This window comes from Nuphar pumila, chromosome 5 (assembly GCF_984573655.1).
Source record: "Nuphar pumila chromosome 5, dmNupPumi1.hap1.1, whole genome shotgun sequence".
Classification (NCBI taxonomy): Eukaryota; Viridiplantae; Streptophyta; class Magnoliopsida; order Nymphaeales; family Nymphaeaceae; genus Nuphar; species Nuphar pumila.
The window spans coordinates 133,298,304-133,442,482 of NC_143253.1; the positions used below are offsets into that span (position 1 = coordinate 133,298,304).

At 38.4% G+C, this 144,179-nt stretch overlaps 1 protein-coding gene across 6 annotated transcripts; it reads right to left on the minus strand.

The window, feature by feature from the left end:
* Window positions 1-19,781: 19,781 nt before the first annotated feature.
* REV1 (DNA-directed DNA polymerase) lies at window positions 19,782-117,080 on the minus strand. 6 transcript variants are annotated; one of them, XM_090006827.1, is made up of 26 exons: window positions 116,866-117,080; window positions 116,685-116,753; window positions 116,394-116,588; window positions 116,227-116,303; window positions 111,461-111,592; window positions 111,051-111,391; window positions 106,970-107,110; window positions 106,626-106,758; window positions 106,438-106,526; window positions 106,144-106,194; window positions 105,852-106,055; window positions 105,002-105,121; window positions 101,887-101,979; window positions 91,230-91,289; window positions 91,034-91,120; window positions 90,767-90,850; window positions 90,570-90,642; window positions 79,534-79,602; window positions 78,972-79,073; window positions 78,152-78,579; window positions 70,551-71,140; window positions 69,453-69,513; window positions 42,833-42,921; window positions 42,501-42,661; window positions 42,286-42,391; window positions 19,782-20,683 (listed from the first exon to the last, which is right to left on the minus strand). In XM_090006827.1, the coding sequence occupies exons 1-23, from the start codon at window positions 117,027-117,029 to the stop codon at window positions 42,880-42,882; spliced, it is 3,405 nt and encodes a 1,134-aa protein (XP_089862953.1). In that variant the 5' UTR covers window positions 117,030-117,080; the 3' UTR covers window positions 19,782-20,683; window positions 42,286-42,391; window positions 42,501-42,661; window positions 42,833-42,879. The 6 variants fall into 6 exon arrangements, with proteins under 6 accessions (XP_089862953.1, XP_089862952.1, XP_089862948.1 ...); XM_090006826.1 differs by having other exon boundaries at window positions 90,767-90,844; window positions 111,051-111,592; XM_090006822.1 differs by having other exon boundaries at window positions 111,051-111,592.
* Window positions 117,081-144,179: the final 27,099 nt, after the last annotated feature.

The window sequence follows — 144,179 nt, forward strand, 5'->3', positions numbered from 1 at the left end:
GAAGTTAAAGTACTTTGTTGTTAAAGAAATGACTGAGAATTATCTGGTATGTATTGATACAATTGGTACAAAGGAAATGACTATGGATCTTCTTACTAAAAGCCTAGCACTGAGATTATATTCCCAACATGTAAAGGTGATGAGTCTTTTTTATTCTTTCTGATGTATAACAATACATTATGTGATCACATTTATGAAAATCAATTGATTCTCTATGACTTTATGTATTATTGATTTTTCATAAAGGATCTCTCATTTGGTTAGAGAGAATAACAGACTAACAATATTAAAAAGACCAATAGAATATGTTAGAGACCAACCTATTCATAAAGGTAATTTTAACATGTTAAAGCACTGAAAATGAATTATATTGTAATACATGGAAATATGATATTTGATAAAGAGGTGTTCATCTCCATGACTCATATGATTCATTCTTGTGATACAAGATAGCATGTGAGCCTACATAAAGAATTAAGTAGAGATAACAGTATAAACCTCGATTTAGTACCCTTTTAGTGTCAATGAGTCAAGTGGGAGAATGTTGGACATTTTGGGTTTGGGTCCAACCCATAGGGTAACCCAGATTGACACTATGGATAGGGTTAGTGGGCTTTTCACATCCACGTAACCACCCCTATCTACCATTAAAAGACCACTAGCAGCCCACTAACCCTATCCATAGTGTCAAACCGGGTCACCCTATGGGTTAGACCCAAACCTGAAATGTCCAACAATTTTTGCATGAGGCAACACTCATGTTCTTGTGAATCGAGAGCAAAGGCTTCTTCGATAGCGCTCCATACTTGTGAAGCAATCTCGCTCGATGACAAGACCAAGAACCTCTATAGATAAATGTGATTGTTATCCAACCACGTAACAGCCTATCAAATCTTTTCCAAGAGACATGATCAAGAATTTCTATCTTGGCTCCATCGTTGTTTATATAGAACGGTTCATGTAGGGGGATGCTTCCATTGACAAATCCCTGTAAATCTTGGCTTTCGATTAAGCCAAGTAGTTGTGTTTTCTATAGCAGATAATTAGAGTGAAAAAGTCGGGTGAAAACAAAATTTACGACATTAAGATTCGCTGGATAGGAATATTTTGGTAACATTGTTAAAGAGGAAGCCATGAAAACTGATATAGAGTCATGGTTGTGACTCTAATACCATAAACAAAATGAATAATGAAAAAAAATAAAATGAGGGAAGCAATTTACGAGGTTCGGCCTATTGGGCCTGGGTCCATGGTGTTATTTGATTTCTTGTCTCTAGTATAATATATAGAACTCTTAGGATACTTGTTTTTTTTCTATTTTTTTGTAGGATTTGCATAATTTTTGCAAATCCTTCTCTATACTTTTCTAACCTGATTTTATTTTATGTCTTCGAAACCTTTTCAATCTTTCCATGTTTACTCAAAATGTTTTTTGTCTTTTCATTCACACTAGATCTAGTGAATGGAAGCTTCTTGTTTTTTCTGCAATTTTTCTACTTTCGTTTAAAGAGCTGAATGAACAGAATACAACTTGTTTGGGTTTGGCTCTTTAACCAGTTGACCCAACTTAGGCGTGTACTCAGGTCTAGGTGAGCCAAGCTTGTGCTTGTGCTTGAGCTCAAGCTTGAGCAAGGCGAGCTAAACCCGAGCAAGCTCAGATTAGAAAGAATTGACATATTTAGGAGTATCAATGATAGGATTCGAACAATAGACCTTTGTATTGTTTGCCATACATCCTAACCACTTTCCAAAAAGTATTTTTTTGATATATTCAGAATATATATTAAATATATTCCCTTTTTATCAGACAAACTGACAACTCATCTCATCGAACTCATTTGATGAACATGGATGAGCTTGGATCGAGCTGAGTTGTGATCTAGCTGCTCAGTTCATTTCCCAGCCCTGCTTATAGACATGTTTGTATCACCCTTTATAGGAAAGAGGCCCTATTTCCTATGAAAGAGAGCCTCTTACGCAGTAAAGGCCATGAAACAAACACTCTCTCTAAATGCAAAAAACCAGTTTCCATGTGAAAATGACTTCATATCTTCCTTCATAAAGAAGAACTCTCCCTCCAAAGCCGCTTTTTCAAAGGAAAGTGGCATCCCTTGAGTGAGAGTGTAAGAAATGCCCCCAAAAGAGTCGGTAATGGGGATACCCTGGGGCCCACAAAATCTAGAGCATCCTAACTATGGTCAAAGACATCTTCGTTGGACCCTCCTCATTATAAAAGTTCACTTCAAGCTCATAGTAATGCAAACATGGCTTGGACCTATTTCCTTTGGGCTCAAGCCCGACTGATGGAGCCTTATGGTAGGGTGGGCAAACAGATTGGATTTGTTAAGACATCTGATTTGTTCCAGAAAATTGTTCTCATATAGATATTCATGTTAGATATTTTATGTGGGACTACATATGCAATTAATCACCCATTACAAACTATCTAAGGTGAAGGCCCATATAAAGTGATCTTATACGGTCGGGCCATATGACATCTTATAAAGTATGGTTATAATAATGTGTAGATACATCATGTGCCCTCATATGTCAAATTTTTTATTTTATAATGGGTTGAATTGAAGAAGAAAAAAAACTATAGGGTGGTTACAATTAGGTTATGGTCCCCAAAACCATATATAGTAGCTATTCTCTTTTGCCTCCCCATCAAGAAAGAAAATTGTCCCGCTCTCATTAGGTTTAGAGAAGAAGGAAAATGTCACCTATAGAGGTTTTGGAAGACTAGACTCCATCAAGATCTACCGATGCAATGATGGATTTGGGTATGATTCTGCATTATGCTTTATTTATTTTTTATCTTTTCAATGATTTAGCATGAACAAATTTAGGGATCAAGAAAGATGTCTTCTCTAAATCAATCTCAATAATTGGTATCAAAGCCTCTTATTCTTGTTAAATCGTTGAAATATTTGATTTTGCCATTGTATATTTTTTTTTGTGTTATCGAAATTCCATCAGATTCGGTTTTCTCTCTTTGACCATCGGCATTTGGGGCCATTAATAATATAAAAAAAATTATTATTGCCACAACCGACAGCATGGTTGGAGGGCTGATGGGACTGGCGACCTACCGTAAAGGGTGGCTCACCATTTTTCAGTGGTTGTAGGCCATCGAACAACTTTGCACATCTTGTCGGACGTCGTTCAGTTTTATGCAGGCACCGTCGGGTGCTTGCACAGGAAAGCAGAAGACAGGGAGGACCGGACGGTCCTCCCCGATTTCCCATGGGATACGTAAGGGAGCCGGATGGATACCTCCTCCATCTCGCGATAGGGTGCAGACAGAGGAGGTTCAAACGACCCTCCCCATGTTGTAAGGCGAAGCCGGATGAAGGAGGGGCCGATCTAGCCCTTCCCTTAGGATTTCGATGACCAAAGAAAGGGACGATCCGACCCTTCCCTTTGGTTTTTTATCGCCAGGAGGTGTCGACTGGTCACCTTTGCTGGACGTTGTGCCGATGTCCGACGACGGTGGTCTGGGGCCATCTGTTCAACCCAGCCACCACAAGGTGACCAGCATCCAGTGACGGTGGTCTGGGGCCAGCTGTGTGTCCCAGCCACCGTCGGGTGACCCGAATCCGGTGGCAGGTGGGGACGGGTTCGACCCCGTCAATCTATGCAAGGATCAACCCGAGCTGGGTCAAGTCTAACCTGACTTGTGGGTTGGGTCTGGTCTGACCCGACCCTACCCGCCGGCCCTAGACCCCTTTGCATGTGCCTTGGAACTCATAAAAAAAAATCTTAAGAATTTTTTTTTTATTGGGACCAGGCCATCAGGTATGCCATTTGGGTCTCTATAGTTGGTTGACTTGAGATATCTTTGACCCAATTTGGATTATAGCTTTATTTTTTATTCATATGCATGTAATCACATATTATATTTGAACCTTAGAATAAAGGTATGATATTCTAAAATGAGTTGATCAAAACAACATGTTACCAAAGTAACCTCTCTTATGAAGATTGACTTGTTTGGAATATTACGATGTCCGTATATTTGAGATTCATGTGAATAGTGATCGTCCCAAAGGAAGATTACTATTTGGCTGAATTCAAATAAATATAGGATGATTATCAAGTTTTTCATATGAACAATGAATCAGTCCAAAGAAAGGTTTGTTGTTTGACAAGATTAATTGTCCATGTTTAATTATTATAATAAGAGTACCACTTACAAGTTGACATTTTTGTCCAAAGACTAAATGTCAATGTTGTTATGGGTATCTTCTTATGGGGTTCACCATAATTTAAATATATCAATTAATGTTAATGTATGTGAATATTTACATTAATTGTGAGATTGTTATGGTTTATTTTGTTCTTGATTCAGTAAATTCTTTTGTTTCTACAATATTTGTAAATATTAATTCAATCTCTATTTTGAATGACACAAACTTCAAAAACTGGAAATAGAACATTATGATTGTTCATGAGTTTATGAATTTAGATCTTGCACTTCGAGAGGATCAACCAAATGCTCTCATAGATAGGAGTTTCATTGAGGATAAAAAGAATCAAGAGAAATGGGATCAATATAATCGCATGAGTCTTATGATCATGTATTGTGCCATTCTGAAAAACTTAAGGGCGTTATGTCTGAAGAGGTTAATGCCAATAAGTTCTTTGAGAAAATTGAAAAATATTTTACTAAAAATGAAAAGGCCGAGACAAGCATTCTCCTTTCGAGTCTTGTTTCAATGAGGTATAATAGTAAATGAAATATAAGATAGTACATTATGAAAATGTTTCATCTTGCTTCAAAACTAAAGGCACTAAAGTTAGAGTTGTCTGAGGACCTACTCGTGTATTTAGTTCTTATATCTCTTCCTGCACAATACAGTCAATTTAAGGTCAGTTATAACAAACAAAAGAATAAATGAACTCTAAATGAGCTTATTTCATATTGTTTGCAAAAAGAGGAAAGGATGAAACAAGAAAAGACAAAAAGTGGTCACTTGGCAATTACCTCTAAAGACAAATATAAGAAAAAAAAAAGGATAAGGAAGTTACAGTGGACCCTCCATCGCAAAAGAAACATCAGGATGCAAAGTTCAATTATTTTTTTTGCAAGAGCAAGGGTTACATCAAGAAGGATTATACTAAATATCATGCTTAGCGTGTAAAGAAAGGTACCCTCCTTACTTTGGTTTGTTCTGAGATTAATTTAACTTTTATACCTAAATACACTTGGTGGATGAATTCTGGTGTTACCACTCACATAAGTGTGTCTATGCAGGGTTTCCTAAGTTGTTGAACGCCAATTGATGTTGAAAGATTCATCTATGTAAGCAATGGCAAATCAATTCAAGTTAAAGCAATAGGGACCTTTAGGTTATTATTAAAGACTGGTTGTTAATTAGATTTGAAAGAAACATACATTGTACCATCATTTAGATGGAATTTGGTTTTTATTTCTATATTAGATAAATTTGGTTATTCTTATTTATTTAAAAATAGTCAGTTTAAGTTGTTTCTTAATTTAAATTTGATTAGAACTGGTTCTTTATCTGTGATTGATAACCTATATTTACTTAATATTGTTGCTTCATATCATGAAACCTTGCATTCAAGTTCACATGGTACAAAACAAAAATTAGCCAATGAGAATTCTGCTTTATTATGGCACAAGAGCTTATGTCGCATTTCTAAATAAAGAATTGAAAGGCTTGTGACAAGTGAAATTCTTGATTCTCTTGATTTCACTGACTTTCAGGTTTGTGTTGAGTATATAAAAGGAAAATAAACAAACATAAAAAAAATAATTGTCGACAGAAGAAGAGACGTCTTAAAATTTATTCATACAGATATTTGTGGGTCATTCCCTATAGCTTCGTGGAATGATCAATAATATTTTATTGCGTTCATAGATGACTATTCACGTTATGGGTACCTATATTTAATTCATGAAAAGTCTCAGTCACTGGATGTATTCAAATCATTTAAGGTCGAAGTTGAAGTTCAACTTGACAAAAGGATTAAAGTTGTCAGATCTGACCATGGTGGTGAATACTATGGTAGATATGATGGATCAGGTGAACAAAGTCTAGGATCATTTGCTAAATTCCTAGAGAAATATGGTATCATCTCATAGTACATCATGTCAGGCACTTCTAACATTAATGTTATTGCTGAGAGACAAAACAAAACCTTAAAGGATATGGTAAGAAGTATGATTTGTCATTTTACTTTACCAGAATCCCTCTAGGGAAAAGTTGTAAAGACTACAACTTATGTACTGAACATAATACCAACTAAAGTAGTAACCAAAACCCCATATAAAATGTGGACAGACAAGAAGCCTAGTATGAAGCATTTTCATATTTCGAGATGTCCAGCTAAGGCTAGGCCATATGAAAGGAAACTAGACTCAAGAACGGTTAGCTCGTATTTTGTTGGATATTCTGAAAGATCTAGGAGTTATAAATTTTATGACCATGTAAATAAATCTTTTTTTGAAACAAAAAATACTTGTTTCTTTGAGGATGTTGAGTTTGGGGGAGGTGATAAGGTAAAAAATATTGCTTTTAAAGAAGAATATGTTTATCTTCCTACAGTTGTTATTGATAATGATCAAATTTCAATTTCTGACATTTTTCAAACAAATCCAGAACAAGGCAATGTTCAAGATCTTTCTATAAAAAATTAAGTTTTTACTCCTTGAGTATAAACTCAATAACCTCAAGAAATGCCTCAAGTAACTCAAGAACAAGTGTCATTAAGAAAATCCACTAGAGAGAGAAGAAGGACAATTTCAGATGATTATATTATTTTTCTTCAAGAACATGAGGGTGACACTGGCTTAAAAAAAGATGATCCAATCAACTTTCATAAAGCTATACAGAGTTCCAACTCTCAAAAGTGGATAGATGCTATGCATAAAGAGTTTAAATCCATGAAAGATAATGACGTATGGGATCTTATCCCATTACCTGAAGGTGTGAAACCTATTAGTTGCAAATGGATATTTAAAACCAAAAGGGATTCAAAAGGTGATGTAGAAAGATATAAGACATGTCTTGTTGCAAAAGAGTTTACTTAAAGGGAAGGCATTGATTATACATAGACTTTATCTCCAGTTTTTATGCATGACTCTTTCAAAATAATGATGGCACTTGTGGCTCATTTTTATTTGGAGCTACATTAGATGGATATAAAGACTGCATTCCTAAATGGTGACATTGATGAAACAATATATATGGTACAACCATAATATTTTATTTGCAGTGATGCAAAGAAAATGGTTTGCAAATTAAAGAAATACATTTATGGACTTAGGCAGGCTTTTCGTCAATGGTATCATAAATTTTATCAAGTTGTCATCTCATTTGGTTTTGAGATGAATATGATTGATGAATGCATATACCATAAATTCAGTATGGGTAAATACATTTTCCTAGTTTTATATGTCGATGACATACTACTTTCCAGTAATGATATAGGTTTATTGCATGAAACCAAGAAATTTATGACAAAGAAATTTGAAATGAAAGATCTTGGTGGCACCTCTTTTGTATTAGGAATTCAGATACATCGAAATCGTTCTCGAGGTATTCTTGGATTATTGCAAAAGAGGTATATCGAAAGGATTCTTAACAGATTTAGCATGAAGGATTGCAAACCAGGTGACAACCTTGTTGGTAAGGAAGACAAGTTTAGTCTCGCTTAGTGCCTCAAACACCAGTTTGAAGTTAAGGATATGTAAAAGATTCTCTATGCATCAGCCGTAAGGAATCTTATATATGCTCAAGTGTGTATATGTCTGAATATAGCATATATTGTTGGGATGTTAGGCAGATATCTGAGTAACCCAGGAATGAATCATTGGAACGCAGTCAAACGGGTTATGTGGTACTGACAAAGAACAAAAGATTACATGCTCACATACAGAAAGTCAAATCAGTCAGAGATCATTGGGTATTCTGATTCTGACTTTGTTGGGTGTCAAGATAATCGTAGATCCACGTCGGGTTATGTTTATCTGTTGGTCAGATGAATCATTTCTTAAAGAAATTCTAAAGAAACACTCATTGCATCTTCTACTATGGCAGTAGAGTTCGTAGCCTGTTATGAGATATCCAATCGTGAAATATGGTTATGCAATTTTGTCACTGGACTGCAGATTTTAGATAACATTGAAAGATCGTTAAAATTATTTTATGATAATAATTCGGCAGTATTATATTTCATCAACAACAGGAGCTCATCAAAGTCAAAACATATAAACATCAAGTTTCTTGTTGTTAAAGAAATAGTATAGAATGGTCAGATATCCATTGAACATATTGGCACAAACTCCATGATTGTGGATCCGCTTACCAAAGGTTTACCACCCAAGGTCTTTCATGAGCATACTGCTCGAATGGGTGTTATATCATTTAATGATATGGTGGTTTAGTGGGAGTTTGTATTTGAATGTTTTGTGATAAAATAAAGTTTCATTTTATTACTTCAATATAAGGCTCAGGATCCAGTTTCATTTTGTACTCATTTATTGTGATCTCACTAAAGAATAAGGTAAGACCAGTTGAAAATAGGCATGTTTGGATCACATTATATGTAATTTTCATGCTTCACATACATACTTTATTTATGTTGTTGGTCATGTCAATATACATGATCATTGATGGGTCTAATTATGATGAATGTAATGAAGATCACTTTGGTTCTATGTTGATATAATCAATGGACCAGATTGTTAGAGATGTCATCTGGTAAGACAATATTTTTGAGCTCATAAGGATATTGCATAATGTGTGATTGTATGGTGACATATGTGGCTCAAGTGAGAGATTGTTAGATATTTTATATAGGCTTATATATGTAATTAATCATCCATTATAAACTGTCTAAGGTGAGGGCCCATATAAAGTGATTTTATATGGTTGGGCCATATGACATCTTATAAAGTATGGACCTTATATGGTTGGGCTCATGTGCCCTCATATGTCAATTTTTTATTTTATGATAGGCTGAATTAAAAAGAAGAATATATGGTGGTTACAATTAGGTTATGGTTCTCAAAACTATATATAGTGGTTGTTCTCTTTTACCTCTCCATCAAGAAAGAAAGTTTTTCTTCTTTCATTAGGTTTAGAGAAGGAAAGACCACCTATAGAGGTTTTGGAAGATCAGACCCCATCAAAATCTACCGGTGCAACAATGGATTCAGGTACGCTTCTGCAATATGCTTTATTTATTTTTTATTTTTTCAATTATTTAGCATGAACAAATTTAGAAATCAAGAAAGATGTTTTTCCTAAATCAATCCCAACAATTCAAACTTATATGATTGATTTTTTCTATCTGATCTTGGATCAATGTTTTCTAAATAATCTATGTTCAGATCCAGATCTAATCTGATCTGTTTGCACTTTTTATGCGTAAAGCTCTCCCTACTGATTTTTTTTAGTTTATTCAACATTATTCGGGGTGTTCCTCTCTTTGGTGTGGGTTCCTCTTCATCAAAAAACACATTACTATGTAAATTTTGAATCATCATCCAACTTTATTACATCAGATCTAGTTCGAGATCTAGATTTGGAGTGAACTTTGTTTCTTAAGTTTTGGATTTAGATCCGGATATTCTATGATTTGGTCCATGATGTGTAGTTATAACTCAGACCCTTGTGGAATTTTGTCGATGAGGCTGGCCTGAAAGCACTTTGTACCAGACCATGCTCTGGGCCTGGACAAGCTTTACCCAAGCGACTGAGCCCCCAAAAAGAAAACTCAGGCCGAGCCCTGAAGGCCCTTCCATACATGGGTGTTTATGGGTCAGACATTCACCGGATGCAGTGAGTCCAAACCAGGATTTGGCTGATACCAGGTCTGAACCCTGGTCCAATGAAACCTACTATACGAAAAACCACACTTGAGTTCTATAAGGATTAGATAAACCAGATTCTATCTATACCTCGTCAAATAATAATTTTATTTGTTTACATTAAAATCTTTTGGGTCCTAAATGAAACTCGAGTCGAATGCAGGTCTGGAAATTTCATAAATCATATATGGCTTCATAAACTGATCGGATTTTATGGGTTCAACCCAGATTCTTAATGTGACATGCATCCTTATTCATTATCAAACCAGATCCTGTCGGACGGTACCTAGGGATGTCATCGGACTTTGACCGATATTCGACCAAATCTGGCTTCATTTAGTCAGACAAAAACCAGATCGGCTTATAATCAGATGCAGATATGGTTTTGGTTTTTCGCAACTGAATCTGATGGATATGCAGATTTGATGGATATCCTAACCCAATTACATGTAAAAAAATGGATCAGATTTTTACCATCCAAGTCTGAATTTGAATCCAAATCTGTTAAGAAAACATCTAATTAATCAGATTTGGTATTGACCACATATGATCTGAATCCAAGCCATTTACATCCCTAACCGTACCGTTACGGAGTTTTCTGTGAGACCCACTACCAAACATGGTTCGGTTGGGAAGGGTGATCTGGTCTGGCCCTCGAGGACGCTGCCATCCCTTTCTTCATCAAAGCCAAGTCCCACGCGTGTGGATTGATGGAACACGTGTACATCTCTACTTCAGCACGTGTGTACGGTCAGGGGCTGCTTCTCACGTGTGATGCTGATGAGTATATACGGGGTGGACTTTGGTTGGGAGTCCATTTTTCAACGTTCAACAACCCTGATATCCGTCCTGTCCTTTGGAAATATTTTTTTCTCTTTTTTTACCATAAACATCTCAAAACTCAGGACCCAGGTGAAACCAGACTTGGACCAGATTTTGGGGTATGGTATCGGGTCTAAACTCAGGAGGTCTAATTGGGTCTACTATAAGAGAAACCATACCCAGATCAGATAAGAACTACATGAACCACACCTGGGCCATACCCGATAAAATAATGTTTTTTATCATTTTTACATTGAAAAATTACAGGTCTTACTAGGAACTCGGGTTGTGTTTGGGTCTGGTATAAAATTTCACAAACTATACCCAGGTCCATGTATTAATCCAAGTTTCATGTCTAGACCCGAGTTTTAATCTGGTTGTCTTATTTGCCACCATACCCAGAGCCTATAGGGTTTGGCCCAAGTCGGGTTTGGGTAAACCAGACCCGTTGACACCCCCTTACCCTCTCTGCCCTAATTTATCCACAAGCAGTTATGTTTTTTTCTAATGTGACTTTGTTTTTCACTTCATTGAGCACATAGTCGGTGTCGGTAGGATTCAATCCGATGGGCCTATGACCTTTCAAAATCTCATAGTAGCGACATTCCTACCTCCGTTTCTCGTGGTCACGTGCAGGTGGGCCATCATGATCACGCAGCACGCATCCGTTCAGAACTTAGCTCATTGGCTCAATGGATCAATGTTCAGCAGGTTCAGGTTGGTCTAGCATAGCCCAAACTCATTCATAGGTTATTTTTTTAATAAAAAAATATAAATTAATTTTTATAATACTAAAAGCAATGAATTATATAAAAGATTAATACACAAATTTAATTATTTTTTTTTATTTTGTATATAATTAATGTAACTAATTAAGTAAATAATAATAGTTACCAAATTATTATAGAACCAGCTATTACAAAATTAATTAGGTAACTTAGGCCTATCGGGTCAGCCCGATAACCAATAGGCCGACCCATGTATATATAACAGGCCAGGTTTTGCTTCATGGCGGTCATGCAGCGACCTACCTGACAGCTGCCTGCACATTCTTGTCTGGTAGGAGCAGCTAGTGCACGTCACCTTGTGTTGGGACGTTGCCAGTTCAATTTACATCTAAGAGACCATCATCATCCAGATCAGGAGGCTTATTTTTTCAAACTCCACCATGGTGAATATTTCCTGACCCTCGTGAGCAAGTAGGGATGTCAACAGGTAGGACGTAACCCGATATTTGAAAACTTTTAGTCAGATTCGATAGCCAAATCCGGATCCGATAAAAAATCGGAATGAGATTCAGTATTAATTTTTCATTAAAATCCGAATCCGAAATTAATCAATTAAAACCTGAATTCGACTAAGATTAAGTTTAAGTATCGGTTTTGGACTAGTCCGTTCTAGATTCAGTTCTATCTTTTTCCATTCAAATCTGAATCCGATTAGGTCGGATTCGGTAATGCCTAGATCCGACCGGTTGACATCCCTATGAGCTAGAATTAACATTTAAATATTGCATTATCTAGAATTGGCACCTTTACATTAAGAAATTACAGAATTGGATATGGTTCTTTTTTAATGCAACTCAAGATGGATGGTCATGATGGTAGAGCCATCTTTATTCACTGTGCAATCATGTGCATCCAACTTGTGATGCGGAGCTTATTAAATAGTTGCACAAAGAATGAAAGTATGTCAAGTAACAGTGCCATGCTTTTCATTTTATTGTACAAAAGAATTAGCAGACTCACCTACCTCGGATGAGGTGTTGATAGGCCTGTTTATCCTAAGGGTGGTTTCTTCATGTTAATATTGAAAAAATGAAAATTCATGAATTTATTGAGATATTTATTTTTTCTTAATAAAATATTACATAAAGGTGCTCGTTTTATTTCCATACACTTCTAAGATTCATACTCTTTTATATTTTTATTTTAAATATTTTATTATTGCGAATATTTTCAATAAAAATGCAAGAAATATTTAAAATATGTAAAAATACCATGATAAGTTAGTTGCCAAATATTTTCTGCTTTCATTCTCACTATATAGGAAAATTTGAAATCCGATATCTTTACATAATATTTATAACATTAAAATGTACGTTATCATTGTCCTAAAAAGGGGTATTCTTTCTCTGTTAATTACAATTAATTAATGTTAAAATATTCTTATATTGTGCTAAAAGGCTTATCGTTCTCCAATTGCATATAACTATGCAACAAAATGCAATAAAGACCACATGTATATGACCAATGCACCGCATGCAATTCAAACAGTTTTTTTTTTCTTTTTTTAGACCAAAACCATGCATTAAACGGAAAAAACAAGATTTACAACCAATTAGGAGCAAAACATGAAAAGGTAAACTTTTTTTTTGTTTGTTGGATTGCTATAAAATCACAAAACCACATTTTTGATGATCATAACATCATGATAACACTTTTTTCACAAAGTTATCTATTATTTTAAAACTCTCATTTTTTTACTAAGACCGACTGAACCGAGTTTTTTTTTATGACAGGGAAAACCCTGGTTGGGGCCCACGATCACCCTGCATTACCTGGCGCACCTCTGAAAGGAGTTAGTAGCATACTTTAGAATATCATTTCCCTGATAGCTTTCTATCCTTGAAGGGATGCGGCGGTCTCACTCTTTGAATAAATAAAAAATGACTGCCAAATTTTCTTACAAAAGTTTGTTGGCAGAAAAGAAGGCTACTTGTACCGACTCATGAGAAAGTCAAAACCATCCTTTTACTTTCCCATGTGTGAAACCAATTCCATATGAGACTTGTAACTGTCGTGAGATGTGTAAATTCAATATAGAAGCCCGCCTTCATCCCATCTTCTTTACTTCCTGTCTCCTCTTCCAAGTACTTAAGCAAGGCTAGCTAACCTCATTCTCGACCATCGATGCCCTTCTCCTCCTCCTTTTTTCAGATGGCTCTCACTGTTAAGGCTTCTCTTCTTCTTGCCATGGTGGTGCTCTCTTTGTTGCAGATTGGTTGCTCCAGTAGAGTCTCTCCATCCGTAGAGGAGGAGGATGATAAGGGAAGATCTGCAGCTGCAGATGGTCGTCATGAAGTCAGTAGGTTTGTGGTGTCTGCTGATTCTCAGAGAGATTTGGTGGGGAGTTTGATGCATAAGCTTGTTGCAGGCCCAAGCAAAAGAGGCCGGGGGCACTAAAGGAGAGTTAGCATTCTTTTCTCTTTTATCGTTTTCCTTTTTGAGAATTATTATTGTAGTTTTTAAATTATAGCATAAAGATCCGCATTTGTTATCAGAAAGTGGAGATAAATAATGGTATGTGTCATAGAAAAGAATAATACATAAAAAAAAGTTTTTGTTCAACTCTCTGTGGAGAAAGATTGGATGTCAAATTAATTTCTCGTGGTGATTCTGTAGTTTTTCGTTTATTACAAAATGGAGAAACTGCACCCTGGATTAGAGACCTGGCCGCACTGACATTAGGCTAATGAATGTCGCTGTCCCGTCAGCGTGAAATTCCATGGAGATGCTGTAGTTGTTTTTCTTCAGAAACCCTTACGGAAGCGAGGAAAAATCCGAGTGGTGCCCACCACCACCCTGCCTTATGTGGCCTACCTCTTAACGCTATTTTTTCTTTTTAAAGGCAAGCTGGGGTTAGGCCGACCCCTACCAGATATCTCTTAAGCCCCATGTGTCCGAAGGTCAGCTTGGCACAGGACCCCTAATGTTGCCTACCTCTTAACGCTATGGACATACCCATGCACCAACGGGGTTTGATCCAGCGCCTTCATCTTAGCACCCTCACAACAACCACCCGTGGCCATGCTGTCCACCCCGCAGTGGTGACTAGATTCTGTAGTTGATATTTTCTTTCAGAAAAAAGAATTAAAAAAATTATGTAGTTGATATCCCTTTATAAAAAACAGAGCCAAGAATGGCTGAAGTGTCCGTCTTTATATATGTATGAGGATCTGTTGAACAAATGATTTCTCAACCGTTGCTGACTCTCTGGGAGCAAGGGGTGCACCATGGTTTTACACTGTCGAGAAGGGCAGGCTGAGCCAGCACTACTCGATCAAGGGTGATTTTTTCCTTCATATATAGAAAAACAATTGATTTCTCTAAAAAAAAGAATACCCTGAATGCTCGGCTTACCTCCAAAAGAACCTGATTTTTATTTCATTTGTCAAAATTTAAATTATTCTGGAATAGAAATATCATTGTTGCTAAATTCGTTCCTTTTAGTTAATGAACAAGATTAGATTATTATGGAGTTCTTAATTATAACAACTGGAGGAAATCTCACAGACATCTCTGTGAGATCAACACTCGGTTTGTGACAAGCCGGTTGCCATTGGGGACAGCTCGCCTCTTTGAGATTTGAGGCCACCGCCTAGGGCCTCTTATTTTGGAGGGGCCTCCAAATTTTCAGCTAACTGACGTCGCAGCATCAGGGAGCTACCGGTTGAGGCCGGTCGATGAGCGAGGTGAAAGTGATCGATTATACCAGTCAAAATCTTTTCATTTTGACAAGCCAAATCGATACAAGCTCCCTGTGTCAAATTAAAATGACAATTATCTCCCTGGTCACATAAAAAAGGGTGCAGACAGATTGAATACGGTCTGGATCATTGTTGATCTGAATCCGGATACATTTAAGCAATAGGTCTAAATCCAATATGGATCCAAGTGAATTACATTGGGTCCCAATCTGAATTTTGTTTGGTACTATTGGATCTGTTAGCGGCAGGCAGAATAATAGGTATGTTACATGAAAAGTGTACGAATGGGATTTGTATGTGATACAAATCCAATAAGAACAATGATCTGAATTCAGAAAGAGTCAGACCACACAAGTCTGAATCAGTTTGAAAGCACATTTATATTAAGATCCATATTAAGAAAACTTTTTGTTGTATTGGGTCAAATCAGAATGGTTGGACTGAATCCAATCCATTTTCACCCGTTGGTTTATATGGTTCAGTAAAAAGCCCTTGACTAGTTGACCCTTGGTCATGACTTCTTTGTATTTTTTTTATTTAAGAAATCCCACCCGTCATGAAGACCTAATCATGCGGGCTCCACCTGATATACCTACGGTCATCTTACCACTGCAAAAAACTTTGAGGGAGATAAAAAATCCAATTGGCATGCTAACTGTTATAAAAAGATCTTTTTTTTTTTTAAAAGCATGTATTGCTTATGGAATACTCTTGAAAGTTTTTCAAAATTAAAATTGATTAAGTTATATCTAAGAATAACTATGTCACAACAAAGATTAAGTGGACTAGTGGTGTTATCTATTGAAAGAGATATAATGGCAAAGCTTAACTATAAAGATTTAATCAATACATTTGCATCATTAAAAGCAAGAAATGTAGATTTTAGATAATATTTTTTAAATTATTTTATGTTTTTTGACATAGTATGATATATATATACGAACCTAATTAGTAAATACGGAGGATATTAAGAATTTAAAAAAAAAAAAGGTGCAACCCCTTTAATAAATAATAGATTTTTTATGTACAATAAAAAAAATTAGGACATCATTTGAAGGCTTCATCTAGGGCCTCAAATTCTCTTGAGCCACCCCTCGTTCCCATCCATCTCAAAGATATATGGACGGTGCTCAACGGGGAGGGTTATGTTGGAGTGTCGATATTTATTATGTAGGATCATTGATTGATAGTGAGCAATACATGAAAGGGCAAAACAATCGTTAAATAATTAATGACTGCATGATTAAAAAAGGTTTTTCATTTAAATAAACGGCATAAAACAGTGAGTTACAAAAAAAAATGGCAAAGAATATATATAGGTTTAATTTTATTTTATTTTTTTTAAAGATCAAAATAGCAATCAAATATATGTGTTTTTCTTTGAAAATCAAGTTAAGACATAGGAACGACGAGCTTCAAGACTCAATATGATCCGAACATGAGGTCTCATAATTTCTCGTGTTATAAACGTATATCTCAAAAGAATGAGTTATTTTACCAATACTTTGAAAAGATGAGAGTTTCTTCTTTTCTATTTCAAAATTTTATTGAAAACTAAAGACGTGGAGTTTTGCTAACTATGTACTAAGCCCAGCTATCCAACCAAAAAAGGAAAAGAGGAAAAAAAAGAGCAAATGTAGACAAGAAAAAGTTATATTCTTTCAAAAAATAAAAATTAAAACACGAGAGAAGAAGTAAAGAAAATGGCCGGTGGAAAGGAGCACCGTCCATCTTTGAAAATTGGAAAACCATACATATTTAGGTTTAAATGTAGAATCAAATTCAACTCAAAAAAAGGTTTGCACCCTTTTTTTTTTTAATTATAACAAGGAGAAACCACAGCTATGTTTCAGACAGCCCGTTATGAGTCGAAAGGTGTCACATTGACTGTAGCCCTGTTTCAAACTCTCCCCTGAACATCGACAATAGTTTCCAATGGCTTCAGCCTGCCATACCCTATGGTCATCTTGCTGGCAGCGTAAAACTTTGATGTTAGGACCACTGCTCGTGGGACCTATGTTACGCATTGGCTTGCACAGAAGGGTGACGCCCATGAGAATCAAACCTTGACTGTCCGTCTAGCAGCCAAGGCCCCCACCCCACTATGCCAACCCCCCCTTGTGGCTTACTGTTCGTTGGTTAAACTAAAGCCAGCCCAAACGTCTTGGGGCCCATTTGTTTCTAGGAAAGCCGGTGGAGATACCTGGGAAAAAGGGAAATTTTCCCTCAGGATGCCAAACAAACAGGTCCTACAGGAATGTGGCCACGCAACACGACGCAAATTGGTCAGATCTGAACAGCTAAATACACTGGGGTTCATATCAGGATCAGATCCAGAACAGCCAAGAATTGCGAAACCTCTATCCTGAATCTGACCCATTTGCATCCCTACGTGACACACCATGGTGTTCCCTACGGTGGGAAGCCCTTTCCCACGGGAAGGGGAAGGGGTGCTCCTTCCCCATGACTGGAGCAAAACGGGCCCTAGAGCTAGGGAATTGGGTTTCCAATACCTTAGACCCTTTTTTTGTTAGAGAATTAGGCATCGTCACTGTTTCCCCTCCACTACTTCACTGGTTCCAATTCATTGGTTAACGGCAGGTAATTGACACATTCTTCAAGTACGTGTTATCACTCTCTTCAAACGTCCCTTTAGATCCACAGGAGTAAAATTTGTGGATATTACCAAACAGGAACACATCTCAATTTTCTATAAATTCCAATATCTCCGTTTTTCTAGTCTCAAACGCGACCCTACTTGTGCACGAAACTTGAACAAGGAATTGTTAATGTATGTCAACACGCTTTTAGGCAGAGAATTGATCATGTATTTTCTTCTCTTCTTCTTTTATCAATCTTTCTGCAATTGCATCTTATCGGGTTCCGTCACCTTAAGGTTGACTATTATTTCTGAGATGAACGTATCCCTAAACCTTCCTCAAGGCTGACTATTATTTGTGAGATGAAAGTATCCCTAACTTTTTTCTGTGGAGGGGAGTGAAGAAAGTATCCCTAACTTACTTTTAGGCATGGAAACGAACCATCATACTTCCTGCTTACTTTCAGAATCTATAACTATTACGGGAAATGGAAACTTACAAAATACAAAACCTTCTAAATGAAACATGATAGTGGATTTTCGGTGGTTTTTTCTAAATTCCGACCCCATAGATGTGTTAAACACGATTGATTTACTGAAAATTGACACTTAGATCATGCATTTTGGATGAAAAAATGGTATTCGGAGCCTCAAAAATTTATAAAAATTATAAGCTGTTGATTTTTTAAACCTTATAAAAATCTATCCATGCATCGAAATCAATTGTTTCAAGAAGTGGTTTCTATAAAAACAAGCATATAGATCACATCTGTGAGGTCAGAATTTCAAAAAAAATGACAGAAATTCATGAAAATCCAATAGCATGTTTCATTTAGTTGGTTTTTTATTTTGTAGGCTTCCATTTCCCTAACTATTACTACTTCGATTGGGGCTCAGCATGGTTGGTAGGAGCTGTTGGTGCACGTTTCCTTGTGGTGGGACGTTGCAGGTTCAAACCCTAATGGTACTTTGAATAATAACTGGTGGGGATCTGCCTAACCCCCCAGCTAGCCTTTCAAAAAAAAAACTAAATGTCATTTACCACCATACCACACATGCTCACAAATAGATCAGAATTATGCCCGGCCCACGACCCTCGTGAATCAGCGAAGGGCAATCTAATAACCTAATATGAGCTCCCTTATTTTGCTATTTTTTTCTGCACTTTGAGATTGGGAGAAGAAAAGTTAATTGCCTGACTTATTTTTTAGATAAGGGTTCATTTTCTGCTTTCCTTGTACTTTTTGAGATGGTAAAAGGCTTGACCCACCGAGCCTGTGTAGCAAATATCGCAATATTTTGCAAATGCGTTTTTTTATGACATTAATGTTATAGCTTGTTTCTCTTCGTGAGAACCTTTCTTTATGCTTTTAAATGACATGACAAAATTCGTGTATGTTTTTGTCATATGTTTATTTTTTAATATTATAAAAAAGAAATTTGTATACATGCTAATTTCCATAGATTTTTTCCAATCAAAAATGTTTTTTTTTTCTCGCCAAGACTTTCCTGCATGCTATCGAGATTTGTGATATTGTTCCCACCCAACCTTTGTTGAAAACAGGAAGGCGGAAGTCCCACTAGCAACAAGCACTTGGAAAAGAAGGATAAGCCACTACATTTTCTCGAGCTATCCCAAGCCAGAATATCTTTATGAGCCCATAAATTTGTGAAGTTCTGCATTGTGTTTTTAACTACAATTATTCCAGTTTGCAAAAATGCTATGCAGATGCCTTCAGCCATTCTAAAGGCTAAACAAGATTTGAACGATATTTTGGTACTTCCTTTAAAAAAATGATATTTTGGTACTCATGCTACCCAAAATCAACGAAAACCATGAAAAAAGGAAACCGAAGTCAGCGAAACATATTTAAGTAAAAAAAAAACAGAAACAGGAAACTGTTTCTATTACACTCTAGCAGAAGGGATTTTTTTATGCAAGAAACTGTTTCTAATACACGCTAGTAGAAGGTTGAATACATAACTAGGGCATAAGTTGTCATTCCTTCACGTGCAAAAGCATACGACCGTGGAAGCTTGTATTTTTGTTCTCTACCTTTATCATGAAATCATTTTTCTTGAATTCATGTCATAAATATGAAAGCAATCAATTTACCATGTCCATACACCACACATGCCATGAATAGAACCATAAGTAAACATAAAGGTCGGCACCATCGCAACGTCCACCATTGCCAACCCATGAATCTGAACCGCAGATTGAACTGCCGCATAAAAGCCACCTGTTTAAAGTTCTGTTTTGAAGCCTTTTTTTTTAAGGCAAGCTGGGTTAGGCAGACCCCCACCAGTTACACAACATACCATTGGGTTTTGAACTTGCAACTTCCCAACACATGGTGACGTGCACTAACAGCTCCTACCAAACAAGTGGAGCCCTCGTTGGTAAGTTTTGAAGCCTTGCTTTGAAATAGAAACACCATTTCCATGTGTGGTCAACATATGGTTTTGCTACGATGTGGTGTTGTGGACGGAGTTGCCAAAACATTCCCTTGTGATTGGTGTTGAAATGTAGCGTTGGGGCAGACAACTCCATTACCAACTCAGTGTTTTCGCAACACACTGCTTCCAAACGAAAGAGGGTACGAGAGAACTGGGGAAACAACAACGAACCTCCAATTGAAGGCTCTCAAACAGAGCCTAGGTGGCTTCTATTCAGACAGACAGAGGTCTTGTTCTAGTTAATATGCAGCTCTAACAAGTGCAGGGAAATATCAGACGAGTACAACTTTTACCGATATGTGGTCTAAAGAGAGTTTGATAGAATGCACAGAAAAACATACATTATTAAATGAATCAGTTTGCTGAGAACAATGAGCAAGATGGTCAATTCTCAATGGATCATCTGTCGATGGAAGTCACTTCGAGACTCACATTTTCCGGTCAGCAGATGATGGTTTTGCTCCCTGTCCTTCAGGACACAGTACAAGTTATAAATAAGAGCTAATATCAAGATAAAAAATGGGATATTTTAAAAAACAAGACATTATGAAGCTCAAAACTTTATCCGTTTTTTAGAATATCATGATGTCCCATAATTTCAAAATAATTATTCATTTTACGCCTGCATATTTTTCTTCTCCTTCCCTTGTCTTAGGCTCTTTTTGGAAACTTGTAGTTGGTGGGGGTCGGAGTTGATTCATTGAATCCCCAAAACCCACCTTTCTTTCAGGAGCTTCCACATGGCATCCCAGTAGATGAGATGGGACTTGGCAACTTCAAATACCCTCCCACCTCCCAAATCTAGCTACAACGCCTATTAGCACCCAAAAAACTCCTATTTAGTTTTAGATGGCTGCTCCGGAGCTAATGATTGGCAAGGAGATGCCAACTCCAGCAGGTTGCCAAACACCAAAGCCAAACAACGATTCATGTTAGCAAATACCCAGGCTCCCAAATCTTCGATTTAAGATATCAGGGATTTCACATCAGTGCCAAATACAGTCTTAATTCCGATCAATTCCAACAATGTGCACTCTGAGCTGTTCAATTACTTCACAAGGAACCCCAGAACTCGAGCCAGCACACCAAACAAAAATTCCTTGGGGGAGAGAGAGAGAGACTCAAATACAAAAGATCAAGGCCATAGAATGACGGAAATACAAAAGATCAAGGCCACAGAACGACCGAAGATCAACACGATAGAAGACTGGTGTCAGCAAATCAATGTCCTTAAGCCCTATTATATACTTGAATTCCATACATGTGCTTGAAAACATAAGAGTATTTTACATGAAAAGATTTGATGTCATGCATCTATCAGACCATTTCATCCCTCTATATTGCCTGTGAAACTTCATTTCATGGGGAACTCACGTGCAAGTTGATGCAAAAGACCTTAACGGCACCTGCAATCAGCTATTTGTTCTTTCAGGGAAAACTCTAATCTTGAGATCAAAGCAAACTACAATAAGCACCAGTCCCAACCATTAAAACCTGGGAAACTATCCCCCTCCTCCCCACCCTTTTTTTACTAGCTCTGATGCATTTTATCTTTAAAGACAGACATATTTTCTAACATGTTACTAGGTTCAAAAAATAATCTAAGATAATGTAAATTCATTTTCACAGTAAACTCCACAGTGATGTATCATTTGGAATATGAAACTAATCATATGAAAACTGTTATTGGAAAGTTTCCTGACGAGCAATTTTTACCTGCATTCTACTGTTCAAAACATTTAGGCTGTCTGGGCACCAAACTATGAATGTCTGGCTTCCAGCCACAGGTATGCAGTGTACCCATGTCTACATTGTTGAGGTCAAGTGCTCCAGTCTCCTCTCTGTAACAGACCTCCCACTGTTCATTGAATGGGCAGTGTCAGAAATTCCATTGTATTAAGAGAGCAGCAGCACTGAAGATATCTTTCTCAACCATAATATTCAAGCTTCTTCCAGCAAGGCTACCAGTAATGATCCCTCGAAGATGCATGAATATCAAGATGTATGTGGAAGCGGAAATCCCATTCCGCTAGCAAATTCTTGATTGAACTGAGATGAGGAGAAAATACCAAAGCTAACAGACTTAAGAGAACAAATCTTCAAGCAAGCACTACATCAGAAAAACTAATGGCAGACCAAGTCTCCTCTCTGTAACAGACCTCCCACTGTTCATTGAATGGCAGTGTCAGAAATTCCATTGTATTAAGAGAGCAACAGCACTGAAGATATCTTTCTCAAGCATAATATTCAAGCTTCTTCCAGCAAGGCTACCAGTAATGATCCCTCGAAGATGCATGAATATCAAGATGTATGTGGAAGCAAAAATCCCATTCTGCTAGCAAATTCTTGATTGAACTGAGATGAGGAGAAAATACCAAAGCTAACCGACTTAAGAGAACAAATCTTCAAGCAAGCACTACATCAGAAAAACTAATGGCAGACCAAGTTTAGAGTCTCCCATGCTTGAATCTGCCACAATCAAGATAAACTAGTATGCTTTTACATCAATCAAAAGACTCAAACCCAAGCATTGAGATAGGAACCAACAACAACAGCAACTACGCCTTCATCCCAAAACAGTTGGGGTCGGCGATATGAACCAAAAAAGAAAATCATTCTGGGTCTTCCACATGAATCCTTCTCCTCCAATCATTTTTATCCAATGCCATGTCCTCGGTGAGGTTCAAAGCATTCATATCATTTCCTATCATCTTCATCCAAGTCTTCTTAGGCCTACCCCGACCTCTTTTAACTAATATATTTTCCCATTTCTCCATCCTTCTAACTGGAGCATCATTAGGCCTTCGCTGAATATGTCAAACGATTCTCTCTCATCTTATTTTCAATGGATGCAACACCTACCTTCTTAGGTATCTCCTCGTTTCGAATCTTATATTTTATTGTATTTCTACATATCCATCTAAGCATACTCATCTCAGTTACACTCATTTTTTGAATATGATGTATCTTGCCAGCCCAACATTTTGTACCAAATAATAAAGCGGGCCTAATTGTCGTCCTATAAAACTTTTCCTTCAACCGCAATGGTATTCTACGATCGCACAACACTCCAGTTGCACTTTTTCATTTCATTCACCCAACCTTTATCCTGACTTACATCTCCATCAATTTCTCTGTACTTTTGAATGATAGATCCCAAATATTTGAAACAGTCATCCACCGGTATTTCTTGCTCACCAAGCTTCACTACACTCCCATCACTACTTCGTTGCTTACTAAACCGACATTCCATATATACTGCCTTAAAATAGGAACCGATAAACAAAAATAAAATTTAATAAGTTCAACAAAAACATAAACAACAAATTTGTGAACACCATAACTCACACATGAAATCTGCATGATGGACGAATGGCCTTTGACTGTCTCAATTTTATAAAGAGTACTTCACATAGTATCTGGAAAGTATGAGATTTATGCACTTGATCAATGGCTTGCCAGACACTTTCAATTCTCTAAAGTACTTCAACTTTGCTATACCATTTGAAACATGTAAACTATTTGTAACATATAATCCACACAAAAGAAGATTAAAGGACAACACAACAACCACCACGGAAAAGAATTCAGATTGCTGAAAAGGGTATAGACCATCTATCAACCTAGGACCAACCTCACCCAGATTCATTTAAGTCTATGGACTTGAATCAGGCACAAGAAGGTTAGAACCATATTTACCAAAAACTTCATGCCACATGGGGAATCTCACTTCCCTGGAAGCACACTTCGGAAATGGGAAACTCCTCGCTTACCAAAAAGAGGGAAAACTATGAGAAACCAGATTTCAAAATATGGAAAACTCGTTTCCTTTTAATGGGAAGCTTGCTTCCCCCTCGTTTTTTAAATTGATTCCTCTTCGTTTCCTTAACATTTCCATCTCGCTTCTTATCGCTTCCCATCACTTTCAACCTATGTCACATGGGTGCGGGTGCGGGTGCGGGTGCGGGGATTCGGCACTTCCAAAAAACCCGGGTGCGGGGGTGCGGCAGGGGCAAAAATATATATAAAATATATATATATATATATATATATATATATATATATATGCGACGCGGGTTTTTTCAAATTTCATTTTATATACAGCTGCACGCACCCATTTCGTCAGGAGAACAGTGGAAATCCTTTACTAAAAAGAACCATCATTATCATTTATTATGGAGGGAAAATCCTTTACGAAAAAGGATTGAAAAGGCAGCTGCTGTCAGCTGTCATTTATTGTGGAGAGAGAAAATCCTTTACGAAATTGAAAAGGCAGGAGCAGCAGCTGCTGTCATTTATTGTGGAGAGAGAAAATCTTTTACGAAATTGAAAAGGCATCTGCTGTCAGCTGCTAGCAGAATTTTTTTTTTAAAAAAAATTCGCAGCCCATTTCGTAGGGCAATTTTTAAAAAAAAAAAAAAATCCAAACAAAAATGGACCGAAATGATCCTGGGTGCGGTCAACGCACCCAGGATTGGGTTGACCGCACCCGGTGCCGCACCCTCACCCGCATCCGCATCGAGTCGCGTCGACGCGGGTGCGGCACCCTGCTAGCCGAATCCCTGTGACATAGCTTTCAACACTTTCATATTAAAAAATAATATTTTTTTCAGAACAAGCTTGCATGTTGAATCTATACCATTTTGTACTTGTTTTCACGTAATTTCTTATTCGCTTAAACTCATGTTTCATATTGCTTCCTATGTGTATTTCCTTTTCGTCATTTCATGCATTTTCACAATCATTTTACAACTGTACCTCGCTTTTCACTTCATACTACTTTTTAACACTCACTTCCCCGCTTTTGATTCATGTATCGCTTCTCGTATCCACTTCCTTGCCTAATAACTATGGTTAGAATTATATTGTCAAACAGTAATTTAGCTTTCTGCACATAAATGTGATCCAACACTGGTGTACTGCTTAAATAAAAACAGTTTGATTTAAGAGCTCCAGCAATCCCAAGATCAGATATGGACCCAGCTATGTCACAGGGACTCTTCAACTAGGTGCCGCACTCGCATCACACCCACACCCGCACCCGATGAGGTCAACCTGACCCTGGGTGCAGTCAACGCACCCAAGGTCATTTATGTCCAACTTTTGGACTTTATATATGTAATATTTTATATTTTTGCCGCACCCCCGCACCCAAGTTTTTTGAAAGTGCCACACCCGCACCCATGTGACATAGGGACCCAGTTAAGTGGCAATTGGATTTGCACAAGGGAAGTCTACTAAATAGTGTAGTACTAATGATAGGGAAAGAGGGCAACATCGAACCACGTTACACTCAAACAAGGGTCGGACGTGGAATGCACATCCGATTTTGCGCAAAGAGGGGCATTAGTGAGACGCTAATTCCTCGGGGGCCCTTACAGGTGCACATGAACGCCGCTAAAGGCCCAAAACTGTATTTTTTGTGTGTGCCAATGATCGCACATGCGTCCTATGACACACCCATCTCCTTATGATAGTAGCCAATATTTACCTATATATAACATATAGAAATATAGAAATATCTACATTCATACATACCATAGTCACCTATATTGTTCAAGGTATTATCTCGCAAGAGTATTTCTCGGAGAGATTTTCAAAAGCTGACAAATCTCGAAAAAATCTCAGGAGTTTAAAATTTTGAAAAAAATATAAATAATAACCAAAAATATAAAGAAACAAGTTTTAAGGGTTTTAAAATTTTTTAAAGAAACAAAAAAAATAGGAAATGCAAAATTAAAATATAAAAAGAGCTTTTTCCCAAAAAATATCGCGATATTTAATCTTTTTGTGATATTTTGAAAATATCACGAGGTATTCCCTTTAATATCAGCTACCTTAAAATATTGATATTTTCTAAATATCGCCGACATTGGTGACAATGATTATATATATATATATATATATATATATATATATATATATATATATATATAGGAAGAGAGAGCTATGTCACATAGGTGCGGGTACGGCACTTTAAAAAAACTCCGGTGCGGGGGTGCGGAAGGGTATATATAGATATACACACACACACACACACTTTCAAAGACTCAAAACAAACTAAGATTGATTCAAACCTGGGTTTGCTTTGACCCAGTTCTAAATCAAGCTGAGTCAGGGCAGACCCAGATCTAAATCTTACTTAAGTCAAAAGACTCAAAACGAACCCAGATTGATTCAAACCTATGTTTGTTGTAACCCAGGTCTGAATCAGGCTGAGTCAAGGTAGACCCAACAGACCCAAGTCAAAATAAAACTTGGTTCTGCATTGAAGCAAGACAAAGTCTGATTGAGTCAGAATAGGTCCAGGATTCAAATCTGGGTTACTTTGAAAGTCTAGATCGAACTTGGGTCTAAACAGATCAAGCCTGAGTCTGACCTAGTTAACACTCGACTGCTTGCTTGTGCCAGGTGTTGTAAAACTATAAAAAATAAAAAACAAAAGGAAGAAGGGGAGTGAAAAAGGAGAGAGAGAGTCTCGGCGTCACAACGGAGGAAGAAGAGGAGGCGATGGAGGGCGAGGCAGCGAAAAAGGAAAAGCAGGAGGGAGCAGAATAGAAGGAAGAAAAGAAGGAGAGAGAGAGGTACCTTTGTGGTCGTTGCCACCGTCGAAAGTGCAGGAGGAGAGAAGGGGTCGGAGAGGGTTGCCACCATCGGAAGAGGAGGAGAAAGAGTCGTGCCCTAAACCACCACCAACACCCCCTCCCCCCTCTTATTTTTTTTAATGGTCCAAAATAGACTCGATCAGAGTTGATCGAGTCTGTTTTGGACAAATATAACCCTAGGTGTGGTTGACCGCACCCATGGTTATGTTGACTGCATCGGGTGACGCATCTGCGTCGCATTGCATCAACGTGGGTGAGGCACCCTGTTGGGCGAGTCCCTATGACATAGATAGATAGAGAGAGAGTCGCCATAAATGAACAAAATTCCTTTATCATAATTTCCGCTTTTATAAGATCGAGACACAAAAAAGGAGTTATTAACATCATTGCCTCAGAATACATTGTCAAATCCTATTCATAAGTCCCATGAGGCATCCACACACTTAGAACTAAAGGATGTGGCAAGTTTGACACCTGATGTGTGTCCCTCACCGCAAAGATGAAGCAGGGGTGAGACATTTCCTATGGGCAAAGGCGGGGAACCTAGAGGTTTTACATCTATGAGGGGTGATTGGCTAAGGAATGGTTGAGGTGCCTAAGAGGGCATGCCCATGAATCTATCCTTAATCGTCTTGCATCCTTAATCGTCTTACACGGGTGGTTTCTTACATTACCGCAAAAAAAAAATTCTAGTCATCAAAAAATGAAGATACTTATGGAAGAAGAGGTCAACTTGTTCTTTCTCAAGAAGAGATGTTTTTGCATGCTTTACTTCTCAAATCCGAGGGACTAGATCTAAGAACTAAGGACTTGATTCGTAAATATGTGGCTCTACCCCTTAGGGCGGGTCGGAGACCCATGAATTTTCACTAAAAGGTAAATCTTTGATCCTCAAAAAATAAGGATCCAATATTTTGCTTTTGAATTGCTCAAATTTTGCATTGGATTTGGCATCAACCCCATACCACATCCAATCCCTCGAATTTAAGATCTTCAAAATTTCAACACATCCAAAGTGATAGAACTGTCATGCTTAAAAACAGCATTTTCGCACTCATGGCGAACTTGACACCATAGTGTACAATGTTTCAGCGCATCAATCAAGTTGGATCCCAGTGGAGCCTAAAATGTGCCCCATAAGATAAGTTGTAGCTAATGTTGCTAAAAGTCAAGCCCTTGGTGTCGATCCGTTCAGGATCGAAGCAAAGTCGGCCAAAAGAGGGCCTCATCATAAGTACACTTGGAATTTTTTCTATATTGACAAACTCTTGGATGGGCTCCAAGATCAATGTTTTATTCAGTTGCCACTGTCCTCTAATTCGAGTAAAGCTAGTAAGCTGAACAACGGAAACTACTGTTCTTACTACCATTGCATCATTCATGCTACTCATTTTTGCCTAAAATTTAAGGATGTCATCTAGGGCGCTGACGAAGGTAATAAGGACCAACCCCAGTGGGTTCCCTTAACCAAGCCAGCCATAATTGATGTGAGTCACTCATACACCTCCCTTATGGCCACGAAACGGTATTGCACCGTCAAGCATTGATCAGGTCAATTTAGTTAATTTGTAAAAGCATTAGTTCTAGGTTGATTAGTTCCCTGTGAGTTCAAAGCATGACTAATCTTCTTGAAAATAGTCGTTATGGATATATATTGTTAAAATGTAAATGTATATACATGTAAATGTATATACAAAGTATATATATATATATAATATATATATATATGTTAAGTTAGTAGCTAACTAGTAAACAGTAACTAGGTTAGTATCTAACCAAGTTAGTCTTTTTTTTTACCAAGAGAGAGCCCAATTGCTCTATTGGAACCATTGAGATTCTCCCAACGTCTCTCTTGCCAAACAGGTGGCTGCCCAGCCGACAGACAGTTAGCTGGGCTCACTGGTCCCCTTTTTTTCTTTGTTTGTTATTTAGTCTTTTTTTTTTACATTCAAGGGGACTGTCCATATTTTTTTTTCTTTTGACAGTCAAGGAGACTGCCCAGCCGACAGCTTAGTCCACTAACTGCCCAGCCGACAGTAGGCTGGGCCCATTTTTTTTTTAAACCACACTTGTAACAGATCTGGTCCAGATCCGCATGTGTGTACATGGCAGATCTGTCCACAGATGCAACAGATCTGGGTCAGATCTGCACTGTGTTCATGGCAGATCTGTCCACAGTACATGTGGCAGATCTGTACATATCTGTCTACCTATAAAAGTAGACAGATCTGCCCAGACCAACCAATCCGAATGTACGAATCTCTATATATATATCCAGTTTAGTTTCCCCTAAACAGGAAATCATTAACATGAATATGTGAAAGTGTCTTCAAAAGAGACACTATGATCAAGATACTAAGATCTTGATGAAGTAAGCAAGAAAGCAAAATAAGAACTCTTATAACACTTATGCACAAAGGCACCAATCACAATGGTTCACAAACGAACAAAGGCATAAAAATAATATGGAAAAACTTTATTAAAGTGAATGGCTTTGACTCAAAGCCTTAAACAAATACAAGGGGGAAACCCCTTTATATAGAGAAGAAGTGGCCTTGGAGGGGCACCACTTCTAGTCGTTGGAGCGGCCCAACGACTAGAAGGTAACCCCCCCCCCAAGGTACACAACATTCAATTTAAAAGAAAAATAAATAAAAAATAAAAACAAAATAATTACAATCATATTCAATAATATGAATATGCACAAAATAGAGAAATAACTAAAACACCCCTACGACTAGTACAAGAAAGAAATATATTATATACATATATATAAGTAGGTAGATACATGTACATATATATATATATATGTATTTTCCTTTATATATATAAAATATATAGAGAAATAATACAATGTTAGGAATTACAATTTAACACCCCCTCCCCTCAAACTTAGGGCAAGATGACCGAAAGTTTGCCAAGAAGGAAGTTGAATCGCGGAGATCGTGAAGAAATCTGTCAACTGATATTCTGAAGTTACATACGGAAGATCTATGACTCCTTTCAGATATGCTTCTCGAACATAGTGGCAGTCCATCTCAATGTGTTTGGTGCGCTCATGAAATGTGTGGCTTTTGGCAATATAAATCGCATTCTTGTTATCACAGCATAGCTTAGTGAGCCCTTCTACATTAATCCTCATATCTTCTAATAGTTGATGAATCCATACAATTTTCATGATAGTAGTCATCATGGCTCGGTATTCAACTTCGGCAAAGGATAACGATACCTTTTGTTGCTTTTTACGTCTCCATGAGATCAGCAAGTCTCCTAAAAACACACAAAAGACAATGGTGGAGTGACATTTATTTTGGTCACCTCCCCAATCAGAGTCAGTATAAGCTATTAATTTTAATTCAGAAGATGAGGATAAAAACACTCCCACATTTAATGATCCCTTTATGTATCTGATGATCCTCATAATTACACTCATATGAACAGATGTTGGTGCATATTGAAATTGGCTTGCAGTATGAACTGCATATAAAATATATGGTCGAGTAATGCTTAGATACATCAAGGATCCTACAAGCTGTCTGTAGGGAGTGGGATCATTGAGAGTAATGCCATCATCAATTTTCATTTTGGCTCCTAATATAGCAAAAGTTTCACAAACTTTATCATCTGTAACACCTGACCTGTCAATAATCTCAAAAGCAAGTTTAGTTTGAAATAAAAAATAACATCCATGAGAATATGCAACTTCAATTCTCAAAAAATAGGTAAGAAAACAAGTCAGACATTTCAAATTTATCTTTTAGAATGGATTTTATGCTTTTAACTCCTTTAGTATCACTTCCAGGTATTAGCAAATCATCAACATATAGAAGTAATATTATTATTTCTGCGTTGGATTTTCTGACAAACAGAGCAGTGTCAGTGAAGTATAACGAGAAACCATTTTCTAACATTACGGAGTTAAATATGTCATACCAAGCCTTTGTGACTTGTTTTAGTCCATAAAGTGCTTTTTAAAGACAAAGAACTTTTCCTTTTAGGAGTCTTCATTCCTGGAGGAGCATCCATATATACTTCTTCATTTAGATCACTATTTAAAAAGGTATTTTTAACATCCATTTGATAGATGTTTCATTTGCTAATTGAGGCAATGGTAATGAGGCATCTGTCAGTAACCATTCGGGCAACAGGGGCAAATATTTTTTCATAGTCAATTCTGTATTCCTGACTATATCCCTTGGCTACTAGACGAGCTTTATATCTCTTAAGAGATTCATCGCTCTTAGTTTTGACCTTAAACACTCATCTACACCATATGGTTTTCTTACCCTTAGGGAGATCTTTAAATTCCCAAGTTTTAGCTTTTCTGACTGCTCTAAGTTCATTATCCATAGCTTTTAACCATTTAATATTCTTTTTTGCTTTTTCGAAGTTTTTGGGTTCTACATATGAGTGAATGGCACTAAGACAAGCTCTATGTTTAGGTGTAAATGAATCATAAGAGATGAACCTAAAAGGAACATTCCTATTTCTCTCGGTTCTTCGTAGGTTTTCCTCATTTGTTGATATAGTTTCACTAGATTCATTATACTTTTTCATTGCACTCATAAAACTATTTTTATAGGATCTCTAGATGTTCCTTCATTACTTTGTGGGTAGGTAGATGGATTAAAGGAGTTATTGTCCTCATCTTCATTATCACTAGAGTCATTATGAGTGAATTCATCATCACTATCATCATTTCGAGCTAATAGCTCAAATAAAAAGGAATAATCCATATTTTTCTCATGAGGTTCACATCTTTCAAAACTATTAACATTTTTCAAAAAACTCACATTTCTGGAATTTGTCATTTTTAATATCATAACATTGAAACCCCTTTTGAGTTTCGGAGTATCCATGAAAAGCACATGTGATAGCTTTTCGTGAAAGCTTGTCATTCCTGTCGGTAAAAACAAAACATTTGCATCCAAAAATTCTTAACCTACTAAAGTCAGGTTCTTTTGTATACAATATTTCAAAAGGTGAAATTTCGTTCAAATTTTTGGATGGAAGCCGATTTATGAGATAGACAGATGTTAGAGCCGCTTCGGCCCAAAACCTTTTTGGGATGTTTTGTGAAATAAGAAGAGTTCGAGTGGTTTCAATAATATGTCTATGTTTTGTTTCGGCCAATCCATTTTGTTGAAGAGTTTTTGGACAAGACTTTTGATGGAGAACGCCATAACTTTCAAGATAATTTTTGAATTCATTTGAAAGGTATTCTCCTCCAGAGTCAATTCTAAAAATTTTCAAGTCTCCATTAAATTGGTTTTTTATCATCATATGATAGGTTTTGAATGTCGTAAAAACCTCATGTTTGTGTTTAAAGAAAAATATCCAACAATATCTAGTGTAATCGTCAACAAAAAACACATAATACGCAAATCTCCCTTCTGATAAAAGGGGTGTCGGTCCCCATACATCCGAATGAACAATTTCAAATGGTCTTGTTGTAAACATAGATCTTTGATAAAAAAAGGTAACCATTTCATTTTTTCAAGAGTACAATCGTTACAAGTGAAATTACTTTTACATAGATGTTTAACAAAAGGTAAATAAGAAATTTTTACAATATTGGGATGTCTAAGTCTTTTGTGTCATAAATTAATATATTTATATTGGATAACATTACAAAAAGGGTTCTTTGGAATTTAAAGGGAGTCGACATAGTATAGATCTCTCTTCCTAGAGTCTTTCTCAATCAACCTTCAGGACCGGCGATCCTGTATTCAACATTTATTAGATGAGAATTTTATATCATATCCATGGTCCGAGAGTTGAAAGACAAAAAAGAAGTTTATGTTTAGTTTTGGTATGAATCTAATTTTTGAGATAAAAAATCATGTTTTTCAAAATTTTCAATTCCTTTAATTTCAAGAGAAGTTTCATCCGTGGTTGAAACAAATGATGGAGAAGAGTATTTTGAATATTCGGAAAGAGAACAAATACTTGGGGACATATGAAAAGAGGCACCGGAATCTAAGAGCTAAGAAGTCTTACCGGGAGGACAAGAAGTTGACATTGTGGCTCCTGAAATTGCCCCTTTGAGAAGAGGTTGAAGTGCTTCCACAATTTGATGCAAGGAGAGAGCTTCATTTGAAAAAAATGAACATTCTTCCTTTTGAGGTTGAGATGTGGTGGCCATAGCTAGCAACTTCTTCCATTTTGGGAAAACCTGTTTGATGTATCCCGGTTTCTTATAAAAATGGCACACAATTTTGCTATAGTCTCTTTTTTTGCCTTGTCCACTTGCTCCTTGGTTTTGATTTTTGAAGTGAGGAGGTTTGTAGGTTCTCAAATTGTTCTCTGGTCTTGAAATGGCATTAACACCTTCACTTTCTTCTTGGTTGGAAGGTGTTGCAAGAACACTTGGGTGGTTTTTGCTTATACCCATACGTTTCTCTTCCCCACTTAGTTTTGTAATTACATCTTCAAGAGAAGGGGAAGTAAAGGAGGATAGAAGAGATGATCGAATTTGTTTGAATTCAGGTCTAAACCCATTTAGAAAAAAATGATCTTCCTCTAGTTGTTTATGTCTAAGTTCAATGGCTTCTCCACTCAATTTGGGCTCAAGCATAGCAAGTTCATCCCGAATAGATGACAACTCCGCAAAATACTCTCTAATGGTCATTTCGCTTTGTTGTATGGTCAAAGCCCTTTTTTGAAGATAGTATTTGTGGGATAAGTCCCTTGAAGTGTACATCCTTTCAAGATATTGCTACGCTTGAGAGGCTTTCTTGAATTTAATAATGTTGGCATTGATCTGTGTCTCAACGGATGAGAAAATCCATGATAAGATTTTAAAGTTCCTCATCTCTCATTCCTCATGTTTTTTACTATAATCTTCAAGGGCTTTGACTCTTTTTTCTCCTTCAAGAATCTTTATCTCTCCCTTTTTCATCAAAGTAATCTTTAGTTCTGGTTCCGGTATTGAGCCATGGACATGTCCCCAAAGCCGCTTACCCTTGATATGGGCTTCCATATTCCCGGCCCAAAGATGATAATTTGAGCCATTGAGTTTAAACCCAAGAGAGAAGTGAGAGTCTTTTTCTCCCATAAAAGAAGAAAAGAATGTAGAGTGAATAAGATCTTACCACACCCGGATACTTAAAGCCTTCTTGATGTGATATGAGTCTCACAATATATATTGCAAGGAGTCTTCACGCCAAAATCCAAGAGAAAAAATATGTACATGACTTTCGAGGCACACGATGGAATGAGGTGGCAAGCGATCTCCTTCAATAGTAGCCTTGCTATGATACCATGTGAAAGTGTCTTCAAAAGAGACACTATGATCAAAATACTAAGATCATGATAAAGTAAGAAAGAAAGCAAAATAAGAACTCTTAGAACACTTATGCAAAAAGGCACCACCCACAATGGTTCACAAATGCACAAAGGCATAAAAATAATATGGAAAAACTTTATTGAAGTGAATGGCTTTGACTCAAGGCCCTAAACAAATATATGGGGGAAGCCCCTTTATATAGAGAAGAAGTGACCTTGGAGGGGCACCACGTCTAGTCGTTGGAGCCCCTCCTACGGTCACATTACTCAAAGCCTTAAACAAATATATGGGGGAAGCCCCTTTATATAGAGAAGAAGTGGCCTTGGAGGGGCACCACTTCTAGTCGTTGGAGCCCCTCCAACGGTCACAAATGTGACCGTAGGAGGGGCCCAACGACTAGAATGTGCCCCCCCCCCAAGGTACACGGCATTCAATTTAAAAGAAAAATAAATAAAAAATAAAAACAAAAGAATTACAATCATATTCAATAATATGAATATGTACAAAATGGAGAAATAACTAAAATACCCCTATGGCTAGTATAAGAAAGAAATATATATTTTATATATATAAGTAGGTAGATACATGTACATATATATGAAATATATATGTATATGTATCTTCCTTTATATATATATATATGTATAATATATACATAGAGAATACAATGTTATGAATTACAATTTAACAGAATAAACATCTTGATAGAAAAGAGTGAATCTATATATATATATAACCAGATTTCCCTTTTTTTATTTACTTCAACTAAAACATTGCATAAAATTCAATCTATGCCCTTTTCCCCATTCGAAAGAAGAGAGGAACCCATACCTTTTTCGAAGCTTGAAAATGATTGAAAAAGTCTTGAACGATCGGAGAACTCCTCCTTTCTCTTTACTTCTTTTTTCTTAGGTTTATATAAGGGGAACCCCTAGAGGGTGACCCCCCCCCCCTTCTAGGGTTTTTCTAATATGGCGGGAGATAGAGCTTCCCATTTGAGAGTCTATCTCCAACTCTCCTTCCAAATTTCTAAAAATTCTAGTTTGACTTTTTCAAACTCTTTCCTTTTTTTTCTTTTATTCCCTTTATTCTCCTACCATTTTTTTCTCTTAACCATTATGGACTCTTCTAGAGTCCCCACCATTTGGCAACTTCTAATTGGAAAAAATGATGGTGGTTTTGAGGTGAATTATTTGCTTTGGTTGGTTCTTGAGTGATGTCTTCTTGCTTTTGTGGAAACATCATTTCGATTTATGCATTGTATCCTTTTGTGATTTAACCTCAGATTTTGATCACTTGATGAATAATGACAAGAATATTGTTATCAGCAGTTTCTTGTTTATGATAGTCGTGATTGTTGTGGCAACTACAAGAAAATGAATAATGTAGTGTGGGTGGGACTAGCATTTGGTCCTTTAATGCATCACATCAGGTGCTCAAGTTTCCTTTGTTTTAATTAAAATCTAAGAAGAAAACACTGAGGAATGTGTAAGCATCATAGAATTTATTTAAATATTTTGGGTGTTGGTTCTCCGCCTGTGTATAACTGTTTAGTTATACACTGCCGGTCCCAAGCCCGGATAAAGGAGGAGGGTTGCGATAGGCCTGTGACAGCCAGCATAAAAACTTAGTCATACCCTATGAATATGAACCAATATGAGAATTTCTTTGGGGTGTTCCCTACTGAGCGACGCGCTGTACTCTAGGCCCGAAGGCAGTGATAAATGGGCAAGGGTTGCTAGGTCGTCACCCGGAAGCGACGCGTCACACCGGCGCCCGGGTGTGGTGTCAAATAGGCAAGGGTTCCCTCACTTTGTTGGACGGGTGGGGGTAAAGAAGTTAGTCCAAGACCATAAAATTAGGTTAGCCACTTGGAACATAAGATCTTTAACTGGTAAGTTGGTAGAGTTAGTAGATGTTATGTGTAGGAGAAAGATTGATATTTTATGTCTACAAGAGACCAAATGGGTAGGTGAGAAAGCAAAAATGATAGAACCTTGGGGATATAAGATTTGGTATACAGGTATAAATAGGAATAGGAATGGAGTAGGGATTGTTATGAGTCGTGAGTTTATAGATAATGTAGTTGAGGTCCGTAGGAAGGGTGATAGGATTTTACTTATTAAATTAGTATTAGGTACGAATATTATTAATATTATTAGTGTTTATGCACCTCAAGTAGGTTTAGATGATTCCATTAAGCGTCAATTTTTGGAAGATTTAGATGGAGTAGTACAAGGGATATCTTATGGAGAAAGGCTTTTCATCGGCGGTGACCTTAATGGGCATGTAGGCATTAGTAGGGATGGATTTGAGAGTATCCATGAAGGCTATGGTATAGGAGAAAGAAACGAAAGTGGAGAAAGGATTTTAGATTTTTGTTTGTCCTATGATATGATCTTAGCAAACACTTGGTTTAGGAAGAGGGAGTCTCACTTAATACCATTTAAAAGTGGGGTTAATACGTATCAGATAGATTTTTTCCTACTTAGAAAGAGAGATAGGGGTTGTTGCATCGATTGTAAGGTTATACCGGGAGAAAGTGTAGCTACACAACATAGAGTCTTAATTTTAGATCTTAGAATTAGACAATGCCGCAAAAGGGATAGACATAAGATAGATCCTAGAATTAAGTGATGGGCACTGAAAGGAGCTAAACAAAAAATGTTTGTAGAGCAGGTAGTTAAGGAAGCTGATTGGTGTCTCGAGGTGGATTCAGAATCAATGTGGAATAAGATAGCGGGTGGCATGAGAAAGGTGGCTAAGGAGGTATTGGGTGAGTTTAAAGGCAGTGCACCGCTAGGTAAGGATACATCGTGGTGGAACGAGGATGTCAAATTAGCTATTAAGGTTAAAAGAGAGTGTTATAAAAATCTAAGAGTCGTGATAAGGAGAATTTGGAGAAGTATATGATAGCAAAGAAGGAAGCTAAAAAAGTAGTTCGGAACGCGAGGGATAAGGTATATAAGGAGGTTTATAACAAGTTGGATACCAAAGAAGGCGAGAAGGATATTTATAGGCTTGCAAAGATGAGAGATAGGAAATCGAGGGATCTGGGTATGGTTAGATATATCAAAGATGAAACGCAAAGGGTTTTAGTCAAAGATGAGGAGATTAAGGAGAGATGGAAAGATTATTTTGATAAGCTATTTAATGAAAGTCATGCTCAAGATCTTGGAGACTTTTCAATTCCTTTTCATGAGATGAATCGTGACTTCATGCGCAAGATTCAAAAGAAAGAAATTACAGAGGCTTTGAAGAAAATGAAATCAAGAAGGGCAGTTGGCCCAGATGGTATACCTATCGAGGCATGGAAATGCTTGGGAGAGAAAGGTTTAGAATGGTTGACAAATCTTTTTAACAAGATTTGGCGGACAAATAAGATGCCTAATGAGTGGAGAAAGAGTACTTTGGTGCCTCTATATAAGAATAAGGGTGATATACAAGATTGCACAAACTATCGTGGTATAAAACTCATGAGTCATACTATGAAACTTTGGGAGAGGGTGATTGAGTCTAGGTTGAGGAAGATTGTCATGATATCGGAGAATCAATTTGGTTTTATGCCTGGAAGATCAACTATGTTAGCTATACATCTTATTAGACAACTTATTGAGAGAAATAGAGAGAGGAACAAAGATTTGCATATGGTTTTTATTGATTTGGAGAAGGCTTATGATAGAGTACCTAGGGACGTTCTCTGGTAGACAATGATGAAGAAAGGTGTTTCTCTCAAGTACATTAGTATAATTAAAGATATGTATGAAGGAGTAGTAACCAATGTCTGCACTTGTGGAGGGGTGACAACCAATTTTCCTATAACGGTTGGATTACATCAAGGATCTGCTTTATGCCCTTTCCTTTTTGCTATAGTGATGGATGACCTTACGAGATCAATTCAAGAAAATGTGCCGTGGTGTATGTTGTTTGCTGATGATATTGTTTTGATTGATGAGTCTAGAGCTGGGGTTAATGCTAAGTTAGAATTATGGAGACAGACATTGGAAGCAAGAGGTTTTAAGTTGAGTAAGAGTAAGACAGAATACATGGAATGTCGATTTAGTAAGCAACGAAGTAGTGATGGGAGTGTAGTGAAGCTTGGTGAGCAAGAAATATCGGTGGATGACTGTTTCAAATATTTGAAATATCATTCAAAAGTATAGAGAAATTGATGGAGATGTAAATCATAGGATAAAGGTTGGGTGGATGAAATGGAAAAGTGCAACTGGAGTGTTGTGCGATCGTAGAATGCCATTGCGGTTGAAGGAAAAGTTTTATAGGACGACAATTAGGCCTGCTTTACTATATGGTACGGAATGTTGGGTTGCCAAGAGACATCATATTCAAAAAAATTAGTGTAGCTGAGATGCGTATGCTTAGATGGATGTGTGGAAATACAATAAAAGATAAGATTTGAAAGAAGGAGATACGTAAGAAGGTAGGTGTTGCATCCATTGAAAATAAGATGAGAGAGAATCGTTTACGGTGGTTTGGACATATTCAGCGAAGGCCTAATGATGCGCCAGTTAGAAGGATGGAGAAATGGGAAAATATATTAGTTAAAAGGGGTTGGGGTAGGCCTAAGAAGACTTGGATGGAGATGATAGGAAAGGATATGAACGCTTTGAACCTCACCGAGGACATGGCATTGGATAGAAATGATTGGAGGAGAAGGATTCATGTGGAAGACCCAGAATGATTTTGTTTTTCGGTTTATATCGTCGACCCCAATTGTTTTGGGATGAAGGCGTAGTTGTTGTTGTATAAGTCTTTTTCACCTAAGTATCAAGCCTACATTGCGTTGATATATTCCTATATAGAACCCTTAAACTATGCTTGAAGCAAAGGAACATTCTGAATGGTTAGAAGCAATGAAAGTAGAATTAGATACTTTAGAAAAAGCAAATACTTGGATTGTCCAAGATATTCTCTCAGGAAAGAAACCTATAGAGTGTCTATGAGTATATAAGATTAAAATTAAGGGTGATGGAACTCTGTAAAGGTACAAAGCCATATTAGTTGCCAAGGGATACTCTCAAGAGTATGCAATAGATTATGAGGAAACCTTTGCACCAGTTGCCAGAATGACCATTGTTAGGATCATAGTAGCTCTCGCCTCTGCGAAGAAATGGCTTATATATCAAATGGATGTTAAGAATGCATTTCTTAATGAAAAATTGGTTGAATAAATATATATAAAAACATTGCCCGGTATAATTATTCTTAAAGAAAAAACTTTTTGTTTAGATAAAGCCTTATATGGCCTTAAACAAGCATCAAAGGCTTGGTATGACAGGTTTAATCAAATTATGCTTTATGTTGGATTTCAATCTTATCTAACTGACACAACTTTGTTTGTTAAGATTTCTGATGCAGGTATTATTATCCTTCTCCTCTATGTGGATGATATGAGTATAACAGAAAGTGATAAATAGGGAGTTGGACATATTAAAGGGCTTCTCAAAACACATTTTGAAATGACTAATTTTTTTTTTTTTTTTGGGGGGGGGGGGGGGGGTAAATATTTTCTTGGTATAGAAGTTGTTTATTCTCCTATTGGTTATCTGCTGACTCAATCTAAATTTGCTATAGATATTGTTGTCAGGTCTAGTATCTCAGATGATAAGCATGACACTCCTGAAGTTGTCAATATTAAAATAAAAATTGATAATGGAGAACCACTTGAAAATCCAACACAATACATACAACTTATTGGGGCATTGTCATATCTCTCAATTACGAGACCTGACATTGAGCATGCAGTTCACACAGCGAGCCAGTTTCAGCATGCTCTCACCAGTGTCCATATGGGAGCAGTTTTGTGTATTATTAGATATGTCAAAACTTATATCTTTTGAGGACTTTTCTTGTATGCTTCTTCATCTTTAAATTTAATTGCTTATACTTATATTGACTGGGGAGGTGATCCAAATAATTGATGCTCATTTGTGTATTTTTAGGTGACTCATTGATTTCATTGAGGTGTTAGAAGCAATAGAAAGTTTATCTCTCTTCAACCGAAACAGAATATCGAGTCATGGCTACAACCACTATGGATGTGGTCTAGCTAAGGAGATTGTTAGCTTACATGGCGTTCAGAGTACAGGAGCATCACGACTGTACTGTGACAACAAAAGTTTCATCTACATTGACAACAATCGGACCTTCCACGAATGAACCAAACACATTGAGATGGACTGTCACTATAGACGAGAGGGACACCTACATGGCACTACTGATATTCCCTACATTATTTCAGAATATCAATTGGCGGACTTATTTACCAAACTTATTGATGCTCCTAGATTTCACTTTCTCTTGGACAAACTTTCGGTTATTCAACCGTAAGTTTGAGGGGGAGTATTAAAAATGTAAATGTATATACAACGTATGTGTGTGTGTATATATATATATATATAACATTAGTACCTAACTAGTAAATAGTAACTAGGTTAGTCTTCTTTTTACCTCTTTTTCTTTTTAGTTTCTTTTTAGCTAGAGACGTTGGAGAGAGAGCCCAATGACTCTATTGAAGTTGTTGGGACATCTCCCAATGTCGCTCTTAGAGACCATTCTTTGTGTATAAATAGGGGTGAAAGCCCCTCTCAAATGTAATCTTCTTTCATGGGTTGAGGTCAATAAAAGTATTATTTTTTACTTCTTGTTCTTGTCCCCTTTAGTGGGTATTTGTGAGTGAACCCATTTGTGGTTCTTTGTGTGTTCATTTTGGTATTTTGGTGAAACTCTTGTGTCTACTTTTGGTGATTTAGTGAACATCTTCAGAGAAACTTGTTTCTTTACAATATACAACTCTCAAGACCTTTGAAACAAACCCTTGTACACCTTACCATACTTCAAACGAGAAAACATGTCAATTTCAACAAAAGTTAAACCAAGACTAACTGAATTTGGTCAAACTTGGATCATATGGTCAAGGTCTAGTAAATGCACAACCTAAAAAGTCTAAACATGTTCATTTTGCATTTAAAAATCCAAATTTAGAGTTTGACTTGGTCAAAAGAGTTCAACAGTATCATAAATTCAGAAATGACTATCATTGGTTTCTCCACAAAAATATGGCAGGTCCAACTTGGATTTTAGGAACCCCTCATATCGGAAAGCTGGCAGTCAATAGTTTTACCAAAATATCATGATTTTAAGTACTTTCTATAGTGATCTTAATATTTTCTAAATTCCCAAAATTCCCCTACTTTAGCTCTTGTCTTGCCCAAAATGTCTATCAAAATGGAACTTTTCTTTGTCTCATCATCAACCCCTAAAATCAATCTTCATCTTGCCTCTTTTGAGTACTTGATAATTCAAAAGTTCTTGAAATATTTCCAGAAATATTCATTGTCTTTTCAAGATAACCCACATTGGATGTTGGGGGGGCTTCTTATTTTTCTCATGTTTTTAAATATTTTTATAATTAAAAAGGAAAAGAAGAGTGCATTGGAGCACCCACATACATGCGACCAAAAATGAAGAGCTTAGTCCCACTTTAAAGTTGCCAATAGTAATCTTAGCAAGGTGTTTTTGTTGGTTCCTATTTTATTCTTTATTGTATTTCTGCTGCAAAGATCAATAAGAGCAAAATATAAAACTAACCTTGCAATAATAGTGAGAAAAATTTTTGTGGCTTCTTTTTCTAATACAAAGTTCATGGTGAATGAGTTTGTCTAGTAACTTGGGAGTTATAGGTTAACAATCAAATACTAATCAGACCCCTAAAATCAATCTTCATCTTGCCTCTTTTGAGTACATGATAATTCAAAAGTTCCTGAAATATTTCCAGAAATATTCATTGTCTTTTCATGATAACCCACATTGGATGTTGGAGGGGTTCGTATTTTTCTCATGTTTTTAAATATTTTTATAATTCAAAAGGAAAAGAAGAGTGCATTGGAGCACCCACATATATGCGACCAAAAATGAAGAGATTAGTCCCAGTTTAAAATTGCCAATGGTGATCTTAGCAAGGTGTTTTTGTTGGTTCCTGTTTTATTCTTTATTGTATTTCTGCTGCAAAGATCAATAAGAGCAAAATATAAAACTAACCTTGCAATAATAGTGAGAATTTTTTTTTTCTAATACAAAGTTCATGGTGAATGAGTTTTTCTAGAAACTTAGGAGTTATAGGCTAACAATCAAATACTAATCAGACCGTGAAAAGCATACCTTTGTACATGAATATCAACACGGGAACAGTAAGCAGCCCTCAATAGTTCAGCAGACAAACAAGGAATTGAAGAACTTGACCCAATGCTGCTGGAGAAAATCAGCCCTGTCATGAAGACAAGTACATAAACCTCACCAACTCAGCTTCATAAGAACAGTCCCCATCAAAGTCAGGCAAGTCAATCCGGAATTTTAACTCATTAGGTTCTTCAAACCTTTGAACAATTTGGGGCTTGACACAACCAAACCAGAGCCCAAGTCCTCAGCTAAATCATTGTTTGTAATCTATGCAGGTCATGCTCCAAATATTTGTGGCATCCTTATTCTTTCAAGGATATGTGCACTTGCTTCACAAACTTTTGAAGTGACCAGTGACCTACCAAGGTAAAGCAATACAAAAGAAAAGATTTAGGCATAATGATTCAATATTAATAGAACTGTGATTTGACATATATGCCTCTAGTCTATAGCTAATATGATCCTTAAAATTATTGGCTCCAGTTATTTCATATTACATAAAGCAGCAACCACAACAAGTATACCATACCATTTTGGACACAAAGAATTGTTCTTTAGGCTTCACCTCTTTACATATCAAAGTAACAGATTTCCACCATATATTTCATTAACTGAAACCTGCAAAAGTTAAAACTTATATCAACAAAAGCCAGAAGCAAACTATATACAGGTCTACTGCATAGCACAACTCAGAAAAGTGAATGGCACACCAAGCAGTTAGTCTGGAAACTGATTATAAGCATGCAACACCATGTAGATCTTGTTAAGTTATATGTATAATTTCATATATATATATATATATATAACTATAATTAATAATGTAATTTAGGTTGCCCGCCAGGGGCATTTTGGTTATTTTGTACATGTTAGAAAATAGGTTTTTCTTTATTCTTCTTCTTTTAATTTTTTGTATTTTATCTCATTATGTAAGGGCATTCTTGTAAAATGCCTTATAGTCATTAGGAGTACTCCCAACGGTCACAAATATGACCATTTGAAGGCTCCCACTTGGCCACTTCTGGTCTATAAATAGGGGCTTAAGGCCCCTTGTATTTGTAAGCTTCTTTAAAGCTCCTTGATGAATAAATTCATTATTTTTAAGTGTTGTCTCTCTTTTGATATTGCGTGCACTCTTGTGCTTTTGTAAGCCTTAGTGATTTTTAGATTGTCCCACAGTGGACTTGTGCATATAAACTTTGTGATTGTGTTCTTCGTAAGATCCTAGTGATTTTTGTGCTTTGGACGATTTGTGGGTGTGATTTGTGCCTCTTGAGTAAGGTCTGTGAAGACTCCTTATTTCATTACATGGTATCAGAACGAGGGTATTCTTAGACCTTTGAAGTGTGATCATGTGATCGCCGTGATTGAAGTACCCAAGAGGTTGTGTTGTCTACATCTTTCGCTTTTTCTTATAATCTTTCAAGTTAAATAGAGCTACATGATGTGGGCTTCGGCATGTATTCTAAAATCCTTATATATGTGACTATTTTTTAGTTTTCTATCTTTAAAAAGGTATTTATATATTTTTAAAAAATTTATTTGAAATATTATGGTTATTTCTTAATCATGTAAAATGTGTTTTCTTTAAAAATTAATTTGGAAGTAGAGTTTGTATTTTGATATTAACTCATAAGTAGCATATTGTTGAGCTCTTTATGATAAATCCTTTATTTTTTACTTTTCTACAAAAATATATATTTTCTATGCTCTCATATATATCCATTAGTAAATTTGTGTACGTGTTCATTCAAAGTATATATATATATATATATTGAAAAAATTTTAATGCTTCTATGATTATTGATAATTTCATGCATATGTCGAGGCATTGATAAATTTGCTTATGAACTGACGTGTTCTACTGAAAGTATGAGAAAGAGTAAGGGGAAAGGAGAGAGCTTTCAGAAATCGGCAGCCACTGTTAACTTGATGGCTGCAGTAATGCTTCATTAGTCTTAATAGGGTTACAATAATTTTTTTACAAGGACAAAAGTGCCCTGTATTAGTAACATATGTTACATTAGAATACAAAACAAAACTCGTGAATGGATATGGATCCCTTATCGGATCCATATCCGGTCCATATTCTATATTCTAATACCCTCCCTCAAGTTGTGCATGGGAGTGAACCATGTGCAACTTGTTCTTCAGATACCAGAAACGGTGACTTGTAAGACCTTTTGTAAACATATTGGCAACTTGGTCTTCTGAAGGCACATAAATTGGTCCAATCTTTTTGTCTGCTATCTTTTGTCTGATGAAATGTTGATCAATCTCAATATGCTTAGTCCGACTGTGATGAATAGGATTGAATGCAATTTGTATAGCACTTCTATTATCACACATAAGTGTCGAATTTGAGATATCATCTCCCATCTCTGTAAGTAGATGCCTAATCCAGGTCACTTCTGTTGTGGCAACTGCCATAGATCTATACTCTGCCTTTGTGCTAGATCTTGCCACAGCCTTCTGTTTTCTGCTACTCCATGAGACAAGATTTTTCCCAATAAAAACACAGTATCCTGAAACAGACCTCCTCTCATCTGGATCCCCTGCCCAGTCTGCATGTCATGTTTTTGTGACTTTCATGAAGATTGAATATATGTGAGTTCATCACCCACCTTTCATTTTAGATAGCGAAGGATGCGTTTGACAGCATCCATGTCACCAGTCTTTGGTTCATGCATGAACTGAGATACTTGATTAACAGAATATACAATGTATGGTCTAGTAAAAGTAAGGTATTGTAGCATACTCACTAAACTGCGATACTTGACTGCATCAGGATATAACTCACCATCACAAATACTAAGCTTTTGGTTGACAACACTGGGTGTGGGTAGAGGTTTACAATTTGTCATTTCTGCTTTAGCCAGAAGATCAAGAGTGTATTTATGTTGAGTTAATGACATTTTTTCATCTTGTCTGTCCACCTCTACACCAAGAAAATATCTTGGTTCCCCAAGGTCTTTCATTTTGAACCGCATACTCAATAAAACTTTAATTCGTTGAATGTGGTCTGGAGCATTACCAGTGATCACAATATCATCAACATATATGAGTAAGAAAACCATAGTGGTACCATTCATGTATATAAACAGAGAATGGTCAAGTTGGGAACGAAAGAAACCATGTTTCTGAATTTCTAAGGAGAAGCTTTCAAACCAAGACCTAGAAGCTTGCTTCAAACCATACAAAGCTCCGGTTAATTTGCATACATATTCTTTTGGGTCTCCCTCTGCATAACCTTGAGGTTGCTCCATGTAGACCTCTTCCTTTAAGTCCCCATAAAGGAATGCATTCTTAACATCAAGCTGACTAAGGATCCAGCCATATTCAATTGCCAGGCCAAGTATAATGAGAATAGTTCTCATTTTCACCATTGGGCTGAATGGCTCATCATAATCCTGACCATATTCTTGAGTGAAACCCTTGGCTACAAGACGCGCCTTGTACCGTTCAATGCTACCATCCAGTTTATATTTAATTTTATAAACCCATTTGGAACCAACAACATTTTTATCTGGAGGACGGCCAACTATCTCCCATGTTTGACACTCATGAAGTGTCTTGATCTCCTCATTCATCGCTTCAATCCATTTGTTGGATTGGATAGCTTGATGAAAACCAATTGGTTCATCGTGTTTTTCAATCTTTGATAGAAAAACCTGAAAGTCCATAGAAAAGTTGTCATAACTAACCCACTTTTCAATAGGATGCCTTATCCTGCCTGATCTTCTTGGTGCTTCTTTGTTATTAGACAATGTAACGTGTTCTTCAGCAGGTACATTTGTTTGCTCTCTGGGTCTCCTGGTATACACACTACCTTTGTATCTCAGACATTCTGTTTGTGATGCATCATCTGAAACTGTCTCACCATGTATGCTTTCAGGGGTCAAAATAGTATGCTCGGCAGCATGTGAAATAAGTTCAGCACTAAGCCATGGATCATACCAATTAACAACAGCACCAATATGTTCACGATTGACGTCTGCTTCTTTTCCCAGAAAACTATTTTCATCAAAAACAACATTTCTGGAAATTCTAATCTTCTTATTGACAGAATCATAGCACCTGTAACCCTTGTGTTCATCTACATAACCTACAAATTGGCATATAGAGGCTTTGTTCTGAAATTTAGTTCTCATGGATTTGTCAATATGTACAAAACATGTGCATCCAAAAACTCGTAACTCATCATAATCGGGATGTACATAACACGTCGACGCGGGTGTGGCACCTGTCTAAGCGAATCCCTGTGACATAGATGGTAAGTTGATTGTGGTAAATTGTTGTTTGTGATATTACTCTGAAATTTATGCATGAATCTAGTTATGTTATTTTCTTTATTGTTTGGATTTTTAAAGGAATTCGTATAAAGGACTTTGATTCTTACCCGGTTTCTTAAAATTGTTTTACAGGCATGGATGCTCAGTGATGTCCTGACTAGCTAGTTCTATCAGGATGGTTCATATGAATACAGAAGATTTTTATGTTCAGACTATTTTTGACAATTTGATTTAAATAAATAAAGTTTGGTTTATTCTTCTATTGATTCAATGCACGTTATGGTTGTGGTTTGGTATATTAAATTTGTAAGGCCCCTGATCCATGGGTGAGTTTTCGCAAATGTTTTAAAAAAAATCATTATTTTTAGGAGGGTCAGTTGGGGTCATTACACTATGCATCCTTCAATGGAAGGAACTAATGAAGAAATATGATGGAGACTATGAAGACTTTTAAAAACATGGGTTCTTTTGTATTTGCAAACTTATGGTTATATTACTGTAAGTTTGAGGGGGGTGTTAAGTTATATGTATAATTTCATATATATATATATATATATATATATATATATATATATATTTCGAGATATATGTATATATAACTATAATTAATAATGTAACGCCCCAAAATTTCAAACTTGCAAACCTTTCAGAAAAACAGACAAGAGACTAACAAGAATCTCTTCATCTCAGAGATGGTTTACGAAATCAGCGAAAGACTATACTTTTGTTAATTTCAGAAAGGCAAGCTGACAACTTTGGGCGTGTTAGCTAAAAGAACACAACGCACAACCCATGCTACTTGCAAACACTTGGAAAAGCCACTTTCATTTAAGAAGTTCTCCAAATAGTAAAAAAAATGGATATCCCAAGGAAAATCCGTTACAAAACCCCAAACAACACGACGCGAGCTAAGAGCAGGAAGAAGAACGTCTTGGAGTCATCTTGTCATCGCGCCATCGCTTGTGGTGTACCTAATCATCACTTGTACCCATAGAATGGGTTAGTTTCGCGAAAAACTAGAAGGAACACAAGAAAGACTACAGGAAACCGAATTATGTACATTTAACTCAGTAGGTTACGCAGTTTAAAGCAAATATGCAGTCAAACAGGTAAGCAATGCACGAGGTAAAATAGTGCAAGCGCGAAAGTAGTAGAAGCGAGTAAGTAGTGCAAGCGAATCAGTAGTGCAAGCAAGTCAGTAGTGCAAGTGAATCAGTAGTGCAAGCGAATCAGTAGTGCAAGCAAGTCAGTAGTGCAAGCGAATCAGTAGTGCAAGCAAGTCAGTAATGCAAGCAAATCAGTAGTGCAAGCGAATCAGTAGTGCAAGCAAATCAGTAGCGCAAGCAAGTCAGTAGTGCAAGCAAGCGAATCTCACTACTCAACAACCAGTGTTAACAGACTTTATGTTTCGATATTACTGGCCTGCGGGTACGCGGAGGTAAAACGTAGAAACAACTGAGACTAGTTCGGGCGTCTGTTATTCTATGTATTTTGAATAACCCGAATAGCTAGTTGAGTCTGCTCTTAAAGAGACGGCTTTAGCCGAGAGAGGATTCCCCAAAGGCTGAAAAACCGAGTCACGGATGCATCCAACTTCTGCAGAAGTATTGAGCTAACTAATGTAGCCTCATTCCCCTAACTCCAACGACTGGGGAGGCCGGATCATTGCCCGTGAGGTGGTTGTTAACAACATGTCCATTGGAGTTTTGTACTGCTCTATCATCTCCCTTGATAGACAACAAGAAGCAAATGGATGTGTTAGGGGTTGCTTAACTAACCACCCATTCTATGTTGTGGTCTTTAAACCACTCAAGCATCTTGCTTGTGAACGCGAATCAGTCACAATTTAAGTGATTACAGCATTGTGCATTTAGCACTATTCGAGGTCGCACGACCGTCTCATCCGATCATCGAAGTACTAGACGTGTCGTGCACGACTAAAAGTACTCTAGGATGAAGGGGGGTATAGCTCCTCAATAGAAGCTTCAACAGGAGTGTCTCACAAAGATGTAAAGTTTATCAACTTTACTTTATCCTTTGAAACAGCAGTACCTTTGCCAACATTATGCATGCAAATTTCTAGAACCTCATCCGCTATCGGGGTATCTACATGCCTCGCATGACTCGATACCAGCCTCGATAGACGGGATACAGGATTCTCAACAGGACCCCTGCTAAGTAGCTCGCTCGAACCCCAACTCGTCTGCAGGACTGCATATTCGAAGAGTCAGGATCCTTGCAAGGTATCCCTCTCCTTAGACGAGGATGTAACACTAGCTCCCAACTCAACTCTCATCGCAAGAGAGAAAGTGGTAAATGCCCCTTGCATCCTCCACGAGGATGCCCTTAAGGCATACGTAAAGAGCAAGAACTCGCACGTCATCTGCAATAGCAAGGCAATACCAACACATATTCAAAAGCAAGAGCCTAGGCGCAGAGTGCGACGTAAGGTAAAGACGGTAAGCAGAAGTGCAACGCTAAACCTCGACGTGATGCGTGACGGCAAGTAAAAACTGATAGAAGATAAAGGGCAAGGATTGCGAAACCGTATTTGCGAAACCCTATCCTTGAGTGAAGTGCATACTCGTATAAATATATATATTTGTATATATATATATATATATATATATATATATATATATATATATATATATATATATTCATTTAATGGTCGCTTTTAGTTTAATTGAACTTATATCAATTATCCAAGTCTTCCATGCAATCTTCCCCTACCTTGGAGAGTTACGAGCTTGCTAGCGTCTGCGAACGTACACGCTTGACGACTCGGGTCGCGGAGCGCGAGTGGGATCCGTCGTAACTGCAAATATGCGATATTAACATGTAAATCCAGACAAAAGAAAAAGCAAGGCAAAGACTCGACTTCTCCGATACATAGGGCTGGGGCCAACCGTCCCAATTGACTCGAAAAAGGGATAAGGCAGGGTCAAATGACCCTTGCTGCCAAAAGAGAGATGTAGTCAATGCGAGCAGATGACTCACGTTTACTAGGAATTCATCGCTGGAGACCAACAATTGTAATGATCCGTCCCCATCACGATGTAGCTTCCAAAGATTTCTCGGGCCTGTCGGCCAAGGGTATAAGCTCGTGCATAAAGGGCAGGGGGTCGATGGCCCCTGCTGGCAAACAAAAAGGGGCAACAGAACAGCCCAAAAGCGACAGGGGCCTTCAGCCCCTGCTGAAATAAATAAGGCAAGGGCCGATGGCCCCTGCTGGCAGGCAAAAAGGGGCAGGGAGGAGGGGCTCGGCCCCTCCCTTGTCGTAGCAGAGAACAGGGAGGAGGGGCTCGGCCCCTCCCCTACCGTAACGAAAGCAAGGAGGGGGCTCAGCCCCTCCCCTACCGTAACGAAAGAAGGGAGGAGGCTCAGCCCCCTCCCTCGCAAAAAAAAGGGGGTCGCAGGGAGGTGGCTCAGCCCTCCTCTCCCTGCGTAACGGAGAAACGAGGGGGAAGGAATGAGAGAGAGAGAGACGGAAAGAGGAGAAGAAGAAGAAGAACGTACCTGGGGAGGCTGCCGGAGAGAAGCCCGTCGGAGTATGCGTGTCGCCGATTGCCGCGGGTCACCTGCGTCGGCGACAGTGGACGAGCGAGAGAGAGAGTCGAGAAGAGACGAGAGGGCGAGAAGCGGTGAGGGGGGTTTCGTAACCCCCCTACCGCCCGCCTCGCTGTCTTTAATGACAGCGAGAGGCGGTGGTTCGGGTCGGGTCCGGATCCGGCCCGAATCAAAACAATTTTTTTTCAGCGTTTTACATCCTACCATCCTAAAAAAATAATTTCGTCCGCGAAATTTCTATTGCATATATTGGTCAAAATACAAGTCTGGGTATTTTTTCCTGATATCAGACTCAGGCTCCCATGTACACTCATTTATCCCATGGTGTTGCCAACATACTTTTAGAAGAGAAATCGTCTTCAATCTGAGCACCTGGTCTCGACGATCAACGATTGTCACTGGTCTTTCCTCGAACGTCAAGTCTTTTTGGACATCCACATCATCATAATGAATGATGTGTGATGGGTCGTGAACGTATCTTCTCAGCATAGATACGTGGAAGACGTCGTGGATCTGAGCGTACTGAGGAGGCAGCGCAACACGGTAAGCCGCCTCATCGATCCGACCCAGGATCTCAAAAGGTCCGACCAACCGAGGACTCGGCTTTCCCTTCTTCTTGAAACGGAAAACGCTCTTTGTAGGAGATACCTTAAGAAAAACCATATCTCCTGTTGAGAACGCGAGCTCTCTACGTCGAGGATCGGCGTAACACTTCTGCCGACTTTGCGCGGTACGCAGACATTCCCTGATCATCTGCACTTGCTGAGTATAGTGTTGTAGCACTATAGGTGATTCTAGCATCCGTTCACCAACCTCATCCCAGTAAACAGGTGACCGACAAGGCTTCGTACGGAGCCATACCGATACTCGCATGATAACTATTATTGTACGCGAATTCCGCCAACCCGGTATGAGAGTCTCATTCTCCCTTCCAGTCTATCATACACGCTCGCAGCATGTCCTCCAAAGTCTGAATCGTGCGTTCAGATTGCCCGTCGGTATGAGGGTGGAAGGCGGCGCTGAATTTCAGTTTTGTGCCCAAGGCCAACTGCAGCTGCCCCCAAAACCTGGAGGTGAACCTCGGGTCACGATCAGAGACGATTGACACAGGAACACCGTGCAATCTCACAATCTCCCTGACATAGAGGTCTGCCAAGTTGTCCAGTGACTGACTGAGCCGTATAGGGAGGAAATGCGCTGATTTAGTGAGTCGATCCATGATCACCCAAATCGCATCGTGTTTCCTCCGCGTCATCGGCAAACCGACGATGAAGTCCATCATGATGTCTTCCCACTTCCATTGTGGAATCTCCATCCGCTGCATCACTCCACCTGGTCGTTGGTGCTCGATCTTAACCTGTTGGCAAGTCAAGCACTTTTAAACGTACTCGGCTATGTCCCGCTTCATTCCACTCCACCGGTATCTACGCTGCAAATCATTGAACATCTTCGTGCCGCCCGGGTGAATCGTGTACTTGGACTTGTGGGCTTCAGCGAGAATCTCATCTCTCAAAATAGGATCTTCTGGCACCCAGAGACGATCCTTATGCCATACACCTCCTTCCTCGCTCAGACGGAAGGGGGTATCGGCCCGCTGCGCTAGAGCCTTCAGCTTTTCGTACTGCGCATCGATCTTCTGACTGACAAAGATCCTTGACAATAGCTCAGATTGAGCTACCATGCTGGAAAGACTGATCGAATCCGGAGTGACCGCAAACGGTTCCCACGATATCAGATCCTCAATCAGCTTCCACCCAGCGAATAACAAATTAACGGAAACACTGGGAGAGTTGCGGCTCAGAGCGTCAGCCACGACGTTCGCTTTTCCTGGGTGGTAGGACAAGGTAAAGTCGTAATCCTTGAGAAATTCCAGCCAATGTCGTTGCCTCATATTCAGCTCCTTCTACGAGAACAAATATTTTAGGCTCTTATGATCTGTAAAAGCCTCGAACTGCTCCTCATACAAATAGTGCTGCCATATCTTCAGTGTGAAAACCACCGCTGCTAACTCCAAATCATGAGTCGGATCATTCTTCTCATGCATTTTAAGTTGGCGCGATGCATAGGCGATCACTCTATCGTTCTGCATTAAGACGCAACCCAAGCCTATCCCGGAAGCGTCGGTGTAAATCACGAAGTTGCTTTGACCCAAAGGTAAGGCCAAAATAAGAGCAGTCGTAAGACGTTCCTTCATCTGAAAACTGTTGTCGCACATGTCGTCCCACACGAACTTAGCTTCTTTCTTCAGGAGCTGCGTCAAGGGTAGAGAGATCTTAGAAAAGTCCTGAATAAATCTTCGGTAATGCCCAGCTAATACAAGAAAACTCTGAATGTCACGAACATTCTTCGGCTGTTGCCAACTGAGTACAGCCTCGACTTTCGCTGGATCCACGGACACACCTTCCTTGGAGATGACATGTCCCAAAAACATGATCTACTCGAGCCAAAACTCACACTTAGAGTACTTAGCGAACAAACGCTATTTTCGCAAGGTTTCGAGAATAACTCTCAAGTGCTCACGATGTTGCTCCGAGCTATCTGAATACAACAATTCTGAGTTGATGGTACCAAGATCTAAGGTCGATCTTGAGAAGATCTTAGCCCTCTGCAACTGATCGAACAGATCCTCGATGTGTGGCAACGGGTACTTATTCTTTATTGTCGCCTGGTTAAGCATCTGATAATCGATGCACAATCGCAATGATCCGTCCTTTTTCACGAACAAGACAGGAGCTCCCAAGGGCAAGACACTGGGGCGGATGAATCCCTGATCCATCAACTCCTGCAACTGCTTTTTGAGCTCTTCGAGCTCGGCTGGCACCATCCGATATGAACCCTTAGAAATTGGCGCAGTACCCGACAGCAACTCGATGTTGAACTGCACCTCGCGAGGTGGAGGAAGGCCTGAAAATTCCTCTGGGAAGACGTCTGGAAAATCTTGAACAATCTCCAAGTCTCCCATCGGGACTCGCGTCGGCTCGGACTGGATGACATTGACCAAAAGGCAATGCACCCCTTCCTCAGGTAGCCCTGCGCCTTCAGCGACGAAATCAACTTGCTCGCCCGAACGGGTTTCACGATCTTGAATTCCATCTTGGGCATTCCTGGTGGAGATAAGACAATCTTGCTATCTCGGTAGAAAATCTTGGCATGATACTTGTGCAGTCAATCTATGCCCAGGATGACGTCAAATTTCGTCATCACTAGCAAGATAGCACAAGCCGGTAGATGCTGATCTGCCAAGACTACGTCTAACTCTGGTACGTAGGCCGCACAAATGGTGTTTTTCCCAATCGGGTTATACACTTCAAAAGTATTATGCAAGGGTTTTACAGGTATGTGCAAAAACTCAGCAAATTTTACCGAAATAAAAGAGTGTGTGGCACCACAATCAAAAAGCACAAAAGTCGTTTGGTTAGCGACAAAAAGGGTACCTTGCACTAGGTCGTGCTTGGTCAACTGCTCGGCCTTGGCTGAGTAGACGCGTCCCGGCGCCCTCCTCTGACCGCTCGTCTGCGGTGGTGGCGACTGATATTGTTGTTGCTGCTGGGGTGGCCGAGGGAGTAGAGGTGCTCCGCTGTTTTGTCTGGAGTCGTCAGCCGCCTTTTTGCGGCAATCGCGAACGTGGTGGCCCATCTTGCCACAATACAGGCATCCGCCTATCTCGAGCGAGCACGCCTGCCCATAGTGAGATCGTCGGCATCTGGGGCATACATAGTCAGTCTGCTGCCTGACTGGAGGGTTGCCTTGAGGCTGCTGACGTTTCGAAGGAGGATATTGTTTCCTTCCTCCTTCACTCTTTATAGGAAAGAATGGTCGCTTGCCTGGGCCGTCGGAAGGTGTCTTCGGCTTATGAGATTCTCTATGGGCTCAGCCTTCACTGCAAGAACTAAGAAAAGAGAGAGAGAGAAGAAGGAGATTCACAATGGCTGGGGGCGGCGCACGTTAACCCAACCTCCCAGCCCTAAACATTATAAATAGGGAAAAATACAAATGCTGGAAAAATTATAGACATGCCATTAATGAAATGGCATTGAGCATGTGTTAAAAGATAAAACATAACGTGTGTATGGATCTGGATCCAGATCCATACGATGGATCTGGATCCAGATCCATACGCATACCATATTTTAACACCCTCCCTCAAGTTGTATGTGGTCTTGGAGCATGTACAACTTGCTCTTCAAATACCAAAATTGTTGTCCTGTTAACCCCTTGGTAAACAAGTCTGCTACTTGATCTTCTGTTCGAACATGACGTAGTTCTATCTCCTTCATCTCGACTTTCTGCCGTATAAAATGTTGATCAATCTCAATGTGCTTTGTTCTGCTATGCTGAATAGGATTACATGCAATGTTTATTGCGCTTTAATTGTCACATAGAAGAAATGATCGAATAATTGTCTCTCCAAGATCACTCAATAAGTGTCTAATCCATGTAGCATCTGTCGTGCCTGCAGCCATCGACCTGTATTCAGCCTCTGTACTTGACTGTGCCACTGCCTTTTGTTTTCTACTACTCCAAGACACTAAATTGTGTCCAATATATACACAATATCCAGAGACGGATCGTCTTTCATCTGGATCCCCTGCCCAATCTGCGTCTGTATAAGTGATGAGTTCATGCCCTCTATACAGGTTATCGTTCTTGCGATAAACAAGTTCATCTCCTATAGTTCCTTTTAAATATCGCAAAATGCGCTTCACAGCTTCCATATGACCTTCCGTTGGAGCATGCATAAACTGGGATACCTGATTGACAGCATAAACTATATCAGGTCTGGTAAAAGTCAAGTACTGCAGCATCCTCACAAGGCTTCTATACGTTGTTGGGTTGACACAGAGATGGCCATCTTCAGAGCTCAGCCCTTGATGTAATACACTCGGAGTGTTGACTGGTTTGCAATTCGTCATCCAGGCTCTTTCTAGAAGATCAAAAGTGTATTTTTGTTGCATGAGTGTCAATGTGTCTTGTTGCCTGTCAACTTCCACAACAAGGAAGTACCTCAACTCCCCTAAATCTTTCATCTTGAAAGTTTTCATTAAAAACTGCTTCACGTCTTGCACATGATTATCTGAGCTCCCAGTGATCACAATGTCATCAACATATATAAGAAGTATAACGATACCTATCTTTTGGTAAATAAAGAGCGAGTGGTCCAGAGAGCATCTTCTAAAACCATAGCTTTGAATTTGCATAGAGAAACTTTCAAACCAAGAACGGGACGCATGTTTCAACCCATACAGAGATTTCCTTAGCTTGCACACCCAAGCAGTAGGATCATTTTCGGCATAACCAGGAGGTTGCTCCATATACACTTCTTCCTTTAAAATTCCATGCAAGAATGCATTTTTAACATCCATCTGGCTAAGCCTCCATCCTCGGTCGACTGCTAGGGATATTATGACACGAATTGTACCCATTTTGACTACTGGACTAAAAGTTTCATCGTAATCTTCACCATATTGTTGTGTGAATCCCCGAGCAACAAGTCGTGCTTTATATCTGTCGATACTTCCTTCAGGCTAATACTTTGTTTTATAAACCCATTTTGAGCCAACTACATTCTTTCCTTCTGGTCGAGGTACTATTTCCCAAGTCTGGCACTCATGAAATACTTTCATTTCTTCATTCATAGCTTCAGTCCAATGACGAGATTAAAGAGCTTGATTAAAGCAAGTGGGTTCATCCTGTTTTGTGAGCGGAGACATAAACAACTGAAAATCAAGAGAAAATGTCTCATAACTCACCCATCGTTGAATAGGATGCCTAATGCGTGACGACCTTTGAGCCGGATCATTAGCGATGCTTTCCACATTCCTCTGTTTATATTTTTGTCCTGTCTAGTGTATATCTGTCCAGAGAAGCGTTCTACCGGGGTTGGTTCAACACGCATCTGTGAGTCATCCAACCCCCGGCTCAAGCCAAAGGAAGTACAATTCGCCTGACAAGTTTCTTCTGTATTAGCAAAAAGATCTGCGCTCATCCATAGATCATATACCTCTACTTCTCGAGATGGCAACGCTTCAGAGTCATTTACCTGAAAATTTTGTTCATCAAAAACAACATTCCTAGAGGTCCTAATACGTTTTGTAGTAGGATCATAGCATCGATAGCCTTTGTATTCATCCGCATACCCAACGAATCTGCACTTAACGGCCTTGTCCTCAAACTTATTTCGCAGAGATGAATCAATATGTACATAACATACACAACCAAAAACACGCAACTCATTATAAGAAGGATGTTGCCCAAATAAAGTATAATATGGAGAGTGCTCATCAAGAAGTGCCATAGGAAGACGATTTATGACATGAACAGATGTATGAAAAACTTTTGTCCAGAGACTAACAGGCACATTGCTATCATGTAACATGCTCATCGCACTCTCGACAATATGCATGTGTTTCCTTTCCGCAACCCCATTTTGTTGAGGTGTATGAGGGCAAGAAACCTGTCGACTTATTCCTTTATCCCGAAGAAAGGCAATAAACTCGTTTGATGAATACTCGCCCCCACCATCACATTGTAAGTGCACAATATCACAGGAAAACTTTGTTTTGACCATCAAATGGAATTCCCGAAATACTTGAAAAACTTCATGCTTATGTTTCAAGAAATATATCCATGTATAACGGGAATAAGAATCAATAAAGATAACATAGTAACGACTGCCGAAAAGAGAAGGAATAGGTGCGGGTCCCCAAACATCGTAACAAATAATCTCAAATGGCTTTGAAGCCCTTTTATTAATAATATGAAACGGAAGAACATGACTTTTGCAAAGTTCGCATGAGGAACATTTATTATTATCTAAAAATGAACATAAACAAGACTCTGGAAGAAGACCATCAGATATAAGATTTTCAACGAAGCCCCGACTACAATGACCCAAACGACTGTGCCAAATGTCTGGCTTATTACAATGAGATGAATTAAAAACTTCCAACGAAGGGAAAAGCAAAGACTCTAAAGGCGAAGACACTGAAGAATGCTTGGATGACTTCAACTGGAGGACTGGGGCTGAAGGTGAAGACATTGAGGGAATCTCCTTGAAGACGTACATGTTTCTTTGTCGCTCCCCCTTAGCGAACGTTTCCTTCGTTCGTAGATCCTTAACATAAACAGAAGAGGGAGTAAATTCGACGGAAGAATTCATATCGTCAACAAGTTTAGCTACAGAAACAATGTTCTTTTTAATATTAGGAGCAAGGAGAACATTAGACAAGTGAAGTAAGGACTCTGACATAGGGATATGTGCACTATCAGTATGACTAATGGAGTGACAAGTTCCATCTCCCGTAACTATACTACCTTTTTCAGAATAAGGCAATAAGTGAGATAACTTACCGACATTACCCGTAACATGAGTGGCAGCGCCAGAATCAACATACCACTCGCCTTGTTCATTTTGCTTGATCGTCATCTGTGACAGTGCTGATAACAAAAGTTGTTGCATATCTGTAGATGGCGCTTTCGTGTCCACAGTAGTAGCAGACTTATTTTCAATTTTGTTTACCTTTCCTCTATTTTGTAGATTAAACCAACAATCAGCTTTCACATGTCCTCTTTTGTTACATAAGAAACAAGTGGGCACTCTCCTCTGATTCCCTGTATTAAAAACCCCTGAAATATTAGGTGTAGGTAAGATACCACGTCCTCCCTGCCCGAAACGTCTGCGGCCTCTGCCTCCTTGATACCCTCCATTCCCTCGTCCAAAACCTACAGAAGTGTCCATGGCCAAAACTGAATGAGGACGAGCTGACTCATTTCCTTCTGCCCTTTGCTTCATAATCATCTCATGCTGGAGAAGTTTCGCTTGGAGGTCGTCAAAAGTGGGCAAGTGAGGAAGGCACGATAAAGCTGTGGTAAACATGTCAAAATCAGGACCCAATCCATTGAGAAGTTGTTGAACTTTATCTTTATCTGCAATAGCACTTCCAACAACAGCCAATTGATCAGTAATACTCTTCAAGCGTCCTATGTATTCCATAACGGTCATGGAGCCTTTCTTCAAACTTTGAAATTCATTTTTTAAGTACATAACTCAGGCTTCGATATCTGAGAGTATGTCTGAGACAACTTACTCCACAGATCTGCCGCAGTGCAATCATCTGAAAGAGTAACCAACACTTCTTGAGACAGTGTTGACGAAATATAAGCAACCAAAGACTGATCTCGCTTCCTCCAGACTGTATACTCTCGATTCTTAAAAGAAATAGTAATTGTGTCACCCAGTGTTGTTAAAAACGTGCCTCAAGGCGCAAAAAGCGGGCCTCGCCTCGAGGCGAGGCCCTTTTCGCCTTGAGTCTCACTTAAAAAACGCAACAGCCTCAAAGCGTACGCCTCATGCGCCTTAAGGCGTACGCCTTGAGGCGAGGCGTGCCTCAAAGTGAGGCGCGCATTAAGAAATCGGATGGCCCGAACCTGAGTTTGACCCGGATCCGGGCCCGTATTCTCTAAAGATCGAGAACCTGTCTTTAAAAAAGACAGGCGCTTCGGGGCGAGGGAAAGCCCTCGCCCCTTCTCTCTCCACTTCGTCCCCTCTCGTCCCCCGCCACTGCTCGCCGCCGGCCACCACTCGTCGTCGGCCTCCACTCGCCGCCGGCCACCACCCGTCGCCAATCATCGCCTCTTTCACCTTCTTCTTTCCTCTGCTGAGAAGGCATTGGCGACCCGCCGGCCACCACTCGCCGCCGGCCACCACTCGCCATCGGCCAGCGACTCACCGCCACCGTCGTCCATTCCGGCGACCTCTGTGTTTTCCGGTGACAGGTAAACTTCTTTGCATCTTCTTCTCTGTGATGGGTCGACGAAGATCTGTGTGTTTTTTCCCAGCTTCTTCTTTTGTCATTTGTTCTTTGTGAAACCGTGTAACCTACGTTTATGGGGAACCCGGCTCCACTCATCCCTATATCATCCTCTGTGGTCATAACTCCCTCTGGGATCTCATTGGTACTAAGTTATTTTGATCAATCTGGCCCTATCGATGGGTTCAACACGTTTGATTTAATAGAAATCAATCTTTTGATAGTGTTCTTTAACAAAAAAAACATGATTTTCAATTTATTTTGACAGTGTTCTTTAACAAAAAAACCATGTTTTTATTAATGGTTATTGATTTTTGAATCAGCAAAAAGTCTTGCACATAAGTCGGATTCTGTCTATTCAAATGTCGATCTTCACTAAATGGATGATGTAGATCACATACACAGGGTCCAATTTGATGAAAACAACTTGCATCAGTGAGGTCCTAATGACATGAATGGCGATATGGATGACTGGAACCTAAATGTGTTTATGGGTGCCATGCAAAACACTATGCTTGCTTCACTAAATGGAGGAAAAGAGGGATTGAAAGTGTGTTGTTATAGCCTGGCCACGAGCAGGCCGATGCCATCGGCTTTTTGGATGTTAAAGAAAAAAAAAATTGTGTATGTTTTTGTCTGTGAATTAGTATAAGTCTGAATTCTCTCTTCATGATATGAATTTTCAGTTTGTAGCTAAAAATTTAGAAGTTTGTTTCTTTGATTATTGTATGACAAGCAATATACTCTTGCCATACTTCTTGTTATGAATTGGATGTCTCTGAACTTCCAGGTGACAGATAATATTAGGGCCTTAGGGGATTTGAAGTTAAGTCGATTTTTCATCTGCTTAGCTTTTTGCTTTGTTTTACTGTTCCCATCTTCTTCTTCTTTCTTTTTTTCTTGAGAGATTATTTTACTCTTCACATCACTCTTTGGTTCTCTACTATGAAAGGTTATCATGTCAACTATTTAGACCACTAGACGCACTCGGCCTAATTTAAATTAAAAAGTAGGTTCATTATATGAATATTTTACTGTTGGCTTCTGTTCCTGTTGTCTTATTAATGAATTTTTTGCCATGCTGTCACTCGTGTTTTTCTTGTCACCTTTTAGCCTTGTTTGTATTTATGTATTAGTTTAGTAACTACGGATTCAAAATATTTTGGATGTTATTCCTTGCCTCTTCAAATATAGAAATACTCTAGTCTCTGGACATGCACAAGTAGCCATCTTTTCGCTTTCTTTCAAGTAAAAGAATTAAAGAGATCACAATCATGGGTTTGGTTTACAAAACCTGCAACGGACCAAACCTGGTTAAGATGGACAAAATACTTAAAGAACCTTTCAACTCACATTATATTTTGATAGATTTACAACTTCCTGACTACTATGCCTTCAGTTAGCAAGTTGTATATTAGTTTGTTACATTACAGAAGAGTTATGTATGTTGTCATTGTTTTGTTTCTATTACTTTGGCACACATGAGCAACGTAGCTCCTGTTGATCAATTATGTTTTTTTCTAGGATTCGTATATAGCTTATACACCAAGATTGTCTATTTTGCATTTGTTTTCATGTAATGTGGTCAGCAGAATGCATGATGTTAATATATATTTTGTGTTAGTATTTTTGCAGTTGAACAATGGCAAAAGATGTAGGATGGGATCATGGAGTTAAAGTTCCAAATCCTACTAAAGATCCCAAACTGGCAGGACATGTAATTTGCAATTATTGTCATAAACAGACTACAGGAGGCATCTATAGGCTAAAACATCACTTAGTTGGCACAAAGCATGGTGTAAGCATGTGCGAAGCGGTTCCACCTGACGTGAAAAGATTTTTTCATAATCATCTAAAGGATCAGAGGCTAAAGAAAGAAGAGTTAGAACAAACCAAGTTGGATATCGAGAGAAGTGTTTATTTTGGATCATCAACCGGCGATAATGTGAATAAAGAAGCTAGTGGATCAGGTAGTGATGCAAAAACAAGTGCAGCTGGTCCTATGGACCTTTTTGTGAACAAAGAAGCACGACAAACCACAATAAACACTGCTTTCAAAATGGATGAAAGAAAAAAATGTATGTCGTGCCATTGGTAGATTTTTTTATGCAAATGCCTTATCATTTAATCTTTGCAACAGTCCATATTTTGGTGCAATGGTAGAAACCATTGCAAATTATGGGCGAGGGTTCAAACCACCTTCTTATCATGAGATCAGAACGTGGATTTTGAAGGACGAGGTAGATTGTACTCATGAAATTTTGAAAGAGTTCAAAAAAGAGTGGCCAAAGGTTGGTTGCAGTATTATGGCAGATGGTTGGACAAATGGGAAAGGAAGAAAATTAATTTTCTTGTGAACAGCTCATCTGGGACAACATTTTTGAAGTCCATTGACATCAGCGACATGGAAAAAACTGGTGCAAATTTGTGTCAGTTGTTTGAAGAAGTTGTTAAAGAAGTTGATGAAAGTAATGTGGTGCAATTCATTACAGATAATGCACCAAATTATGTGGCAGCTGGAAATATGTTAACAGCAGGAAAAACATGTTTTTGGACACCATGTGCAGCCCACTGCTTGGATCTTATGTTAGAAGATATTGGAAAGATATCAATTTTTAAAGATATAGTGGAAAAGGCAAAAAAAATTACAATATACATTTATAGTCATGCATGGGTATTAAATTTAATGAGAAAATTCACAAAGAAGAAAGAAGTTCTGCGTCCAGCCGTCACTCGTTTTGCCACAACATATCTTACACTTCATAGTATTGGATGTTATAAGAAAGTTAAAGTTGATGTTCTTATCTTCAAATTTTAGAACATCTAATTACTATAAGAAATCTGATGCTAAGAACATTTTTTGTATTGTTCTCAATGATCATAAGTTTTGGGCTGCCATATCATATGCAATTAAAGTTACACTATCTCTCGTCAAAGTGTTGTAACTCGTTGATGCAGACGAACCTGCTATGGGATTTTTGTATGAAGCAATGGATAGAGCGAATGAGGAAATTGCTTCAAACCTTGACAATGTCCAAAGAAAATATAAACCTATTTGGGATATCATTGATAGACGATGGGACTTGCAACTTCATAAGCCTTTGCATGCAAATGCCTATTATTTAAATCCACATTTTCATTATGCTGACAACTTCAACCCTGATGGAGAAGTTATGGGTGGCTTTTATGATTGTGTTGAAAAATTAGTTTCTGATGCAAATATTCAGTTGAAAATTACAACACAAATCAATGCATTTAAAAAGGCAAAGGGCTTGTTTGGCAGAGAGGCAGTTGTTACAACAAGAAAATTAAAAAGTCCTGGTAAGTTTGCAATTATGTTGTTATTTGTCAATATTTGTTTATGTTTTTGTTAATTATCACATTCTTAATGTTTTTATCAATTTTTTATTATTTTATTTGAATGCAGCTGATTGGTGGAGTTCATTTGGGCACGAAAATCCTGAGCTGATGAATTTTGCAATTCGAATTTTAAGTTTGACATGCAGTGCATTGGGCTGTGAGAGGAATTGGAGTACTTTCTCATTGGTCTGTGACTTTGTATTTTATTTTTGAAATACATTTTTATATGTTTAATTATCTTATATTTGATTATCAATGATTTGAAATTATAGGTGCATACAAAACGAAGGAATAAACTTGAACAAGAGAAGATGAATGCATTGGTTTTTGTAATGTACAATATGAAATTAAGAGAGAGAAATATGAAGAGGAGGGCTACCAAAGACCCTATATGTCTAGATCATATAGACTCAGACGATGAGTGGATTGTGGAGAAGGAAGATCCAGTGTTGCAAAGTGATCCCAATTGGTTGGAGGATTCATGGTTGGATCTGAACTTCGACATAAATGTCATTGAGCATGTGCCTATTGAAAAAGTTACTTCACCTCATGTTTCACAAAGTGGTTCTAGGCAAGACATGTCTTCAAGAGATCGAGGTAAAGTTATATTCCTTTTACCTAGCTATAAATATAAATATATTTTTTAATTACATAACATAAATATTTAATACATGATTTTTTATTGAAGAAAAAAGAAAAGCAAAAGAAGTAATTGAGGACGTGGATGAAGAAAGTGTAGATGATGAAGAGTCAGAGAATGAAGATGAAGAAGAACCTATTTATATGAATTCTTCAGATGATGATATTGAAGACTTAAATATTGATGATGACGAGACACAACAAGAGCCTAGGCCCTAATTCATATCATAGAGCTATTAGCCATTTATATGTTTTTTGGGACTTTCAGTTGTAATTGTGAATGTTAACACTCTCATTTTAAAGAATTCTGGACAAATACACATTTGGTTGTTAATGTTAACATGCATTTTTTAATTATGACATGATATTGTTAGTGCTAATATGCATTTTGTTGTTAATGTTAGTTTTTTATTGAATGAATGCTCATATTTATGCAATTAGATACTTATATAGATCAAGTTGTTGCATTAATGTTACTTTTACATGTTAATCTCATATTTTTTCGTATTTATTTGAAATTTTTTATTTCGTGTTGGTTGGCGCTTCATCAATAAAGCATTTCTTATTTATTTATAATTTTAGATACTTTTTATTATTTTTTTTAAGTTTAAAAAAAATTTGAGGCTTACGCCTCGCCTCAGATTTTGGTGGAGCGCCTCGCTACGCCTCAACGCTTTTAACAACACTGGTGTCACCCTTCTCATTGGTGTTTTCCTGCAAAAATAAACTGTGGGGGTATAGGAACCAAACCATCCAGATGTTCATCGAGATCCTGACTCCGTACAAAAGGAAGTATTTGTCTCTTCCAGGTCAAAAAATTAGAGTGAGTAAGTTTTTCTGTAACAAGATGACTCAAGAAATTTGCAGAGGGACCGGAGGACAAGGTAGATGACGAAGAGTAATCCATATCAATGGGACAACGAATAAACGAACAAGACGAATGAAGAGAAAGAGAAGAAAATTGAAGATCACTTAATCAATCAATAGAACTTTAATAAGGAATGCACCCGTGATATTAATAGACGTAAACCCTTCTTCTTTTTTTAGGGTCGAGAATATAGATTGTGATAACCTGCCTATAGGCGTTGCACAGAAATCATTAAACAGTAATAGAAAAGGGAACTTCTGTAATCAAAGAGGAAATAAACTGTAATCAAAGAGGAAATAAATCAAAGAAATACTGAATAACTGCAGTAGATTTGATTGCAATCAAAAGGAGACTGCAATCAAAGAGGGGAAATTGCAATTAAAGAGGGAAAACTGCAATCGTTGATGTGAAAAATGCAGACATAGGGGAAACTGCAGTTAAAGAGAGAAAACTGCAGTCGTTAATGTTGCAGACGTTACCAGAAATTAGAAAAAAAATGGTATCAAAACAGCTTGCAGAAGTTACCAGAAATCGGAAAAAAAAAAACTTTATCAAAACAATTTGCAGAAGTGCAGAAGTTACCGTGAAGAAGGAAGAATTGAAGAAGGAATGGGCGAGGAAATGTATCAAAACAGTTCCTTCAGAAGTTACCAAGACTCGCTGAACAGCTGACTAGTAGGGTTCCGCAACCGAGCTCTGATACCATATGAGATTCTCTGTGGGTGCAGCCTTCACTGCAAGAACTAAGAAAAGAGAGAGAGAAGAGGGAGGTTCACAATGGCTAGGGGCGGCGCACGTTAACCCAACCTCCTAGCCCTAAACATTATAAATAGGGAAAAATACAAATGCTGGAAAAATTACAGACATGCCATTAATGAAATGGCATTAAGCATGTGTTAAAAGATAAAACATAACGTGCATATGGATCTGGATCCAGATCCATACGCATACCATATTTTAACACGGCTCACCACCCGCAGCGGGTGGCTTTCCGCCCTGGGTACTCTTAGTGCGCTCACAGGCTTCGCTCAGGAGGGTGGCGGCAGCAACTGCCGCGGAGAAGGTCGAGGGCATGCTGGTTAGGACCCGATACATGAGCCCCTCCTTCAACCCCCGAATAAACTTCCCTGCTCGCTCGCGATCATCCGCGAACAGGTTGGGACAATAGGGTTCTAAACTCTAGAATTTGGCGATGTAATCCGTCAAACTCGAATTGCCATGGCAGAGCTCCAAGAACTCCACCTTCTTCTTCTCCCTCGCGTGAGGCGGGAAGTAGTTCTCCAAGAAAGCCTTTCTGAAAGCTTCCCAAGGAATGGGCGAAATTCCCGAAAACTGCACACCCCGGGCCATGTCCCACCAACTGCGGGCATTCCCCTTCAGCCTGAAGGTCCCGAATAGCGTCTTCTTGTCATCGAGCACTGACAAGACCTCGAACACTCGTTCCACCTCCTTCACCCATTTATCGGCTATGTCTGGGTCGGGTTTGCCGTCGAAGGTCGAGGGTCAAGCTTCAGAAATTTCTCATACGTTACTGCGGTATGCAGGATCAGCTCAGAAACGAGCATTGGTTCCCTTTGGGAATGAATCTGGTCTCGCATAGTCGCTGTCAGGGAACCTAGGGAATCCATCACGAATCCCCGTTGATCTGACCATTCGTCAGCAGACCCTTCGTTCGAGTTCCTTGTCATCCTAGGAGTAAACAAGGAATACCAATAATTAGAAATTTTAGGAAGCTCGAAACAAGACCAAAACATAAGTACTATTCACGTTAAACATGAGTAGTTTATGAAAATCCAACAATGCTAGTACATAAGCAGAACGTGTCAAGCCACTTAGCTTAACAATGCAAAATACACCTACTAAGCAAGAGAAAAAGTATACTCACAGCGCGATGCGGATGCTCAATGATCAAGAATCCTTCCTTTCCTTAGCTCTGATACCAAGTTGTAACGCTCCAAAATTTCAAACTTGCAAACCTTTCAGAAAAACAGACAAGAGACTAACAAGAAATCTCTTCATCTCAGAGATGGTTTACGAAATCAGCGGAAGACTATACTTTTGTTAATTTCAGATAGGCAAGCTGACAACTTTAGGCGCGTTAGCTAAAAGAACCAAAACGCACAACCCATGCTACTTTCAAACACTTGGAAAAGCCACTTTCATTTAAGAAGTTCTCCAAATAGTACAAAATTCGGATATCCCAAGGAAAATCCGTTACAAAACCCCAAACAACACGACACGAGCTAAAAGCAGGAAGAAGAACGTCTTAGAGCCATCTTGACATCGTGTCATCGCCTGTGGTGTACCTAATCATCACCTGTACCCATAGAATGGGTTAGTTTCGCGAAAAACTAGTAGGTGCACAAGAAAGACTACAGGAAACTGAATTATATACATTTAATTCAGTAGGTTACGCAGTTTAAAGCAAATATGCAGTCAAACAGGTAAGCAATGCACGAGGTAAAATAGTGCAAGCGCGAAAGTAGTACAAGCGAGTAAGTAGTGCAAGCGAATCAGTAGTGCAAGCGAATCAGTAGTGCAAGCGAGTCAGTAGTGCAAGCGAATCAGTAGTGCAAGCAAATCAGTAGTGCAAGCGAATCAGTAGTGCAAGCAAATCTCACTACTCAACAACCAATGTGAACAGACTTTATGTTTCGATATTACTGGTCTGCGGGTACGCGCAGGCAAAACGTAGAAACAACTGAGACTAGTTCGGGCGTCTGTTATTCTATGTATTTTGAATAACCCGAATAGCTAGTTGAGTCCGCTCCTAAAGGGACGGCTTTAGCCGAGAGAGGATTCCCCAAAGTCTGAAAAACAGTGTCACGGATGCATCCAACTTCTGCAGAAATATTGAGCTAACTAATGTAGTCCCATTCCCCTAATTCCAATGACTGGGGAGGTCGGATCATTGCCCGTGAGGTGGTTGTTAACAACCTGTCCATTGGAGTTTTGTATCGCTATGTCCTCTCTCTTGACAGACAACAATAAGTGAATGGGTGCGTTAGGGGTTGCTTAACTAACCACCCATTCTGTGCTGTGCTCTTTAAACCACTCGAGCATCTTGTCTGTGAAGGCGAATCAGTCACATATTAAGTGATTACAGCATTGTGTCGAGGTCGCACGACCGTCTCATCCGATCATCACAGTACTAGACGTGTCATGCACGACTACAAGTACTCTAGGATGAAAGGGGGTATAGCTCGTTAATAGAAGCCTCAACAAGAGTGTCTCACAAAGATGTAAGTTTATCAACTTTACTTTATCCTTTGAAACAGCAGTACCTTGTGCCAACATTATGCATGCGATTTTCTAGAACCTCATCCGCTATCGGGGTATCTTCATGCCTCGCATGACTCGATACCGGCCTCGATAGACGGGATACAGGTTTCTCAACAGGACCCCTGCTAAGTAGCTCGCTTGAACCCCAACTCGTCTGCAGGACTGCATACTCGAAGAGTCAGGATCCTTGCAAGGTATCCCTCTCCTTAGACGATGATATAACGCTAGCTCCCAACTCAACTCTCATCGCAAGAGAGAAAGTGGTAAATGCTCATTGCATCCTCCACGAGGATGACCTTAAGGCATACGTAAAGAGCAAGAGCCTGCACGTCATCTGCAATAGCAAGGCAATACCAACACATATCCAAAAGCAAGAGCCTAGGCGCAGAGCGCGATGTAAGGTAAAGACGGTAAGCAGAAGTGCAACGCTAAACCTCGATGTGATGCGTGACGGCAAGTAAAAACTGATAGAAGGTAAAGGGCAAGGATTGCGAAACCGCATCCTTGAGTGAAGTGCATACTCGTATAAATATATATATATATATATTCATTTAATGGTCATTTTTAGTTTAATTAAACTTAATTCAATTATCCAAGTCTTCCGTGCAATCTTCCCTTACCTTGGAGAGTTACGAGCTTGCTGGCGTCTACGGACGTACACGATTGACGGCTCGGGTCGCGGAGCACGAGTGGGATCCGTCGTAGCTGCAAATATGCGATATTAACATGCAAACCCAGACAAAAGCAAAAGCAAGGCAAAGACTCGACTTCTCTGATATATAGGGTTGGGGCCAACCGTCCCAATTAACTCGAAAAAGGGATGGGGCAGGGTCAAATGACCCTTGCTGCCAAAAGAGGGATGTAGTCAATGTGAGCAGATGACTCACGTTTACTAGGAATTCCTCGCTGGAGGCCAACAATTGTAATGATCCGTCCCCATCACGATGTAGCTTCCAAAGATTTCTCGGGCCTGTCGGCCAAGGGTATAGGCTTGCGCACAAAGGGTAGGGGGGCGATGGCCCTGCTGGCAAACAAAAAGGCAGGGGCCGATGGCCCCTGCTGGCACAACTAAAAGGGCCAGGGGCCGATGGCCCATGCTGGCAGGCAAAAAGGGGCAGGGAGGAGGAGCTCGGCCCCTCCCTTGCCGTAGCAGGGAACAGGGAGGAGGGGCTCGGCACCTCCCCTACCGTAACGAAAGCAGGGAGGGGGCTCAGTCCCTCCCTTACCGTAACGAAAGAAGGGAGGAGGCTCAGCCCCCTCCCTCGCAAAAAAAAGGGGGTCGCAGGGAAGTGGCTCAGCCCTCCCCTCCCTGCGTAATGGAGAAACGAGGGGGAAGGAATGAGAGAGAGAGAGAGAGACGGAAAGAGGAGAAGAAGAAGAAGAACGTACCTGGGGAGGCTGCCGGAGAGAAGCCCGCCGGAGTACGCGTGTCGCCGATGGTCGCGGTCACCTGCGTCGGCGACAGTGGACGAGCGAGAGAGAGTCGGGAAGAGACGAGAGGGCGAGAGGCGGTGAGGGGGGTTTCGTAACCCCCCTACCGCCTGCCTCGTTGTCTTTAATGACAGCGAGAGGTGGTGGTTCGGGTCGAATCCGGGTCGGGTCCGGATCAGGCCCGAATCAAAACAATTTTTTTCAGCGTTTTACAAATAATGTAATTTAGGTTGCCCGCCAGGGCATTTTGGACATTTTGTACATGTTAGAAAATAGAGTTTTCTTTATTCTTCTTTTATTTTTTTATTTTTTTATCTCATTATGTAAGGGCATTCTTGTAAAATGCGTTATAGTCATTGGGAGCCTCCCAACGTCTATTTGGAGGCTCCCTCTTGGCCACTTCTTGTTTATAAATAAGGGCTTAAGGGCCCTTGTATTTGTAAGCTTCTTTGAAGCTCTTTGATGAATAAATTCATTATTTTTAAGAGTTGTCTCTCTTTTAATATTGTATGCACTCTTGTGCTTTTGTAAGCCTTACTGCTTTTTGGATTGTCCCATAGTGGACTTGTACATGTGCACCTTGTGATTGTGTTCTTCATAAGCCCTTAGTGGTTTTTGTGCTTTGGACGATTTGTGGGTGTGATTTGTGCCTCTTGAGTTAGTTGTGTGAAGACTCCTCATTACAGATCTAACACTACATCAACAGAATCTATCACTGACATCAGTTTCAAATGAAAGAACAAAGAAATAGTATGTGTATTAAAAGGAAAAAACAAACATCTTCATTACAATAACATGCCTCTTTGTGATTGTGACTGACTCTAACATAATGCCATGCAAACTAAATTCTCATTAACAATAATCTTAGGGAACAGAAAAACAAGAACAACAAACACATACCTGTAGGAAAGGAACAACCATGTCATACAACTGATGGAGAAACTCTGACACCTTTACAGACCTATCCCAACCATCATAAATAGTCAAACCCACCATACTAATAAAACAAAAACCAAAACTGAATCAAAAGTAGGAAGATGAGCAATGTTTCAAGTGCTTTCATGACAGCGGAAAATACAAAAACCAAAGTGTCAGTTGAAGAAGAGATGAAGACATATTTCCTTTAAGCATCCTTCAGCCACATTGGCACGTGACCAGGTGGGTCACAAGCGCTGTGCCAACAGCCAACTCATGGAAAACTCAACAGCAGCAGAAAGAGGGCAGAGGGGTTGGGAAGAAGCAGTGTATGAGAGGAGGAGCGAACAAGTGGTGCAGAGATTATGCTTAACATATAAGAATATTCAAAAAGTCACGCAAGTGAATCAACTGAGTGCAACTCTCTCGCTTTATGTTTAACACATAAGCATATTCAAAATAATAAAAGTTATGCAAGTGAACCGACAGAGTGGTCCCTCACTCATCACACGGCCAATTCAGTTGTGGCTCAGTACTTTCTCAGCCAGGGCATTTTGATCTAATCTCAGCCAAGTCACCCGAGTTATCCATGAGACTCAACCTATTCTAGGCTATTATTACCGAGTCATGTGCTTTGTTGACTCGGTAATAGCTGATCCCAGATAACTCAACTGAATCACATGACAACTCACCAAGTTTGCCATCCATGGAGACACATATTGAATTGTCAACTATCACTCCAAACTTATGAGAAACGAAATACCAAAATAATTTTTGTGAAAGGATGATTATAAACAAAGAGATTTTGGATCTTTCTTTAGAATCAACATTTTTTTCTGGCTTTGACAACTATATAATAAATAAGTTCTCCATAATGGGGAAGCGATATAAAATAATTATTTGTTATTATTGGACATCAGGAAAATACATTTACAGAGACATGTAAAGCCTTCCAAATTTGCAAAAATGGCTGAAGATCCACATAGAAATCAAAATGCTGGACCATATTGAAAGTGTGGTTAATAAAGATTTATAAAAGCTAAATCGAAAGAAAAGAGAAAGAAAAGCAGCATTCTAGGCTACCTTCTTAAAAGACAAAAGCAAACATAGATCTCCTCAATGTCTGTTTCTATTTTTAGCGCAATATACTGCTTAAGAAGCTCACAAAAACTGGGAAGAGCCTCAATCCACTGACTGCAGCATGGATCCAGATTTGATACAGATGAAACAAAGCCACGCAAAGCCGTTGACAAAAGACAATCTGAACTAGGCCTGCCATATTGTTCAGCAAGAATATTCAATATCAAGCAACTGCTGTGTTTGAAGTTCTCAACCCACTTTGGTGGTATCCCCATCCAAAGATTTTGACCAAAACCATCTTTAACTCCAAGACAACATCCAGTTGTCGTAGTTTGAAGGATGGCTGTACGCTGTTGTCCTTCAGGGGTTACAGCAGAATCACCAGAATTTCCTTCAATCCTGTGTCGAGGGAGGAAGTCAAGAATATCACGCTGTAATTCTGGAGGTAGCTCCTGTAAGACCGAGATGTCCACTTGAGTTAAGGAGTCTGGCATCACACCAACCAGGTTTTTCCTTTCAGCAGCAATATTCAAATAAGACGATGTTGAACATGACAAGGATGCAGTACTGTTCTTCGAGGTCCACTCTAGTGCCTAACCCAGAAGGAAATACACTTAATAGTTTATCAAACTAAGCATGAGCAAGTAAAAGTGAACCAGAAACAAACCTAATATGCTTTTTTCTAGTTTGCAAGTAACGAAAAAGAATCAGTTTATTAATTTCAAAGAATTATGACATATTTCTCTTTTTCCACTAAGCTATTTCTAGTGTAACATGATATTATTATGAAGAAAAATATCTAGAACAAGTGAAATCTTTTCTCCTAGTTCTTTTTGTTTTCCAAGTTCTAAATTTTCTACTTATTATTCTGGATGGCTCACCAAAGTATTCATGACCATGCTCTCTCTCTCTCTCTCTCTCTCTCTCTCTCTCTCTCTCTCTCTCTCTCTCTCTCTCTCTCTATATATATATATATATATATATATATATATATATATATATATAGACACACACACACATGGTTTCTAAAGATGTGCCTAACTGCCTATTAGCAATTCCATGTTCTCAGGCACAACCATCCTCTAATGGAGGTCATGTGTGTTAAAATATGTAATCTCATATTTGCAATCTCATATGTAATTTTTTTGTCTTTTTGTCTAGTTATGTATTCTAGTTAGATTAGGATAAATGTAGTTAGGTTAGATTTATTTTTTTGACCTTTTTGGACCTCACTACTTTTTGAAAGTAGGTGTACTAAGAGAGTCGTTGGACTCCCAAGGGCTTTATTTAGAGCCGTTGGGAATCCAACGACTCCCTTCTTGGCCTCCCATTTGTAATCTATAAATATGGGGATTGTTCCCCTTTGTAAGATACTTTTTGTGTGGATGTTCTCCCACTTGAATGAAATATATTTTCTTTCCTCTTTGCTTTGCATAATCTTTTTGAGTATTTTGTATGAACCCTAGTGGTTCTTGTGAGTGTGTACTATTTATGAACCTTCGTGGTTCTTGTGAGAGATCTTTTGTAAGTATCATTTGAAGATCGGATTGTGGATTTCATCTTCTTACATGGTATCAAAGCCGTTGTGATCAAGCTATTTTTTTTTATGCATTGGGAAGCATGCCACTCAAGTTTGAAAAAAATGAAACATTTTTCTTCAAGTATATGTGAAGTTGTGTTCGTGCAAAGCTTGGAGGTGTGATCATACCTACCATTCGTGGTGTACATTCTCTATACTCTCTCTTCTCTACTTCTTTTTTCCATTGTTTTTTTTTTTGCTTTCTTTTCCTTGTTAACCTTGTAAAATGGATGACAATGATAATACCACCATTAAACCCAATGATTCAAATTATGTTACTTGGGCTTCAATTATGAAGCACCTAACATGGGGAAAAGGGTTGTGGAGATTAGTGGATGGAACCGAAACTAATCATTACAAAGATCGAAGATGAGAAAGAAGTACCTCTTACAGAGGTAGAAATGATTAAAGTCATTACCACTTACGAGAAAGAGTGGAAGGAATGGAGAATGGGACACACCAAGATCATGTCTTAGCTCATAAGTAGTGTGGAAATCAAGAAGTATTCAAGTCTTGCAAAATTTGAACATGCTAATGACGCTTAAGATTATCTTAAGAGAATGTATTCTCTTAAAGACATTGCACATGTGTGCAATCTACAAAACCAAGTTCGGAATATGATTCAAGGGGACAAAAGCATTAGACAATACTATAATAGCTTGTCCGAATTGTGAGAAGAGTTGGCTCTTCTCGAACCAAAGTGGCATTGACTACAAGACATAGAACTCTGTCAAAATCAAATAAATGCGGAGCACTTTTTTTAATTTATTAATGGACTAAGATCGAAATTTGAAGCTACTAAGTCAATTCTCCTTCATCGAGGGAAGGTTCCCTCAATAGAAGAAACTATAGAAGAATTGAGCATGGAGAAAAATATGCTCAAAAGTAGAATCATCAAGAGTGATGATGACTCGGTTCTAGCTGTATCTAGACTGAGAAATCATGTTCACACATACAAGCCTCCAAATTATGGGAGGATAAATGATGAGAAACATAGAAATGATTTTGAGAAAAGAAAAGTAATTTGTTACTATTGTCGTGAACCGGGACACATGAAAACTTATTGTTTAAAACTAAAGAAACCATATGAAAAAAAGGTTGTCTTTGTCGGACCTCCTCAAGAATCAAGTGAATCATCCATTGGAAGTATGTCCTTATCACAATTGGTGGAAGCACTTCAACCATTGCTCAAAGAATCATCTTCATCCGCTGAAGCCGTCGTCTCTTATGTAGGCATCTCAGATCCTGGTAAAACTCTTTGGCTCCTTAATTCCGGTGCTTCTTTTCATATGACTCCTAACATTGATGTGTTATCCGAATATCATAACTCAGAAGGGTCAAATGTGTTTACTGCTGATGGAACATCCCTTGAAATTAAAGGAATAGGAGATTTAAAAAAAAAATCAAAACTAAAAGGGTTTTGCATTCCACAAGTTAGACATATTCCTAAACTTAATCTAAACTTTTTATCAGTTTCACAATTATCTAACCATGGATGTAATGTTTCCTTCTCATATCGTGGATGTCGAGTGCAGGATCACCAGTCAGGGAAGCTGATTGGGGAAGTCCATAGAGAATGAAGCCTATACTACATACCTAAGAAGACATTTGTTGTAATGTTCAAAAGGTTGACTTAGATATATGGCACAATAGACTTTGACATCCTAGTGTATCCAAGCTCCAGTTTTTTTTTAAAGATGGAAAATTTTTGTAATTTTGAAACCTTTAAATATGAAAAATGTATTTTTGAAAAAATAAAAAGACTACCTTTTCAAGAAAGAACTTGTCTCTTCACGACCACTTGAGCCAATACATTCGGATGTTTGGGGACTCGCACTTGTTGTCTCAAAAGGTGATTTTATTTATTATGTAATTTTTGTAGATGATTTCACAAGATATACTTGGATCTATTTTCTTAAACATAAATTTGAAGTTTTTTTATATTTTCAAATATTTCATATAGTTAAAAATCAATTCAAAAATGTCATTTCAATTTTTCACACTGATTCAGGGAGAGAATTTTTGTCAAAAGAATTTAAGGATTACTTAAACTTACATGGTATTGTACATCAAAAATCATGTCCTTATACTACTCAACAAAACGATTTAGCAGAAAGAAATCATAGACATATTATAGAAACTACAAGAACCTTACTTATTACACATCAAGTACCAAAGGTTTTTTGGGCTGAAGTCACTCTAACTACAGTTTACCTTATCAACAGGATGCCACCTTCTTCATTAAATAATGTATTTCCTGTTGAAAAAATTTTTAAACAAATCCCAGATTACTCTAGGTTAAGAGTTTTTTGGTGCAAATGTTGTGTTTTCAAACAAAAATGACAAATTCTCCCCTCGTGTTATTCCGTGTCATTTTAGGATATGCAAGTCATCAAAAAGGCTATAAATGTTTTGATCCCAAAACAAGAAAATTATACGTTTCAAGGAATGTATCCTTCTTGGAAAAAGAAAGTTTTTTTGAAAGTGTGAATTCTAAGGTAATAGATGAATATTCTTTTTTGTTGGACCTAGTTATAAAAATTAATAAAGATGATTCAGATCAGAGTCCAGAAGAGCAACTTGATATGACGAATGCAGAATCATTTAGTGATCATCCAGATTGTATTCAGTACTCTAAGCAAGGTAATGTAGAAAAACCATGTGCTCTCGAAAAATATACTAAAGAACAGGAACAAGTATCTACTAGGAAGTCGTCTAGAGTGTCCAAAGTTCCCCAAAAATTTGTGTCATGAGTCTTTTTCACCACAATATCAAAACTATATTGCTTTAATACACTCCTATGTAGAACCCTCTAACTATGATGAAGCAAAAGAACAATATAAATGGGTCAAAGCAATGTCACTAGAATTAAGAGCTTTAGAAAAGGCAAATACCTGGACTATTCAAGATCTTCCATCAGATAAAAAGCTTATAGGTTGTAGGTGGGTGTACAAAGTAAAAACTAAGAGTGATGGCACTCTTGAAAGGTTTAAAATCCGATTAGTTGCCAAAGGCTATTCCCAAGAATACGGAATAGACTATGAAGAAAATTTTGCTTCAGTTGCTAGAATGACCACAGTTAGGACTCTGATAGCTCTAGCGTCTTCAAAGAAATAGCATATATATCAAATGGATGTTAAAAATGCATTTCTTAATGGAAACCTAGTTGAAGAAGTATATATAAAACCACTACATGGCATCAATATTTCAAAAGGAAAGGCTCTTCGATTAAATAAGGCTTTATATGGGCTTAAGCAAGCCTCAAAAGCTTTGTATGATAAATTTAGTCAAGTTATGATTAATTTTGGTTTTCAATCTTGTCTTACTGACACAGCTTTGTTTGTTAAGAATTCCAATGCAGGTATTATCATTTTTCTTCTCTATATAGACGACATGATCATCACTGGAAGTTATAAGCAAGGAGTTGATAACATTAAAAAAATTCTCAAAACACATTTTGAAATAAGTGATTTGGGTTTCTTAAAAAAAAATCTTGGTATAGAAGTTACTTATTCTTCTAGAGGCTATTTGCTAACTCAGTCTAAATTTGCTCTGGACATTGTTGACAAGTATGGTATTTCAGATGAAAAACAGGTTAACACTCTTGAAGTGATGAACATCAAAATGAAGATTGATGATGGAGAGCCACTTAAAAATCCTACACCTTACAGACAACTTGTCGGGGTATTGTCTTACCTCTTTATTACAAGACCTGACATTGCGCATGCCTTCCACACAGTGATTCATTGATTTCATGGAGGTGCAAGAAGCAACAAAAAGTTTCTCTCTCGTCAACTCAAGCCGAATACAGGGCAATGACTACAACCACTATGGAAGTAGTCTGGTTGCGGCGTTTGCTTCATGGCATGGGTATTGAAAGCACAGGAGCATCAAAACTATGCTACGACAACAAAAGTTCCACTTATATTGCCAGCAACCGGACATTCTACGAACGCACCAAGCATATTGAGATGAATTGTCACTACGTGCGAGAGGAATTTCTACATGGCACCATTAATCTTCCCTATGTTTTCTCATAATATCAATTGGCAGATTTCTTTAGCAAACCTCTCGTTGCTCCTCGATTTCACTTTCTCTTAAAACAAACTTTCGGTTATTCAACTGTAAGTTTGAGGAGGAGTGTTAAAATATCTAATCTCATTTGTCTTTTAATCTAGTTATGTATTCTAGTTAGATTTACTTTTTGACCTTTTTGGACCTCACTACTTTTCGAAAGTAGGTGTACTAAGAGAGTCGTTTGACTCCCAACAACTTTATTTAGAGCCGTTGGGAGCCCAATGACTCCCTTCTTGGCCTCCCATTTGTAAATCTATAAATAGGGGGATTGTTCCCCTTTGTAAGATACTTTTTATGTGTGTGTTCTCCCACTTGAATGAAATATATTTTCTTTCCTCTTTGCTTTGCATACTCTTTTTGAGTATTTTGTATGAACCCTAGTGGTTCTTGTGAGTGTACTATTTATGAACCTTCGTGGTTCTTGTGAGAGATCTTTTGTGAGTATCATTTGAAGATCCGATTGTGAATTTCGACTTCTTACAATGTGTGAATAAGAAAAAACATATCCTCAGAGATGCAACATTTATGAAAAAAGATAATTGACACAAGGAGAAAAAACATGGGTCCAACAACAACAAGAAGAAGAATATAGGTAGATAATCTCTTGGTGAAAGGAGGATCATTTGGAGACGGCATAATTGAATAAAGAGGGTACACTTAACTGCTCAATAACTTGGAAGCTCATGCAAATTGCCAAATCAAAAAGTGATACTGGATAGTAACCTTTAAATGAAAGCCCAACTAGGATTAGTAGTGAATAGACCTGACTTCATAAGTGCATCCAAAAACAGGTTTCAGGACAGTTGAATCTGTTAAAACTAAATTACCCTACTTAGCTATTATTTGAAGAAAATCCATTAAGAATTCAATTTATATTCTCCTAATATCTTGGTAATTGTTGACTTTGCACTCGTTATTAGACCTGAATATTTCAGATTTTAAGAGGCTTTTTTTTTTGCAAGCATCATTACATGTCTTAAGCAACAAAACACGTTCAAGTGGCCACCAGAGGGAGAAAATGGCTAGAAATTGCAATCTTTTTTATTTTTTCTCTAACACATCTCACAACAGCATGGAATTTTCATTCTGCATACTTTCCCTTTCCCATATCCTTTGCTGCTTTCCTATACAATAGTTTTTTTAACTCAGAGCCACAGCTTTCCTATACAACAGTATCTTTAACTCAGAGCGACAAAAACTAAAATTTTAAAAACAATAATAATAATAACATGCTGGTACTATTGTTCGGAAATTGCCAAAATCCATTTCATGTTCATACCTTGAGAGCGAGAAGTGTCTGTTATGAGTGCCCAGTATATTGTATGTTGTATTATTTCTTTTTTGCTTCCTTTCTATTTTTTATTTATTTTCGGGTACTTCTGTCATTTGACCACATTTTTATGAAATGTGTATCTAGGCCCTCTAAGCTCTATTGCTAATAAATGAAAACAGTTGTAGACTTCACCCTATTTCAGTTTAAGCTACTTTCAGGACAAAGTGTGCTTTACTTGTAATCCAGGGAAATTTTCCCTCATAAATACTGTAATCAAATCAAAATCCAGACATGTTTATCATGTCATGCATTTCATGATTTTCTTGTCATTGATCTTCATTAAGTTCACATCTCAACCATCAGTCTGTTGGATGAACATTCCAGATCCAAGTTGCTTTCATAGCCATGGAAGAAAAAAAATAACCATATTTTCAAGAAAATGTCAACTTGGTGCATTATCCAGATACATACAGTGGCAAATACTAGTTGGCTACTTTGCTTCAACATGGAAAGGAGCAATGTATGACTTTGGAATTGCAGGTAAAAATCTGTTAAGATCTGGAGTAACAATCTATTTAAAAAAAAGAAACATTTTTTTTTTGTAAATTATCAAAAAATGGATAAATTGTTACAAATCGAGCACTATAAATAATTACAAAAAATGGATAACATCACCTCAAGAGGAGAAGAAACAGACTGCTTTCCATTGAAATGGTCTTCAGCTTTTGCATCAACTCCTCGATCCTTACAAGCTGCTTTGTCTGAAGTTTTACCTTCTGCCTCACAATGGCTATCATCCAAGTCAGACACTTCATCTTCCTCCAAAGGTTTGGCTAGTTCTACAGCATTTCCTTCAATATCCAGGCCTTTCTTCTTTTTAATTATAAAATCCAGCTTCCCACTGTACATGTGATTGATTTCCGAAAATATTTCTTGAGGAAGACTCTCTAGAACAGAGTGATCAAGTTGACATACTGGAGGTAAACTCAAGTCAGTTGTGCTTGTCATAACATCAGCATCATCCTTTTGATACGAAGGACCGGCTGCATCTACACCCAGAGGTCTGTTTCCAGCAGCATCGTTCTTTTCTTCATCATTCAAAACTGATTTACCATATAAAAGCAACCAAGGATGAAGACAAAGTTTTTTCGTGGAAAATAATGAATGGTGACTATCTCTAGTGAAGAAATACAGAATTTTATTTTTCTCAGAAAATTTTTGGCTAAGAAAAATGATTTGCTGAATCAAGAAACTTCATTTCAAAACTTTTCAGACAATGTCAAGGAAATCACATAAACATAATCATCATCATGATAAGCACAAAATAGTATGATATTTTGGAAAGATGAGAATGTTTTGGAGGCTTTTTTTAGAAGATCTCAAATAGAACACTGTACCACTATAAAAACAGGAGATATTTGTGACCCACTGGATATTCTTATTAGCCCAAACGGCTTTCAAGTTTTTGGAGTACAGAAAATTGAGGATTGTATACCTGTTAAGGCTTTCCCAAATGCTGGATTAGACAATTCATTTGGTTGTTTTGCAAACTCAGCAGGAGAGATTAGCCATGATTCCAGTGTATTTCTTTCATGTCCTTAAAAAAATATATAAAACAAATTAAAAATGTGATTGATTAACAGCCCTTGAGAAAATCCCAACTCAGCATGCAAAATGATACTAGAACAATACACAAACTATGAAATCTGACAACCACATGTTTACATAAATAGATGAAAAGAAGAAAATGCAAATTTCACAGAAATAGGTGATTAAAATAACAAGAAAAGAGGAAAATCCTGAATGGAGGGCACAAGTCTTCTATTCAAGGGTTCATCATAAGTTCTGAAGCTCAGAAAAGCCGGATCACACAGAATCAGATTATCAATCCCCACTCTGAAGAATTCCCAGATAATATTTTGAAATATTCATCAGTGAATAATGACACCGACCAGAATTGAGGTATAAAGGTCCCCATAAATAGTAGTTAGACTAACAAAACCTACCAGGATTTGTGTTATGCACCTAAACAACCGGCCAAGCATAAACAGAACTACCTGGTCGAGAAAATTCTGCAGTTTCTAGCCTCGAGACCTGCAAGCCAACACCCCTCACCTCCTTCACATCTGCATCCACAATAAATAAATAGTGAAATAACATGAATTTCAAAAGAATGGAAAACTGGCCATTTGACAAATAACTATGACGTGCATTTGTATTTGAAGAAACAAACAAACTGTCAAAGATAAGAAAGCAAAGCACTCTAAAACAGTAAAATCACTTGGAAAAAGAAAAATTAATATGAAATTAAAGTGCTGATTACAGAAACATGAACCCAAAGAGAGTTAAAGAAAAAGAGGTGTGTACAAGAATGTACATTCATCCAAGTTAGATTCACTCGCCAAATTTCACCAAGAAGTTTGATTGTTCACATATAAGGCAGAAACAAGAGGTTGCTAACAAGGTTGAAGTAAATAATTGAGCAAATCATACCAAGCAGCAACGATAGCAAGCACAAGTTCCTTAACTATGTTGCACAAACACTTAACTTATCATGTGTATCTTATGTCGACACGACATGTCACTCAGACACTTCATGGACACAGTCAAACCAGTTTCACAGACAGTCAACATTGTGTGTCTATTTTCTTTTATGATCTTATTAATTGGTTTCATATTTCATTCGAGTTTTTTTTCTTTTAAAATTTATCATCAATTACATTAAGTTTCAATTTCAAAAGGGGGCACAGTTTTATAAAAAAATCCCACCATATCAACCTTTCCATGAGAAAGCTTTCATAGGGGGGAGGTATGTAAGGATTTACACATAAAAAGTAGTAGGTAGTGGCAAAAAATGTGGCCCACTTGTGTCTGCATAGAACTTTTCCACCATGATGATTTGTTGTCTATGTCACACGGATTCGCCCAATAAGGTGCTGCACCCACGTCGACGCGATGCGGGTGCGACACCCGATGTGGTCAAAATCACCCTGGGTGGGGTTCGAGTCAAAGCGGGTGCAGGTGTGGCACCCAGTGGTCAAAATGACCTTGGGTGTGGTCAACTGCACTCAAGGTCATATCTGTCCAAAATGGACTCGATCAACTCTGACTGAGTCCATTTTTGACCCAAAAAAAACTATGAAAAAGGGGTTACCTCGAGCTCCTCCCCCCCCCCCACCCCCACATTAAAAAAATAGGGGAGAACCTCAAGCCCCTCTAGGCGGTATCTAGAGCCCCACCCCCATTAAAAACAATAGGGGGTACCTCGAGCCCCCCCCCCCCTCCCCCTCATTAAAAAAATAGGGGGGTGGAGGTACCTCAAGCCCCCCGGCCCCTATTAAAAAACAATAGAGGGGGTACCTCGAGCCCCCTCCCCCCATTAAAAACAATAAGGGGCACCTCAAGCGCCCCCCCCCCCATTAAAAAAAATAAAGGGGGGTACCTCGAGGCCCCAAGTTTATATATATATATATATATATATATATATATATATATATATATTGTTAAAATTTGTAATCTCATATGTAAATATCCCATAATATGTAATCTTCTTTTTTCAGTTTAGTTACACTAGCATAGGTAAGTTAGATTTTTTATTTTTAGTTTATTTTTCAGTTTTGGACATAGCATAGACCTTTTGCTTTTTTACTAAGTCAAAAAGCAAAAGCTATTATTTTTTCAGTTTTGGACATAGCATAGCCCTTTTGCTTTTTGACTAAGTCAAAAAGCAAAAGCTATAGAGAGTTGTTGGACACTCCAATCCAACGGCTCTATGTAGAGACATTGGAGTGTCCAACAATTCTCCCTTGCCATCTCATTTCATGTATAAATATGGGGTGTTACCCCATTGTATTCTAATACTTTTTGTGTGGGTTTTGTCCCACTTGAATGAAATATATGCTTCACTTTTTCAATTGGAATCTCTCTTTTGAGTATTTTGTGTGTGAACCCTAGTGGTTCTTAAGTGTTTACTTTGTGTATGAACCTTTATGATTCTTGAGAGAGCTTATTCGTGAAGAAGCATTTGAAGTTTGTTTGAGGATTTCATTTTCTTACATGGTATCAGAACGAGGTTCAAGCAATCAAGATAAGTCTTTTCGTGCATTGGAAAACGTGCCACACGAGGTTCTTACAAGTGGTGATCGTGTGGAGGCGTAATAAGCTTGAAGGATATTCATACTCACCATTTGTGGTAGAGTATTCTTCTATTTATCTTTTCTCCTTTTTCTCTTATCTATTTTCCCAAATATTGTAAAATGGATGACAATGATAATGTCACCATTAAGCCCATCAAACTAAATGATTTCAACTATGTCACATGGGCTTGGGACTATCTTAAGAGAATGTATGCTCTTAAGGATATTGCACATGTGTGCAATCTTCAAACCAAAGTATTAGGGAATATTACAATGACTTGTCGGAATTGTGGGAAGAATTAGCTCTTCTTGAACCAAAGTGGCATTGTCCACAAGATATTGAACTCTGCCAAAATCAAATCAATGCAGAGCACTTTTTTCATTTCATTAGTGGATTAAGATCGGAATTTGAATCCACTAAGTCTATTCTCGTTCATCGTGGAAAGGTGCCTTCAATAGAAGACACAATAGACGAGTTAAGTATAGAAGAAAATAGACTCAAAAGTAGGATCTCCAAGAATGATGACGACTCAGTTCTAGCCGTCTCGAAACCCGAAAACTATGTGAGGACTTACAAACCTCCTAACTATGGAAGAGAAAATGATGAAAAACAAGGAAATGATTTTGAAAGAAGAAAAATCATTTGCTACTATTGTCGTGAACCGAGACATGTAAAAACCCATTGCCCAAAATTAAGAAAGCCCTATAAGAAAAAGGTCGTCGTCGTCGGACTACCACAAGAATCAAGTGAATCTTCCATTAGAAGCATGTCTCTGGCACAATTGGTGGAAGCTCTTGGACCTCTACTCAAGGGAGCATCTTCATCTATGGGAGTTGCAGTCTCTTCAGTCAGCACTTCCAATTCAGGTAAAACTCTATGGCTTCTTGACTCAGGTGCTTCTTTTCATACGACTCCAAATATCGAAATGTTATCTGAATGTTATAATTCAAATTGGTCCAATGTTTTTACTGCTGATAGAACATCACTAAAAATTAAAGCAATAGGGAATTTTGAAAAAACTTCTCAAAACTTAAAAGGGTTTCATATTCCTCAAATTAGATATATTTCAAAATTGAACCTCAATCTCTTATTCGTTTCTCAATTATCTGACCATTGATATAACGTTTCCTTCTTTTCTCGTGGTTGTCAAGTGCAGGATTACCAGTCAAGGAAGCTGATTGGGGAAGGCCATATAGAAGGAGGCCTATACTACATGAATTTTTTGAAAATTCCCAAGAATACGTTTTGTTGTAATATTCAGAAAATAGACTTGGATTTATTTATGGCACAAAAGACTTGGTCATCCTAACATATCCAAAATTCAATTTTTCCAAATATGGAAAACTTTTGTAATTTTGAGACATTTAAATGTGAAAAATGTATTCTTAGAAAAATAAAGAGATTACCCTTTCAAGAAAGAAATTTTATCTCTTCTCGACCTCTTGAGTTAGTACATTCGGATGTATGGGGTCATACACCTATCATATTAGGAGGGTTTTCATACTGTCATTTTTTTAGATGATTTTACAAGACATTCCTGGATTTATTTTCTCAAACATAAATCTGAAGTATTTTTACATTTTCAAATATTTCATAAATTGGTTAAGAACCAATTTAAGAATGATATCTCTATATTTCGCATTGATTCAGGGAAAGAGTATTTATCAAAAGAATTTAACGATTATTTAAATCTACATGGAATTTTACATCAAAAGTCGTGCCCATATACTCCAAAGCAAAATGGTTTAGCAGAACGAAAACATAAACACATTATAGAAACAACAAAAACTCTGCTCATTACTCATCAAGTTCCTAAAAATTTTTGGGTCGAAGCTACGCTAACCGCAGTATATCTCATTAATAGAATGCCATCATCTTTATTAAAAAATGTATCACCTGTTGAAAAACTTTTTAAACAAACTCCAGATTATTCGCGATTAAGAATATTTTTGGCTGTAAATGTTTTGTTTTCTCCAACAAAAATGACAAGCTTTCCCCTCGGGTCATTCCTTGTGCATTCCTTGGTTATGCAAGCAATCAGAAATGCTATAAATGCCTTGATCTCAGAACTAGGAAGTTATATGTGTCACGAAATGTATCTTTCTTAGAATACGAAAGTTTCTTTGAAACTAAAAACCCTAGAAAGGTTGATGCTCGTTGTTGGACTTAGTTCCAGAAATTAATGAAGAAGAAGTTGATCAAGAAGATCAAAATAGTATAATCAATGTTGAAACATCTCATCCAGATTGTATTCAATACTTCAGACGAGGAAATCTAGAGCAACCTTGTGCTCTAGAAAAATATATTAAAGCACAGTATCAAATAGAAACCAGAAAATGATCTAGGGTATCAAGAGCAGGGATGGCAGTGGACCGGGGGAAAGCGGGGCCCCGCCTCGCCCCGTTTGGACCGGGGATGAAGTGTATGAAACGTGGATGGAGGTGGGGACGAAGGTTAAAATCCATCCCCGTTGGGGGATGGAGGGGGGGATGGACTTACACTTTTCCCCGCCCTGCCCTGTCCCCGCCACGATCCCCGCCTAGCCCCGCCCCGCCCCATCCCCAGTCCTTCTAAAGGATGGCAATAGACTAGGGGGAAACAGGGCCCCGCCCTGCCTCATCCCCGTTTGAACTGGGGATGGAGGACATGAAACGAGGATGAAGGCGGGGGTGGAGGTTAAAATCCACCCTTGCACGGGGATGGAGGCGAGGATGGAGGTTCTAATCTTGAGACGGGGCGGGGGTGGATACCCTGTCCCCGCCCCGGTCCATTGCCATCCCTAATCAAAAGTGCCCGGAAAATTTGTATCCAATGAATCTTTTTCACCAAAACATCAAGCATATATTGCCCTATTGCACTCCTATATAGAACATTCAAACTATAATACAGCAAAAGAACATTCAGAATGGGTCGAAGCTATGACGGTCTAATTAAATGACTTGAAAAAGGCAAACACGTAGATTATTCAAGATATTCCACATGAGAAAAAGCCTATAGGATGTCGATGGGTATAAGTTAAAACTAAGAGTGATGGCACTCTTGAACGTTTTAAAGCTTGACTAGTCACCAAAGGCTATTCACAAGAATATGGAATAGACTACGAAAAAACCTTTGCACCAGTCGCTAGAATGACCACCGTAAGAACTCTAATAGCCCTTGCCTTCATAAAGAAATGGCATATTTTTCCAATGGATGTCAAGAATGCATTTCTCAATGGAAGTCTAGCCGAAGAGGTTTATATGGAACCATCTCCTGGCATTAAAGTTCCTAAAGAAAAAGTTCTTCGATTACATAAAGCATTATATGGTCTTAAGCAAGCCCCAAAGGCCTGGTATGATAAATTCAATAAGGTTATGCTTGATTTTGGCTTTCAATTTTGTCTTACTGACACAGCTTTGTTTATTAAGAAATCTAATATAGGGATCATCATTCTCTTCTCTATGTGGATGACATGATCATCATAGGAAGTGATAAACAGGGAGTTGATAATATCAAAAAAAAACTCAAAAAACAACTTTGAAATGAAAGATTTAGGTTGTTTTAAAAACATTCTTGGTATTGAAGTCGTTTATTCTCCTAGAGGTTATTTACTAACTTAATCTAAATTTGCTCTTGATATTATTGACAAGTCAGGAATCACAGATGACAAACATGTTGATACTCCTGAAGTTGTGAACATCAAAATAAAAATTGACGATGGAAAACATCTTGAGAACCCAACACCTTACGGACAACTTGTTGGGGCGTTGTCTTACCTCTCCATCACAAGACCTGACATTGCACATGTTGTTCACACAGCAAGTCAATTCCAGCATGCTCTCACTTCTATTTATATGGGAGTTGTGTTACGATTATTAGATATATTAAAACTTTTATTTTTAGATGACTATTTTTATCTGCTTCTTCCACACTAGAATTAACTGCTTATACTGATGCAGATTGGGGAGGAGATCCAAATGATCGACACTCAATTATTGAACAGTGTGTGTTTCTTGGAGAGTCATTGATCTCATAAAGGTGTAAGAAGCAACAGAAGGTCTCTCTTTCGTCCACTGAAGCCGAGTACAGAGTCATGGTTACCACCACCACGGAAGTGGTCTGGTTGAGACGACTACTTCATGATATGGATGTTACAAGTACAAGTGCATCACGGGTATGTTGTGACAACAAAAGTTTCATTTACATTGCCAACAATCAGACATTTCACGAACGAACCAAGCATATCGAAATGGACTGCCACTATGTATGTGAGGAATTCCTACAAGACACCACTGATCTTCTGTATGTCTCCTCAAAATTTCAACTAGCAGGTTTCTTTACCAAACCATTCGCTACTCCTCGATTTCACTTTCTCTTGGACAAACTTTCAGTTGTCCAACCGTAAGTTTAAGGGGGAGTGTTAAAATTTGTAATCTCATAGATAATCTCATATGTAAATATCCCATAATATGTAATCTTTTTTTTTCAGTTTAGTTACAATAGCATAGGTTAGTTAGATTTTTTGCGTTTAGTTTATTTTTCATTTTTGGACATAGCATAGACCTTTTGCTTTTTTATTAAGTCAAAAAGCAAAAGCTATTATTTTTTTCAGTTTTGGACATAGCATAGCCCTTTTGCTTTTTGACTAAGTCAAAAAGCAAAAGCTACAAAGAGTCGTTGGACACTCCAATCCAACGGCTCTATTTAGAGACGTTGGAGTGTCCAACAACTCTCCCTTGCCATCTCATTTCATGTATAAATATGGGGTGTTACCCCATTGTATTCTAATACTTTTTGTGTGGGTTTTGTCTCACTTGAATGAAATATATTCTTCACTTTTTCATTTGGAATCTCTATTTTGAGTATTTTGTGTGTGAACCCTAGTGGTTCTTAAGTGTTTACTTTGTGTATGAACCTTTATGGTTCTAGAGAGAGCTTATTCGTGAAGAAGCATTTGAAGTTTGTTTGAGGATTTCATTTTCTTACATATATACCCTCCCGCACCCACATTTTTTTTAAGTGCTGCATTGCCGCACCACCCACATGCACCTATGTGACATAGTTTGTTGTTTGTTTCATTCATGGTCGGAAAGGAAAAGAAAAGGATCATCAGCTCAATACTTTCCCATGAAAGTTGCATGAAACAAACGAGCCCTAAGACAAGCATCCATCTTATCCACAGAGAAAATGCATATAAGATTGTGAAATCTGCCACCTCCAAATAGCAATTTTCCATATATAAGTAATGAGATCATAGTTCCAGTTAATCCAAGTGCATCTTAACTCTGATCAATGAAAATGTTCCCTCTGGATCTTGATCAGTTTGAGACTTTAGTAGAGAAATCTTCAGCCATTTATTGTAGGGAACATCACTTTCAAAAGCACATTGAATTCTCACAAAACTAGTTACCTATTTGTAAAGCTGGACTTCCAAGTACATTTACAAACTAGTAAAAATATGTATCCAGTTCTGGACAGGAACATGTACATCTGGTACGAAGCCTGATAATTCAATTGTTTGATGTTGTATTGCTACTTCAGGTTCATATTTTGTCCATTGGAATATGGATGTTGGTTTTGTTATGAGCCCACTCTGGCTAAATAAGAAAACCTTGTTTAGAACAATGTTGTAAGTATCGTACTGCATCGTACGATACGGTACAATATGTATTGTAACTATGGCCTAACTCGATACGATACACACTTGTATCCGTATCGTGATACGGGTGTATACAGTATCTGTATCTGTTATATCATACGATACAACCTTGTATCGTACCGTATCATACAATACAGGGTGTATCATCGATACGTGTCTAGCGCACTTTAAAAGGGCCAAAACTCGACATTTTTAATTTTGGGTTTTAAAGACCTCCCTAGGGCCGATTCTCTCATTTGTGTAGAGGCCTTTAGAGGAGAACTCATGCACCCTAAGAGGCATGAGAGCGATTTGGGTGCCGATTCATGCACAAGGGAGAGGGTTTTTGCAGATTTCTCATGTAAGAGTGCATTTTCATCTTTTTTTCCACTCAAGGGAGTGGAATAAGGTAACAAATATGTATTTCTTGCTTCCCGTTGATTTTTTTTTGGAAGATGGCATCAGATGATCCGGCATGGCAACGGGGCACTCAAGTAGTGAGTGGAAACCGATTGCAAATCGGTCCAACTATTGTCATCATATTGTTTTGGGTGGTATCACTTGATTGAAGCATCATTTAGCTAGGACACATCCCAATGTTGCCCCTTACATATAGGGATGCACACGAGCCGAGCTTGGCATGTTCAAGCTCAGCTCGTCCAGGTAATTTGGTGTACAGGCTCGGCTCATGCAGAGTAGAGCCAAGCTCGGCCCGAGCTCAGTAGGCAACGAGAGTTTCGTAGAGTTTGGTGGTGTCGTGTGCGAGTGTGACGGGGAGGAACCTTCTACCAGATACTGCGAAGCTAGTGGAGTAGAGGTAAGAATGCAAAAAGAACATTTCGTTGAGGGCGTTCCTTGAAGAGGGTCTCCTCACTCTGGGCTACGACGCCTTAGTTTGTAGATCGAAATACGCACAACGCTTCCCCGTTGGCACGCTCCGCCACCGCCGAGCGAGAAAGGGGAAGAGATAGAGCAAGAAAGGGAGAAGAGAGAAAGCAAGAAAGGGGGAAAGGGAAAGAGACTCAAGATAGAGGACACTGACTTAGTTCGTCGATGGTTGTCGGCCGACTGGGTCTTTGAAGGGAGGGATTCCGGCGAAGAAATCCCCCTCAGAATCAGAGAGAGAACTCAGAGAGACGGGAGAGAGAGAGACAGAGAAAGGGAAGCTCATAGAGACGGAAGAGATGGGAGAGAGAGAGAGAAAGGAAAGGGGTTGAGGCGGGGGGTCGAGGCGGGGCGGGGCAGTTGCTCGAGGCTGGGCAGGGGGCTCAAAGCGAGGGGCAATATTTTTTTAATTAATTAATTAATATATATATATTATATTTTATATTATATTAAATATAATACGAGCCGAGCCTTATTGAGCTTGGTAGGCCGATCAAGCTCGACTCGTTTGCTCGGCCGAGCCTCAAAGCTCAGATCAAGCTCGGCTCATTTATGGGATGAGTCGAGCCCGAGCTAGCTCAGCTTATTGTGCATCCCTACCTGCATGTCAAAGACTAACAACATTGTGATTTGCTATTTTTTATTTTTCTTGATTTTTGGAATTTAAAAAAAAATTATTAAAATTTTACTATTTTTTACGATATGCTACGATAAGTATCTAACTTTGGGCTCGACCGATACGAGTAACGATATGCTACTTACAACCTTGGTTTAGAAGCTTAGTTTTCTTGAGATAGGCATAATAAAAGGGAAAGTCTTCATAAAAATCATGAGGGATGCCCCAAGAGTTAGCTCATTGTGGAGAGAGAAATTAGAAAGATTGGCCTATCATGAGCTCACTGACTAGACTAACTTTTTGCTAGTCTCCATAACCATCCCCTTCCTCGTCCATGAGCCATTTCTCTATGAATATGGGTCATGAATACAATGAAAATCTTTTATCTAATTATTTCATTTGATTCTCTTTCTTTCTCTAATTATTGCATTTGATTCTCTTTCTTAGTTCTTACACAGGTAAGAAACCTCTAAGACATTAAAATGAAATGGTAATCTCCTAATCAGCACTAAACTATGTCACCTGGGTACGGGTATGGGTATGGGTACAGGTACGGGTACGGAGGGTACAACACGGCAATTCAAAAAAATGTGGGTATGGGGACACGGCTAAATATATACTAAAAATATATATTATATATCTAAAATATATCTTATATATCTAAAATATATCTTATATATCTAAAATATATACTGAAAATATATATTATATATCTAAAATATATATTATATATTGAAAATATATAATATAATATAATATAGGACACGGCATTTGCTGTCTAGGTACCAGTACCCGCGCAGCACCCTAAGTGCCGTATCACAGTTACATAGGCACTAAATAGCTTGATTACCAAAAACCGGCAATTTGAAATTTGAGACCTTAAGAATAATGGAATCTTGTGATTCTGACCTCTTCTAAACGAGCCACTGGGTGATTTAGCATCTCTGCAAATGAATCTTGAATAGTTTGTCTTGCCATGGACAATGATGACTATTTAAAGTTGAGCTTTTAATTTGTGACAGTTTATGAAGTTTCAGCCACTTGTTCTGAAACAAGTTGTATGGGGCAGAATGCCATCTTCTGATCATGTTCGGATGCATTCATGGCAGATGAAGATTTTAGTTTGTGGTTGGGATCTGGATCTGGATCTTGAAAAAAGTTGAACAAGATCCCTCATCGGTTGGTTTCTTTGACACGCAAATCTAGTGTCTATAAACATGTATGTAACAAATTCACTATTCATTGCCATAATAAAGTTTAAAATTCAAGATCCATTTGGATTCAAAAATTGGTAATTGGGAAGAGGACATCTTCCTTCTTCCTACACTTTTTCCATGCCGTGAATTGTGACATCTCTAGAATATTGCCACCTTTTGGTATTTTTTATTGAATCCAAAGTGCCCCCACACGTGAAGGAGATAGAAGAGAGAAAACAGGAGGCTTTGGGCTAAAACAATGGCAAATTCCCAATGTGGGATGTGCCATATTGTCTCCCTTTATAGTATTACGATGCTGCAGAAATTACAACATTGCCCTCAATAAGTAGAGTGCTAAAAAGTTCAAAACTACCCTCAACGTTATACAGCTTTAAGATGGAGAGAAATACATACATAAAACACCAATAAAAGACTCCAAAAGACATAAATCATTAAAAGACCATTCCAAAAAATATACATTTGCTTGTTCCGTTTGAATTTTTCACAATCAACAAGCAAACCACAATTGGGAAGAGTGTTCTGCTCAAAATTAGTTAATAATTTGCATTTTGTAAAACTAAATAGAAATGACTGCATGCTCAATATAACAGTTTTCAAGCATTTGACTGGTATAAAGACTACCTAAACAAGACGAAGAAAATAGATGCCCACATATCCTCGAAAGCACATCCATACTATCTGTTGCAGTGGGAATCTAGAACAGCAACCATCATTATAATAGGAGGAAAAATGATTGTCATTTGTCAGAAAGCTAACTTGCACAAAAACTGGCCAAGATAATGAAAGCAAGAATGGTCGAATTAGTTCCTCATACATACCGTCAGTGAATGGCTAAGATTATCACAATCACCACATCCCATGAACTTTACAGGCTCACCCGCACCCTTTTTCCGCTTCTTTACCTTAGCAATAAAATGTTGAGAAGTTCAGACGACTATACATGGCAAAACACAATTTTTTTCCTAAAAAGAAGAAACAATGGACAAAAAGAGCAGTTATCAATCTGATGAAAAAAAAACAGTTCTTGCACCCAATTTTGTAACAAGGTTGTGTGCCACAAGGATTAGACTGGAAGAGTTTGACACCTTTAGAGTAATAGTGCGCCCTCGCATTCCACACCCCTGTAAACGCAACGAAACCTCTTTGCAAAGGTTTACAAGGAAATGTTGACTCTGGAGCAGGGAAAAAAAAATATGATTGTGGTAAGTCATCCGAAAGAAAGATACTGCTAAATAGAAAATTCATAAGTGTAGCTCTTAAACATCTCAAAAATCTACCCACATCACGAGAGTTATTGAACCTCACACCCCAGTTCACTTCAGCACTAATGGATTTGATCTCCTGCAAAGTTGTATTTCATGAGGCCAAGAAACACATGAAAAAACTTACATGCAGGTATGCAGACCCGAAATGAAACAAGGAAATATCTACTAATATTAGAAGCTTTTGCCACTTGAAGAAAATATTGCAATGGCCTTTGATTACAGAATTAAACATCAAGCAAAATTATGGGAATGAAATGTCCATTCAGGACCCAGCAGCGCCTGATAGATCGATATCTAATGCAAGCTTAACTTCAAAAGGGATTCTAGAGGAATTTCTATGGTTATAATACAAATTCTACAAGTTTATAAGACAATGAAAGCATGGACTTACTGTTGAGAATCAACCAACTTACATCCATACGCACCTGCTTGTATTGAACAGTTTCCATTTGTTTGTATTAGCAGGGATATTATCATCTTTCAAGTTAGAACAAGTTATGTACTTAAGAGGTGCAAATTTGTCACCATAAAACACACACATACTACACTTAAGAATAGAAGTCGTCCAGCTGTAAATTCATTAAGCTAGCATGCTTTTGAAGTAACTGTTCTCTTCTTCCTCTTAATTTCTCAATTATGTTGGCTTGGTAGTGATGGACCCCATACATCTGAATGGAAAAGGTCAACTATTTCTCGAGACTGAATAGAAAGGAAACTCTTTGACAGACATCACATTCTAACAAAAACTCATTCTTCACTGTAACCACACCAGGCAATACACTGTAATTTTGACAGAGGTAAACGTCCTAGCCTATTGACAAAGCAAAATTTGAAAGTCCTTCCTGATTGCAAGATCGCAACCAAGTCTCCCAAATCGACGTATTTGGGAGAAGTATTTTTACTACTTCGGTTTGTGTATCTGATACGACTCGGATAACCACGATTAGGGGCACGATCATGTGTTTGGGTGTAGTTTTGTTGATAAACTCTTACCTCATTTATCGAAGCGAGTATCGCGAGATATGCGCAGCATACAGATACTGCGATAGACAGATGAGAGATCCGTGGCGATCTCGTTTCATGCGAGTTGCACAATGTTGTACCCACGGTTTGAAGGATAAATCATGTCAAAATAAGATATTTGGTTACAGCGTATTCTTTTTATGTTCTTTTTCAAAAGATGCGGGTTTGCATGTGGGTACTAAAATTCTTAAAAAATGATTTTTTTTCATGAGTCAAGCTTTCCAAATAAACAGTTTTGCAAAGCAATGTCTTAGAGTCTTTTGATTTCGAAATACCAGTCAAGTCTTCCTAATCGACGTATTTGGGAATAGTGTTTTTGCTACTTCTGTTGCATTCCGATACAACTCGAATAACCCCGTTTAGGGGCGTGAGCATGGGTTTGGGCGAGGTTTCTGCTGAGAAACCTTGCACCATTATTGGTATCATAAGGCATGTGCGTCATGATGATGATGTGTTATCTTTGGATGAAAGATCCGTGGAGATCTCGTATCCTGCAATGTTGATCAAGTAGTTAAAAGTTAAGATCTTGTTGCATCACTTCTTTTGCGAGTTATTGTCGTTGAATTTCTTTTGGAGAAATTTTTACCCCTCTCTTCGTGGTCGTACTTTTAGACCTATACGATATGTTTGGACTACGATGAATAGGATGAGAGGTCTGTGGTAACCTCAAAATGTGCTTTGACATATTATTGTAATCACATGATGTTGATGATCGCCTACACAGGCAAGAGGCTCGTGTCGGTCTAAAGGACCAGAGCATGTCAAATATAAACTTGGATGATTACACCATATATTTTTGCAAACAATTACTGTGGAGATTTCCTTTGAGAAATCCATACCCCTCTCATCATGGTTGTACTTTTAGACATGTATGTTGCGTACTACAATGAGTAGGATGAGAGGTCTATGATTACCTCAAACGTGCAATGGCACGTGATTGAAATCACATAATGGTGATGTTTTCACCCTCATAAGTTGACCCCTCTCATCGTGGTTGTACCCGATGAGTAGGATGAGAGGTGTGTGGCTACCTCAAACGTGCAATGGCATGTTGAAATCACCTAATGGTGATGCTTTCGCCTTCACAGTCAAGATGTTCGAATGGGTCCAAAAACCAGAGTATATAGAATGGGTCTTCAGTTAAGTAACACCTGATGTACACATTCGATTCATCAAAAGAGGGGATGAATTGGTACAAAACTTCGATGAACAGGTTGTTAACAACCACCCCTCAAGCAAATGACTCGGTGTCCCTGATCATCGAAGTTAGGGGACAAGACTACCAGAAATTATCCTAGGTGGTAGATTTCATGGACTTCTACGAATGCCTTTGGGGATTTTCTCTCTTGGTCATTGGTCGTCCCTTTAGGAGCGGACTCAACTAGCTACCCAGGTATCTAAAATATGTGGCATAATAAACCCCCGGATTAGTCACAGTTGTTTCTACGTATTGTACCTTATGCGCACCCGCAAGGCTAGCTAATATTGAAACAAAAGTTATTTTGCTCACATTACTGTTGAATCTAGATTAGTCCATATTACTTGTCGAATCTAAATTTGTTCATGTTAACTTGTTGAATTGTGTATCGCAAATGCATTTGATGCATATGTTAGCTTTATTCACAATACTTGTGATTGAGCCTCTAGTGTTAATAAACTGTTTATCTACGTTATTTAATGGCTTGCGTCTTATGACTAATGTAACTGCTTGTTGTGCAATTGCTCACAGCTCATAATCTACGAACTGGTCACATCTTATGACTAATATAATTGTTTGTTGTGCAATTGCTTACAGCTCATAATCTACGAACTGTTCACATCTTATGATTAATGTAATTGCTTGTTGTACAATTGCTTACAGTTTGTAATTTACATACTGCCTATACCTTGTGATTGATAGAATTGCTCGTTGTGCAATTACTTAAAGCTCGTAATCTACGAACTGTTCACATCTTATGACTAATATAATTGTTTGTCTTATAAGCTACTTACATCTTGTGATTAATATAATTGTTGTTGTGAAATTGCTTATATCTTATGATGGATGAACTGATTACCTTGTATTGGTTGATAGCTTATTTGCTCGCATAATCAATTACTCATGCTAGAGATAGCTTATTTGCTTGAAGTAAATCATCTAATCATGCTAGTTACAGCATATTGCTTGTTAAGATTGCTTATTTCAGTTTCATATTATCTCACTTGTGCACCTACCAGTTTTTCGTAAAACTAACTCATTTTATGGGCACAGGTGATGATTGGGTTTGTGCAGACTACGATGGCATGATGGCGTGATGAAATCAAGATGAGACTCTTTCCTTGATGTTTCGCTCCTGAAGACAGTTCAGTAAATTTGCATAAAGGCTTTCTTGAAAACTCTTCCTTTGTATAAGTCTTAAATTATTAAAAATTGCATTTTATAATCTATTTGGTTTCTTAAATATACAGAGTTTCAAATCTGCTTGCGAAAGAAAGTTTGCGCTGTAATGCACCCAAGGTCCATTGACTTGCTATTTCAAAATACCATTTTTCGCTGAACTATTTTTAAAACTCTGAAAAATAACTAATTTCGAAGCTTTCGAATTTTTCGTAAAAAGTATAAGTCCTAGATTTTTGGGGCGTTACAGTATATATAGGGGGTGATTCCCCCTCTCCAGATATTCTTTGTCAAGGGAATTTCCCCAATACAAGATCCTTTTTTATGTGAGTTTCAGCCCATAAGTGGCTTATCCTTGTGTGACTTTATATTGACCTATAAGAAATCACATTCTCAAAGTGTTCTCTTGCCCATAAGTGGCTCTCTAAAGGATATACATTGGTTTGTAACATGGTATCAGAGCCTATAGACTCCTTAGTGATATTCATCATGTTCTCAAGCATATTTTGAGGTGGTGTGAAGATCGGGCCTTGCCTCGTGAAATGTGCCTACCAACCTTCTTGAAGATTGGTAATTTTATGAATGCATAGACATTGGTGCTTCAAAAAGAGTTGAATGTTTTCTCAAGTAGTTATTCATCTTCCTCTTTCTCTTTCTTTCCTTTTGTTTTGTACTCTTTGGTTCTATGGCCAAAAAAGAAGTGGTGACGAGAGTTCAAAACAAATTGATGGAAAGAACTACAACTTATGGGCTACCGCCATTAAAAGAATCTTTGTTGGTAAAGGATTGTGGGAGTATGTTGATGGTTCCGCAATAGAACAACAACTCACTCTCACAAAATCTATTAAGGAAAAGGATGGAACCATTAAAGAAGTTCTCAAAGAAAAGAAAAAGAAAAAGCGCTTGTAGGTTATAAGAAAGCTTTGAAGGAATGAGAAATTCCCATACCAAGGTACTTTCCTTATTTATGGGAACTGGGAAGTGTGAACGAAGATACATGTGAAACTATTTTGGAGTTTGAAAGAGCCAATGAAGCATGGCACTTCATCAAACAAACATATACTCAATATGATATTGTATTTAGATGGGAGCTTCAAGACAAAATACACAATTGTAAACAAGGAGACAAGAGTATTATAGAGTACTTTGGCTCTTTAAAAAAGTTATGGGATCAAATGGCTAAGTTAGAGCCCATTTGAGAAACTCCCAATGATGCCCTATTTAAAAAGAAGCAAATAAACAATAAGCAATTTTTTTTTATTTATGAGAGGGTTGTGACCCGAGTTTGAGCAAATGATAAGCAAGAACATTCATAGAAGACAAGATGGGCTTTCTCTTATTCAAGAGGTTTTAGCTCAAGTTTGCATGGAAGAAACTAGATTAAGGTCTCAAAATGAAATAAGAGAAGCTAAGGACAATGTGTTGGCCGTTTCAAAACCACAAGCCAACACTCACACATACAAACCTCCACATTTTTACAAGAACAACAACTATGAAAAGAATCGTGTGTATGAGGGTAAAGGAGATGGAAAGAAAATATTAGGTATTTTTTGTCATAATTATGGAGAATCGGGTCATATCAAACCTTTTTGTTCGGACTTTAAGAACAAAGAGGAAAAAAATGTTGCCACAGTTGGTACTTCACAAGTTGACCACGACTCTTCAAACAAGATGAACTCCCATGTTTTTTTCTCAACTCGTGGAAGCATTGCAACCTCTTCTCAAAGAACAATACGGACCGGTGTTGTCGTCTCCTCCTCTTCTCTTCCAAGTATGACTTCTTGGCTTTTATACTCGGTGCATCATTTCATATGATATATGCTAAGTCTATACTTTCTAATTATAGAAGTTCTACTAGTAAGAGAAATGTTTGCACTGTCGACGGAACCTCTCTTGATATTAATGGAATTGAAAATTTTGAAAACTGCCCTAGTTTTAGCATTCATCAAATAAGATTTGTTTCAAAACTAAATTTAAACGTATCTTTTGTTTCTCAAATCACCCATCATGGATGTAGAGTCTCCTTCCCTTCTAACCAATGCTTAATATAGGATCTCTAGTCTAGGAGGCAGATTGAAGAAGGGCATAGAAGAGACTTGTATTATATAAATCACTTGAAATTTCTTGTCAAGACCTTTTGCCTTAATGTTCAAAAATTGGATAAAATTTAGTGGCATCAATAGGCTCATAATACGAATGTATCATCATGATGCAAGTTCTATAATTGGGTGAAAAAGATTCATAAGATACAAATTTTTGTGGCGGCCTACTATTACGAGAAGACCTTCTAGGTTGGTTGTCATCAATAGATTCTTCTATGTTTTGAGAATATCTTTCAAGAGTCGATTGATGTTCATTTCCAAACCGCCGGGTATATACATTTAAATCATTAGGGTTTTCATTTTGAAAAAACTCATCATGTTGAGGTATGTCATTATGATGTAAGATCCCATCACAAGTATTATCACAAATATTTGTATCTAAGGACTCAATTCGATGAGCTAAATCAAATAGGAAGGAATAATCAATGTCTTCTTTAGATGTGTGAATATCAAAACCATTTTGATCCTCAAGAAAATTTACATTATTTGATACATAGAGTTTATTGTTTTGAAGATCATAGCATCTATAACCTTTTTATTTTCACCATAGTCAATGAATACACATTCAAGGGCCTTCGGTGATAATTTGTCTTGTCCTTGAATAAGCACAAAGCATTTACATCCAAAGATCCTTAGTCTATTAAAATCGAGAGTAATTTTGAACAATTTTTCAAAAGGTGATACATTCTTTAATGAAGAGGAGGGCATACGATTGATAAGATATGTTGTGGTAAGAAGAGCTTCGGCCCAAAAAAATTTAGGAACATTTTTAGAGACAAGAAGGGTTCTTGTGGTTTCAATTAAGTGTCTATGTTTTCTTTCCGCAAGACCATTTTGTTTCGAAGTTTTAGGATAAGAACATAGATGTAAAATTTCATTTGATTTAAAATAATTTTGAAAATCTCTAGACATGTACTCCCCTCCATTATCGGATCTAAATATAGCTATATTGTGTTGAAATTGATTTTGAACAAGAACATGGAATTCTTTAAAAATATTGAAGACATCGGATTTGTTTTTAATAATGTATACCCATGTATATCTAGAAAAGTCATCAATGAAGGTAACATAGTAGGAATATCCTCCTTTAGACTTAACGGGTGTCGACCCCTATACATCGGAATGCACAAGTTCAAAAGATTTTTTTGGCACATAATTACTATACGAATACGGAAGCGAATGAATCTTTACAAGAATACAATCATTGCATGTAAATGTATTTGTATTGCAAAGTTTTTCCGAAAAAGAAAAAAGATACAACTTGGAAATACTAGGATTCCAAGTCTCTTATGCCAAGTCTCAATATCTTTAGATTGAACATGATTACAAAATGATTTAGATGGCAAAGACAAAAAATCCATATAGTAAAGATCCCCTCTTCTATGGCCTTTCCCAATCCGCTTCCCGGACCGGAGATTCTGCACATAGCAATGAGTTGGTGAAAAAGAGACATTACATTCAAAATCGATAATTTGAGAAACGGAAAAAAGATTTAAATTAAGTTTTGGAATAATTCGGATTTTAGGAACAAAAAATTCTTTGTTTTGGTCAAAAGTTTTCTCAAGGTTTTCAATGCCTTCAACATCCAAGGATGTTCCATCGGCGGTGAAAACAAATGATTTAAATTTGTTTAGACTTGTTTTGATAAAAATGATGCATTTGGGGTCATACGAAAGGAGGCACCCGAGTCAAGGATCCAAGAAGTCATACCCGGAAAAGGGAAAATGGCGGCACCGAAAGTAGAAGGCAAAGAAGATGATGTAGAGGAGTTCATCTTTGTGAATTGTTGAAGAGTTTCGGTAAGATGCGCAATGGACTCTTTTATGTCTTCATCCTTCTTTGGATCTTCATTTGTATTTGGAGGAATTTCACCAACGGAAGCAACCTTCCTTTTGAATTTAGGGCAATCCGGGAGAATATGACCTAGTTCATTACAATTATGACATATAATCTTTCTTCCCCCACCACCATTATTCTTCAAAAAATGGGGTGGTTTATATGACCTAACATTATTGTCGGGTCTAGATACGGCATGAACTTCATCAACATCTCTTTTCAAGGCCAAATGTGTTTCTTCTTGACATAAGTCGGCCAAAATATCACTTAGAAGAGTAGAAGCCCAATGAAGTAGGGATCCTCTAAGTTGCTCAAATTCGGGACGAAGCCCATGAATGAATTGAAAGAATCTTTCTTTCTCCATTTGCTCTTGCCTCATGGCAATAGCACTACCTTCCCATTGGGGTTCAAAGAGAACAAGTTCATCCCACAAAGAAGATAGGGCACTATAATAATCCCTAATACTCATATCACCTTGCTTGGTTTCTCTCACCTTTTCTTGTAAAAAGAAATGTCTAGCAAGATCTATTTGCGTGTACATTCCTTTCATAAAGAACCAAGCTTCATTGGCCTTCTTAAATTTTGCAAGATTTGCACAAATCTTTAAATCCACATTAATCATGAACCATGCTAGAATTTTAGCATGTTCACTTTCCCAATCCTCCATTTTTTAAGAGAAGTCAAGAATAGCCTTCTTTTTTTCTTCTTCATTCAAAGTTTTTTTCTCATCGCCTTCAAACTTAGTTAATTTCAATTGAGGTTCTGGAATGGTCCCAAAGTTTTTTACCTTTGAGGTTATTTTCCATAGCAGTTGCCCACATTCGGTAATTGGTCCCATTCAATTTGAATGAGAGGTCGATTTTTGCATCCTTGTTGGCCATATTAAAAAAAAGGTTTAAAGGCAAGAGAGAGGATAGATATTACTTGTCAAGTGAGATCCCGATGAAGCTTCCTTAGCCTTGCTCTGATACTATGTAATGGAGTGCCAAATGAGAGAAGCGATATCTCCAAAAGCAAAACACACACATACACGAGTAGCCACTAATGAGCAAAAATACAACACACCACAAAAGTGGTTAAAACACACAAAATGAAGTGAGAAAATATATTCCACTCAAGAGGGCTTCAAAGAAGCATAATTACAATGGGGGAGAACCCCTTTATTTATAGGCACAAAAGAGAACCCTTGGAAGGGCTCCTAAGGGACGTTGGAGCCCTTCCAACGGTCACAAATGTGACCGTTGGAGGCTCCAATGTCCCTTAAGGGGGGGCTTTTCCAAGGTAAAAAGAAAAAGGAAAAAGAAATAGGGAAAAATGTACATGGCATGAATGGGGGTAAAAAGACTATTTTACCCCTAATGGGTATTACAAAGGATATATATATATATATATATGTGTGTGTGTGTGTGTACAATCATATTTTAACAATCCCCCCCCCTCTCCAAGTATTCTTTCTCAAGGGAATTTCCCTAATACAAGATCCTTTTTTATGTGAGTTTCAGCCCATAAGTGGCTTGTCCTTGTGTCTTTGTATTGACCCATAAGAGGTCACATTCTCAAAGTGTTATATTGCCCATAAGTGGCTCTCTAAAGCATATACATTGGTTCGTAACAATAGCTTCATGTTCTTCTATGAGATATAGCCCTATACCTTACCTTTTCTCAAGTCCTAAAATTTAAGCTTTTTATTCAAGGAGTTCACTAAAAGTAAACTAACATGAAGACCAGGAACAAGTAAAACGGAAGATAGTGTGAACAAGGGATCTCTGCAATCGACTTTCCAAGCATAGGGGTTACATTGAAATGGGGTTCCACCAAATTCCAAGATACTAAACAAATGTAGCCTTTTCACCAGAAATTCCCATAGACCAAGGTTGCCAAACTAGAAAGCGGAAGCGGGAAACGATAGGACAAGCGGAAAGGAAGAAACGAAGCATTTTGAAATTTATAGGAAGCGCGGGAAGCGAACTATCAATTTGAAAGTGAAATATAAATAAAAAATGAAGCAATACGGTAACTGAATAGAAATCGAACAAAAAGCAAATAAAACCTAAAATAAAATTGATTATTCTTATATTTCACGATTTTTCAGTAAAAGAGTTAAATTTTTGTTAAAATCTAACAATAATGGTTACAACTTTAGAGAAAATACATGCGAAGTGAGTGAAAGAGTGAGAGGAAATACATGAAAAAACATGAAAAGAAACGTGAGAAAAGCATATAGGAAACATATACCATGTGTGTGGAAAGCATAGAAGAAGAGTGGGGGAATCGAGATTCCCATGAAGTTTCGGAAGCGAGTATGTCACTTCCGAAGCGAGTTTCCGGGAAGTGTGCTTCGCACTTACCGAAGAAGCTTCCGGTAACTCTGCCATAGACAACTTGATAGCTGCTTAACTAGGGTTCACACATCGCCACATGTTTCCCAGGGTACACCAGAATTTTCATCACAGAACATTTCCTTTTACCTGGAAATAGAATTTTGAACAGAAATTCCCATGAACAACAGCATAGCTGATTAACTTGGCTTCCCAAATTGCCGCATGTTTCCAAGGGTACAGAATTTCATCATTGAGGATTCCTTTTCACCTTGTCCTCAGTATGCCCAAAGCCAGACTCATAAATTACTGAATTTCACAATTATGTAAAAATAGCTACCAACATGGCATTAGAAGTTTCAAATATTTATTTTTCTAATTTAACTCCAGCAACATCCTCTCAAGTTTCACATGCTAAATCGTTCAAGATGACTGCCAACTGTATGATCTTATGCCCAATATCTTTTATCACTCCTACATGTAAGTAATCCACAATGCAACAACAAAAGCTTCAATTATAGACAAGATGGAGAAAAGCTGAATCGTGCAGAAGGATTACCAATTTCATTATTAGTCAATCCTTCAAGCAAGCAATGAAATGAAAATTCCTACCAAACACAACCTTAAAATTTAACTTTAGACAAAGTAAACAGTCCAACTGGAAAAGATAAAAATCACATTGATGCAACCAGAAACAAGGAGAGGGATCTGACATCAAAGCACATGGCATGCATGTGTTGGTGAATATCATGAGAATAATGACTGGAATTCACAGAAATATACACCCCAAAAAGGGGCAAGTTATCCAAGTAAATGCAGCCAGTTTCAAAAGCATGCAACCTCCACAAAGTCAGATTGAGTGTATTGATCGATATAGTAGCAGGGCCCATGATACATTGTGACTCCAAGTCCAGCACATTCAAGTCAAGTCGTCAAGTAGCCATGAGTCATGACTAAAACAATATAAAATTTAGATTTAGCAACAATATTAGTGAAGGAACTTATCATTTCCCAAACCTGAATCATTTGAACCTGGCGATCATCAATTCCTCTGCTAGAATGCCAAAGCATTTCACCAGTCTTTGTGCCAAACTCTCTCCGAAGAGCTTCCTAAAACATTTAGAATGGCTTGTTCGTCAATGGAAAACAATTCAAGAAATATGAATAAATCATATAAGCACAGTAAGCCTCCTAATATCATCAGCCAAATATACTTGAACAATATAAACTAAATACATGTACATAGCATGGTGAACTATCACAAAGCATTGACACAACGAGGAGAAAACATGGGTGCAACAACTTATTGCGACGTGATTTAGATTTGGATCACTTTATAGATCTATAAATTCCTTGTAATGTGATTTTTTATTGTATGTATTCTTTCCTATTATACCCCTTGTGTTTATTATGTGTATTAGTGACAAGGGATATTTCTGTCGTTATGCCATATTGTAACAGTTTCAATATAAAAGTAACTTACACCATACCATCTCCGCATTGGGAATCATGCAGTTTCATCCATAATCACCTGTATCGTTCAAGGCAATTTCTCGCCGAGGGTTTTCTCAAACTTCTTTAAAAAAGTGGTTTTTCACAGAAAAATCTTGAAAATTTTTCAGAAGTTCTAAAAATTGAAAAAATTATAAATAATAATAAAAGCATAAGAAAATAATAAGTTTTGAATTTCTTTTCTTGCAAAATTTCAAAAAGTTTTCAAATATACAAAAATAAACAAAAACATAAAAAATAGGCTTAAAATACAAAAAATAAGATATTTTAAAAATATCGTGATAAATTCTTGATGTTTTAAAAATATCGTGATATATTATCGATATTATTAGCAAACCTTAATATGCTGAAATTATCGTGATATTTTCAAAATATAAGCAATATCGGTGACTGGTATCAGCCCCCTTTAAAGTCTGCTCTTTCTTCTCCATTGCTTGGTGATTCTCTGTGTTTAATACAAGGCTTTGATATTTCCTAAGAGAACATTCATGGTTTTGGCACCAAAATAGCCAAAAGAAATTTGAGAACAAGAAAAAGAAAACAATTTGGAGTTGGAAGGATAAAAAGCCAAAGTAGGTTTTTGGTGAAGCAAAAGAGGCTAAGGACTAAGGAGAAAGCTTGTTAGCATCATTATGGGGTTCTTGACAAGGCAATATTTCATTTGATGCCACTAGTTGTTTCTCAGAATGCTTGGAGCCATATAACAAATTGGATAAGAATAGAGAAGCATTTGATCATGATTTAAGTAGAACCTTCACGGAATTTGTAAATACCCATGAGCTTTAAGGCAAACAATGAAATAATATTGGTCTGCCTATGGATGCATCATGATGCAAAATCGGTCAAACTATGGTAAGGTAGGACCATTAACAACTTCATAGTTAATTCCCCCAGGCCTCATGTTTCCAGACTTTAGTTATGACTTAGCTAATATGAAAGTTGTCAATTCAGTGGAGATGAATAATGGGGTGCCGACTATTGCAGGCAATGCAACAAACTACAAGATGTTTACAAGACTAATGATGGATATTGTTAAGAAATATGTAATAGTAGTTTGGTTCTCGTATTTTGCCTTATATATACTTAAGTATATTCAAGTATACTTACAGGTATTTCATTTTTTTGTATTTTTCTATTAGTTAAGGTATACTAGAGGCATACCTATTATTCACATATTTTAGTTACCTATCAAGTTTAGGTTAAGTATACATAATATATGCATTATGTTAGAATATGTTTTCTATTTAATTTTTGTCGTGTTATTGAAATGACTAAATAGTTTATTCTTCTACTATTTATTTTATGTTTCTAACATTTTTTAAATAATCAACTAGCTGTCAGTATTTGCTCTAACAAGTTAAATGACCTCCTCCTTTTTGTTGTATAGTTGAGAGAGTGATGGATATAAAATCTGTCTGTGTATGAGCATTTCTAGTGAGGTTTCATTTGTAAATGTTGTGAAATATTCGAATATTAATAAAAAAAAATTCTTGTTGTTCTCTATCTATGTATTATTTTTGTTGTTTGTGTTAGTCTTTGGATAAACACATTATATGAATATTTTTGGTCTCAGTTGACAAAACATGCATTTTTTGGATTTGTTCTTTGTCTTAGATTTCGTGTCATTTTGTGACAGGATATGCATGACCGCTAATTTGGAGTGATTTGGACTACTAGTGCCAACTGCTCAACAAACTTTTTATTAGAGGAGACTAGGTAGACGCTTGATGATAAAGGAGGTGACTCATGGTTTTGAACTTTGAAGGCATGGAAGAGAATGATAAACAAGTGGGTATCTAGTCAACATTAGATGTTGGAGGCAACCAGTGCTTTTGACAATGTGGGTCCATATACCCGGTGGAAAGCAAAAGCAGGCTAAAATAAATAAATAAACCATCATAGGGAAAGAAACAGAATTAAGAAGCCAAATTCATAAAAGGGTAAACATATGCAACAAGATGATTACTCCAAGGATGACAGACCTGAACCCAGTAAGAATACAAAGAACAGTGAGTCAGTGAACTTTTTTGTTCAAATAGGTCATTGATATGACAACATAGGCAGATGCAGGGACTCAACTACAACATTCTCACCAATGAACCACTTCGGAGGCACGCCAACAGTATATGACTACAACAAACTTCTGGTTTCACTTTAGATTTGTTGGTCCAAAGCAAAAGCATAAATGTTCATTAAATGTCTTCGGCATTTACTTTTCAGATTTCATTGAACGCAACGATTAAAGATGTTCAAAGTTCATATGATAATGATTTAGCATGTATAAGCATAACCAATGTTTCTATTATGCAGTAGAAAAATAGAAATATATGTGTGTGCGTATATGAATTGTATAACACACTGATCATATTTATTCAAAAAATGCAAATTAAACAATCCAAAACTATGCTATTTGCAAGTACAATATATCCAAAATTCATAAGCACACAAAAGAAAAGATGGCATGCAACCAAATACCATACAAAAAACAACTAATTAAAAAACAAAGGTAAGCTATGGATGCTTATCTGATCAAACATACAAATAGTTTCAGCATCCTTTAATAACATATCCACACTTTTAATGGATAAATTGCTTTATATCAGTTTGCCACTTATTGAACCTTTGAAATAAGGCGAAGTTCGCCACAAGTTTGAATATTTTGATCATTCAGCTTCTCTGCCAAGGCATGTCCAACGCCTGGAAGCTCCTTGATTGGAAGGTTAACCAGGTACTCATTAACCTATAAAATATTGAGGAAATGAGGATGACAGAAGGAAGCAGTTATTAGTCGCATTGTGACCAGCATAAGCATTATAAAACATGAAACCAAGCTATCAAATGACAAAAGAAAACTATTGTACATATAGACAAAAATGACAAAAAGATTGGTCCAACGAACACCTAAGCAACACAAAATTCTCAAAATATGGGACTCATTAAAATAATATCTTATTGGAATTCTGGCAGTGAAGGATGAATTGCATAATATTTTGGTCTCCCTCCTACCCGTTTCCACTCTACTAACATACATAATTGATGTGCATTATGTATGTGTATATACACATACATTCCATATATTTTTATTTATTTGTGAATCTATTTTGTTATGAATCACAATAACAAATCATGGAATACTCTTAGTTTGTAGAGGTTCAAACCCCAAAGCCAAAACTAGCCCTTGGATCATACTTCATATGTTTAGAATTTTTACATGCTAAGGTTGACTACAATATAACAACCTGCACCATTTGCACATTTTGCAATCACTGAAAAATATTCCCCTGGCCTACATACCAAAACATGCCATATGCTGGTGTCTTTTAAACTAATTCTTTTTCTATCCAAATACAGATTGAATACACTCAAACAACAACAATGAATCATGTACAGAATGTAAAGATGCTCACGCAAGCTCAAAACCACTATAAACGACTTATTAAGCAAAAAGCATACTAAAAAATCAAGCACACCTTTTCTTCTGTGATATAACACTGCCCATTAGGTTTGGCTCTTCTGGTAGCCAGGCGAGCCATGAGCATGTTTGCAGCAATGCCCGCACTGGCAGTACAACCAGTAGTTTCAACAATTTCTTTTCTGATGATTGAAGCCACATCCTCAGGGTCCTTTGTTCCCACGACTGTCACATCTAAAAATGCTTCATCACAGCTTACTGCCTGCCCTTTATCGATATTAGTGTTAGCCATTGTTAATCAATGAACACAAAGAAAATGAATCTTGATCTAAATGTAACAACAAACGGACCTGGATTTTGTTACAGTGCTTGTGTAATATGCTATAGAACTGGTCAGCAACCTGATCATGGATTTCAGAAAAATAAAGGTTTAATACAGGCCCTCAAGATGTAAATGTGTGTTTTCACAAATAGAATAAAAGACTCTCTTCATCAATGACCCTGCACATCGGGCCAAAGAATTCATCACCTGGCAATCGAATAAAAACAAAGGGAAGGAAAAAGTACCCATTTGTTTGTGTGCCAGAGAGAGAGAGAGAGAGTTTTCATATGTTCATCAATCTAGTACCAAAGGCAAAAGTCACCTCTTCATAAGCTTCAAAGTTGTAAGGCATAATGACAAGGTGAGGACAAAGAGCCTTGGCATCCCTGATGAACATTCCAGCACGTACGCCTACAAAACATTGGCCAATGTGCTAATCGCATTTGCTCTTAAGGAAGCCCAGCAGATGAGTGAAGAAATCAAAGTTCAAACAAGATATTGACATCAGACCATAATCCCTTGCAGGATAGTTTGCAGATGAAATTTCAGCTGTTCCCTTTGAACTGTCCGAGTGGCATACAGCTACTGGCTTCTCATGCAACTCAGGAGATTTTCTGATGACTACAGATACAAAAAAGCAGTCCTGGAAGTGCCAACAATTCTTATGAACATTTATTGTGATTCAAAAGTTCAAATAATCACAATGAAATATTGAAAAATAAAACTTTTGAACATGACTTAAGGTAATACCAGATTTACCAGAAACAAATAAAATCAACTTTGGCATGCAGATGGACAGAGGAGAGAAAATTTGCAACCAAAATGTAACTCTTGCAGATATTTACAGAAGTTACCATGTCAATGTGAATAATAACTCTGCTTTTTGAGGCATCATGAACACTACTTCCAGATTTGTCACAAGCCCTGTGTGATGACTGATAAAAACGCTTGCAGTATCGATTTCTCCAGGTTCCTATGAAGTGCAACCTAGAACTCTAGAACAAAAAAGAAATACATCAGGAATGGAAGACAAATGGTTCCATTTAGATCATCTGCCACATGCAGTGAACAATTAAATGACAAGAAAGGCAATTAAAAGGCAACTGTGCAAGAGGACTGTGAGGCGCATGTTAAATGGGATTCACAACATGTCCAAGCCACTCATAGTGACCAAAAAAAGCTTGTTAATGTATCTCTCCAAGCATCCAATATTACAGGCATAATCATTATATGAAAACCTCTTCTCTGATAACCAATAAGATGAGAGAGAAAAATCATGGAAACAAAACAAATGAGTGAAGCAGAGTGGCATCCAAGTCAGAACTATGTCACAAGGACACGACGAAAAGGACGCCAGACAAGTGAATTTTGTAAAATTTTCTATTAAGAATAGTGTTAAAGAGAGCACGACACAACAGTGAATTGGAGGACCCCTGTGACATGGAGTCAGAATGATTCTGTATGTCCTGATCCATTCCCTCCAAAACACAAAAAAGCCCACCACCCCGCCCTTTTGTTTTCGGTCAAAGGCGTCTGAACAAGGTAAGGTTTTCACAGAGATAAAGTGACTACTAACATAAAGGGGAAGACAAACACACAGAAAAGAAGCAACATGACTGTGACAATGCATAGCCAAATAACAATGTGATATAACTAACAAAGTTCCATCCAGCAAAATTAACAACGATCATGAGATCAAAACATGTGAGCCACATCTTGCATTGTAAAGGCAGTTAAGGGAAAACAGAAAAGATCTTCATTCAAATTTCTTTATAAGGATCAAACAATAAACATAAAGCAAGAGAAACAACAGACTATCATGCACAGTGTTCCAGAGCAATATTATGCACATGAATAAGACATAGAACATGCTAACACAAGTCAAAAGAAATAAAAAACTTCCTCGCAACTCCGAAAACATTTGCAGTCAAATGGGATTGCACAATAAAGTCAACCAGCTCTAATTAAGTTCATAACATAATGAAATAAAAAGTGATGATGTAACTGAATACATTTTTTCTCATCAATAGGGATTATAGACCATAATATAAACGGTTGCCTTAATCATACACCACACAAGAAAACACAGTCGAAAAGGATGAGAAGATGACCATGTCCGAACAATCTTCAGCTATCATCTATGTTACCAGGACACGCCATTTTAGGTGGCATACCCGTGTCCAGGGATGCACAACGAACTGAGCCGGCTCGGGCTCGGGCCCCGCTCGGTTAAGGCTTGGTTCGGGCTCATCCGTTCCGCAAATGAGCAGAGCCTGTACATGTGTCTAAAGCTCAGCCGAGCTAATGAGCCGAGCCTGAAGGACCTGCCGAGCTCGATAAGGCTCGGCTTGAGCTGGAATGGATATTAGGACCCGCCCCACCCCGCTCCGTGTTAGCATTTCGAAAGTTGAAAGTGAAAATAGTGTTTCACTTTCACTTTCGTTTCCCCCTTTCTTCTTTCAGTCTTCTTTTTCCCCTCCTCTCCCGCAGCCCCGCTCCCAGCTGAGCTTCCCCTCCAGCCTCCACCCCTCGCATCGTGGCCGGCAGCCATACAGTGTCTACCTATGCTGCCATCCACCACCGAGTCACTGATGGCTGACGCGGCGATGCCCCTTGCTGCCGTGCATTGCCCCGAGCCCCGCTCCTCGGTTCGTTGTCCACCATACTCCAAGTTTCGGCGCCATCGCCTCTGTCTCCCGACGGACTCCCATCCCCAGTTTCGATATGTGGGCAGGTACGTGGCTTTCTCCCTCTCTTCTTTCAGTTTTTCTTCTTCATCATCTTTGTTTCATGAAGGGGAACTAATGCTCCTTTCATATGGAAGACATATTGGAGGTTCTCATGGTTTCAACACCAGATAGGGATGACCTTGTGCTCCCAAAGGTGTGCATCATATGGTTCAACTCCTGAAGATTTTACAGTACATCAACATTTCATATAATAGAATCAAAGAGATTTAAATTCATAGTGTTCTGATTCATGTGGTCTTTGTACTGATTTCTTATTAGGGTGGTTGGGAAGATGATGAATCTGTAGAGGAAGCTGCATGTCGTGAAACACTGAAGGAAGCAGGAGTAAAAGGTGATCTTGATGTAAGTGTTTCTTATATCCTGTATCGGTTTCCCACTTTAATCTAATATATTTAGTTTTTTAGTTGTTTTGCTGTTTTTCTTGTTTCTTCATGATGTATGTCATACACTGAGCTGACTGTGGCATGTACACATGAATGTGTGTGGCGCACACACACACACACACTCTCACTCAATCAAAATGTGGTTGAGCCCAGGCTGAGCATGAGCCGAGCCCAAGCCAGCTTGGCCCGTTTCATTCAGAACGAGCTAAACGAGACCAGCTGGGCTGGGCTCGGCTCGGCTCAGCTCAGCTCGAAAGTCGGCATGAGTCGAGCCTCAACAGTAATGGTTTAGGCTCAAGCCGAGCCTGCACAAGCAGGACTTCGGGCGAGCCTAGCTTGGCCGTGTGCATCCCTACCCGTGTTAACACGGGGGCGGGTACCGGACACGCCATTTTGCGTGTCCCATCAATTTTTAATTTATAACTTTATATTTTCAGTTTTAACTTTATATTTTCAGTATATAATATATATTTTAGATATACCATATATATTTAGATTATATTCAGTTTATTTTGAATTTATTTTGTATTTATGTGATATTTAATATATATATATATAGCCGTGTGCCCATACCCACATTTTTTGGAATTGTCGTGTCGTACCCTCTGTACCCTTACCCTTACCCGTACCCTCACTTGTACCCAGGTGACATAGCTACTCATAGATGTAAAATAAACATAGTTATAAAACTTCCAAGGAACAAACCTTGAAAACCCCAGCTAAACCTATGCACTTGAAAAGATTGAAATGAGGAAGATAGATACATATATATAAGTAAAGAGAAAAAGAATTAATGTAAACAACAGGAAAAAATGAAACAAGCTTAGAAGCAGAAACATAATTATACTATAAAATGTTGTCTTTTTTTCCTTTTTGGGGGGGAAGGGACTAGGGGGCACCATTCTTGGTGGCCGGATCGCTGCAGCTGTTGATTGTGTAATTGTGTTTGCTGGGTCTCGGTTGCTGTCTGGTGTTAATGACTCTCTCAAGATGGCAATTAGGGGATGACATGAAAAGCAAATATAATGCAAATAGAAAAGGACTAGCATGCAGATTATGAGAAGGATTGCACGCAATGACCAACACATGAAAATATCGATACTCAAAGAAGAAAAGGAGAAAAAGAACAAAGGGAAATAAAAAGGCTAAGGTCAACCAAAGAAGAATTAAGATCAGAGGAACAAAGGATGAAATTAACGAATTTCTTTTTATACTAAACTCGCAAAGTAAGATAAAGAAAAGATGAAAATAATTGGAGGTGGATTCATCGAAAAATAATTGAGAATAGCTTCCAGCAATACTGTCTATATCTTTTTTCTCTTTTTCTGAATAAGCATTATTGCCCATATCAAAGTCACTGTCGCTCCAAAACCATGAAAGAAGCCAGAATTAGAAGCTGCAACAGTTCACTCATATTATACACATTGCTCTATCATCAACTCAGGGTTTCCATTTACGACCTTTGACATATGCAGTAATTAAAAAGAATAAAAAATAATATATGAATAAATAAACATCACAACAATCACAATCGACAACTCATAAAGTAACATCATCCAGTAGGCAACGAGTGCATGCAGATACTCCACCCATGAAACCACCCTGTGATGGAAGTTTGTACTCCAGTCTCCAATGTCATTGACAGCAAATTAGGACTGCAACCCAAAATGTGCAAATACCTAGAATGGTTATCCATCTTCTGCTCTTTGCTTGCACACTCACTGACATGAGCACCACATAATTCGTAAAGCAACCTTTCCTCTCCTCAACTATATATGTAACAGAAAATGAGCAACTCTAACCTTGAAATAGTTTTCAACAAAATTTGAATCTCCAAGTGAAGAATTTCGTGGTTCAGATGATCTTGCAATAGTTGATTGTCTATCCTCTCTAGGACCATCTGGATCTACTGGCTCAGTGGAACTTGCTTCTGCATCTCCGCGACCAAATGACTCTGAATATCCAAGTGAAGAATTTTGTGGTTCGGATGATCTTCCAATAGTTGATTTTCTATCCTCTCCAGGACCATCTGGATCTAATGGCTCAGTGGAAGTTGATTCTGCATCTCCACAACCAAATGATTCTTCATGATTAGGGACAGTAGATTGATCACCTTGGGGATGTAAATGTTTCTCATCTTCATCTGGAAGCAGAGCTGCATCGTCAACAGATATCTCCGCTTTATTTATGTAAGTTGCCATTGAACTTTCACCTTCAGATTGTTGGGGCCTCAAAGGTGACACAGACCTATCAGATGCTGATTTGCTTTTCAAAGTGAAAAAGGACGATAGGTTTTGCTGCTTTAGAGCTCCATTTAAAAGTTGATCAAGTTGATATGGCACCCCTTCAGAAGGAAACAATGACTACATAAATCATACCAATACCAAGCACAAAGTAATAAAATGCTAATTGCCTAGATAACAAGTCAATGAAAACAGAGTATACAAGAGAAATTCAGAAAGTACATAGTAAAACTGAAACAACAACCAGCCACAGCTTTGGAGGTGACCAAAGCTTGCAAAGAACCTCTGAAGCAGGATCCAAAAGAATTGGTATGATAAAGCATTCTTTGAGAAAGTTGACAGAGGCATATATGTGAACACAAGGATGTGAGTTACCTATGCATATTATATACACAAATTCATGCACATTAATATATACTAGAAGAAAATATGTGACCAAATTCACAAAAAATGAATCAAAAATTATTTCTTTATCTGAGAGAGAGAGAGAGGATTGGACATGTAAAAGGCTGATGAAACTATGTTATTAGTCAAAGGCAAAATCTATAAAGCTATTTAGCCAAATTATCAAACAAGAAACAGATCCACTAGGATGTTATAGATTACAAAAATCACACGTTAATTCCTTAACAAAAAACATAAAAGAAAATAGACACAGCATTGATCGTGAAAGTATAACACGCATTAGTATGTTTTGCATTCTAAGGACAAGACATATATTTCTCAACAAAATAACAAATAAAGACAAATAAAGCAATTTAGAACCAAGGAAATATCATATATATCTTTAACAAAAGCAAAAAAAAGGAAAAATATCATATGCATTACAAATGTATGTTATATAATACCAAAGAAAATTAAACGTCATTTTCAAAAAAAATGAAAAAAGAAAGACCCGAACAAAACAAAGAGAAAAAATAAGGCTTGATATCATGATCCTTAACTCAATGAATAAAATTATGCAAGATATCAAAAAGGAAAAGCATAAATAATGTTGACGCCTCATCTGCATTAGCAGAGGCCATAATTCCATTGTGGATGATGATTTTTTGTTGAAAAACAAAGAGAAAGCAGATTGAAAATACCGATGCACGATCAGCATTTTCACTGGCCTATCTAAATAGTGGAGTTTCCAGTATTAATGTGTGTGTACATATACACACTCACTTTCATATATAAGATGGAAACATATAGATATGCATGCCACTTTACAGGTTCATAAACTAGATCCAAGATCAATGCCAAGATCTAATTAACATCCAGCATGTAATAAACCCAAATATTAAAAAAGAAAATATTTTGCTGGATCTGATTCTTATCGTCCAATCCAAACCAATGGTGGGGTGCACAAGTCCAGTCTACTCAGACCTGGACCCAACACAGTACCAATAACTTGACATCTGATTCGGGTCCCAACCCAGAACCCACTGAATCCAGCTAAGATCCAATGAATTGACATGCCTATAATGCAGGTATTGAGAAATGAAGAGGGGGAGGTTGTTAAAATGTAATTGCAAAACAACATTGTAAGTAATATATATATATATATATATATATATATATATATATATGTCCATAATACCCAAAAGGGTATTTCTGTAATTTCATCTTTTACGCATGTTGCACTTGGAATAATGCTTGTAATTTCTTCTTCATTTTTATTTTTTTATTTTTTCCTTTTTTATTCAAGTGTCATATCACATTGGGGGCCTCCCTGTGGTCCCTTTTGCTTGTATAAATAGGGGTGTTCCCCCTTTGTAAAGTTCAAGCTTGAGAGTCTCAAGCATTCTCCTCTTTTATTGAAACACATGCCTTAGTGCATGTTTGCTATTTTTACGCATTTGTGCGTAGTTGTTCAAGTGTTGTGTGAGTGCTTTCGTGCACATCTTTTGCAAAGTATTTGTGCTTGTCTATGTATTGTCTCTTTGTAGACATTTTCACAGAGGTGGGGAGGTGAAGGGGCTGACTCAAACCCAGTACCAATAACTTGAGGTCTGATCTGGCTCCTGGCCCACTGGATCCAGCTAGGATCTGATGCGGAGTAATGCCTATTCCTTATGAATGCAGTGATTGAGAGAATTAAGGGGATGGAGGGAGAGCAGTAGGTGGACATGACACTTTGAGCAAGTGCCACGTGTGTACATACTGAGTAATACATTTGTAAATCATGAAATAGCCAGATGTGATAAAAATTGAACACGTATATGGCAAAGAACCCAAAGTTCAACATGAACTCTTTTGTCAGAAACAATAAGAAAAGAGGATCATGTTAATATTTGCTTATCTCAGGATTGATGGTCCTATATGATACATACATACATACATACATACATACACATATATATACATACATATATATATTTATATATGTGTGTAGCAGTCAGATGTGCTAGGCACAAAAAATAAGAATTAAAATAAAATCCTAAAAATAATAAAATGAGAAAATTTGCGAAAATTGTTTAATATTTCAAACATTACTACCAAACCAGGATGATCATGTTTAAAAATTATAAAAACATAAATATTGACAAGTTGCCTCTGCCTAAGCATTCACCTAGGTCACCTCGGCGCTTATATTTTAATCACTAAGACACACACAGATATATATCCAAGCTCCTTATGTGCTCAACTCACAAAAAGTTCGGCCCAAGGTTATTCATTTAATAAAGAAGCAGACCCCAGCTTAATTTTAGGCTCATTTAGTTAAAATAAAAAGAGCATCAGCCCCTGTTTAGGCTTACTGAAAGATCAATAAGCCTATTTAATATGTTGTTCAAGTACTTTACATGCATTACCATATGGTGAAACATTTAACAAAAACACAACTTGTAGTGCAACAGTTTTGCCTTTCTTGCAAATAGAAGTTAATGGGCTTAAATCCCATGACCACTGCCTTAGCAAACCTATAAAATATTTTATAGATTAGCGCAAGCCTCAGTACATAGGTTGCCAGACAGAGATCAAATGGCCCAGGCTTAAGCTCCGTTGATTCAACATAAAATACATACATACATCCTATAAACACAAGCACAAAACTGCAAACGCACAAATATTTTTGCATGCATGAACTGCTATAGTTTTAACAAAGGTATCGCGCAAATCAGATGCATAAAGCATTGGCAAGAGATTGGAAGGAAATAACAATATTTAATTCAACATAAGTTATAACGATTTCAGTCCATCCCCCTCAGTCCTTAAGCATTTTTTTAGGCCATGACCTTAAAAATTTTTCCACAACTCGCTAAAATTGACATGGCACCAATCAAAGTGAGGGTAAGCCAATCCTAGAGAGCCCTGACCAGATCTTTGAACCACACAGATGGGTGAACTGAACCTAGTCCTCACTCAGCCATTTGGCCAAATCAACGGTTCAAGTTTCGCCAAGTTGATTGCAGCCAATTTTTTCTCAACATAGACCAAGACAAAAGTCACACATGGTCAGCTGAAAGTACAAGTACATGTTATCTTTTTTATATTTTTTCCCACTCAAGACAATTAAGTTCTTCTTAGGATTCCGTAGAGGTGGCCAACTGGCCAGGGATCTCATTTGATCAGAATATTCTGGTAAAAGACAAGTGGTACTGAAGTGAAGTCCATCTGTGATGCATTTCCTGCCTGCAACATTGAAAGTCCTTTGGTTGTGATAGGAAAAAAAACATAAAATTTTACAAGACAAGGAGAATATGTTGGAGTTCAAATAAGTGTGGCCCTTCTTGATCAAAGCAGCATCAAATCTCGACTGATTTAGAGGCAGGGGAAAAAGGCTTTGCTGACTACATCTCCTGTAGATGAAAGATTTCAACACGTCTAACTATCAAAATATGAAGTGATTGAACAAGCATGTCCACAAGGAGCAATGGTTGAGAAAATGTTGAATTTCAATTTTCCAAGTTACGAGTCAACCAGTTAATGGTCAAGAGACATTTCAACTGTAACATGCAACCTTCCACCCTGTCCTGTCATTCACCATTATTAAATGGCACTTGAATGCCTGAGAAGTTCATAATGTGAAACTCAAACAAACTTTAATTACCACCTGTCAAGGGGCTCTCCATGAGGCATGACATATCTGCATGATGCACAAATGGCCTCTTTCCTCCATCAGCCCATCACTCATTTAAGCAGCATTCTAGCATCCGATTTTGAGTTATATTCATCTTGCACAAGTAGGGGATGCTATGAGTCTGCTCAATGGGACGCCAAATCAATGAAAAGTACAATCATATCCGGGAATGGGAATCAGGATCCAAGCATTTCTTGCTCAAGTATTGGAGTTTGATGTTCGATTTGCACCCAAATCTTGTACATCTATGGATGTTTAACTGGTTGTGTTCGTAAAGTTATATTCAAACATATAATTGAACATAAACCTCCCAGACGGTTGCCTAAATCTCTATGAGGGTTAAAATGCATAATTTACTTGGTTACTTTTTACCTGGTTTCTCTAACCACAGCTTGGCAGTAAAAAGAGACGTAAAACAAATGACTACTACTACTACCACCACCACTACCTGGATGATAATTAAGTACAACTCCTTTTTTCCATAATTCAATCGTGCTCCCTCCCCTAGATCTCAATTCTTTTACTGGACTCCAAGGTCCATCTGGCACAAGAATCATCATCAATACAATCACAAGCAAAAATATGTACTCGGTTGGCTGAATTTCACAACCTACATCAAATAACAAAATCATTCACAATTAGAAGAGCCATTCCACGATAAAGATAACTCACAATTCAGAACACGATTCGCAGCGATCGAGTCCAACAACCACGCCGGCTTGACAACGGGGAGCCCTTTGCTAAAGGACCTAAATACGGAAACAACAACACCAGTAAAAACTAAGCATTCGTTAAAGAAACGAAAACCCAAGTGATCTCGAGGCAGCAAGAACCCGCACCTGAAGTTCTTAATTTTGCTATCCGGCAAATTGCTACAGATGATATGAGTAACGCGTTGCCTCGAGAAGTAGTTCTCGAACCGTCCTCCGTGCTTCAACATATAGTTCCGAAGTTCTTGGCTAGAAGGGATGGTGAATCCATCGACGAATATGGAAATCCCGTGAAAGAGACCCGTCTTCCTATTCGAACCGCTACTGGACGATCGAAAAAACAAATCAAAAAGAAAATCAACGACAAGAAACCCGACAAAACATCAAAGAAAAAAGAAAGAAACAGATTCAGAAGACTACCTCAGGGACGAGCTCGAAGCATCCACATCGAATTGCGACCTGAGCTTACGATTCTTCTCGTCCATGTAACTGCGAGATCGCGGAAAAACGGAGAAATTTTTAGGGTTTCGAAATAAAAGTCTCTTTGGAGGAGAAAGAAAAGAGGAGAAGAGAGAGAGAGAGAGAGAGAGAGAGAGAGAACCTGCCGAAATCGGTGAAGGGAGAGCGTCTGAAGGCGAGCGGTTTGGAAGAGGCGGGAGAATTGGAGCCCCACGCCATGCCTAGGGTTTTCTGCTTCTTCTTCCCAGAACTGGAATCTTCGGATTCGCGATTCCGATTCCCGGGCCTTCCGGAATAGGAGCTCATGGCGTTGAGCTTTCTCTCGATCGGAGTCGGTGGCGGGGAAACGCAGAGATGGAAGACGGAGACGGGGACGGAGTGGACCGCCAAATCTGTCTGCTTTAAACGTTGGAATTGGACCGCCTGGTAGCCTGGGTTTCAACGGATCGGACACTAGTACCTAGATCCGATCCGATCTGGTTGTACGTGGACACTTTGAGTTGATGTAAACAGGTCGGACTCGGTTCGGATCTGGGATTACTGAATTCGACCCAATCGGAGCTGGCTTAACGGGATTTGGATTCCGATTCGGATCGGCTTAAAGAAAAGGTGTTACTGGACCCCTGTCTGATTATCTAATTGGATATATGTAACCAGGTTGAATCATCCATCGGATTTAGATTCAGTTCACATTTGAATTTAGATATCAAAATTCAGAACATCATACCGAATCCAAACTCGGAATGTTAATTGGTTTCTACTTACTTTACCCAATTCCATTGATCTGATTTGGATTCGGTTTGGCAGACAGCCCAAACTCAACCCGTTGGCATCCTAATAGTTAATTAGGTCTCAGGAGGAGTGAGCAGCGGGCCAGCCCCGGCATGGCTTGCACCTACAGATGTATGGATGTTCAACGGATTGGATATATATGATATTCGACCCAATTCCAAATCCGATCTCTCTCTCCTAACCACCATTAGACCTCTTACGAAGAGAAGCCCCAGCCGAAAATGAAGACAAACAACACCATTCTCCCCAAGCACAATTTTTCAAAACCGAGGTAAGAGCATTTTATCTTTATGCATATACTTAGTGGCATAGAGTACACGTATTCAGCCTATTGTTTAAAAAAAAATGCTAGTTATTGATCCTAAATAGTATGCATAGTCTATTTACTTTCTAAACCTGTATAGACCAAAACGTTGATTAGCGGATTATGCTAAGTCCCGGCACATGTATTGATTCACGCATATGGGGGTGGTGTACATAGAAGTTATTGAATAGGTTTTGACAGGCTTATAACATTAGGAGTCACCTATAGTGAATTGTCATATTAGAAAACACTTTGCTTTTTATTTGAAAAAAAAAACATAACAGAAAACAAAACATATGAAAAGAAGTTGCAAACAATTTTGATTCAAATCAACACAAGTGAAATGAATGAAATAACAGAAAAAAAAAAAACAGAAAGCTCTGAAGCAATGATGATCTCAATCATCATCTTGGCACTAGAAAAGGTCTGCACCCAAATGGCCGAACATTGGTTTCTTGGGTCAGAATCATATAGTAAACATATCTAGTTTACAGGTTAAACAAAATATAGAGGTTAAAGGACTTTGGCATTTAGGCTAGTCCTGAAAATCATGTGGCCATTCCCAAAGCAAGTTAACAACTAATTTCCTTGAGTGGCAACTAGTGGTTTAAAACAGGATCCATCTGCTTCCCATTATTTTCCACCTAAAGCACTCAGTGGCATGCATGCTGAAGCTAATATCCAACGCAAAAATACATTGAAAAAAAAAAAAGAATTCTATCACAAAGTAGAAGTATGCCAAGGGGCATCTTTCTATTATTGCATTTGTCATCCAATTGCTCCAGTTGGTAAATCTTGTACTCCATATTCTAAAGTTGCTCCCGGTTACAAGGAGTTTCACCTGAAGCATATTTCTCGAGGTCTGGTGGATCATCATATTCTTGAAACTATTGAATCCCATTCAAGTTGCATCTTAAAGGAGGATATTAGGTTTCTGCCCACAGCCTCAAGGAGTTTCCTTTGAATATGTATACATATTTGATTCTTCGGGTTCTTGCCAATTTGTATTTTTCCACTTCTCCCCCATACTCGTAGTTCGATTATACCAACCTGGGTTGACCCAATGTGACCTGAGGTAGGTTTGCATTGTTGGTGCTGCGGGCTGCAGACCCATAAGGGTATGTCATAGTTGGTAAGGTCTGGAACCACCGCCCATTATGACCCAAGCCTTGGTCATTCACTTAGGAATGCGGGGAAGCGAGTGTATTGATTAAGACTCAATCGTATCAGATTAACTATTGATATCTGATAAATGAAATCTGGACCTCATGACTTACGTAAAAAGGGTGTTCGTTTTAATTTGTTTGCAATGTATTAATACCATGTTTATCAACGTAGACTCCAGTTGTTCTTGTTTCATGCTAATTGGTATTCAATAGCAAACGCCATGTGATAATTGGTATTCATTCCTACCATTGATTGGCTTGGCCATTTTTAACCAGACGGCTACCTCTCCTTTGTCACACAGTAGGCCAGGGTTGACTTGACATCTTGTCTTGTATCCAGACAACCAGTAGGGTGGACCGCCCTATTGGTGCACCTATATCGTGGCTGCAGCGGATTTGCAGTATGTCAATGACTCATCACAACCTGACAAGAGTCATATATACATATATATATATACAATAAAATATTTTAAGAAGACAAAGGGTTCAGTATAATCTTATAAGAAAAAAAAATCGAATTTGTAAAACATCAATAGTATATGTATTCTTGTTCTATTTGACACTCTAAAGAAAAATACAAATTTGAATGGTTTTGGCAATCATAGTGTGCGCATACACACTTTTGTAAAAGTTGCACATTGTACTATTTGTTTCTGAAATGAATATTTATCTCATTCCCGAGTAGTAAATGTCGATTATACTTGTTATTTTCCCTACAAATGAAATATGTGTTACATTTGAGATTCACTATTATGCACATATTGAGAGTAGGTTTGAAACTCATGGATGCGCACATACATTGGTTGGCAAAAACTTACTGCAGTGCACATGTTTAAATAGCATGATAATTTTTATTAAATACTTGTGAATAGAATGTTATATGTTGATGAAGGTGGCATGTGAATGAGATATCCATGACGTATTCATGTTGCGCACAGTTTTGTATGTGGTTGAAATATGAAGGTTGCGACCAATGTTTCAATGCATGAACCGCCTATTGTTAAATGCATATTTTTCTCATAATTGCACAAATAAGAAAAACTACAAGGGCACGATAGTACAATATTAAAACTGAGCATGCCAAATCCTTATGGTGTCATATGGGAACTTATGATGCTAATTGATTTGCATATAATTGAATCATGATTGCATGTAAATATTATGACATGTCTTGTGTTGGTTGATCTATACTTGTTCTGCAAAAATTTGCATAATAAAGGACATTTTTCATGCCATGATCATGTGAAAGCTCAAAACCGAGCTTGGGGTCTTGCGAGACCATTATAGTGTCATACGAGTACTTATGAAGAGTTGTACTTGAGACATGCCTTATGAGTGTGATCATGCATAATTTCCACACATAAAATCATATATTTTTCATGCATGATCATGTCAATAATTGCTTAAAAAATGCTTGTTTGCGAAGGTTTTCAAAGTTTTTTATCAGATATTAAATTGAGCAATGTGAACCCTTTCTGAGCCTTTTTGAGAAATTAATTAAGTTTTTGGAAAATACTTTCAAAAAAATGAAGTTGTTTATAATATTTGAAAAATATACAGACTCCTTTTGAATTTTTTTTTCCAAAACCTAATTAAAACATTATAAATTAGATGTTTGAGAGAAGAAAAGGGTCTCTCCCTTTGAAACTCACGCCCCCCCTTTCCCTCTCTCTCTCTCTCTTTCTCTCTCTCTCCTTCCAGCCAGTTTCTTTTTTTTTTCCTTCTTCTTCTTCTTCTTCTTCTTTATTCTACGTCTTTCCTCCCTTCCTCTACCCTTTTCCTTCACCAACATCTTCTTCATCGTCTACCATCAAGGGGTGCAGCATGACAGGCATAGATCGTGAGAGGCCGCTTTTTCCTCAACCCATCCAGCTGCTCAGGTAAAGTTCTTTTCCTCCATCTCTGTAGCGTAAAGTGTTCTTGGCTTTAATTTTTCTTTTATCGTTTTAGATAGTAGATGAAAAGAATAGATTTTCTTAGTGATGTTCTGCATTTTTGTCGTTACTTTGTTCAACCAGTGGCTACATGTTTTTTTTTTGTCATAGGTTTATTTGAGTCGTTCATGATCTAGTAGAGGTCTAGGTTTTTACAAAAGAAATTGCAGCGTTTCAAGTTGTAGAAAAAAAAAACTTGTTTACCTAACAGCGTCAACCACACATACAACGTGTGATTGACGCTGCTGGACATACAATAGCGTTATTTGATTTCTGTGCTGGGCATACATTAGTTGTTCTGTTTTGTTTTATTGCATTGACGTAGTTGCATTAGTCAGTCATTGTTTAAATGTTGCATTAGTTTTTTTTTTGGATTCATTTTATTAATTCATCATTATGTTAGTTCATTATTTGCTAAAGGCATTAGTTATTTATTAGTACATTGGGTTAGTGTTCCTGTCCACCATTGTTGACAATCAACGTGATAGATGCATGTTACAGTTTTCTTATTTCTTTGTTCAGCTGGTGTAGTCTTTTACATGTAGCATTGTTTTTGTTAATAAAATTTTGATTATTATTAGTCGGTCTTTGCATATAGGATCTTAAATTGTTTTAGTTTTCTTGAATCAACGTCCTTTGCTTTGGTATTTCTGTGTTATTTAGTCGTTGTTCCACATATCAGTTTCACAACTCATTGCATTTAGCGTTTATTCTGTTTGCATTAATCTTAGTGTATTAAATTTTTAGTAGCATATGGCATTAGACTTAGTTGTCAATTTGATTAAGTTGTTAAGTTTTGGTTAATAGTCCACATATATTTCATTAACTAGTTATTATCCTAGTTAGTTCACTCACTGTAGTTAGACATTAGTCATCTCATTACATTAGATGTAAATTTGATTAGTTTTCTAACTTAGTACTATTAGCATACAGAGTCACGTAAATATAGTATATTCATGGTAAGTCATGTTCCTATTCATTAGTCGTGAGTGATTTCTCCAAACGTTTAGTGTTTCCACCGTATAGGTTCACTGTTAACTTCTTTATGTTGCTATAGGTAACGTTTAGTTTGCTCTTCCATTGTGTCTTTTAGGGTAGTTGTTATAATTAGTATTATAGTTAGTTTGTGTTATTCACTTATATTTTTGTGATTTTTGGCATGTCCTGTTGATATTTTTCGTAGATTTCTTGTTTCTGCTTCGCGTTTGTTTTGTGTTTTGCAAGGAAGTGGGTAAACGTGCGAGAAAAGTGATTTTGACTCTCAGAAGTGCCCTTAGGGAGCCCTCAGAAAAGCAAAAGTTTAAGAAAACATACATTACCTCAAGAAGGGACAAGAAGATTCGAAGCACTGAAGCCTTTTCTTTTCTTTTTAGATTAGGGTGTTATTTCATTTTATTAATTGGGTTTGTAATAAAACCATTTAATTATTTTGTTAAGCCCTCTGCGTAGGGTCGTACTCCCTTAGTTAGTTAATTATTTAATTAATTCTTTTTATTTTGGCAATAAAGAGTAGCATAGTTGTGTGTTTGAATACGAGTATATCCCGTTCCCTGAGATCGACCCGGACTCCACCACTCGTGCGAGCCAGTTTTTATATTTTTGGTGTCTGGCTTTCAATGGATTTTCATTAGAAATATTGTTTTAAAAAGGGTTTTCATAAAACTCACACCAAAGTGCATGGTCAATGAGGTACAAAACGTACACCCGAGCTCAGAAATGAAACTTTAAAATGTTGTAAGTACAAGTACTCGACTCAAAGTTGAACCAAAATTTTGAGAAATTATGGTTGGTGCCTATTGGGCATTTGATGGGTATTGTGCATACATTGATATCACCCCGAGTGTGAGTTGGGATTTTGAAAATCCCCTATGGTGCAATGACTTGCACACAAAATCAAACAATAATGAAAAATATGCACACATAACCTAAATGTGGGATTTTGGGTATACCTGAAAGACAATATATGTTACCAGTCTCTTAGGATACTGGGTATACCTGAAAATGATATATGTTACTGGTTTTCTAGGGTTCTGGGTACACCTAAAAGATGGTGTATGTTACCGAACCCAAGGTTTACCTTAGAAAGGGTTAATGGTACAAGCTTCGTAGGACAATTACGTTTTTGTGAGAGCTATGTGTCTCACCCGGTCCTCAAAGTTAAGGGGTCAGGACTACCAATATGTCCTAGGTGGTAGATCCAAGTCTTTTGCAGAAGTTACAGGGTGCATCCTAGTTCTAGTCCTAGCCATTGGAGATTGTTCTCTCGGTCACGGACCATCTCTTTTGGACCTTGGTATGGCTAGTCATACGGGCTATTAATTGAAAAATGCTTAACAAACCCCCGTATGGTCTCTGTCCCGTACGATGTCGAATGTCTATGCGTACCCATAGGGTAATTAACAAGAGAAACATAAAGTCAATACACTTTTAAAAGTCTTCAAGTACATACACAATGCTTGATGTTGCATTTGTTATAGTATGATTGTGATTCACTCATATGATACATAGCTTAGCAATGTTTCCTTTGCATTCAAATGTGATAATCTAAATGTGATTCTTTCATATGATATGTCATTCATGGATGTCTTTCCTCTATATAGTAAATTATAAAATACTGGAATTTAGTGCACTGTATATTCAGAACTGGTTTAAATGGTTGTCGTTTCTTATATATGTGTTGCACATATACTTGTACACATAACATTGAGCACATTCATATAGATATTTTGCTTCATACTTAGACGGGATAGTCTGACCCCTTCTGAATTAATATTTTCAGGAAATAGATAAATATGGGCAATTGCAGTCGCTGTGCGGATGGGCCATGAGACCATATCTTATTTGGATGTCCTGAGGAACTCTGACTTTAAGAAATTCATTAAATTTATCATTTATGACTTGTAAGATTCCAAGGCAAGATTTTAATTCGCCTAATGTTATTGAGTCCATGCTATCACCTGCCTAAATTATTTGACTAGGGGATTAATAAAATATTTTCGTTGAGGTTTTAAAAAAAAAAAGTATTCCAAAAAAATTGAATTAAATAATTGGAGCATTACAATCTTGAAATGAAAACCTCTATTAGGTGGGAGTAGGTACTCTGGGAGCACCATATCATTATATATATATATATATATATATATATATATGTGTGTGTGTGTGTGTGTGTGTGTGTGTGTGTGTGGAAGGGCGTAACAGTGGACACCCTTCCTGTAGTCACAAAGTCAGACATGCATGCGGTCAAGGGCACATGATGAGTTTGCACAAAAAGAGGCTTTAATGGTATTCTTTACCGCCGCTAAAACCCAGTTAGTTATAATACGTTATAACTGAAGGGACTTTAGTGGTGGTATATTATAACTAACCTTTTCACACTTTTTTGTTTTGTTGCTGATCACATTCGCGATCAGTAATGCAAATGCATCCATTATTGAAAAAAAGAGAAGTGCGACAATACACTCTTTCCTACAAAATATAATGAAAAATAAATTTTGATGAATATAAAGCTTATATTTATTTGCATTAATCATAAAGCTTATATACTATGAACTATGGAAACATAAAATATAACAGAAAAAACAACTAGAAACTCCCATAATTCATTCATCCTCTCTTTTAAGTCTATTTTCAATGAATATTTATACTAAAAACAAGAATACCTTAGAAACCCTAATCCTAATATGTATCTAAGTTAGATCTAATATGAAACTATGAATCAAACATGATTCAATAACCAATATGGATATGAGATACATCATATGAAATAAAATAAAATACAAGATCTAGATTAGATAAGTATAAAAATATCAAATAATAAAATAAATCTAAATTGACCCCATAGACACGGTGGCAACTCGCTCCCGCTCCTGCATTATTAATTGATACAGTGAGCAAGAAGATTGCTCCTAAACCCTGCAAGAATCGTTACCCAAGTGACTAGCGCAACTACAAAACTCTGAACTCTAGAAAATCAGAAAAATAACAGAAAATAACTAAAAACTCTTATAATTCATTTATCCATTTTTTGAGACTCTCTCTAATAAATATTTATAATGAAGAGAGAAAAACCCTTGAAACCCTAATCCTAATATAAATTTAATATGAAATTATGATCCAAACATGACTCAAGAACCAATATGGATATGAGATAGCTCCCATTTGAAGTAAAATTCAAAACATGATCTTAAACTAAGATCGAAACCAATAAAAAAATATCAAATAATGAAATAGATCTGAATGAACCCTATAGACCCAATGGCAACTCGTTCCCGCTCCTGCATCATTCTTCTTGTCTTCAAGAAGACTTGCCTTCTATGCTAGATCTCGCTTTTGCTTTTTTCAATTCCGCTCTATTGTTTGGGTCATGTATGCACAATAGACAATGCAAACAATTCTATACCCATCACACTGGGGATACAAAGCATAACCCACTCTCGTAAGTGTAGGAAAACCATGTATACTCTTCTCAAACCAACTATAACTATCCATCATGCCTCAAAGGAGAAAGGAATCAAATGGAGCATACACATCCAATGTATAAATACTACAATATGATATATCCATAGCTCAATACTTTAGATGAAGATGTTGATCCATAATGATATTTGGGATTCAGAAAAATCTTGGTTATGGTTTAGGAAAATTGGGTATAGGGCCCTTTTTGATCTCGGTACTAGTTATGGCTTGAGGGGATTTATGATAGGCTAAATCCAATGGGTTTTGGTTATAGGGATATTGTGTAAGATAAGGAAAAACTTACTTTGGTTTGAAACTAATTGGGTTTAGATACAAAAGTTTTGGATTTGGATATAGGAAGGTTCATTTTAAATTGGATCTAATAAGATTTGGTGCAAGTCCAAATTGGGTTCATCTACTGATGGACTAACGAATTCTAAATTGTCTTTTAAAGGATCCAAATAAATATATTTAGATTCATTATGTGATATTAAATCCAAATATTTTTTAATAGGATCTAGGTCTTGATGAAGGTTTTGGGTAAGTTCTCATGGATATTTATCTGGGTTGATTTCTAAATTGGTTTCACCTACTTAGTTTTGGGGAATAGTTTAGAAAGAGGTAAGTTTTCTTGAATATACTGCTTTAAGGCTTTTGGAGGATGATTTGAAAGAACAAAACAGGTTTGCATCTCCTTCAAAGGTTAAACTTGTCCCATACCTTGGTTTTCACAATCTTTCTACAACTCGTCTTACCACACTTGGGTTGGACCTCGAAGTCGTATTGCTATCAACGAAACCCTGTGATGCTCCAAAACATAATTATAAGATAAAATGACACCACATAGACCCAATCAAAGAATTTCTTCACATCCAAGCGACCATGAAACTCTGAAAATTTTGCTTTGAAATTGTAGGTATTGGCCTTCTTGTGCTGGATTTTAGTTGATTGAGATATTGGGACATATGAGTTATTTTGAGCTTTAGAATGTTCAACAAGAGAGTTGAGGTTAGGTTATGTATACTTAGGTGGGTCATGTGAAGTAGAAATGGGTTGGGTTAGGTAATAGTAAGGTTGGGTTTGGGTGTGGTTTAAGTATGAATCATTTTTTAGTTAAAGTTTATGTGGTCTAGATAATGGGTTTGGTTAAGGTCTGATTGGATTAGGATCAAGACAGGTAGATTATGAGTCATGCAATGGCATGGGAGTGAACCTAGATCGGTTTTGAGGATAACAGGTATGGTCTAGACTTGATCTAGGTCCATAATGTAACACCCCAAAATCCCAACTTGGAAAATCCTAAGTTTTTTAGAGAAAACCCCTTACATTTTTTTTTTGAAAGCATTGCACAAGCGAAAAAGAAATGGAAAACTTAGTTGAAACTTTGGGTGAATTACAGGAATAAATCAAACTTAAGAACCAATTCACTTAAGATGAAATATTGCTATTGGTTTACAAAATTCGAGACAAAAGAAATATATATCAAATTTCCTTTACAAAATATCTCTCCAAAATTGGGAGCTTATCCCCAAAACCAAGACCGCGTTTGTCCAAATGTGGGCCCCAAGCCTCCGCAGTACGTCGGTTATCCTTGCACCTCTAGCAATCATCACCTGTATCCCCATAAAATGGGGTCAGACCTCTTACGAGGTGGTGAGATAAATCATTCATAATATATCATTTCAAGAAAGCATGCAACATGATAGCAAGCAAGAATCAAAAGTAAGTAGGAGAACCACAACTAACCTGATGGGACAGTCAAAATTATGTACTCAAGGCGTAAGTGCATGTGAGCATATATGTGCGATGTTCTACAAGTGCTAGAACTACAAAAGTAACCAAATTATGACATTCACAATACATACAACATGGAAAGCACAAGAAAGAAACATATTATACAGTTCCAAGGTACGAAGCAAAAAACATCTAACAAGGCACAATCAGCATGTGATTGGTTAGTGATTATGTTCTTCTTGTTTACTTCTTCAGGTACGCGAAGAAACCTCACATTCTGTGAGGCATGCACCCGGTGTCTGTAATTCAATTTCTAAAGTGGTAACCGAGGAAGCTACAGATCGAGTAAACCTCATGCGGGTGGCCCGTGACCGAGAGAAAACCATGCATAGGTAAATGATTGCAATCTATACTGTTACAGTAGTTGAGGCATCTCAATAGGTCACCCCGACCTCCCTAACTCCGAGTGACTAGAGGCCAAAAGGATGTCTTTGCTCCTATAACGTGTTGTAGTAACGATCGATCACTCAAGGTTTGTACCATCCACCCTCTCCAAGGTGAACCATTTTGTGAATGGGAAAACAAACTGTTTATCTTACTTAGGCTAGGTTAGTGGACCATACCTCACTTCGGAGTGTGTAGGCATTCTTGCCCAGTGTCCCCCATGGGGTGACATTATTGAGGTCTTTGCTCGTCCATTCACATGCTCAAGCCTCACACGGTCAAAAAGAGCATGTCGTCGATGGACGCGACCACAACACCATTTTATGGTGTCTATAGGGTGTGCTACATAACTATATGTGAGCTCCCTCACAAATGAGGGTGCATAGCCCAAAATATGACTCCTTAGAGTTTACCAGAATAATTTGGAATGTGTAGCTACCCTAGCACGGTGTTCTTTGAGCCATAAGTGATCATGTGCATGTGGTGTTCTTACAAAACAATTCTCCAATCTATTCGACACATATGTGAGAAACACATTTTTTTGCAAATAACACATCACATGCACCACGTGGCGTACTGTGACATTGGTGCCAAGGTGAGTAAGAATGTAGCGACATTCGTTTACACGCATCCATGAATTTTAACACACTTACACCCCTCATCTCGGATATTATGTGGCACATAACATCTTTCGCCCAACAATTCGTAGAAGTGTCATGGTGTGCAAGGTGCATGTGACACGGGGGAAATTGCTTAGCATTTTAAGAGAAACCAAGTTTGAGTGCCTTTTGGCAGTGGGTTTAGCTTAACTCAAATGTTGGTATTGCGTGTCTCACTCGGCGCTCATATTTGCATACACATATACGTGTTGTCGTAGTGCATTAATGGAAGGTTGTGAGTGTGGGTTGTCACCTAGCACCCTAGCCGCAAGGATGCTCTAACAAGGTGTGCTGCCAATACATGCTCGCAGTCTGGACACGTGCTGCCATGGCGATGGCAACCCAAGAAAGTCATATGCTACTATAGGCATGTTGCCAAGGGCGGGGGCGGGCGGGGGGGGGGGGGCTGCGGCAAAACCAGTGCAAGCTCGAACATGGCAGAGAGGAATCGCGAAGGGGAAATGTTCAGGGACTTTTTGCTGTCCTGGGGCATGCAACCTGACCCAGACCAAGGGTCGAGTCAGGTTCTTGGCACAGTGATGCATGGGTCACTGACTAGTCTACTGCAGTAGACTGGTTTCCGCAGGTGGCAGAAACTGCAACACCTGCAGGTCTGGTCCTATCCAGACCTGCCTGTCGGCAAAAGAGGGCAGTGGTTTGGGATCTGACACAGCCTGTGGCACGGTGCCAGGTCCTGCTATAGGGACAGACCCCGCAGGCTGCAAGGGATGCTGCAGGAGGCCTGCGGCATCGCTGGACGAACTGCGCTTGCTCAGTCTGTTAGATGCCCAGCTGACTGGCCTGGGCCTCACATGGTTCTGACCCAGGCCCAGCTAGACCTGCAATTAAGTGCTGGGTGCACTCGGTTGCATGGGGCTTGGCCCTAGTTGGAGTAAATAGGGCCACACCTGCACCCGAGAGGTGCTTGCAGTCTTGAACCCAAAGGAAAAAAGGAGAGGGTGGGGCTGGACCGGCCCTGCCTGCATCACCCGAACCCAGAAAAACACTGTGCCATCAAGGCTAACCCAAAGTGCTGCAGTACCCTGTCGGCAGAAAGTGCAGAAAGAGAAAAAGGGGAGTTTGAGGGTAGCACGAGGTGAGGATGGGGTCGTGGCATAGGCGTGTGGGGTCGAAGGTCTCGACCACCACAGCCTGCTGTGGCCCTGCTAGACCCCAAACTGGGTCAGTGGTCATGGAGACACCCGGTTGCAGGGTGCTGGGGTAAAGCGGACCAGACGTTGGGCGTCCTACATGGTATTCAAATAAAACTGGCCTGGACTGAGTGCGGTCCATACCGGGTCTCGCATAGCCAAAAACAAAAAGGGTTTGACTGCAGCCTATCTGAACCCATTTAGTTGTGGGTAAGGCTACAACTGTTCCCTAACACAATGGACCATGGGGTGCGAGCCGACGCAACTAAATGAACCCAAAAAACCTTCTAAGAAATGAGCTCTGTGCGTAGCTTGGCCTGGACTGGTTCAGGCCAGCAACAATTGACCAAGGCCGAACCCGAGAAAGGGTGTTGCCGTCGGTTTTAAACCCAGTTTGAGCCCTCATTGCTATACTAACCCGGATGTTGGACAACCCTAGGGTACTGCCATGGTGGGGCGGACCTTAGGCTGTCGACAACGAAAAGAGGAAGGTGAGGAGGTGCCGAAAGGGGCTCCCATGATAGAAATGTCGAGCACCCGAACCGACCCCCAAAACAAGAGAGAGGAGGTAAGATCGAACCAAGAGGGAGGTTGGTCCTACACTCCCCCACGAACCTCCCAACTCATACTCAAGGTTAGAAGCACCGGAAAGAGAGAGAAAAAAGCACCCCAAAAGCATGAAGGGAGCGTGACTGGAAACTCACAAGGAAAACGAGAAATGAACCACAAGCATGGAAAATGTGCAAGAGTTTCTCACAATGAACATGGAAAAAGGAAAAGCCAGAAGCATGAGAAATGTGAAATGGAAACTCACCTTTGATGCGTGCAAACGAAAGAGAGGTAGACACATTCCCAAGCTCGTGGTGTAGGAGGGAGTCCCGACGTGGTACCCACCACTACACCGAAGCTCAATGGAGGAGCTCAGATTTCCCTACTCAAAGGCTCCACGAATTCGTAGGGTGATAGGGAGAGAAAGAGAGAGAGAAGAGAGAGAGGGAGTTTCAAAAAATGAAACAATGTTCATTCCCTCTTCTCAAAAGAAAGCCTTTTAAAGGCTAGGGTTTGAAACATGCGGTGGAGATCTAATCTCCTAAAAGGGACGGTGAGGATGGTGCTCACGCTCTTCTAAGGTATGGCACTTCCATAATTTCTCAGAGAGGCCTCACCACAACCAATCAAAACATAACGTTTGAAATTTTTGAAAAAACTTTCAAAATTGTCACCGCCTAGTTTGGTGGACTTTCTCCTTAGATTTGGGTTTTATTACATGTCTGCCCCTGGCCTCCTTTCTACGAGCTAAGGTGTGCCATCTTGGGGCCGCCTTGTCGACGTGGGTTGCACCTCGAGTGCTCTCGATGTGCGACACTAAGCCCATCATCTTTCAACACTTTTCGTGAAGGCTCCTCACAAGAAGACATTCAAGATTTCTTCTTAATTAAGCATCAAAATTTTGTCAATGTTCTGGCGAGCGTAGAAGGTTAGATTTTTTTTTTCGAGTCCTATGTTTACAAGTCTCGAACTAACTTGAACGATAAAAATCATCGTTTCTCTTGTTCCAAAAAGGTCTTCATCAAATTTTCTTTAAAATTTTACGGGTCTTACACATAAAGTGGTTGGGTAAGGTTTTGACCCGGTCTAAAACCAAGTTGGAGCTTCACCCATGCCCGATTAGGCCATGTTTGGGTTCGATCAACATTTTAGAACCCAAATTATAAGGTTGGGGCTGATTTGAGTGATAACTCAGGCCAGATCCGGTTTGTAGAGGATGAAATTGGGCTAGAACTTGACCCAAACATGTTTGAATTGGTGCTGGGACCACAAAATTGATCTCGCTTTGCATAAGGGGATGAATCAGTTCTAAATCGAACCGAATCGCCCACCCGAGTCGTCGAGGAGAACCCCACCCGACGTGGGTAACCGAGGTCCCCCATCCGACGAGCTTGGTAAGGTTCTCGGGTGGCTGCAAGATCTAGAAGCCGAAGGTCATTTCCAACGCTGGTTGCTGCAAAATGAGGAAGCTGACAGACCTATTTTGGGCGGCACCATGCTGGTCGTTTTCGACGGGCAGGTGGCCTTCAGTCTGTTCCCATCAATGATGGGAACGTCGATGGCTGAATCTGCTCCCCATAAACAAGGGAAGCTGACGGTATTTCCTTAAGGCACGAAGGAGCTTTGTTCGGCTACCATCCTCCTTCCTGTCAGATCTGACCATTGATGGAGAGGAGGAAACACAGAGGAAGTCTCGCTGATCGAATGGGCCGAACCAGCCTATGATCAGAGGTTGCTCCTGTGCGTCGAGAAGTAGCAAGACATGTTTTTGATCGAACCTTGAATCTGATGGGATTGTGCCCTCGAATCGTTTGATAGAATGAATCGAGAACTGTTTATTTTTACTAATAAGATCTTTCCTCAAACTTCACAACAAATCGATGATCGAGGAAAACAATCAAAGCTTTAATACAAAATTGATGAAATGATCAGGAGGATCACTCTTGAACCCCACAAGAATTGGCACCCTAGTGCAACTACGAAACTATGAACTATGTCATACAAGAAAAATACGAAGCAGGTTATATGTTCCCCCCGAACAGGGCAGTTAGCTACATCTCATGATCGGGGGTCCCAAAGAGCACCACGTATGTAAGCATGTGCGTCTCGTATCCCCATGTTTGTCACCATTAATTAGCGTTGGAGTTTGATGCGATTGCAAAAACTTAAGTACCCTCTCCTCCATTGGTGCAAAAAAAAATGACGGTTCTTGAAAAGGAGTGGTTGTAAAGACTTAAGTGCCCCGAAGATGATTATTTAAGACCCAGTCTCTGCACTGGAGGATTATCCGAAAAAGAAATCTCCCCTAGAGGAGGCCATGAACATCAACCCTCTTACTCTCTCTCTCTCCCTTCTATTTCTGCTTCTGTGCACATCCATTAGAAGCTCATACATTGCTCCATCAAGCACCGACTGACCTGCACATTGACTGTTGTGGAGCCTGATTCAAAGTTTTTACCCTTACAGGAGGAGGGTTTGGGGGCTCATCCCAGCGTGGGTAGCATCATTCAACTCTCACTCTCACTCTTTCTCCCTTCTATTTCTGCTTTTGTGCACATCCATTAGAAGATCATACATTGCTCCATCAAGCACCGACTGACCTGCACATTTACTGTTGTTGAGCCTGATTCAGAGTTTTTACCCTTACAGGAGGAGGGTATGGGGGCTCCTCTCAGCGTCGGTAGCATCATTCAACTTAAAGAGTTGTGGAGTCTGATTTAGAGTTTTTACCCTTACAGAAAGGGGGGTCTGAGAGCTCCTCCCAATGTGGGTAGCATCATTCAACTTGAAGAGTTATGGAGTCTGATTCAGAGCTTTTACCCTTACAGAAGGGGGGTCTGAGGGCTCCTCCCAGCGTGTTCATGGCCTTTTGCCCTTACAGGAGGGGGGTCCGGGGGCTCATCAACCCTCTCTCGCTCTCTCTCCCTTCTATTTCTGCTTCTGTGCACATCCATCAGAAGATCCTACATTGCTTCATCAAGCACCGACTGACCTGCACATTGACTGTTGTGGGTCCTTACTGATGAGCTGCCTCTAAATTTATTCGACTCTGGGTCCTTACTGCACTTGAAGTTGAGTCGTTGTATTTTTTGTTATTCGATGGGTGGTGAGGCCCTCCTCTACTCTCTCAAGACTCTTAGCTTGGGCAATCTTTCTTTTGATGATTGTGGTTGTAATCATCAAAAGAAAGATTGCCCAAGCTAAGAGTCTTGAGAGAGTAGAGGAGGGCCTCACCACCCACCGAATAACAAAAAATACAATGACTCAACTTCAAGTGCAGTAAGGACCTAGAGTCGAATAAATTTAGAGGCAGCTCATCAGTAAGGACCCACAACAGTCAATGTGCAGGTCAGTCGGTGCTTGATGGAGCAATGTAGGATCTTCTGATGGATGTGCACAGAAGCATAAATAGAAGGGAGAGAGAGAGAGTTAGAGGGTTGAGATTCCACCAGTAAGATCCGTAGTCCTTCTTGCTGCTAACTCTTTACATTTGCAGGTTGTTTCTTCAAATAATTATAATAATGACAAATATGCGAAGGAGTTCAGTATCAGTGTTTCTAATGCGCTTGCTACTTGTCCTGCTCGGGTTTTGCCAACTCCTCGTGTGAGTTGATCATATGTAATTTATTGTTTTGTTCATTATTCTGATCAACTCACACGAGGAGTTGGCAAAACCTGAGTAGGACAAGTAGCAAGCGCATTAGAAACACTGATACTGAACTCCTTCGCATATTTGTCATTATTATAATCATTTGAAGAAACAACCTGCAAATGTAAAGAGTTAGCAGCAAGAAGGACTACGGATCTTACTGGTGGAATCTCAGTAATCCAATCGAGATGAGCATGAGGGCCAGATTCTGCTTACTGAGAAGCACTTAAGCAACAAGCAACAAACACAAACAATCAAAGCAAGAAAGAGATGCTTCAAACATTGCAATCAAAACAGATTCAACTAAAGCTGGAATTATGATAAATAACCTTTGAAATGTTGTTTTGCCTATCAGTGGAACGTTGACATGTTGCTCTGAGCATAGCTGTTTGGAAGGGTGAAGCCCAACTGTTGCAGCCAATCGTTGGAGAGGTGGAAGAAGAAGAGGAGGTTGCGGCGTTTGAGACGTCGATGAAAATGCCACCCCTCGAAGCCGAAATCAAGTCCGGCAGGGCAGATTGGTCCGGAAATTGCAGGTTAGAAGGTTCAATGAGGCCGCTGCCCGGCCTGTCCGACTGGTTCCGGTGACTGGAACCCAAGTTCGGAGGAGGTTGGAACAAGGTTGGGATCTACGGGGCTTTGAAGGCATCCTTAGGGAACATAAAGTGCCAGGCCAACGTGATAAGGGCTCTGTTTGAAGCATGGTGCTGGGAGACCAACACCTTTGTGTTTCCGTGGGGAGAGATGACGATCACCTTGGAAGATTTGGCGATGATGGGACTCCCATTGCTTGGAGAGCTCGCTCGAGAGGACCCCAACAATTTCAAAACCAACAGTGCAGAATCCGGCAAGGCTTGGGCAATCTTTCATTTGATGATTGTGGTTGTAATGTATCGTTGAAGTTAAAATGGAGAATGAACTGACAATAGAAATCGCTGAAAATTTACAGAAATAAACTAGACTCAATAATGAAGACACCACTTTTTACGGATTTGGAATATGACCTCCGGTTAGGGAGATATGGCCCTGACAAGTTGGTCCTAATTCGGGTAGGGATTTACAGCGATTTGCTTACTGAATAACACTACAAATCGCTATAGCGATTTGCGGAAGACACTATAGCGATTTGCGGAATTATTTACAAAGCCGGTACTGAGATCTCATGTTCGGGGGTTCCAAACCGCGCCACGTATAAGATGCAGACCGGCATGTATCCCCATGTGGGTCGCCATCATATTGCATCGTAATTTGGTGTCGCAGCAAAGACTCAAGTAACCTTTACCGTCATTCGCTTCCTCTTCCTCGGACGGACATAAATGCCCTTCTTCTAGAAAACTGAATCGTCGGTTCGTGAAAATGACAAAACTGCCCTCCATCGATATCGCGGAAAAACGTTCTGCAGGTGGTTGTAATGTACCGTTGAAGTTAAAATGGGGAATGAAATGACAATAGATATCGCTGAAAATTTACATAAATAAATGCCCTCCTTCTAGAAAACTGAATCGTCGGTTCCTCTTCCTCGGACGGACATAAATGCCCTCCTTCTAGAAAACTGAATCATCGGTTCGTGAAAATGACAAAACTGCCCTCCATCGATATCGCGGGAAAACGTTCCGCAGGTGGTTGTAATGTATCGTTGAAGTTAAAATGGGGAATGAAATGACAATAGATATCGCTGAAAATTTACAGAAATAAATGCCCTCCTTCTAGAAAACTGAATCGTCGGTTCCTCTTCCTCGGACGGACATAAATGCCCTCCTTCTAGAAAACTGAATCGTCGGTTCGTGAAAATGACAAAACTGCCCTCCATCGATATCGCGGGAAAACGTTCCGCAGAGTTTGCGTATGTAGCAAGCGTTATGTTGTATGATACAAATAGTTCAAAAAAATCCTTTTCCGCTCTAAGCACTCGACCGGAGATTCTTTGCTTTCATCTCGAGTTGCCGGAGCATCCTTTCCTTTTTACCAGAGCATCTGTTTCCGTCTTACGCGCAGTCGCAGCATCGTTGCCACCTTCTGTTGCGTATTATTGTTACTGTTGCTTACTCTACAGTTGGAATATCCAAATTTCCATCGTTTCAGTGAGTTACGTGTAAGTTTTCTTTCTTCAATCTGAAGATTGGTTCTTATACAATGATTTGTATTACGAACCCAAATATTCCGACGATTTCTAATGATGATGATCGTGTATTGTGTTGTGCAGGTTAGCAATGTCTGCGCCTCATCAGATTAGAGATACCCCATCGTTCTATGGGTTGTCTATTAGAGAAGTGATCCGCCAGTCCCATCTATCCAAAGTTTTTGAAAGATACCAAAATATACTTAAGATTGAGAACGATGAAGACAGGGAAAAAGCCTTGGAATCGTATTTTGCGGAGGATTATCCATCAGATATCGAGGCTGCGGACCAAAGGAAGAACTCTGAAGAACGAAAGATGCAGAACAAGGATGACGAAGAGAAGGCAAAGGCCAGAAATATTGAAGAGAATATAAATAGAAGGTGGAGGATTAACGCACAGCAGATGGAAAAGAGGAAAAAGAAGGCGGAGGAGTGGGAAAAGGATTTTAGCAATATGATGGCGGAGGCTCGTAGGAGAAACTTGGAGAGTAGAGCAATGCGACACAAGGAGGCAGAGGAGAGACGAAGGCAAATGAATAAGGAGGAGGAAGAGAAGGAACAGAATATTCCTCAATTTGAGGAAGAAAAGGAAAGGCGAAGGAGGGAGTTGGAGTTCGAGGAAGCTAAGGAAATGCAAAGGCAGCAGAAGGAGAATGAGGAAAAGAAGGAAAGGCAACGGAGGGAGAAGGAGGAGGAGGTAGAGAAGGAAAGAGAAAGGAAGAAGCAGGAGGAAGAATTGCAAGAAATAAGGAAACAACAACTGCAAGAGAAAGAAAGGCGCGGAAGGAAAAGGAGGAAGAAAAGAAAAGGGAAAGGAAGAAGCAGGTGGAAGAACTGCTGCAAAGAAGGAAACAAGAAATCGAGGAGAAAGAAAGGCGGCTGAAGGAGAAGGAGGAGGAAGAAAAGGAAAGGGAAAGGAAGAAGCAGGAGGAAGAGGCGAAAAGGGAGAGACAAAGGAAGCAAAAGGAGGAGGAGATAAAGGAGAGAGAAAGGAAGGAGAAGGCGGAGGATGCGAAAAAGGAGAGAGAAAGGATGCAGGAGGAGAAAAGGGAGAGAGAAAGGAAGGAGAAGGAGGAGGAGAAAAGGCAGAGAGAAAGGAAGCAGAAGGAGGAGGAGAGAAGGAGGAGGAGGAGAAAAGGGAGAGAGAAAGGAAGGAGGAGGAGAAACGCGAGAGAGAAAGGAATCAGAAGGAGCAGGCAGAAAAGGAGAGAGAAAGGAAGCAGAAAGAGGAGGAGGAGAATAGGGACAGAGAAAGGAAGCAGAAGGAGGATGAGAAAAGGAAGGCGAGAGAAAGGAAGGCGGCGGTGGAGCCGGTAGAGATGGAGATTGAAAGCCAGTTCGAGGCAGTGGACCCACCAGAAAGTCCCAGGTTGGAGCGAGAACAGCAGAAAATAGCGACCAAGGTAAATATATTCGTCCTGTCTGCGAAGATTTAATAATATGTTTAGCGATTTTGGTATAGCGATTACTGTGTTAGGTATTGATATTTATAGCGATTACTGCGATAGTATGTCTGCAACCGATATTATTTATAGCGGTTAGTAGAATAGTATTTATAAGTACAAATGGAATTAATTTATAATTTGTAGGAATAATATGTTATTTTGTGTTACGGGGAGGTCACAGGAGAAGTAGAGCACCAGGTGAAAAGCTCGGAGGTCGCTGTCAATGGCCTGTAGTTCTGTCTTGGTATGGTCAACTGAGTGCATATCAGAAGGACCGACTACGAAATATGCACTTCGGTGGCCTTTTGGACCAGCAATATTTTGAAACTTGCTGGAATACCATGACTCACCTGGTAAATAAGTGGAATGATAAGACTAACACATTCCAGTTTGATTCTTTTGAGATCACCATGACTCTAGAAGATGTGGCGAGGATCACTGGCCTTAAGTGTGCTGGCAGTGCTGTCCTATTACGGCATTCAAACTATAACGCAAGGGAAAACTGCACTGCCCTTCTAGGAATGTCGATGGACGAATGGAGTCAATGTATTTCTGGTGGAAGCAATTCCACATCAATGAAGGTCTCAGTTTTCCGTAATAAATGGGAAGGTCACTCCGCTACTTGTGCATCTGAAACAGCTGACCAAGAGTTGCGCGGATTCCTTCTATATTTTTTTGCTCTTACATTATTTTCAGATTGTTCTGGTTCGAGAATAAGTTCCATGTGGCTGCAGTACCTGGCAGACTTAGACGAAGTCGACAACTATGCCTGGGGTGCCGCTATGCTCGCACACCTGTACAGTCAACTCCACCGTGCGAGTAATGGTACGAAAATAGTTGGCGGATTTTGGCCATTTGTTCAGGTATTTGTTGATTACATACTTAGTATTTATAGACAAATCTCATTGCAGTCTGTGGCGTTGCTAATAATATTTTTTTTGTTAGGCCTGGGCGTTGGAACATATTATCCCATTGCGTCCACGGTGTGACCCTCCGATTTGTGGTTTTCCAAAGATCGGTCGCTGGGCCAGAATAAACGTCGCAGTTTATAATGCTAATTCCATTTTAGATGGGCTGCAATTAAACGAGGTAAACGTTCTAAAATTGTTTACAATCGCGTCAGCATTTACCATTGAGTATTATAAGTCGTTGTAATGTTTAGCATTCTTAAGTATACATCGCTGCAGGATTGTCTTCCGTAGTGCATATCGTTGTTGCCATATCATGCGTAAATAAATTTTAATATATTTGTCATTCGTTATTAAAAAGAATTACCAATGTACAGGTTTTGCGGAGACCTTATGGAGATGGGGAGGACGATGATGAAGACGTTGTTGCGGAGGCTGCCAGATTGTCTGGCCGCGATTTGTGGCTATTCTGTATTTTTGAAGCCGAGATGCAGCAAGGTAGTCGAGTTCTCCTACAATCTGGCTTGGGGCAGTCTATCCCAAATAAGCCTTTGGAGGTGAGAAAGAAGATGAATAATGGTGGGGGCAGGCACGTGAATTGGAGCGATCGGTACAGGGATGAATTATTTAATTGGAACTCAGGTGGTGTCCGTGCCGTACCGTATGATCATGAAGGACGACAATTTGATCCCTTCTATTTCGAAAGCTATTGGGAACCAATGCGGCAAAATCGGAAGATTGAGAAAATTGTCAACCCATGCCTCCCAACTGTCCCTTCTCATGTTGTAGCCCAGCCTCTACAACCAAAACGTCGCCTCGATCTGGTTAATATGACTAGTCCATCAGTAACAAATCACGAGGAAGACCGAACTCTTGCTCCAAAAGAGAAGACTGTCTCTGCCGCAAGGTTCAAACTTATTGAGAGGGAGAATAAGAAATTAAGGACAGAAGTAAGCACTATGGGGACCCAATTGAATGCAGTGGTGGACATGATGACCAGTCTTCTTAGGCAAGGTTTCGCAACGCGGAGGCCACCCAGGATAGACGGTCCACCAATAAAAATTGAGAGACAAGTCTATGAAATTTCATCAGATTCGTCCAGTGACTCGGAATAAATCCTAGATTTTCTTTTTTATCACGCTATACATTTGTTGTAATTGTATAATGAGTTGCGGTAACGTGAAATTCTTTAACTTTTTAATTCTTTATTATTACATCTTTCCGACTTTGGGTCTCGGTAATAAATAAACTTTCCTCTATGGGAGAATTAGTAGGTTGATAAGAAGGATGGTTGTCTTCATCTATATTTTCTTTTTTACTAAACTAATTGAGTTCATCATCACTAAAAATATCATCATTTCTAGATAGTAACTTAAACAAGAAAGAGTAATCCATATTCTCTTTATGGGATTCATCCTTCTCAAAACCACTAACGTTATCTAAGAAAGTCACATTCCTAGAAACATATAGTTTGTCGTTCTTAACATCATAGCATCTAAATCTTTTTTGAGTTTCAGAATATCCAAGAAATGCATAAGGAATGACTTTTGGTGAGAGTTTGTCATTTTTGTCGGTAAGGACAAAACATTTACATCCAAAGATTCTTAACCTATTTTAGTCGGGTTCCTTTTGGTATAAAATTTTAAAAGCTGAAGTTTTGTTTAGATTTTTTGAAGAAAAGTGATTTATAAGATAAACGAATGTAAGAGCCGCCTCGGCCCAAAAACTTTTTGGAATGTTTTGAGTAAAGTTCTAGTTGTTTCAATAATATACCTATGTTTTCTTTCAGCTAGAGTGTTTTGTTGTGGTGTTTTTGGACAAGATCTATGATGAACTATTCTATGGTTTTCAAGATAGTTTTTAAAATCATTTGAAAGATACTCGCCTCCGGAATCAACTCTAAAGATTTTTAAATTATCATTAAATTGATTTTTAATCATCATATGATATGTCTTAAACGATGCAAAGACTTCATGCTTATGTTTAAGGAAGTATATCCAACAAAATCTTGAATAATCATAAAAAAAATAACATAGTAAGCAAATCCTCCCTTAGACTCTACGGGTGTCTTTGCCTCGAAAGAATAGCGCACAAAGTATTGGCGAAGACAAATACAACGATTGTTTGCCATCGCTGATTACAGCGATGCAAATAATCAATAGATAAGGAAAGGATTTGTTGCCATCGCTGGATACTTCGTGCTTTGAGTCGGAGAGCGATCTGTGGCATCGCAGCATAAATTCGAGTGCACAAGTTCAAAAGATTTGTTTGTAAACGTAGATCTTTGTTCAAAAGTCAAGCTTCTCATTTTTCCAAAAATGCAATGATTACAATTGAAATTACTATTACAGAGATCTTTGTCTTCGCAATCGCTGTATTTGTCTTCGCCTCGAAAGAATAGCGCACAAAGTATTGGCGAAGACAAATACAGCGATTGTTTGCCATCGCTGATTACAGCGATGCAAATAATCAATAGATAAGGAAATGATTTGTTGCCATCGCTGGATACTTCGTGCTTTGAGTCGGAGAGCGATCTGTGGCATCGCAGCATAGTGATTTGTGGGTATTGTTCGAATGTCAAATCACACGTGGAAAACGTATTTTTGAATATTTAAAACTTAATGAGCGGCATGGAAAGACGTATTTTTGAATACTTCGAACATAAGCATTTAATTTGGCGGCGGTTATAAAAAAAAGGCGGCATGCGAAAAGCCGTATTTATATATTTTTTTAAACACAATCAATTAATTAGCTTCGTGCTTTGAGTCAGAGAGCGATCTGTGGCATCGCAGCATGGTGATTTTTGGGTATTGTTCGAATGTCTAATCACACGTGGATAGCGATATGTGGCATCGCAGCGTAGAACATTGTTGATTATTGTTGGACTGTCAATCTTAGCGTGATGCGAAGGATTGTTCAAGTGTGCTGCGATGTGTGGCATCGCAGCTTAGGACTGTCAATCACTATGCTGCGATGCCACAGATCGCTCTCTGACTCAAAGCACGAAGTATCCAGCGATGACAACAAATCCTTTCCTTATCTATTGATTATTTGCATCGCTGTAATCAGCGATGGCAAACAATCGTTGTATTTGTCTTCGCCAATACTTTGTGCGCTATTCTTTCGAGGCGAAGACAAATACAGCGATTGCGAAGACAAAGATCTCTGTAATAGTAATTTCAATTGTAATCATTGCATTTTTGGAAAAATGAGAAGCTTGACTTTTGAACAAAGATCTACGTTTACAAACAAATCTTTTGAACTTGTGCACTCGGATTTATGCTGCGATGCCACAGATCGCTCTCCGACTCAAAGCACGAAGTATCCAGCGATGGCAACAAATCCTTTCCTTATCTATTGATTATTTGCATCGCTGTAATCAGCGATGACAAACAATCGCTGTATTTGTCTTCGCCAATACTTTGTGCGCTATTCTTTCGAGGCAAAGACACCCGTAGAGTCTAAGGGAGGATTTGCTTACTATGTTATTTTTTTTATGATTATTCAAGATTTTGTTGGATATACTTCCTTAAACATAAGCATGAAGTCTTTGCATCGTTTAAGACATATCATATGATGATTAAAAATCAATTTAATGATAATTTAAAAATCTTTAGAGTTGATTCCGGAGGAGAGTATCTTTCAAATGATTTTAAAAACTATCTTGAAAACCATAGAATAGTTCATCATAGATCTTGTCCAAAAACACCACAACAAAACAGTCTAACTGAAAGAAAACATAGGTATATTATTGAAACAACTAGAACAACTAGAAGCAAAAACCCGCTATCTATAGATTTGAACAAATTCAACCACGAACCACGAGTCGTCAATGACAAACGACTATAAACTCTCCAAAAATCCGGCATTGTGGAGATCGGGTCATGCAAAGAGGCATGCCAACTAAGTTAATAGCCCACACGAGATTCCTGTGTCCCAAACCTATCTGTCGACTGCATCGTAGCCTGTCATGAAAGAGAAAATATTAGACACTGAATTAAGTTTCACAAGAAATGCCTACCTCCTCGCAACATCGATAACATACCAAAAGCCTTGTAAAACTGTAGCGATCGTTGCCGGAAATCTGGTCGGGAGGAATGTAGGTTTGAATGTTTGCCGGTACTTCTGCAGGGTATTGCTGCATGATGGACATTACACGAGTTAGCTATTTGACAAGCTTCACGCAATGGGGAGCAATATAATGTTTTACATACCTGTTCATTCGAAGGGCTTTGTTGTTTTTTATTACAGGTTGGTTGTTTCTTAGTCCTTTTCTTGCCAACCAATTCTAGTGCACCCTTTGCCCTCCGACGACTGCGATCAGAAGCAGGTTTTCTTTTGATACCCTTTGCTTCATGAATATGTTTATCATAATCAACAACGTTCACTACTGACTTGTTGAAGATAATGTTTACGCTTCGGCGCAACTTCTCGGGAGTGTCAAGCGAGACATGATTTTGACCTACGTTGTTCGATCCCATTATCTTCGGCTGGTATTCATTCGCTGCAAAAGACTTAATGTGAATTAACTCCACGTTTTCAAGTAACTCCGTTGCAGCTTTTCTCGCACATGCATAGCCTTCTTCGCTTCTCGATGCCAAATCAGCAACATGCATGAATGACCTACACATTTGTTGGTAACGGGAGGCTATGTGGCACTTCTCGTCAACACCAGATTTACTCGCATTGTCCATAACGAGCATTTCAATCTTCGCGCGTCTCGTCCATCTTCGCATTACGTAAGACTCAGGTATTTCTTGTATCTTCTCTTGATTGAGTGCCTTTAATGCATGACAGCATAGGATACCTTTGAATTCATACATTTTGCACGAACATTCTACCCTTCCGTTGTCGACATTGTACGTGACATGCGCTTCTTGCCTTTTCTGATGCTTTTCGCCCTGGCAAAAAATATGGTATTTGTGCATATTCTCGGTTTGCACCAGTTCTTCTATTCTGCAATTCATGACATGCAACACCTCTTTCTTGATCCATTCAAATACAGTTAGTGTATACAGAGCTGCAGGTCGCATCAATATTTTCATGCCAAAAGTTAGAGGTCGTGTATTGAAGCATTTCATGCCTTGTTCAAGCTCATTCTGTCTTAGACCGTCTACAAATAATTCATATTGTTCCATGAAACGAAACATTGTTAAACATGAATACAGGGTTTTCTTCAGCGTGACATGCATAGATTCGGCTCTTTGTGTGCTTATCATACCTGCACAAAAGTATTATCTTCCATATGCTAATGCCCACTTCTCTTTTTCTGCATATAAATTTTGTAACCACAAACAGTCAGCAAGGTCGTATGTCTTAATCATTTTGTCCCAATCTGACTTAAAGGTGACCTCGTCTATGCTATGAAGTACACATCTTGTAAAATGTTTGTCAAACCCTGTATTCTGATTAAATATGTGTCCTATGTTCTTTGCTGCATTTTGAAAGATATGCCACAAACACAGGCGATGATGTGCATCTGGCCACACATGAAGCACTGCAGCCGCAATTGCGTGATCACCATCTGTGAGTACAGTTTCAGGATGTTTCCCGTTCATTGCCTGTGTAAATACTCTGAACAACCACTCAAAGGTTTCCTTGGTCTGGTCATACACAAAAGCACCGCCTAATATACAACTCTGTGCGTGATGGTTCACTCCCACAAACTGCGCAAATGGCCACTGTTCAGTGTTAATCTTTACTGTAGTATCAAACACAAGCACATCATTGAAGCATTCATAATCTAATCTAGACCTTGAATCTGACCAAAACATATTCACGGCATATCCATCTGCGTCCACTTGCATTGCACTAAAGAAACCATGTTCATTGCTTTATTTATTCTGTAAGTAACGAACCAAACAACATATTTCTCCGTTCTTCATGTTATCTGTCCTCTTCCTGCTCAAGTGGTTTCTAAGATCCAAATGTGTGAATGGCACATTTTCGCGACCACCATCTATGCGGGTAAACAAATTGTATGTCTTCCTTGGTGCAATGCCGGCGCTATCGGCTATTTCAGCCATTGCAGCATGAGCTACAGTTACTTTACGATGTGACCTTAGCATAAGAGTCATAAATGATGCAGATAAATCATGATTATGATCACTGATTAAAGTACGCACGACAAATTTCCCATTCGGATGT

Coding starts and splice junctions, on each gene's coding strand:
- REV1 (XM_090006822.1), bottom strand. CDS start 117,029: ATGAGCTCCTATTCCGGAAGGCCCGGGAATCGGAATCGCGAATCCGAA. Junction 106,527..106,625: donor CTATCCTGCAAGGGATTATG/GTCTGATGTCAA, acceptor AATGTTTTGTAG/GCGTACGTGCTGGAATGTTC. Junction 78,580..78,971: donor ATTTGGGAAAGCCTTAACAG/GTATACAATCCT, acceptor ATGGTAAATCAG/TTTTGAATGATGAAGAAAAG.